This window comes from Odocoileus virginianus, chromosome 13 (assembly GCF_023699985.2).
Source record: "Odocoileus virginianus isolate 20LAN1187 ecotype Illinois chromosome 13, Ovbor_1.2, whole genome shotgun sequence".
In the NCBI taxonomy this organism is placed as follows: Eukaryota; Metazoa; Chordata; class Mammalia; order Artiodactyla; family Cervidae; genus Odocoileus; species Odocoileus virginianus.
The window spans coordinates 9,969,336-10,113,514 of NC_069686.1; the positions used below are offsets into that span (position 1 = coordinate 9,969,336).

The window sequence follows — 144,179 nt, forward strand, 5'->3', positions numbered from 1 at the left end:
TTAAACCAATGTTGGCCAGAATACACAACTACTAACTTACTGAGTGAAATGAATTTGACCCCTGATTTCTAGGGGCTCATGATCAAGTAAAACGTAACATACAAATAGAATGTGTGTCATTAAAATTACAAAAGAAAAAAGCTGTCCCACATGACCCAAAGTGACCTTTACCATTTGGGGGTTGTGTAGCCAGGGAAACAGTTTAGCAGTGGGCTAACGTGCTCCTGAAAAATAATGTAAGAATCAAGCAAGGGTGCCACTAATACCCCCGCAACCCCTTGTATTCCTCATAATCACTCTTCTTCATCACTACACAGCATGAAACGCTCGGACACCGACTTGGTAGAAGCATGCCTGTCTCAGTCTTAGAGAATCTCTAACATTCCTCACACACTTGCCCCTTGAGTATCAGGACTTCCCTTGGTGATCAACAGTGCTCAGTAACCTGTTTCTCCCTGGGTTCATTCTCCACTCTTGCTGTGAGATGGTCCTGGAGCAGTAAGCAGACAATATACCTGAATTTGCTCAGCCGACTTATGAAATACTCACATGTTACAATGAGAAACTGGAATTACACTTCTGGAATTAAGGGATCTTTTACCCAATCCACACATAGGGTAATGCAGAAAAAAATAGAGCAATAAAGAAAAAAAGTGACTCATTTGATTCTTTATCCTATTCTATTCCTCTTTTCTCATAGAAGATAGAAATGGGAAAGAAAAACAAAATTAAAAGATCTGGATAATATTTCAATGACTAATTTTCAACACTCTAGGACTGCCCCTCTCCACAATACTAAATGGGTATACTTGTTCCTTTTCCCTAAATTATCTCTTAAAAGAAATTTTTTCAAAAGTTACCACTTTTCATATTTCCTACTAGATTTCCATAACAGAATACTGTAAGCAGATACATATATTCCACTGTGTCCTTTTCCTTCTTATCAGTAAAAAGGAGAAATATACCAAATAAAATAGCAATGATAATGGGAAATGATGAATATTTTGTAGGGCAGAGAGCATTTTGGTATAATTAAGGACTTTTAAAATTATAAGATTAATTCATTCTCCATTGTAAACAAGTAGATACTAAGTAAGCTATGAAAATAACCCATTGCTACTTCTCACACTTCAAGTTAACAGGATTATCCAGTACCTACCAAGTATAAAGCACTGAATCAGCACGACAGGGAATTAAAGACGACAGGACTGACACGCCTCACATGGTCCCTGAACAACCTTACAGAGATTACACCCATGATATCATATGCATTCACTCAGTAAACATCTATCATGGTACAACAGATACTGGGCTGAGATAGAGACAAGGACTGCAGATACTATCCTCCAAAAGCTCACTATCCAGAAATACACAAGGTGTTAAACTGAATATAATACCAAAACGCATGCTAGAGCTACTGGGTATTCAGGGTAGTTTGAAAGACAGACAGTGATTATTTTCAAAGCATCAAATAGTGTTAGGAATGTTTAATATCATATAGATTTAAAACTTCCTAAATTATTATACTAATATTTTCATAGCTAAATCAGCTGAGACATGTGTTTTAATTTCTTGTTCAGCAGAAAATGAATACACGTTAACAAAGATATGTTCTCCTCTGCTGAGAAGAGGGAAAAAATCTATTTGGACAGAAAAAGGATAAACTATTTAAGGATGTATTCATCTCTGCATGTATTACAGTGCCTGAAAGGACCTTCAATAAGCAAACTTAATTTGTAGAATAAACTCGCAATGGAGGTCAGTTGAGGTGGTATATAGCATAACCCCACCCCACCCACCCACCCCATCCAAAGGAAAAGAAATAAAAGGAGAAGCAGACATACAGACCAAAGTTACACAACAGTAAAATGGAAAGCTTTCATCAAAAGAGCTGAACTTGAGAAAAACTTTAGGGAACTAGATTTGGGGAAAATTTGCTTTTTATGTTCTATGTTAAAAAGACCTGAATAATTAACTGGCTTTAGCCTCACTGGACTTCAGCAAGATAACCTATACTTGTAAACTGAATTTATATGTCTCTAAATGTACTCATCGGTAATATCTAGGTTCATCCTGTCTGACGAGGTTTTAACACCACTTAATCACTGTTGGCAACACAGTTTATGAACCAGTCCCCCAAATTCATTTCATAATCACTTTGAAAGGACTATCATTCCATTGTGTAGAAATATCCCATTACACACTGAAGCAGTACATTTAAATCACACAATAACTTTACCCCCTGAAGAGTTAACAAACTAGTTACCAAAAACTGATGTTTCAAATAACACCTGCCTATTAAAATAATGAATAATTTTCTATTATTTGGGCATTACTTGAAAAACTTGGTAATTTAGACAGGAGGCAATGGGTTTATTCATATATTCTATTTATCTAAAGAAATACTGAAACACAAGAGGATAATTATTGCAGAATCATTATCTCAGCCTCTTCAAATAACCTGCAATAGTTTTATGAAAATAATGCTTCAAATTACGCCATAATCCTATCCAAAGACCATACCATAAATGTCAACTGAAAATGTGTATGGCATTACCTTGACTACAATGCTGGTGAATAGGTGAAGCCACACACAGGACTGAAACTGGCTTGAATTTTACTACATAATCATCCTTGTATTGTTACAAAAATACACTTGGGCAAGTAGTAGACTAACTCCAAGTACACAACACCTCATGGTTCTTGTTAGAAAGAGTAATGTATACACAGGCCAAGTCAAACCTCTAAATTTTATCCCCATGATACCTGAGAATATCCTGATTAAACTTTTTTAAAAAAAGAATGTCTAGATAACTAATACATCTTATTATAAGTGGTAAGTTTATCAATACAAATTTTTTCATGTGGCTATGTGATGGCATAGTTAAATAAATTTAAAATATCATCACTTCTCTCATTTTCCAAATTAAATAACGGAAACCAGTGATATTAAAAGTATTCTTATGACAAATATCTAAGAAGATAAATAAACGTACCTCGTATTCACTGGAATCAATTAATAAAGCGCTACTTTGTAAGGTTCCATTTGAGACTAAAATAGAAGATTAAAATAAGGATTGACCAAAATGCAAAACTGTACTAATAGATTACCTTTCAGAAGTTTTCAATTAATCTATGTATACCTGCTTTTACATATAAACATATATATTCAATATTAACTGTAACGCTATGAACAAACACACTTAACCCTACTGGTGAAGCATAGGGATTGTACCTCTACTCACAATCATGCTGACTGTTTAATCTGCGGCAAGTATTTAACCTGTTCGTCTATCAGTTATATTCTGCCAACTGAGATCATCAAAGCACCTCTCTCTTATTAAAGCTTTTTGGGGTGATACTGAACGAGATAAGGCACCTCAGTAACAAACGGAGCCTGGTGTGTACTGCATAGGGAGGCCCTCTGAGGGCACACAGTGAAGATTAGAACACTCCAGGTCAACAGGGTATATGGTGCCATCACTATTCTTGAATACTATTACATTTGGGCCTGTAACTTGTAAAACTTGCTCTTAATGAGAAAAAAAACCTAGGTTTTAAAATATCACATTCACCTCCAGAGCAAAGTTTCATGAGGAAAAAAAAAAAATCCCCTATTTGTAGTATATATGGATGGACATGTATGTAACTGGGAAGTGGATCAGGAATAGAAATGATTTTTAAAAATTCAGAATTTTAAGGAACCCAGGTAATGACTTATTTTTCAGTCCATTTGAAACTGTGGCCTGTTCCCTGCAAAAGAAAGCAGAACATGCGTAACAAAATTTTATAAGATTAGAATGACTGAGTCTGAAGACTAAGAGAGAACAGGGAAATAATCAAATTAACTTGCATTTTACAAAAGAGTTGAAAGTGTCTTATTTAAGGCCACAATGGTAGTTTGTGGAAGAGCCACAAATATGTTTATGTCACCAATTCTCTCTACTCTGTCCCAGGTGAGTATTTGACAAAGCCTGCAAGTAAGCAGGTTGATGGTAAATAGGCTCACAGCAAATGAAAGAAGTACAAGGACTGCATCTCCAAAATATCCTGATATTCAGTATGATGAACACTTTTCTAGCATCAAGATGGTTTATTAATCTAGGGTGCAGGACGTACAATGGTGGAAGTGGGTAAAAACGACTTTGTACCCTCACCTACATAGAAATCCTCAGAGCTTACATAAAGATCCCCATTTTCAACACACTGACTTGACTCGGGTTCATATTACTAGTTACTGCTTTTAATATTCAAGGCTCAGAGGTTTTCACAGGCCTAAGCCTATTTGGTGTACTTTTGTAACAAGGAGAGATTTGGAGAGTAGGGGTGTTAAGTGAAAGACATAAAAGTGTGATTTTATTTTACCCTGGTTTAAGACTTCTACTGACAAGTATTCTAACAGGAGTCCATCAGTCTTTGTGAGGGTATGCACAACTCAAAATGCTTTGCTTTATTATCTTGGAGCAACGTACTTCTATGCTAAGAGTTTCACTCTACGCATTTTAAGATGGTACTCTATTTCCAACTTTTGGACTGGACAAGACATATCCCCATATTCCACAAACCTGCAGCATGACCAGGGAATTACCTTAATAACTATCCCAGCCAGAGGAAAACATTTATACTCTGCTGACCAATCTAAATATTGAAAAGTAAATTAACTCCTGTAAGAAGTGTAGTATTTAATAATTATAACTAGAAAGAAGAAATCCACATAATCTGTAAACCCTTAAAATTCTCTATTTTTTCAACTGAGAATTAATGCTATATCTGCACACTAATCTGGAGTTCTATTCTACCTTCAGGATAGACAAACATTTGTGTTCAACCAGCTATCTCTGCTGGAAAAGTGCCATAATAAGTATAATACACACCAAAAAACACCATGAAAACTCACGAACAGGATAAGAAGCAAAAAAAAAAATGCATGAAAGACACAGAGGAATACCACATTAAAGTTATTTGACAATACTGCCCAATGGTGGACAGATATCACCATTTTGGATATAAAATCTTGTAAGCCAGGATTTTGTTATTTTGATGTCACATCATCAAAGTAGAGTTTTATGTGTTTCTGAGACCAATGGTTAAAAATGCAGTTCTGTATATTTAAGTTCATGTATTCTCTCATTAGGACTTAGAGGAAAAAAACTCTACACATTTATAAGATTTCAAATGTTTTCCATTTAATAATAGATTTATTTGTACTAGTCCTTTGTAGTCAATCTTCATATTCACATTTTTATTTCAACAACAATCATCTCAGACACACCTTCTAACAAAACTGACTTAAAATATTACGACAGGAAACTATGCCTTCAGGAGCATGTTTATTGTGTTTGAGATGATACATCAGGTGCTCTCTGAGCTACAAAGGGTAAAAGGAAATCCTCTCGTTACAAACTGACAAAGGTAAAAGGTAAAACATTTTTCACAACAGCATGAACCACATACTCAGAAATAGATCTGGGTTTAATACAAATGACATAATTCCTAATCATCTACAGCTACTTTTATAACTTCATACAGATAATGAATTAGGCTAAAATGCACTATAATATTTGGTAGACTTCAGGACCAGTATCCTTAGTACATCACAAAATACATTTTGATATCCCAAAGAAGCAAGACTTGCAAGTAGGCGTTTTAAACAGAACTAATCTACAGCTACAAAGTTCTACTCTTGATAGCATTTACCTTTTTGGGGAGTCTCCCAGTCTCCAAAGGATAAAAGCAGAGAGTAGAATCAGTATAACATATACACAGAAGTCCGTATTGTAAAGGCTATAAAGATTTGCAGCACAGTGGGAAGATGCCTCCTGCTCCTTCACACTGCGTACAAATTATGTCAATTATGTTGCGTATCGCTTGGTCCACTGTCTGGCTATCCTGTCATGTTCTGCTCTGTTGGTCAAATACTGAGTGGCTATGCTTCCAACCAGAGGGTCCGCTGGAAAAGTGGAAAGAACATTAGAAGATATTATAGTGTCTTGTTATTATATCTAGTTTATATATTATATAATATATTGTATTTACATATTATATATTATATTATATATATATTATATATACACTTATATATTAGAAGATATTATAGTGTCTTAACTGTTCAGTTCTAGCAGTATGGAACTGAAATGATTTTTCAGCAGCATCTTGATATATAACAGCTAATTTCTCAAGAAAAATGCTTAAAGTAACATAATCATCTTTATATTTTAATATTCAAATTAGAAAAGCCTCTTTAAAAATAGAGTTAATAAAGCTTTTAAAGTGTGTGATTTTTTAAGATGTGTATATCTTTAATATATAAAAACTATTTTTCACCCTTAGCATTTTACTGAAAAGTACGTGTGCCAGTATTTGTCTTTCTATGGATACTTCAAAATTAATTTTTCCAAATGCAGAACCTATGATGCAAGGCTTTTCAGAATGAAGTATTTCTTTCATTCTGTACAATAATATGACTTAAATCATCATCCTTACCTCCATTTGAAAACTTACTTGCCATTTTGTTTTAAATAATATTCTGAGCGGGAAATTGAATCTGAGATGTAAATTTTATTTTGAGCTTCTTTTTCAAGAAGGTCCACTATGTACATGTGGCACAAACTTTGAAGCACATCAAACAACAGCCAGTAAAATGTAAAAAAGCTCTCTTCCTTCCTGCCTCCAACTATTCACAAGTTTCTCTTCCTGGCAAACGATTTATACCATTTATAGCATCTCTACCCAGAGACATTATCTATATTTATAAGCATTTAGAATATTATTTTTTTGCCTATTTTTCAGTGCCGTGCTTTTTTAGCTTAATGCATCTTCGAGAGTTTTCTCCATTAATTCACACAGAGCCACCCCTTTAAGCTACATCCTCTATTAATGGACATGTGGGTTGTTTACAATCTTTTGCTTTAATAAATGACGCCACAATGAATATCCTTCTACACATCCCTATACTATCTATCTATGGTACATGTACAACTGCTGGGTCTACGATAACAGTAATAGCCTTTGGTGGTTGATTAAATATTTAGGAAAAAATAAGTCAATTTCTTTACAAAATGACTACTTAGTAAGATACCACATGCGAAATCCCACGTCTAAACATTACTTTTTCAAGTCAGCTACCCACATGAAAGCTTGTATGTGGCAGTTAAGCATTTCTTAAAAGTTACACACTAATGACTTTATCCCCGAGTTTTAATAATCCTAATCTAACTCTCTCATCAGTTATCATTTTAATATCTAATATGACCACATCTAACAAAACTAACTGTAATCCAAAGAGGAAGGGAGAAGAAGCAGCCCTTCACTGTTGACGGCACTCAAGCACATGACCGCATAAAGGCGCAGAGGCGGCGGCCGCGCTGTCAGAAACATTATTCTCTTCAGGAGGGTCTGTACAACTCCGTGATTCAGAGAACAGGGGTTCACCAACGAAGGGAGAAAACGATTACAGGGCAGCATGCCATTAACAAACTAAAGGAAGTTACTGTGAGACTTCTGGTCTATTCTAACTGAAATGGCATTGACAAGCTTCTCAAAAACTGTTTCTTGCTGATCTTTCTACCAATAGCATTTACTTCTCAAATTCACCTTAAGCCTTAAGCTAACTGAGAAAAATGCACCGATTTTCAGAGCCTCACTAAATGTGTTAATAAAAATCTACTTACCAGGGTTGCAGTCTGTCAAAAGAGAACAGATTGACAGCAAAACCTTTGAAATAGTCAAAGCAGGACTCCAGTTGTCTTTAAGGATGTCCAGGCAGATGACTCCCTGACTATTGATGTTGCAGTGATAGATTCTGGTGCGGAAAGTAACCTAAGGGCAGTGATTAAAAACAGATAAGCTTTATTACCAACCAAAACTCTCACTAGCAAAAATGAAGTGGAACATATTACAGATCATAACAAACAGCATATAACTGAAGAGTTAATCAAACACTAGTTTTAGTAACAGCAAAATTAAATGATTTTATTTAATTCAGTTGCAGGAAATTTTGTTTTTACCCAGTATAGAAGGAACTACATTGCTTTTAAAACAAAGTGAGGTGCAGAATTGTTTAAATAAATGATACAGGAATTCAATATTGGTATGTGTGGGCATGTACACATATACCCCTGCTTAAGAATAGGAAATGAGGGAGAATAGAAATGTTTTGGTGCCAAAGGTGAAAGAAGGTAGTGAAGAATTTTTTAAACATAAAACTAAAGTTACATTAGTTAGTAAACAAAGGCTATCAACTCAACTAATCTCTTACCATGTGTCAAAAAATACTGCAGAAAGTTGGTGAAATCACCAGTGTTTCTATTTCTCAGACTTTAATTTCCCCCAAATGGCTCACTGTCTTGTTAGAATAAGACAGGCAAACAACACAAGTAAGGTCTTAAACTACTGAATAAAGGAAACCATTATATCCTTGAAATATGTGGGAAAAAAGAGAATAAATCATAGAAACAAATACTGGCAAATTTCAAAACACTCACAAACACAAATTGAGTGGTTAATTTTTAATTTGGAGCTGCAAAATAGAAAAGATTGTTCCCAAACCCTTGGAACTGGTAAGGTACTGTGATCTCCGAAGTGGAGTCTGGAAAGAAAATGGTTAAAGCCCTCAAATGTGTGTTTCTGATGAGGATGCATAGTTAGAAACAAGAAAGCAACCACTGGTATGGTGGGGAAAGAGGAGGAAGAGACTACAGTAGTACCCATTTTGACCACACTTTTACCCTCCATGGTTCCAGTACTCCTCAGGTCAACCGGGATCCAAAGATATTAAATGCAGAAGTTCAGAAATAAACAATTTATAAGTTTTAAACTGTGCTGTTCTGAGTAGATGATGAAACCTTGTACCGTCCTGCCCTGCCTGGGTGTCCAGCATAATCCTGCCCAGTCACAGGCTACTAAGTAGCATCCTGCTCATCAGCTCAGCTGCTGCAGCACTGCAGTGCTTGCGTTCAAGTCACCCTTACTTTATTTCACAGCTGCCCCAAAGCCCAAGAGCAGTGATGCCGGCAATTCAGATCTGGACAGAGAAGCCATCAAGTTCTTGTGTGGAGTGACAAGATGAAAGTTTAATGTAATAAGGCCAGGAAAACAAATTCTACTCTGAGGTTGCTAAGATCTATGGTATGAATGATACCTCTATCCATGAAATTGCAAAAAAAAAAAAAAAAAAAAAGCCGGGGAGGAGCAGGGGGAACTTGTGCTGGTTTGACTGTTGGACCTCGCAAAAGCTACAGCCACCAGTGCTTAGTTACAGTGGCAAAGGCATTCAATTTGTACAAGATATTTTGAGAGGGACCACAATCTCGCAACATTTATTATAGTATATTGCTATAGTTGCTCTAATTTTATTATTAGTTATTGTTAATTTCTTACTGTGCCTAATTTATAAATTAAACTTTAGCATAGGTATTTATACATAGGAAAAAAACAGCATTATATAGAATCTGGTATTATCTGGGATTTCAGGCACCCACTGAGGGCTTTGGAATTCTGCTTCTGAGGATAAGAAACTACTTATATAATTCTAGAACTGTTCTAACACAGTACATGCTAGTTACACAGAACTCCTAAAATGTGGCTGGTAAGAAATAAGATGGGCTAAAAGTATAAAATACACACTAGATTTCAAAGGGAGAAGGCAATGGCACCCCACTCCAGTACACTTTGCCTGGAAAATCCCATGGATGGAGGAGTCTGGTGGGCTGCAGTCCATGGGGTCGCTAAGAGTCAGACACGACTGAGCGGCTTCACTTTCACTTTTCACTTTCATGCACTGGAGGACACTGCAACCCACTCCAGTGTTCTTGCCTGGAGAATCCCAGGAACGGGGGAGCCTGGTGGGCTGCTGTCTATGGGGTCGTGCAGAGTCAGACTCGACTGAAGCAACTTAGCAGCAGTAGCAGATCTCAAAGACTCAATACCAAACAGAGAATGTAAAATAGGGCATTCATGATAATTCTACTGATTCCATACTGAAATGACAGTATTTTTGGACATGCTGGATTAAGTAAAATATTATTAAAATTAATTTCACTGTTTATATAAAAAATTACACATGTAGCTTGTATTATATTTCTATTGGCTCTGCTCTAGAATATGGGAATAATGTATGTTCGTATCGTTGATAGCTGACTACTCAACAGAGAGCTTATAAAACATGATTAATATTTTGAATACTTTCAATGAACAGAAAATAATTAAATTTCTATTACTCTTCAAGAAGTTCAACACTTTATCTGAACTTCAAAAATAAGCAGAACTGTAGAGAGGCAATTATACCTAAACCAAGACAGCAGCAGAAGTTTTATTCTTTTTCTCCTGTCCAACTATAGATCTGAAGAATGCTTCAAAATACTATACAAGACATCTTAGGGAAGAGGAAGGAATCAACATTAAAGGGTTAGAAAATAAAAATATTGAGACTTTAGCAAAAAAAAGTAACATGCTAAGTTAATAAACACTATATTAATCAAAACAATGACAACAAATCATATATACGTAACTATGGTAGTCAATTTCTATTTTCATTAAAAGATGCTAAGAAAAATGTGTTTTCTTTAACAAATTTTCCCTCATGTATAAAAACAATTTCATAAAAACTAAATCTTTTTCTGCTAATTTTTCTACCATGTTAAAACCAATTTCCAATATGAAAAATGAGGCAAGTAGAAATAAGCATTACTATAGATACATATATATATATACACACACACATATAGATACTGTAGATAGAGTCATGAGCTATTTTGCTAAGGTTTTGCTTTCCTGTATCATACGGGAAACTTAAGAACTTAAGGCAAACTAAATAGTTAATGATATGCTGGAATTTAACATGTGTCATTCTGAGTATAAAAACAATCTTCAGTTTTATTAACATGAGGGTTTTGTCCTTTCTTTGACTGATCTATCAAGAGATACTCGACATACTGGAGAACGTTAAATAAAACAATCAGTTAAAAATCTTAGATGTTGATGGGACCACTTAGTAAAAGCACTCAGAAAGTGACAGCTATTGTTGTGAGCAAACACCTGTAGGTGATAAGGAACCCTGGTATCTGCAATTTGAGGTAAATACCACTAGGTGGAACTGTTGTTACCTTATTCAATGAGGGAATTTTAAAAAAAGTTATTTTTACACACACACAACACGCAGGCATGTGAGCACAGGCTCTAAACCGCTATACATATTTTAAATGATGGAGGGAATGAATGTAAGGAACTACACTGAAAAGAAAAACATTTCATGAAAGCTGGCTTAACATTTCTCTACAACATCTTGTGAGTCTAACTAGAGCATAGTTAGACTCAATACTGATGGTAAAAACTGCTGGCTTGACCATTTTATAGGGAGAAGTCAGAGGAAGAAGCCAGTCAAATAACTGCTGTGTTTAAGACTTTAAAAATAACTGTCAGTCATTACAAGACACAACTCAACCCTTTTCTCCATTACCCACAGAATTCATGCTTATTCTCACTCGGCCTCCCTCTTTCTCATTAACGCATCATCCTTACAGAGGACACAGAATAAATATATTAAATAGTATCAGTTCCCTCTTCTTTGCTATAGGTTTCTAGTTTTTGCTCATCTATGAAGGTAGGGTATTCAGCAAAAAATTCAAGATACTTAACTCTTATTTCCGGAAGCTGTCAAATTTACCTTTTATCCCAATAGATTTCTTAAGTAAGGTTCATATGATATTTTCTCTAATACCATAATTTATTTGCTTATTGATATGCAAAGTGGCATACCTTTATTTACATTTAACACACTCTCCACTGATTGTATACAAAGTTATTTGTAAAACACAGAAGTCAATTACTACCACATTTTAAAAATCACTGGTTACAAGAGTTTCCACATAATCCATGAAAAACAGTAACTTCATCCACACATTAACTCTTATGATAACTGATTCTGGAAAAGAATAAGTATTAAAGAACGCAATTCTAGGTTCTTACCTTTGGTGGCTTAAATGGATAATCGGATGAAAATGTGATATCCAGAAAAAACACACCACCTTCATATACAGAACCTGGTGGACCAAGTATAGTCGATCTCCATTCATAAATGTTATCTCCTTTAGGCCCAGCACTATTTAAAAGAAATTAAAAATCAATGTGTGAATCTGTGATCTATGAATGTCAGCATCTTAAACCAATTAAGTATCAAAGGTAAATTAGCAACCTAGAACAGTACGAGATTAATAGAAATAAGCCTCAACCAACTTGTGCAGGGAGGTGTGAATAAACGTATTTGGAAATAGTTCTAACATACAGAAAAATCACAAGAACGAAGAAACTTTATCCAGAATCCCATTTTGCTCATTTGCAACTCCTTTTCTCTTTCTCCATCTCCCCCTTCTAAAATACACACACACACACACACACACACACACACACACACACAGTGCTTTTTTTCTAAGCCATTTGAGAGAAGTTGATAATGTATCATAGTCCTTTCCTCAAAAATATTTCAATATCATTTCCTAAAACAACCTAATACAACTGCAATATAGCTATAACTTCAATAAAAGTAAAATCTGTACAATACCTACAATCTGCAAAATAATGTCAACTGACCCAATTATGCCTCTAAAACACCTCAATTTTCCCCCTGACACAGGATCCCAGTCTTGAGATCGGCCATCTGTGTCCAGCGTCTTTAGTCTCCTTTAACATAGGGCCTTGCAGCCTTCCTTTGCCTACTACAACACTTAGCATTTTTTAAGAATACAGTTCTTATTTCAATAGAATGCTCATCACCTTGAACTTGTCTGGTGTTTCCTTCGATTACATGCAGGTAGTACCTTCCTGGCTAGAAGAGAACACAAGTGATGCTGTGTTTTTCTCAGGGCGTCACATCCAGAGGCACACTGGGGATGTTAGTTTTCTTATCCGGATCAAGTACTGTGTGACTGCAACCAAGCAGCCGTCTTTGCAAACTTAGTGTGTGTGCTCAGTTGCTTCAGGCATGTCCAACTCTTTATGACCCCGCAGACCATAGCCTGCAAGGCTCCTCTGTTCATGGGAGTTTTCCCAGCAAGGATACTGGAGTGGATTGCCATGCTCTCCTCTAGGCTATCTTTCTGACCCAGGGATCGAACTCGTGTCTCCTGCATTGCAGGCGGATTCTTTACTGCCTGAACCAACAGGAGGGAAGCCTAAGACCGTGCAAATACCCAATTCTTCATCAGCACTTCTACCCTATAAACATCGACTTGTGATTTCTGACTAAAGTGAACTTTACTATGATAGTGATAAAACCATAATTTTCCAGTGTCAGCATTTCCTTTGCATTTACCAGTTGGTGCTTGAACCCTCTCTTCTCCTATCTGTATGAACATGTATATTACTGGTGAGGTCTCAACGATTCCTATCTTTTTTCCTAATGATTTAGAATTCTTACTGCATTTAATTATTTTGATGCTCAAATCATCCCAGATTTGGCCGATGAGAACATCTTCAAAATGACCCCTGTATCCTGTAGCCACCATCATTTTGGGGGAAGCATTTTCTTACTTTAGCATTACAGTATGTTCCAGGCTCCCATCCTTGGAATCTGCTACTTTTTCAAGAGCCCTGATTCCCTTTAGTGCGAATGTATCTCAAGGTCTCAGTGCTAGGTGGTGCTAAATCCCAAGTACATTACATTGTGCTCAACACCATCATTTCATTTATAAACTATAATGACAGATAATTCAAATAATATCTAAACTCACAGTACTTTTCAAATTTACCTTACAGACTTCTATTTTTCCTCTAACCTTATAGACTAACTTAACTTTCTGCACTGAAGTATATATAATGCTTTTCTTCTTTTAGCGACCGTCAGTTTAGAAATAATCTGCATGTTTGATTTAAAATAAGTGCAAACCAACATTGATAAAGCAATGACATTAGGACATTCAAATATACATTAAAAGATCTGACCAAATCTTAATTCTGTAAAACATACACTGTAGACTGTAAACATTAAGTAAGCAATGCTATCAATAATCACTCTGAAAACAGTTCATACAGAAAGGGTGTAGAAAACTTGATGATACAATCAGAATGTTTATAGTATGTTTCAAAAACCTATTTTAAAGGTAGATATACATGAACTATAAAATCTTACTATTATGGCCTATTTACAGAAAATATATTTTTGAAAAATATTATTTTCTAAGTTTGAAGTATACACAACAACTGAAACTAATTACAGTAATGGCTCATTGTTCAGTAATCATTTGAGAATCAGGTACACCCCCCAAGGGAATTTTTGCTTTAACTAAAAAGATACAAAATGAAGTACCAGTTTTGTTTATAAAAAGAAGACAGTTTAACCTGGTTCAATGACATTTCCTTTTCTAAGTTAATTTTTCCCTTGATGACTCAAAGTAATCATTATAAAACCATAGTGTGAGACTTTTACAGGACAGCTGCTTTACTAAGCTGCTTCTAAACCATACACGTTCTCCAAACACTGACGACAATAATGACAATGAAGCAGCAGCTAAGGTTTACTTCATAAGAAGCCGAGCATGTTTCAAAGCACCACAGTACACATCTCATTGAATTCTCTGTATGAATCTATAAAACATACTATTATTATATCACTATTTTTTAGATGAGGAAACTAAATAACTTTCCCTATACCCCACAGCTACAAAATATTCTAATAGAATTTGGACGAAATCTGAATATCTCTATTGACTTCAATGGTTTTGCTATATGCGTATTTCTTCTTATAATTTCTGTGCTACTATGTGTAATTTAATCTTCAGTCAAATTTCACAAATATTTGGGGAGCAATGTAAGGAGAGCTATTATCCAAAGAAACTGAATATCCTCAGTGATACTCTTTGGTTTTTGGCAGAATTATGTTATGCTTGAGATGGCTGGGGATTACTATACTTTAGTGATTCACAGAATTTCAGTATGAAAAGGATTCCGGTGATGCTCAACCCCTCCTTCTACACTTGAAGAAACCGATTCACAGAAAGTAAGTCATCCATCTCAAATCCTCTCTTCCAGGCGGTAGAAGAGCTGGGACTCCCACAGCAAATTCTTGGTTCTTAAGTTTGCTTTCTTCTCAGTTATGCTATTTCTGCTACAAGACACTAAGGACCTGGTTATGACAGCAGGATATGAAATGTGATTTTCCCCATGTCTTGGTGGAGAAGGAAATGGCAACCCACTCCAGTGTTCTTGCCTGGAGAATCCCAGGGACAGAGGAGCCTGGTGGGCTGCCGCCCACAGGGTCGCGCAGAGTCGGACATGACTGAAGCAACTTAGCATTCATGCATGCATTGGATAAGGGAATGGCAACCCACTCCAGTGTTCTTGCCTGGAGAATCCCAGGGATGGAGGGGCCGGTTGGCTGCCATCTATGGGGTGCGCAGAGTCGGACACGACTGAAGCGACTTAGCAGCAGCAGCCACTGTCTTGGAGTAGACCTAGTAGGCTGTAGCTCATGGCTGTGTTCTAAGAATACCTAGCCTGAGGTGCAGGACTTAAAAGAGATGTGGGTTCCATCCCTGGGTTGGGAAGATACCCTGGAGAAGGAAATGGCAAGCTACTCCAGTACTGCCCTGAGAACCCCATGGACAAAGGAGCCTGTTGGGCTATGGTCTATGAGGTCACAAAGGGTCGGATACGACTGAACCGACTTAGCACAGCACAAGGTAAGTTAGGGCTGAAATACAGCCCTTGTTGGCTGCCCTATCTGGAATAAGGGCCTCCTTTCCCTCCTCCTTTCTCACAAAGGTGCCCCCTGCTAAGCAAGATGTGGGTTAGCGGGGAGGTAGATGGGGGTGGGGGGGAAGGTGGCGGGGGTGTGCTGGATATATGACTGACTTCAGTCTAATTCAACCACGACATTTTACAGGCTAGTAGTTGACCTGCCTCCGAGGCATCCTAACTGAGTAGAAAGGGGTGCTAAATGCTGGTATTCTCAAGGCAGGTCCTAAGGACACCTTTCTACTAGATCTTAGTCTCTCTTTCACGAAAGAACAACACTCCAATAATTCTATACTCCATCCTAGATCATCAGTTTTTCCCTCTCTGTGAATCACGCCCACAATACTAAGATGCCATCTCCTCAGTCTTTAAAAGCTAATCCTGATTCCTCTCTCACTTCCAGCTCTCTTTTCAACTACAGGCTCTTATCCCACCACCCCACTGAAACCCTCTCATCCCAGGTCACCAGTGACCTCATCACTAGATCTAATGCTCATTTCTCAATCTTCATCCTATCTGACAGAGTCAGTCACTTTTTCCTCCTTGGTATTCTTTTTCTGCTTCATTGTACTTACTGGTTTTCCTCCTAACTTTCTTGGCCCCTCCTTCTCAATCACTAAATGCCATTATCACTATGGCAATCACTATTGCCATTCCTTATCTCCCTAACTTCTAAATATTGCCAGTCCCTCAGAGCTCAGTCCTTAAACTTCTTCTCCTTTCTACCTACATATACTCTTTTGTTGATCTCCTGCTATTTTATGGCTTCCAAGAGCAACAGTAAGCTGGGAACCCACCAATTTGTATCCCCAGCATACATTTCTATACTGATTTTCAGGGCTATAAATCTAAATGCCTACTAAACAGTCTTTACTTTGAAATCTAATATTTTGAATCAAATAGTTTTGAAAAGTTTAACATGCCCCAAATTGAATCCCTGATCCTGACTCCTCTCACAAGTTTCCCTACTTTGGTCGAAGCTCAGGGCAAACGCCTACACCTCACCCTTGACAGCACTCATCTCTGTCCCAGATCTGTAAATTCCATTGGTTTTATCTTAAAAACATACCTCAAATTCTACTCCTTCTCCCTATCACCTAACCTTGCCTGCAAACAGCAGCATCCTCGGGCAGGTTAACTCCAGTAGCCTCCTTGTTTCCCTCTGGGACCCTAACCCCCACCACGGCAGTCCAAACAGGGATAGTAAATCAGATCACATAACTTCGGTCAAAACCCTCCATGATAATAAGGCGGCTCACCTTCTTATTCTGTGTTAAAGTTCTACGACCTAAAGGCACTGTATCACTTGCTGCTCTCCTTTTTATCTGCCCCTCTTTTCCTTGTTCAGCTGGCTATACAACTGTCTCTTTAACATACAATGTACATATCCCCCTGGGGGCCTCTGCACCAGTGTCTCTCTGCCTGGAACGCTCTTCCTCAAATACGCACATGGTTTGCTCTACCACCTTCTTAAGGTCTTTGCTGACTCAAAAACCACCTTCTCAGTGAGGCTTTTCTTGGCCACTCTCATCTAAAAGGTCACACACAGTCTCCACATATTTCATCCTTCTTTCTATTTTTCTCCACAGCATTAATCAGTCTCTAACAAGTATTTTACCTGTTCCTCTCACTATTTATTGGTCTGTCTCCCACTAGAATATAAGCTCCATGAGGCTGCAAGATGTGAACCAGGCTCTTTAACCTACAGTAGGCTGGGCTTTCTATGCCATTAAAAGCAGATGTATTTTAATCATTCAAAGTGACTAGAGTGTTATGAGGTCTGCCCAACGGGAGATCAAAGGGAGATCTTACAGCATGTTTAATGGCAGGGGAAAGGGAATGAAAAAAGGAAAGGAAAAAGTGAAAAAGGAACTTTTTCTTTATACAGGTATCCCCAACTTTTACAAAATTCACTTTATACCATTCTTATGTCACTTTATGCCTACTCTTACGAAAGACCTGCCTGTTTTCATCAACCAAAAGAGACCTGAAGAGGATCTCTGCTTTTACAAAAAAAGGTGAGAGGTGAAAATAGCGACCAGTCTTCACTTGCATGTAACATGGAGGCAGCGCGTACTGAGCAGTGAGGGCAGCACCAACAGCCTCCTTCCCCGGGACTACACTCTGCATCTCAGCATCAAGCCTCCATGGCTCTGATCTGTTTGTCTGTGGGTATCTGTGCTTTATTCTGATTTATTTTGTGCATTGTGAGCAAGACATGTCCTAAGGTAACTGCTTCTTCACTTGACGTCATTTAGGTTTACCAAAGGTTTCCTAGGAGCACTCTACTTTCAGATAGTGGGGTAAACCTGAATTAACTTCAGAAGAAAAGGTTCATTTACTTAGTAATTTACTGATATAGCAAAAGTAAAATCCATTTCAGTTCTGAGTCAAATTATGCAAAAGCAGAGACAGAATTAACAGAAACTTTGTTTACTGAAATCTCACTATTTGCTAACACCAAAAAGAAAGATGAATTGCCAAATTCCATAACCAAGGACTAAATTTGTTTAAATACTATTAAGAAAATGAGAAGTACTTTTATTTTACTGTTTTTCCCCTTTCCTCCCTTTAAATACCATGTTTCCCATAAGTTATTACATCTTCTACACAAAACAAACAAAAGTAAAAAGCAGGTAGAAAGTTAAGATAGAGTGACAAACTTGCATCTGGGAATTTTCTGTTACCAGCTGTTCTTATTGTTAACGACTGACTTTATTTTAAACATTAGCAGCAGGAAGACTGATCTTAGCAAAATCCATTTTCTCATCACTTGAGTATTAATTCAGCAATTACTGTTACTACAAGGGTCATAAACACTAGCCTTTCACAGAACTGGAGTGCTGCATAAGAAGTTTCAAATGCTTAGTAATAGATTCAATTTTATACATATCCTTGTTTTAAAAACACAATTCTTTTATCCACACAGCTTTTTTGTTCCATACTAAGCCAAATGCAAAGATCTGCACTAAAATCTATATGGTTTCTATCCCTATGGCAATCTTAAAATAAACTGAATTAAATTCAAGGAGATAAGAATATCAACAATGACGTAAGACAGACATAACTATGAAAACCAGTATAATGGTGAGTGTTCCATTCTAAACCATTAAACTGCTAAAATAAATATATCTGCATGTAGTGCACATTTAAAATTTAAAAATTACTAATACATAGTTCTTACTTAAGCATGGGTTTAATTTCATGTCTACAAGAATGAAAGAGCTTGAACTAAGATAAAGTGAAAGTGAAGTCGCTCAGTCGTGTCCGACTCTTGGCGACCCCAGGGACGGTAGCCTACCAGGCTCCTCCGTCCGTGGGATTTTCCAGGCAAGAGTACTGGAGTGGGGTGCCACTGCCTTCTCCAGGGGATTTTCCAATCCAGGGACTGAACCCAGGTCTCCCGCATTGCAGGGAGCCGCTTTAACATCTAAGCCACCATGGAAGAGTGAACTAAGATAACGTGTTCATATAATCTGAATAGACCTATTTGAATAGACCTTATCCACCATGAAAAACTTTTAAAACACTACATTAATACAGTATCTATGACAAATAAAATCAAAGAAGAACTAAATAAATGGAGAATACTCTATGATCATGGGTAAGAAAACTCAGTACTGTCAAGATGTCAGTTCTTTCCATCTACAGATTCAATGCAAATCATCAAAATTCCAGCACATTACTTTGTAGATATCAACAAACTGATCATAAAGCTTACATGATCAGACAAAGACCCAGGAAAGCCAAGACAGTATCAAAGAATGAATATGAATTGAGGATGAAAAGGAATGAATAAGAATGAATGAATGAGAATGAAGTCAGAGAACTGACTATCCAACTTTAAGACTCTCTATACAGCAACAGTAATCCAGACACTAGGGGACTGGCCAAAGAACCGACAAATGGATCAACTGGACAAAAACAGAAGCCAGAAACAGACCCACATAAAGTCGAGTGACCTCTGACAAAGGAATGAAGGTAATATAATGCAGCAGAGATAGTTTTTTCAAAAAAACGGCGCTACCAACAACTGGACATCCATATGTCAAAAAAAAAAAAATTTGGACACAAACCTTATACCCTTCACAAACATAAACTCAAATGGATCACAGATCTAATATAAAATGTAAAGACATCACTACGGAATTTTAAATTAAAACAAGATACCACTACACACCTATGTGAGGGGCCAAAATCCCAAACACTGACAACAACAAATACTGGCGAAGATGTGGCACAACAGGAACTCCTATTAACTGCTGGTGGGGGTGCAAAATGGTACAGCTCCTTCAGAAGGCAGTTGGACCAATATCTTACAAAACTAAGCATACACCCTTACCACACAATCCAGCAGCTGTGCACCTCGGTACGTAATGAGCTGAAAACTTATGTCTATGCAAAAGCCTGCACACGGATGTTTAGAGCAGCTTTATCCATAATGGCCAAAATTTTGAAGCAACCAAGATCGCCTTTAGTCAGTGAATGAATAAATAAATTGGGATTAATACATTCAGATGGTAGAACATTATTCAGTGTTCAAGAGAAGTAAGCTATCAAGCCATGAAAAGACATAGAGGAAACTTAATGCATATTCTCAGTGGAAGAAGCCAATCTAACTCATACATGTTGTATGATCCCAAACATACGACATTCTGGAAAAGTCAAAACTGTGGAGTTTGTAACAAGATCAGTGGTGGATAGGGTTTAATGAGAAGGATGGGAAGAACAGGCAGAACACAGAGGATCTTTAAGACAGTGTAAGTATTCTGTACTGACTGGGTGTGCGCTCAGTCATGTCCGAGTCTGTGACCCCATGGACCCCAAGGACCCCCGCCAGGCTTCTCTGTCCATGGAATTTCCCAGGCAAGAACACTGGAGCAGGCTGCCATTTCCTTCTCTAGCGATCTTCCCAACCCAGGAATTGGACCCGAGTCTCTTGTATTTCCTGCATGGGCAGGTGGGTGCTATAAAACTAGTGCCTCCAATATATGGTGAACACGTGTCATTATACATTTACCCAAACCCAGAGTGAACCCAAGAGTGAACCCTAATGTAAACTAGAGATCCTGAGCGATGACAATGTGTCAAATGTCACCACTAACAAATGAACCCGCGTGTTACGAGATGGTAGTGAGGAAGCTGTGTATGTGGGGACAGCAGGTATTGTGGGAACTCTCTGTACTTTCTACTCAGTTTTGCTGTGAACATAAAACTGCTCTAAAAATCAAGTTTATTGATTAAAAAAATACAAATAAAGTTAAGAACAAGTAAACGTTTCCATATTAAAGCAAGTTAGTAACCATTTCTTTAACTGCTGGTTTATGAAAACTTAAGGGATGCATACCCTTCAAATTTGTTTTAAAATCAGTTAATTTGGAACTTGGATCACATTTTAACCATATTACTACAACTGATAGTTTCAATGCTGGCTCACAGTCAGTTTAAACAATTTCCCCATAACTTTAAATGAAGTACTACATATGTGAAGATCCCAGACTTTTACTAATGAAGACACCAAGAGTATCTATTATCCCCTCCAAGTTGTTAAGGCGAACACTTACCACCCTTCCTCCTCCTAGTCCCTTCCACTCCACTGGCTGAAGACTATAGAGTTCTACCTTCCCTGGGACACTGGAAAGTAGAGTGTGGGGGAGAAGGTAATCTCAGGGATCAATGAGTAACTCACTTCAACAAGGTTATCTATGGCGGACAGGGCTTTGGGATATTCCCTGCATGTAGAAAAAATTTAATTACATTAAGTACATCAAATGCTAAATAGATACGTATGAAGTAGACCAAGCAACCTTTGTATTGGGGAAAAATGTCCCCAAAGGGAGAGCTGCTGCGGCAACAACAGTAACCACGTGCACCGACTGAGCATTTGGATATCGCCGACATAGCCGAGGGTCACTACATTAAATGCTGTGTATCTCATTTAAGCCTCACAACAATCCTGTGAGGTAAGATCCCAGTTCCCCGAATAAGGAAACCAAGGCTCACAGCAGGTAAGTAGCTCTGCCCAAATTCTCCATGGCTAGTGTGGAGGCAGACACAATGAGTCTATCTAGAGAGAACACAATCTTAACCATACCTTTCTATTTCTTTTCAAACTTCAAACATTTGTTTTGTAAGTGAACAGGTGCTACTCCTGACTGCTCTGGAAAAAGTCACATTTCTCTCGATGGAAAGTAACTATGAGTTTACTATTAGGGAGAAATGATATAAGACAATGGGAGACGGGAAATGGCTTAGAAAACTAAAATATAGACCTAGCAGTCTGTCAGCAGTTCACAACTATCTTCCCATTCCCCATCCCCAGAAAGTTTGCCTCTTTCTGGTAAATTTAAAGCCTTGGGAAGTCTGCAGCATTGCTTATTAAGCCATACTGTGTCTTGCTGAGTATATGAATTCACTTTGAACCTGAAATATATGCTTGAGCTTTTGCAAAAGTTTGCACACTTCACCACAGTTGACTCAATGGAGAAAATGGAAACAAAGTCATTCGTTTATTCATTAAAGATGTGAGGGTCTTCTATTCTGTGCTGAGCACTTATACAGAAAACTAAAGATATAAAGGCCACTGCCTTTAGGGAAATTACTGCCTATCTGGGGATATAGTGAGTAACCAAATAAACGCACACCTGTGTGCATGCACACACACACACACAAAGGAGCAGAGAATGTGCGACAAAGGACAAGCATATTTGTTGCGTGACAGAAGGATGTGCCCAGTTAGGAAGCACAGGGAAGATTTGCAGCGTAACCAATGTTTGAGATGATGTTTGGAACACTCGGCGGGGTTAACTAGGAAAAAGTTAAAGGAAAGAGCTGGGGAACACTAAACAGCATATGTAAATGCCCAGAGGTGTAAGGAGCAAGGTGACCGGCAGGGCCTGGAAACAAGTCTAGTGTGGTGGATGCAGAGAGAACAGGGGAGAGCGCAATGAGAGGTGAACTGAAGCGGGAGCAGGACCCTGCTGAGCTATATTATATATAGATCCTGACATCAAATTATTTTGAGCAGGGGCAGGGGTGTCACACTACTATTTACACTTTGAAAACATTCCTCATATTGCTGTATGGAAAATGGTCTAGAAGAGAACCAGAAAGGCTATGTCAGTGGACTACTGTGATAATTCAGGTGAAGATGAAGGCAGACTGGACTAAGGTGGTATCAGAGATAAAGAGAAGACAATGGATTTGAGAGAGATTTAGGAAGTAAAAATCAACCAAACTTGTGTTTTTTAGAATAGAAGAGGTAAGGGAGAACGAGATATCACTAACAGTTCAGTTTTCTGGATGTACAACAGAGACGCATACAGATACTAGGATAGAGGCAATGGAGAAGAAGATGGCTTTGGACATGCTAGGATTAAGATGCCTTTGAGATACACAAGAAATAGATGTATCACAATGTATCACAATGTCAAAGCTTCCTCTGTGTTAAACATCTACAACTCAGAGTAGATACAAATTTCTGAGACCTGAGTACACAGGTGGTAACTAAAGTCCTGCAGATGAGAGGATAAACCAGATTATGGAAAAATACAGGGATGAGGAGATGACATTTAGAATGACAAAACCACAAATAAATCACATATAGCAGACCATGACAGGTATGTAAAGAGTGACAAAAAAAGTAAATGGGAGCAAAGCAAAAGAGATTACATGAAGAGCTATGGGGGGAAATGTGGCTTTGAAAAGGATGTTAGACTAGGAAGACTTCATCTGGTACAGTCATAGAGCAGTAAGTCATAGAATGACTTATTCTTTCTTAAGTAGCATTCTTGCCCCATTCCTTGCACATTATGAAGTTTGGAGCACAGCAAGAGAGAGAGTAATGTCCAAAATTAATTTACACTAATTTGTCCAAAGTTTAAGCTTTGCTAATATACTGTAAATCTGTATTATATGTCAATCATATTTAACAGGATCGTCTCATTTTAATTTACCATCCTCTACTATGACTGGGTAAAATACAACTAACACATTGATAAATGTGCCAAGCTCTAACCTAGTTTATCATGAAGGTTAAATTAAACATAGATCTGTCTTTTAGTTTTCCTGTATGTTTTGTTTTAAAGTTTGAGGGCCAAGTATGAATTGTTTGTGCTGTACACTCCATTTTCATTCAAAACTTTATGAAGCCCACACTGAATCCCTGACCTGCAAAAATCTTTCAGAATTAAATAAATCCATTTCCTGCTTATGTTCTGTTATATGAAAGATCTTTTTCCTTAGTGGATAACTAATTATAAAGCTTTGTATCACAGGTAGTACATATAGATATAAAACAGTAAGCAAGGTACTTTCAAAATTCAGTGCTAATTGCCCATTCTTGTAACATTTACTGAGCAGCCACTATATGCTTCTGGGCACTGTTAGGTACTGAAAATAGAGTGATGAACAGAAAAGACATGATCTTTGCCCTCACAGAGGCTGTACAAATACTGCACAAATATCACAAAATTATGAACATGAAATGAAAAGTGAAAGTGAAGTCGCTCAGTCATGTCCAACTCTTTGCGACCCCATGGACTGTAGCCTACCAGGCTCCTCCGTCCATGGGATTTTCCAGGCAAGAGTACTGGAGTGGGTTGCCACTTCCTTCTCCAGGATATCTTACTGACCCAGGGATTAAACCCAAGTCTCCTGCATCGTAGGCAGACGCTTTATCGTCTGAGCTACCGGGGAAGTCTTGAAATATGAAACATAAAATAATGCTGGTTAAATGCAAAGCCACTTACATAAGCAGGATTTCTCCCAAAAAGAGTACTTAATGAACTAATCCTTTGTTTTATGTTTTGTTTCGCCTTAACACATCTAGGGGATGGACTATATTCCTTTCAGTTAACACTGGTTGACTCAAGTAATAAAGGGAGAGGGAGGGGAGGAACATGGTGGACTAAATCTCCCAGGTGATTTTAATAAGCAACACTTTTTTTTTCATTTATTTTTATTAGTTGGAGGCTAATTACTTTACAATATTGTACTGGTTTTTGCCATACATTGACATGAATCAGCCATGGATTTACATGTGTTCCCCATCCCGATCCCCCCTCCCGCCTCCCTCTCCATCCCATCCCTCTGGGTCTTCCCAGTGCACCAGCCCCGAGCACCTGGCTCAGGCATCCAACCTGGGCTGGTGGTCTGTTTCACCCTAGATAATATACATGTTTAGATGCTGTTCTCTCAGATCATCCCACCCTCGCCTTCTCCCACAGAGTCCAAAAGTCTGTTCTGTACATTTGTGTCTCTTTTTCTGTTGTGTATATAGGGTTACCATTACCATCTTTTTAAATTCCATATATATGTGTTAGTATAGTGTATTGGTCTTTATCTTTCTGGCTTACTTCACTCTGTATAATGGGCTCCAGTTTCATCCATCTCATTAGAACTGATTCAAATGAATTCTTTTTAATGGCTGAGTAATATTCCATGGTGTATATATACCACAGCTTCCTTATCCATTCATCTGCTGATGGGCATCTAGGTTGCTTCCATGTCCTGGCTATTATAAACAGTGCTGCGATGAACACTGGGGTACACGTGTCTCTTTCAGATCTGGTTTCCTCAGTGTGTATGCCCAGGAGTGGTATTGCTGGGTCATATGGCAGTTCCATTCCCAGTTTTTTAAGGAATCTCCACACTGTTCTCCATAGTGGCTGTACTAGTTTGCATTCCCACCAACAGTGTAAGAGGGTTCCCTTTTCTCCACACCCTCTCCAGCATTTATTGCTTGTAGACTTTTGGATAGCAGCCATCCTGACTGGCGTGTAATAGTACCTCATTGTGGTTTTGATTTGCATTTCTCTGATAATGAGTGATGTTGAGCATCTTTTCATGTGTTTGTTAGCCATATGTCTGTCTTCTTTGGAGAAATGTCTGTTTAGTTCTTTGGCCCATTTTTCGATTGGGTCATTTCTTTTTCTGGAATTGAGCTGCAGGAGTTGCTTGTATATTTTTGAGATTAATCCTTTGTTGCTTCGTTTGCTATTATTTTCTCCCAATCTGAGGGCTGTCTTTTCACCTTGCTTATAGTTTCCTTTGTTGTGCAAAAGCTTTTAAGTTTAATTAGGTCCCATTTGTTTATTTTTGCTTTTATTTCCAATATTCTGGGAGGTAGGTCATAGAGGATCCTGCTGTGATTTATGTCGGAGAGTGTTTTGCCTATGTTCTCCTCTAGGAGTTTGATAGTTTCTGGTCTTACATTTAGATCTTTAATCCATTTTGAGTTTATTTTTGTGTATGCTGTTAGAAAGTGTTCTGGTTTCATTCTTTTACAAGTGGTTGACCAGCACCACTTGATAAAGAGGTTGTCCTTTTTCCATTGTATATCCTTGCCTCCTTTGTCGAAGATAAGGTGTCCACAGGTACGTGGATTTATCTCTGGGCTTTCTATTCTGTTCCATTGATCTATATTTCTGTCTTTGTGCCAGTACCATACTGTCTTGATGACTGTGGCTTAAGCAACACTCTTAAGAACTACTGAACTCACCGATGGTGTTACTATATCTGAACCCATGGGCTGCAACCTTGGCTGCCAAGTGGAATCAACCGTGGAGCTTTAAAAATTACTGATCCCTAGGCTGTAGCCCCCAGAGACTTTGACTTATCAGTGTAAAGTGTGGGGTGTGGTCTGAGCTTAAAAGAGATTTAAAAGGTCATCAGGTGATATAAGGTGTAGCCAAAAACATTCCAAAGGACTTGGGGGAGGGGGGAGAGCTTGATATGCAGGAAGAATGGGAAAATACTCAGCTATGACATAATTACCTAGGCTCTGTACGCCTACGGTGCAGACAGATGTTAATACGCTACAGTATCTACTTGCCAAAACTCATTATCATCTTGGATTATAGTGAATTTATGAAGGTGATGCTGCTCTGTTGGGCTCAGCCAGGGGCATGAGAGCCTCCCTGGACAACTCCCCCATCACCATCTCCAAAAGCTACAATGATAACCAGCAAAATGTGTGCTAGTATAGCTCAGTCGTGTCCAACTCTGCGACCCCATGGACTGTAGCCCACCAGGTTCCTCTGTCCATGGGATTTTCCAGGCAAGCAATGTTAGTTGCTCAGTCGTGTCTGAACTGCAGCCTGCCAGACTCCTCTCTCCATGGAATTCTCCAGGCAAGAATACTGAAGTGGGTTGCCATTCCCTTCTCTCCAGGGGATCTTCCCGACCCAGGGATCAAATCTAGGTATCCTGCATTCCTGGAAGAATTCTTTACCATCTGAGTTACCAGGAAAGCCCAACCAGCAGAATACAACAATTTTTAAAAGTGTGGTCAAATGAGAAACTGGTCAAAAACATTCTTGCTCATACAACGCACAAGTAATTTTGCCCATACATTTGTCTCTAAAAAGTAAAATGTTTTATGATAGTTTAAGATCCCTCCTCTTCCTGTCCTCTGCTTTCTTACCATTTCCATCTCCTTCTCTAATTACAAAGCAGAGGTAGATTTAAAAGCATCAGGTAGACCAATTATAGATGGTAAAATAGTATTCTAAATCCTATTTATATTTAGTAATTTCTCTCAGTTTACCTTGTAACATCTAAAAAATTCCACATAATTTGGGAAAACACATTATCAATTATAATGATTACTAAATCTAGAATATTAACCAGTAACATCACTAGATATTATTAGGACCATCAAGCTATAAAACACTTTTAAAACAGACCTAAATAGTTTAACACCTGTGACTATCATTCAGGGACTTTAGTAATATCATCTAAAAGAATATAAAACAGTAAAAGATTCACTAAAACAACCAAGAATACATTAATCTATGTGACACAGAACAGTTCTACTGGCACAACACTGCATACTGAAACCAGGTTAGAAATGTGAGACTACAAAAGCAGTTCCTGCACAGTCAGCTAAAATCAAATACTCCTTAGGATAAGACCTTATAGAAACCACAACCTCCTACTGATGAACACTTGCATTCTGTCATCTTGAAAGATCCTTTTTTCCCCAACTTCCATCTCTTATTATCTGGATCTACCCTAAAGTCCAGTCTTACATACCCTGCTTTTTGATTATATATATACACACACATATACACACACACACACACACACACACACATCACAGATACCATTACACAGACACTCTCTCTCTATATATATACACACATATATATATAGCTTTGAGATAACATTTCATAGAAACTACAAATAGATTGTTTCTAAATCTAGAACTGTAGCACTATATATTTTGCATTTACTAAACATCATAATTATCTGTCCAACTGTCACCTCAAATTCAACAAGGTCAAAATAATCTTAAAAACAGAACCTGGCCCTTCTAAAGACGAAAAATTATAGTACTTGATAGCAAGTGTGGGAGGAACTGTCATGCTCACACATTACTGACAGGCGGAGAGAGGAGTGAACTTTTTAAAAGTTCTTTAGCCACAAGTGTCAAGAGCCATTTGGTCAAGTAATCCCACTTCTAAGAAGCTGTCCTAAGAGAATAAACAGAGATGTGGACAAAGATTTTTGTATAAGGAGGCTCAAAGCAAATTAACAATGAAACTCAAATGTCCAACATAATGGTAACAGTTAAATGATGAGGTTTTCAATGAACTATAAAATAGTCACTAAAAATCATGATTATGATGATTATTTACTGACATGGAGAAATGCTCTTAACAGATTAATGTGGAGAACTGTCACAAAACTGTATTAGTGGTAATCAAAATGTATAAAAAGTAAGTATATATATATTTTAAATAAGTTAGAGGAAAACATTAAAAGTCTACAGTGGAATCATAGTTTTTATTTTGTGTATTTTTGCTTTTGTGTCTTATAAAATATTCTGTAATAATTATATTTTGATAATCAGAAAATAATGTTGTTTTAAGACACAGCACTTTCACTTATCGTTTCAGTTACACAGACTTGAGTTTTAAGCTTCCTTCTTCTCCAGGCCACATATCCAATCATTCAACAAACCCTTTTAAGCAATCGTTCTGATAACACAAGAATGGAAGTAGCAAACTAATTGTACTGGGAAGGTTCAGAAATCCTCTGGAATCCTTGAAAAAATTCCTAACGACTTTGATCATGCCATTTCTCCTACCTCCATGATCATCCCTGCCTCTTTCAATATACTTTATTAGAACTAATTAATAGAAAGGCCTCCCTAAGGCTATACTGACTTCTCCCTGTTGAAGTTATCGAATACTCACTGCTGCTTGGTTTTCTGGTTAGGTTACACAGATGGGGGACCGGCTGGAGGAAGAGCAGAGAAGCTTTAAGTGAAGGCAGATAAAAACATTAAACAACTCCTGAAGGCACCAAATGGTAACATGTTACACAATAACAGCCTTGGGTTGATAAGACTGAGGGATGTTCAGTACATATTCTCTGCTTCCTAAAACAGGCGAATGAATATTAATTTTCAAACATCTGAAAAAACTAAATTATTCTTGAAAACTGGTATGTTAGAACAAAGACATGACAACTTAATGCACTGTGGTATCCTGGAATGGATCCTGGCATGAAAAAAAAAGAGTATTATTGGAAAAAAATTTGAATAAAGCCTACAGTTCAGTTATTATTAATCTTTTTAGCTTTGACAGACATTATAGAAGCCTTCACAAATATCTTCTCATTTCCGATTGCTTTTTCTTGCCTAAGGGACAGGCACCTAATATCAATAGTACAGCGCTAAGGTCTGTCCAGATGAGATGAGGTCCTCTGCCTCACATTCCAACACTCTCCTAAACTACACTGCCTCATGTTCAAGTCTTGGTTGTCATTCAATCAACTGAGTGAAAGCACCAGCCATGGAAAGAATATATAATAAATCTATTACATAGACAGACAAAACCCTATCACAATTTGCACTGTTAATAATCTTTGTGTTTCACGGCATTCACAGAAAACCCTACATCTATTTTAACCACTAGTATTGAGCTATACCAATCACTGATATAAAAGATATTTCATACTAAGCTTCCATTACTGTTCAGAGCCCCTATGAGGAGAGGTAAAGGCCTTTGTCTCAAGTGTTATTAAGCACTCTACAATTTACTTTAAAAAGGAAAAAAAAAATGCCAGTGAATCTTTGAAGCATTGCTTTTCACTGTACTTCTTTATAAAGAAAAGGAGACGTGCTGAAGAATCAGAAGGAACCTCTAAGAGTCTACTTATGAAAATCCAAGTCTCCGTGTTCTTCCAAGGTAAAGACTATTTCATTGACTGCACAGTCCAACTCTGTTGATCAATCTAACAATGTGATAGTAAGGAGAATAGTTTTATAAAAATCTCAGAACTGTTTTGTTAAACATTTAATCTATGATAACTCTGAATGTTACAGCTGCTGAACAGTGATTTCCTGTATCATCAAACTACATATTTTTCCAGTATTTTAACCTATGAACTCAGCGACTGAGCACACATACACACATGAAAGCACCGGTGATCACCCACCCTCACCCTTTACACCACACTTTACACTAAATAGAGGCTACAATTTCTTCGAACCATAAGTTTAGATGTTACAGCATTTTTATACATCCCAAAGCAGCTAATACAATGCTTTCCACATAACACTTAATAAATGCTTGTTGAGTAAATGTCAAGCATGATAAAAGGCATCATGGCACAAGACTGATTCTTTACAAAAATATTTTTGTCCTATCCACCAATATTTTATTTTATGAACATCAAAAGTCAGGCACTGTAGACCATGGTAGAGACAAAAATAAAGAGAGAAATAAAATACCATACATGTAGATTTACAGAACGGTTATATGCCAAACAGCATAATGTGCAAAACTACATCCCATGGAAGGTTCAATGTCCCATGGAAGGATGAAGGAGGATGCATCAACTCTGCTTAACTATGTAGAACAAAAGGCCCTATGCATGCCTGAATTTAAGGCAATCCACCATTTTCCTGGTACAAAGAGATAAAAAGGTTTTTTGCTTCTAATCTAAACACATCAATTTTTAGGAAAGTCAAGGAAACTGTTAAATGATCATTTAAAATAATTACTAGCTTACAGATATTTAAATCACCCAATAAGAAATTAATCTGCAAATAATGCTTTCCTTCACTCTCATATTTAGTTAAAATTTCATTCAATTCCTTGACGTCAAGGTCTTCATCATCACCAGAAGTCTCCTCTAGAGCACATGAACTCACTTTTAAGTTACTGAGATACAGCTCTTCTTGATTGTACAATTGACACTATCAGAAATTTTATGCTGCCCAAAAGTGCCATCTGTACGATCTTAAATGTTTTTCTCATTCAACCTAAAAAAGCATATTCACTATATACTCAATGGAACCATTTATTATATTCCTTCTTAGATGTATTAATCAGCTTTCTTGTGTCGCTAAGTCATGTCCCACTCTTTGAGACTTCATGAACTGCAGCACGCCAGGCTTCCCTGTCTTTCACTATTTCCCGGAGTTTGCACAAACTGATATCCATTGAGTCAGTGATGCCATCCAACCATCTCGTCCTCTGTCACCCCCTTCTCCTCTTGACCTCAATCTTTCCCAGCATCAAGGTCTTTTCCAATGAGCTGGCTCTTCACATCAGGTGGCCAAAGTATTGGAACTTCAGCTTCAGCACTAGACTTTCCAATGAATATTCAGGGTTGATTTCCTTTAGGATTGGCTGGTTTGATCTTCTCGCTGTCTGTTGAGTTATAATTTATAAAACAATTTAGCATTTTGAAGTGGACAACTTGTTAGGTTGCAACATATATGACAACTGGTTAGGTTGCAACATATATATATATATATATATATACACGTCCTTGTAATATCACCACAATCACCACAGGGAACATTTCCACCACCCAAAGAAGTTTCCTCATACTCCTTGCAGTTAATCTCCCCTCAGCCCTATCCCCTAAGAACAACTGTTTTGCTTTCTGTTGTCACAGTTTTTCCTTTTCTAGAATGTTGTATCAGTAGAAATAAAGAGTACACAGAGCTTTGTGACTGGGCTCATACATTCAGCACAATCTCTTCAGACTCATTCATGGTTTGGTGTAAATGAATACTTCATTCTATTATACAGATATATCACAATTTTTATTCACTCACCCAGTTTGTAGACAATGGGTTGTTTTCAGCTTTTTGCTATTAGGACTAAAACTATAAATATTCAAAGTACATATCTGTAAAACCATTTTCATTTTCCTTAGGTAAATGCCAGTAAGTGATACCGGTGGGTGTACTCGTTTCCTAGAATTGCCATAACACAGTATCACAAACCGAGTGGCTTAAAACAACTGGAATTTCTTCTCTTCCAGCTCCAGAGGCTGGAGTGTAAAACCAAGGTGTTGGTTGGGCCATGCCCTCTTGCAGCTGCTAGGGAAGAACCTCCCCCGTTTCTCACTGAGCTGATGTGTCTGTAATTGTCAGCAGCACCCCCTCTTCCCTCTGCACGCTCCCTGTCCCTGTCTCTCCCTCTTCTTGGGAGAACTGCTGAATTCGTACTGGATTAAGTCATGTTGGATTAAGAACTCCCTACTCAAGTAATGTTCAAAATTCTCCAAGCCAGGCTTCAACAGTAAGTGGGCTATGAACTTCCAGATGTTCAAGCTGGATTTAGAAAAGGCAGAGGAACCAGAGATCAAATTGCCAACATCTGCTGGATCATCGAAGAGCAAGAGAGTTCCAGAGAAACACCTACTTCTGCTTTACTGACTATGCCAAAGTCTTTGTGTGGATCACAACAAACTGTGGAAAGTTCTTCAAGAGATGGGAATTTCACACTACTTTACCTACCTGCTGAAAAATCTGTGTGCAGGGCAAGAAGCAACAGTTAGAACTGGACATGGAACAACAAACTGGTTCCAAATCGGGAAAGGAGTATATCAAGGCTGTATATTGTCACCCTGCTTATTTAACTTCTATGCAGAGTACATCATGAGAAATCCTGGGCTGGATGAAGCACAAGCTGGAATCAAGATTGCCAGGAGAAATATCAATAACCTCAGATATGCAGATGACATCACCATATGGTAGGAAGTGAAGAACTAAAGAGCCTCTTGATGGAAATGAATGAGGAGAGTGAAAAAGTTGCCTTAAAACTCAGCATTCAGAAACTAAGATCATGGCATCTGGTCCCATCACTTCATGGCAAATAGATGGGGCAACAGTGGAAACAGTGACAGACTTTATTTTGGGAGGCTCCAAAATCACTGCTGATGGTGACTGCAGCTATGAAATTAAAAGACAATTACTCCTTGGAAGGAAAGTTATGACCAACCTAGACAGCATATTAAAAAGCAGAGATATTACTTTGCCAACAAAGGTCTGTCTGGTCAAGGCTATAGTTTTTCCAGTGGTCATGTATGGATGTGAGAGTTGGACTGAGAAGAAAGCTGAGTGCTGAAAAATTGAGGCTTTTGAACTGTGGTAATGGAGAAGACTCTTGGGAATCCCTTGGACTGCAAGGAGATACAACCAGTCCATCCTAAAGGAGATCAGTCCTGGGTGTTCATTGGAAGGACTGATGCTGAAGCTGAAACTCCAATACTTTGGCCACCTCATGCGAAGAGTTGACTCATTGAAAAAGATCCTGATGCTGGGAAAGATTGAGGGCAGGAGGAGAAGGGGACGACAGAGGATGAGATGGCTGGATGGCATCACCGACTCGATGGAAATGAGTTTGAGCAACTTTGGAAGTTGGTGATGGACAGGCAGGCCTGGAGTGCTGCAGTCCATGGGGTCGAAAAGAGTCAGGCACGACCGAGTGACTGAACTAAACTGACAAGTGAGGCCTTGTATTAAGCTGCAATGACTATTTCTAAATAAGGTCACATTCTGAGGTACTAAGACTGAGCCATCTGCAGTGATTTTGGAGCCCCCCAAAAAAAAGTCTGTCACTGTTTCCACTGTTTCCCCATCTATTTCCCATGAAGTGATGGGATCAGATGCCATGATCTTAGTTTTCTGAATGTTGAGCTTTAATCCAACTTTTTCACTCTCCTCTTTCAATTTCATCAAGAGGCTCTTTAGTTCTTCTCCACTTTCTGCCATAAGGGTAGTGTCATCTGCATATCTGAGGTTATTGATATTTCTCCTGGCAATCTTGATTACAGCTTGTGCTTCCTCCAGCCCAGCATTTCTCATGATGTACTCTGCATATAAGTTAAATAAGCAGGGTGACAATATACAGCCTTGACATACTCCTTTTCCTATGTGGATCCAGTCTGTTCCAAGTCCAGTTCTAACTGTTACTTCCTGACCTGCATACAGGTTTAGGTGTAGGTGTATGTTTATAACAACCAATTGCCAAACTATTACTCAAGTGGATACACGACTCTGCCTTCCAAACAGCAATGTGTGACAGCTCCCATGACTCCACATCCTCCCTGATACTTAGTATACATACTTTTAAATTTTAACCATTCCAGTCTGTGTGCAGCTGTATCTCACTGTGATTTTTAAAACACATCTCCTTCATGATTAATAATGTAAAGCATCACTGGAATTTATACAGCTTTCTAGGTGATATGTCCATTCAATCTTTTGCCCATTTTGTGTTGGTTTCTTTTTTTATATAATTAAGAGTCTTTACAGGTTCTGGACACAAATCTTTTATCAGACGTAGGTTTAACAAATATTTTCTCCCTATTTGTGGCTTGACTTTTCATTTTCTCAATTGTTTTATTTTGATGAAGTCCAATTTACCCAGTTTTGTTCTTTTACCTCATGCTTTTTTGCAGCCTAAGAAATCTCTGCTTAACCTAAGGTCATAAAAACTATTTCTTATGTTTTGTTCTTGAAATTTTGTTACATTAGCCTCTACATTCAGACATGACCCACTTTGAGTTAATTTTTATATATGATGTGAGGCAGAGGTCAAGGCTCATTATTTTGCACATGGACATGCAATTATTCTAGCACCATCTGTTGAAATCCTTCCCATACTGAACTGACTTCGCACACTTGTCAAAAATCAATTGACTGTTTTTGTGCTGATCTCTTCTGGGGCTCTCTATTCTGTCCCACTGATACATATGTCTGTCCTTCCGCCAATCCTACACTGTCTTGATCACTATCTCTTTCTACAATGCCTTAGAATTAGGGAGTGGGAGGCCTCAAACTTCATTCTTTATTTGCGAAAATTAAAATGTCTAAAACGGTACCAGTCATATCCAATACTTCCATCCTGTCCATGTTAATTAAAAATTTGGTACTTCAAAGATACTACTCAAGAAAATGAAGAGTATGTCTCTGCAGTTTAAGGAATGTATTGTATTGACATTAACTACTACACTGGAGACTTACATATGTAGACAAGTATAAATACATACTTAAAAGAGTGTATGCTGCTGCTGCTGCTGCTAAGTCGCTTCAGTCATGTCCAACTCTGTGCGACCCCATAGACGGCAGCCCACCAGGCTCCCCCTCACCGGAATTCTCCAGGCAAGAGTACTGGAGTGGGGTGCATTGCCTTCTCTGAAAAGAGTGTATATCTGCACTTAAGTGTAAATAAGTCCATATACTTACTTTAATATATACCTACACAGCTCAACATCACATTAAATAAATCCTGAATCTAAAGACTACTGAAGGATTAAAAAAAAACTCATTATAAGCATATATTTCCCATTATGTGTCCCTTGTCCCTACACTGTCACTGCAAGAACCCTAGGAACATATGAAAGTAAAACTTCTATTAACAATAATAACTATTTTTAAATGAACTCATACTCTTTAGAAACATATTTAGAATATCAATAGGATGACAATTCTTGCATATAAAAAAGAAAAATTAGTTGTTCTAAGAACTATTGCAACAGCAAAAATAATACCCCAGGAAAAGGAATATTTTATGAAACAGTCTGTGTATAACAGATACACAAAAACACATTTTTATAAGGATATACCTGTAAGGACATTTTATATATTTATATATTTATATACACACATATACACACACACACACACACACACACACACACACACATATGTATATGTGTATATATATATCTCCTTATGTGACCTAAATCAAATCCACACAGTGGAAGTGACAAATAGATTCAAGAGATGAGATCTGATAGACGAGTGCCTGAAGAACTATGGATAGAGGTTACTAAAGTTGTAAAGAAATGCAAAAAGGCAAAATGGTTGTCTGAACAGGCCTTACAAATAGCTGAGAAGAGAAGAGAAGCAAAAGGCAAAGGAGAAAAGGAAAGATATACCCATCTGAATGCAGTTTCAAAGAATAGCAAGAAGAGGTAAGAAAGCCTTCCTCAGTGATAAAATGCAAAGAAATAGAGGAAAACAATAGAATGGGAAAGACTAGAGATCTCTTTAAGAAAATTAGAGATATCAAGATTTCATGCAAAAAGGGGCACAATAAAGGACAGAAATACTATGGACCTAAAAGCAGAAGCTATTAAGAAAAGGTGGCAAGAATACACATAAGAACTATACAAAAAGAAGATATAATGACTTAGAAAGAGTTAGGACTCAGATAAACATGATGGTGTGATCACTCACTTAGAGCCAGACATCTTGGAGTGTGAAGTCAAGTGGGCCTTAGGAAGCATCACTACAAATAAAGCTAAAGGTAGAGGAGGTGATGGAATTCTAGCTGTGCTATTTCAAATCGAAAAGATAATGCTGTTAAAGTGCTGCACTCAATATGCCAGCAAATTTGGAAAACTCAGAAGTGGCCACAGGACTGGAAATCGTCAGTTTTCATCCCAATGACAAAAATGCCCAAACTACCAGAAAATTCTACTCATTTCACATGGAACAAAGTAACGCTCAAAATTCTCCAAACTAGGCTTCAACAACAGTATGTGAACCAAGAACTTTCAGATGTTCAAGCTGGATTTAGAAAAGGCAGAGGAACCAGAGATCAAATTGTGAACATCAAATTGATCATATAAAAAGCAAGATAATTCTAGAATAACATATGCTTCTGCTTCATTGACTATGCTAAAGCCTTTGACTGTGTGGATCACAACAAACTGTGGAAAAATTCTTCAAGAGATAGGAATACCAGACCACCTGACCTGCCTCCTGTGAAATCTGTATGCAGGTCAAGAAGCAACAGTTAGAACCGGACATGGAACAACAGACTGGTTCCAAAAAGGAAAAGGAGTACATCAAAGCTGTATATTGTCACCCTGCTTATTTAACTTCTATGTAGAGCACATCATGCAAAATACTGTGCTGGATGAAGCACAAGCTGGAATCAAGATTGCCGGGAGAAATATCAAGAACTTCAGATATGCAGGTGACACCACCCTTATAGCAGAAAGTGAAGAAAAACTAAAGAGCTTGCTGATGAAGATGCACGAGGAGAGTTTCACTCCGGCTTAAAACTCAACATTCAAAAAACTAAGATCATGGCATCTGGTCCCATCACTTCATGGCAAATAGATGGGGAAACAACAGAAACAGTGACAGATTTTATTTTTCTGGACTCCAAAATCAATGCAGGTGGTGACTGCAGCCATGAAATTAAAAGACGCTTCTCCTTGGAAGAAAAGCAATGACAAACCTAGACAGCATATTAAAAAGCAGACATTACTTTGCCAACAAAGGTTCACCTAGTCAAAGCTATGGTTTTTCCAGTGGTCATGTATGTATGTGAGAGTTGGACCATAAGGAAAGCTGAGCACCGAATAATTTATGCTTTTCAATGGTACAGACTAAACCAGTCAATCCTAAAGAAAATCAATCCTGAATATTCACTGAAAGGACTGATGATGAAGCTGAAATTTCAGTATTCTGGCCACCTGATGTGAAGAACCAACCCATTAGAAAAGACCCTGATGCTGGGAAAGATTGAAGGCAGGAGGAGAAGGGGACGACAGAGGATGAAATAATTGGACGGCATCACTGACTCAATGGACATGAATTTGAGCAACCTCTGGAGATGGTGAAGAACAAGGAAACCTGGCTTGCTGCAAACCATATGGTCAGAGAGAGTTGTACGTGACTGAAAGACTGAACAACAATCTGTGTCTATCTATCTATCTATCTATCTATCTATCTATCTATATATATATATATCTCATTACATCATACAAATCACAGAATAGCAGGTATCTTATAAATTTTTCACTCGCCGGCTTCACTTTTCACTCCTGAAAATAGTTTTGTCCCTGAAATAATATACACACCAAACTGAAACGAAATAGCTCTTTTGCTCTAATAAACACAAATTAAAAGTTCGGAATACTAAGTCGTGATTTTGTCATTTATATAAATAGAATTTATTTATCTGAATTATATAAAATACTAGTGTCTTCCTTCTGACCCCTTTCTCTATCTTTCATAAATGAGAAATCTCAAACCAGGTATTACTATACATCCTTTAAGTTTAGTAAAATTTCCATGACAATGATAAAGTTGTATTTCTATTACTAAAATCATTTCACCAGTTAAAAGCCACATTTTGTCCCTCTCAGTACCTGCTTTGAAACTTCAACATGAATAAAAATGAAATACAGTTCTAATACATACTAAAATTTGAGAAGGGCATAAAATAACAATGAGACATGCTACCTCCAAGAGATTTCAGGTAGTGTTAGATAATCCTAAAATTACGTGAAACATGTGCCTATAAATTATAGCGTTTCCGAATCATAGTTGAGAATAAGTTCAGTTCAGTTCAGTTCAGTCGCTCAGTCGTGTCCGACTCTTTGCGACCCCATGAATTGCAGCACACCAGGCCTCCCTGTCCATCACCAACTCCTGTAGACTACCCAAACCCATGTCCATCGAGTCGGTGATGCCATCCAGCCGTCTCATCCTCTGTCGTCCCCTTCTCCTCCTGCCAGCATCAAGGTCTTTTCCAATGAGTCAACTCTTTGAATCAGGTGGCCAAAGTACTGGAGTTTCAGCTTCAACATCAGTCCTTCCAATGAACACCCAGGACTGATTTCCTTTAGGATGGACTGGTTGGATCTCCTCGCAGTCCAAGGGACTCTCAAGAGTCTTCTCCAGCACCACAGTTCAAAAGCATCAATTCTTCAGCGCTCAGCTTTCTTCACAGTCCAACTCTCACATCTATGTGACCACTGGAAAAACCATAGCCTTGACTAGACGGATCTTTGTTGGCAAAGTAATGTCTCTGCTTTTTAATATGCTGTCTAGGTTGGTCATAACTTTGCTTCCAAGGAGTAAATGTCTTCTAATTTCATGGCTGCAATCACCATCTGCAGTGATTCTGGAGCCCAAAAAAATAAAGTCTGACACTATTTCCACTGTTTCTCCATCTATTTCCCATGAGAATAAGGAAGCACACTTAAAAATTAAACGGTTTCAATCTCGTTTCCTTTGCATGTTCAGATTATGGTGATACACACTTGAAATTTTTTCTTTCACATTTTCAGAGACTGAAAAAGAAATACCAGGTAAAGAAGATTGACAGTGTTAATAAAGAAATGCACAGAAATGAGAAAATTCTAAGATGCAGAGAACATATTCAAAAACAGAAAATGATTCCCCCTCCAATATTTTTTGGAATGTCATTATCCTATTTATATTATCTATGTTACAGCAGTTTCCTTTGATAGGGGTCATTTGAATAAGTCAGTTAAATGGTTTTTTCTGTAGTCTCTAGATATGAAAGAATAATATAATCTTTATCAGATAGCAGAAGCTGACTCTGCAGAGAAATAAATGTCACCAATTAAAAATTCATGTTTAATATGTTATTTCATACAATTGCTACTAGATGAATAAGTAGGGGCATGTTCTATTTTTCTTTTCCTTTGAAATGAGGTTTGCTTTAGCTTTTGTAAGATATACTTCAATAGGAGAGTTCATTTTGTCAGAGATGTCTCCCAAGGAAAACTGAACAAGGTATACGCTCGAAGCAGCACCGGAAGCTTCTGCTTCTTCAGAGAAGAAAAGCCTCAGGAGGCTGATCATCAGCAACTTTGGGCTTCCAGATTTTGCTGATGGACTCCGTTCCCTGGAGCAGGTTTCCCACTGCAGAAAGTAACTCTTGAATGACAAGCAAAGGTGACAGGGCATTTGCTAAGTGGCATTTGTGAGCCTGGCAAATGAGTTAGAAACAATGGAGTTTAAAAAAAATGGAGTTTTAAAAAGTCTGGAACCATTTCGAAGCTGAAAAGGAGCGGAAAGGGGTTAAAATGTTCCACAATCCTTGTACTGTATGAGAGGGGGTCTACTTCTTTGAGTATACATGGTAAAGTTTCAAGGGAACCATAAGAAAATAATGTGCATATCTTCCAAAAACAGATAAAGAGGAAAAATATGAGGAAAACTGACTCATTGGAAAAGACCCTGATGCTGGGAAAGAGTGAAGGCGTCCTGAGGGGGAGCTGCAGTCCATGGGGCTGCAGAGCAGGACACGACTGAGCAACTGAACGGAACCGATGAAGAAAAAGAGAAACTAATAAGCCCGTAAAAAAAACCTTCAATAAACTTAAAAAGGGAGAAAGAAGTACAAGAGGTAATAGTGAGACAGGGACAGAAAGGATAGAAAAACGGGATGTCCTAAGTAAACGGTAGAAACAAACCCCAATTCAATCAATATAAACGAATTACTTTTCAGAGACCGTCAAACTGAATTTTCTCTCTCTCTCTCACATACACACAGAGAAATAAGGTATTTTTAAAAGACAAAACCCAAAAGCTATAAGGATAAATGCTTCAGGGAATTCCCTGGCATGCCACCACTAACACCTGATGCAGACAATAAACAAATAATTTGGGAAAAATAAAACGTTTTGGACGAGACTAGCAAAATATAAACACCTCTGACGAGACTGAAAGAAGGGCACAAACAATAAACATGAAAAAGAAAAAAAAAAAACAAGACAAATGGTCTTACTCCTAGAAAAACAGAACTTATCAAAAGAAGCAGACTATGAGAATACAGGAAGTGAATTGGTAGCTAATCTCCACCCTTCTGTTATGCCAAGCCACTCCAAATATAAAACTACAAGGTCCAAATATTGCTTTACAGAAGAGTTTTATTAAATTTTGAGTAGAGTATCACTCCAACTTTAAAACTTTTTAAAGAACCAAAAATTTTCTTCTGAGGCCAATATAAACTTGATATTAAAAATAGGCTAATAAAGTAGAATTTTTTTAAAAAGTTAAAAGATAATCTCATCAATGAACATAGATGCAAAACTCCTAATAACAAACCATCTCCAAAAGTTTATATCATGACCAAGTTGGGAATGCAAAGCTAGTGTGACATTAGAAAAATATACAAATGCAATTTCTCATATTAACAGATTAGAGAAAGAACACAACTTCTTTTGAAGCATAAAGCAAATAAACATTTGATGGAAATTTTAATACCAAATGAAGAGTTTACATAAGAACACCACAAACAACAAAAATATCTTCTTAGAAAATTAGAAAACAGGATTTCATTAACTGATATGATCAACAGTAATCTTTCAAACATACACATCAAACATCATTTTTTAATTTTTTAATTGGAGGAAAACTGCCACACAATGTTGTGTTGGTACTGTGATACAATGTGAATCAGTCATAATTACATATTTATATATAGCTAAATGCCATTTTTAAAGATGAAAATGTGCAACACTTCAAAGCCTCGATTAAGACAGGAAACCCACATATGACCTAGTGGACAATTACAGTGAGATAAAGAACTAAAAGGAAAGGGAATTTTTTTTAAAAAGAAAGAAAATCATCCTTTAGAGATAATAAAAATGAATTCATACAAAGCTTAAAAAATATAGATGCAAATTATTAGATTTGATAAAAAGAGTTTAGGTAAGGTTACTAAATACCAAGAACAGAAAAAAAAAATCAACTTAATTTCTAAATTGAAGAATGAGAACAAATTGAAATGTTTAGATGATATAATTTATAATATTAAACATACTAAACACTTAAGAAATAAACCTACCAAAAGATGTACAATACTTACATGGACCAAATTATGAAATATAACAGAAATCAAATAAGTTCTAAATTAATGGAGCAGTGTATATATTAATGGACAAAAGAGAGTCAACATTTGTAAGAATTCACTTCTAATTTGACAGATTCAACAAAATTCCAATTAAGACCAAAAGAGATTTTTTCAAGAATTTGATAAGCAGATTCTCAAATTACATGGATCAGTCAACAGCTCCTGATGAAGAAGGTATAGATTCTTGCCAGACCAGATAAAGATTCGTTAGAATTTTAGTAGTTAAAACCGTGGGGCTTCCCAGGTAACACTACTGGTGAAGACCCCGCGTGCCCATGCAGGAGACACAGGAGATGTGGCTGGAACCCTGGGCTGGGAAGATCCCCGGGAGGAGGGCACGGCAACCCACTCCAGCTGCTGCCTGGCAGGCTGCAGTCCACGGGTCTGCCAAGAGTCAGACGGGACTGAAGTGACGTAGCACAGCACAGCACGGTTAAAACAGAACCAGGTAGTATCTGCACAGAGACAAATCTCAGCGTGGAACCACGCAGAGAATCATGAAACGACAGAGGTGGCACTCCAATCAGTGGAGAGGTTATTCAATAAACGGAACTAGAACAGTTACCCACATGGGGGAAAATGCAACGGGACTAAGAACTTACACTATCCAAAAAACCAACTCCAAATAGATTTAAAATAAATATGAAAGATAAGCCTTTAAAAATAAATATTGATAGTATATTTATGATGTTATAGGAGGCAGACAGTTCTTAACCATGATATAAAAAGTTCTAATGATACAAGAGAATGATACAAATGAACTAGGAAAAAAAAATCAAAAACTCTGCGAAGTGTCAGTACTGATAAGCATATATAGCAAACAGAATTACAGCACTGCGCTGATGGAACCAGTATATAATGGTCCATGACCAGTTTAGCATTATCTTGCTACAGACGAACACACACATATGCTGTCATTCTAATTCCACTCCTATACACATACATAAAGAATTTACTCACACATACCAGAACACAGGTTAAATCATCATCGAATTAAAAGTGTTCATGACAAAACAAACACTGAACACCCAACGCTCCCTATTACTAGCAGAATATCAAGGTGCATGTATGCATCCTAGGTTGCTTCAGTAGTGTCTGACTCTATGAGACCCTATATACTGCAGCCCACCAGGCTTCTCCAGGCAAGAATACTGGAGTGGGGTCACCATGCTCTCCGCTGGGGATCTTCCCACCAGGGATCAAATCAACGTCTCTTGTGTCTTCCGAATTGGCAGGCAGGTTCTTAACCATTAGCACCACCTGGGAAGCCCATCAAGGTATTTTCACATAATGAAATAGTATGTAAGACTGACATTTAATGAACTATAACTACAGGCCATGACTCAAATCTTGACATGTGATTTAAGAGAAAAACGAGTTTCACTCTCAGACGGTAACATTTAAGGCCTGTACCTAAGAGACAGGTGTACCTAGGTGCTGATTCAACCTGCTTATTTAACTTATATGCAGAGCACATTATGAGAAATGCCAGGCTGGATAAAGCACAAGCTGGAATCAAGATTGCTGGGAGAAATATCAATAACCTCAGATATACAGATGACATCATCCTATGGCAGAAAGAGAAAAGGAACTAAAGAGTCTCTTGAAGGTAAAAGAGGAGAGTGAAAACGCTGGCTTAAAACTCAACACTCAAAAAACTAAGATCATGGCATCCAGTCGCGTCACTTCATGGCGAACAGATGGGGAAACAAAGGAAGTAGTGAGAGGCTGTTTTCCGGGGCTCCAAAATCTCTGCAGATGGTGACTGCAGCCATGAAATTAAAAGACACTTGCTCCTTGGAAGAAAAGCTATGCAAACCTAGACAGCATATTAAAAAGCAGAGACATTACTTTGCCAACAAAAGTTCGTTTAGTCAAAGCTATGGTTCTTCCAGTAGTCATGTATGAATGTGAGAGTTGGACTATAAAGAAAGCTGAGTGCCGAAGAAATGATGTTCTTGAACTGTGGTGTTGGAGAAGACTCTTGAGAGTCCCTTGGACTGCAAGGAGATCAAACCAGTCAATCCTAATGAAAATCAGTCCTGAATATTCACTGGAAGGACTGATGCTGAAGCTGAAACTCCAATACTTTGGCCACCTGATGCGAAGAACTGACTCACTGGAAAAGACCCTGAGGCTGGGCAAGATTCAAGGCAGGGGAAGGTGATGACAGAGGATGAGATGGTTGGATGGCATCACCGACTTGATGGACATGAGTCTGAACAAGTTCTGGGAGTTGGGGATGGACAGGGAAGCCTGATGTGCTGCAGTCCATGGGGTCACAGAGTCAGACACAACTGAGCAACTGAACTGACTGAGGTGCTGATTAAGAGCCTTCCTTTTGAGACACTGACATACCCTGAATTACTTGGAGCAACTAAGAACAAAGGAGGCTGCCTAGGACTATCTCAAGGCTTAAAAGACAACTAAGAGGTATGGGAGAGTTTAACAATAAAGTTTATCTACTACACTAGGTCACTACTCCTTTAACAGATGGCTGAATAATCTAAAGCATAGAAAACCAACACAAAGTCAAGGAAAATAAAGAAACAAAGGAATATATTCCAAACAGAAGAATAAGATAAAATGTCAGAAAAAGACCTTAATGAAAGAGGTAACTGATTTACCTGATAAAGAATTCAAAATAGCTGGCATAAAGATGCTCATGGAGGTCAGACCATTTATAAACAAAGTAGGAATTTTAACAGAGATAGAAAATATAAGAAAATACCATGCAGAAATCAATTTGTAGTTCAGCCACTCAGTTGCATCTGACTCTGTGACTCCATGGGCTGCAGCACGCCAGGCTTCCCTGTCTATCACCAGCTCCCGGAGCTTGCTCAAACTCCTGTCCATCGAGTCAGTGATGCCATCCAACCATCTCATCATCTGTCACCCCATTCTCCTCCTGCCCTCAATCTTTTCTAGCATTAGGGTCTCTTCCAATGGGTCAGCTCTTCCAAGGAGGTGGCCAAAATACAGAAGCTTCAGTATCAGTACTTCCAATGAATATTCAGAGCAGAGTTCCTTTAGGATTGACTGGTTTGATTTCCTTGATCTCCTTTACAGGGCCTCTCACACGTCTTCCCCAGAACCACAGTTCGAAGGTATGGATTCTTTGATATTCAGCCTTTTTTACGGTTCAACTCTCACATCCATACAGGACTACTGGAAAAGCCATAGTTTTGACTATACGAACCTTTGTAGGCAAAGTAACATTTCTGCTTTTTAATACACCAAGTTTGTCATAGTTTTCCTTCCAAGGAGTAAGCGTCTTTTAATTTCATGTCTGCAGTCACTATCTGCAGTGATTTTGGAGTCCAAGAAAATAAAGTCTGTCACTGTTTCCATTGTTCCCCCATCTATTGCCATGAAGTGATGGGACTGGGTGCCATGATCTTCGTTGTTTGAAAGCTGAATTTCAAGCCAGCTTTTTCATTCTCCTCTTTCACCTTCATCAAGAGGCTCTTCAGTTCCTCTTCTCTTTCTGCCATCTGCATATCTGAGGTTATTGATACTTCTCACAGCAATCTTGATTCCAGCTTGTGCTTCAACCAGCCTGCCATTTTGCATGTGCTCTGCATATAAGTTAAATGAGCAGGGTGACAATATACAGCCCTGACACACTCCTTTCCCAATTTGAAATCAGTCTGTTTTTCCATGTCCAGTTCTAACTGTTGCTTCTTGCCCTGCACACGGGTTTCACAGGAGGCAGATCAGGTGGTCTGGTATTCCCATCTCTTTAAGAATTTTCCACAGTTTAATGTGATCCACACAGTAAAAGGCTTTAGCATAGTCAATGAAGCAGAAGCAGATGTTTTTATGGAATTCTCTTGCTTTTTCAATGATCCAACAGATGTTCACAATTTGATCTCTGGTTCCTCTGCCTTTTCTAAATCCAGTCTGTACATGTGAAAGTTCTTGGTTCATGTACTGTTGAAGCCTGGCTTGGAAGATTCTGAGGTTTGTGACCAGAAATCACAGAGCTGAATACAACTGAACTGAAAAATACAATAGATGGATTTCAACAACAGACTAAATGAAGAAGGAGGATGAGTAACCTCAAAAGGAAGCAGTGAAACCCATCCAATCAGAGCAGCAGAAAGAAAAAAAAAGAACACAAAAGAGTGAGAATATAAAAGAGTGAGAGTAGCTTATGGGACTTACAGGAGATAATCAAAGATAATCAAGAGGAGATACAAATATCACAGGGAGAGAGAGACAAAGGGACAGAAAACTTTTTTGAAGAAATAATGGCTAATAGAAAAGTTTCACTTCTATATATTATCAGGAAAAGGACATTTTTAAAAATTCAATTCAAAATTGCACCAAAAAGCACAAAATACCTAACAATTAACTAAGGAGGTGAAGACTTGTACAATGAAATCTATAACACTAATGAAGTCAATTTGGAGAAATAAACAGAAAGGTATTCTGTGCTCACAGATTGGAAAATTAATAGTTTAAAAGCCCATATAGTCCAAAGCAATGTAAAGATTCCACACAATTCCTTTCAAAATTCCAGTGACATTTTTCACAGAAACAGAACAATCCTAAGATTTGTTATGTAACCACAAAAGATCCTGAATAGCCAAAACACTCTTGAGAAAGAAAAAGAAAGCTGGAGTCATCACACTTCCTGATTTCAAACTTTATTACTAACCTACAGTAGTTAAACCAGGATGGCAATGTCATAAAAAGACAGACACATAAAATAAATGGATCAGAACAGGGAGCCAGAAATAAGCCCGTATGTATATGGTCATTTAATACGCAACACAGGAGCCCTGGGGAAAGGACAGGCTGTTCAACATGGTGATGGGAAACTGGACAGTTCCATGCGAAAGAATGCAACTGGACCACTATCTTACACTAAATACAAAAATCAACTTGATATGGATTAAAGACTTAACAGAAGACCTTGAACCATAAAAAGCCCAGAAGAAAATATAGGCAGGAAGCTTCCTTGACGTGGATCGCCAAAGGCAAAAACAAACAAGTGGATTTACATCAAAAGCAAAAGGAACAAGTAGGACTACATCAAACCAGCAGGGAGTTCTGCACAAAGAACCATCAGCAAAACAAAAAGGCAACCTACAGAATGGGATAAATATTCACCAATCACATATCTGACAAAGGTTCGTATCCAAAATATATTTTAAAACACATATGATTCAACAGCCAAAAAAAACACATGATTTAAATATGGGCAAAGGATCTAAGAAAACATTTTCCCAAAGAAGTCATATACCTGGCAAACAGATACATGAAAAAGTGCACATCGTCACCAATCATCAGAGAAATGCAATTCAAAACCACAATAAGCTATCACCACACACCTGCCAGAACGTCTACCGTCAATAAGACAAGGGGTAACAACCGTTGGCACGGACATAAAGAAAGAGGAAGACTGAGGCGCCACCGATGGCAAAGCAAAGTGGTGCAGCAACTACAGAAAACAGTATGGCAGTCCCTCAAAAATTGAAAAATAGAACTACCGTGTGATCCAGCATTTCCACTCCCGGATATTTATATGAAGGAAGTGAAAATACTAACTCAGAAAGATATATGCACCACCATGTACATTGCAGCAGTATTTACAGTAACCAAGAGATGGAAGCACCCTAAATGTCCACTGATGGGTAAGTACACAAACAAACATGGTATATAAATATAATGGACTATTACTCAGCCATAGACAAGAATGAAATCTTGCAATGGAGGGAACTTGAAGGTGGCAAGTGAAGTAAGTCAGACACAGAATGACAAACACTGAATGATCTCACAGGTAAAATTTAAAAAAAAAAGATACAGAGAACAGATTGGTTGTTGCTAGAGGCAGAAGGGATGGAGACTGGGCTAAATGGTTGAAAGTGGTCAATAAATTCAAACTTCCAGTTCTATTTAATGCATAGCATGTTGACTATAGTCATACTGTATTTTATATTTAAAAGTTGCTGAGACAGTAAATCTTAAAAGTTACCATCAGGAGGAAAAAAATTTTAAGTATGTGTAGTTAAAGATGTTAACTAGACTTACTGTAGTGATCATTTCATAAAATACATATAAAAACATAAATCAAATCACTGTTATACACACAAAACTAGTATGTTAACCTTCAACTATATCACAGTAAAATTTTTTTCAAAATACCAACAAAACAGAAACAGAACACTGTAGAAGTCTAATCAGACTTAAATTGAAGAAAGCAGGGAAAACCACTAGACCATTCAGGTATGACCTAAATCAAATCCCTTAGGATATAAAGTGGAAGTGAGAAATAGATTTAAGGGACTAGATTGATTGAGTGCCTGATAAACTATGGACGGAGGTTCATGACACTGTACAGGAGACAGGAATCAAGACCATCCCCAAGAAAAAGAAATGTAAAAAAACCAAAATGGCTGTCTGAGGAGGCCTTACAAATAGCCATAAAAAGAAGAGAAGTGAAAAGAAAAGCAGAAAAGAAAAGATATTCCCATTTGAATGGAGAGTTCCAAAGAATAGCAAGGAAAGTTAAGAAAGCCTTCCTCAGTACACAGTGTTCAGTGCAAAGAAATAGAGGAAAACAACAGAATGGGAAAGACTAGAGATCTCTTCAAGAAAATCAGAGACCAAGGGAACATTTCATGCAAAGATGGGCTCAATGTAGGACAGAAATGGTATGGACCTAACAGAAGCAGAAGATATTAAGAACAGGTGGCAAGAATACACAGAGAACTGTACAAAAAGATCTTCACGACCCAGATAATCATGATGGTGTGATCACTGTGATCACTCACCTAGAGCCAGACATCCTGGAATGTGAACTGAAGTGGGCCTTAGGAAGCATCACTAGGAAAAAAGCTAGTGGAGGTGATGGAATTTCAGTTGAGCTATTTCAAATCCTAAAGGATGTCGCTGTGAAGTGCTGCACTCAATATGCCAGCAATCTGGAAAACTCAGCAGTGGCCACAGGACTGGAAAACATCAGTTTTCATTCCAATCCCAAAGAAAGGCAATGCCAAAGAATGCTCAAACTACCACAGAATTGCACTCATCTCACACGCTAGTAAAGTAATGCTCAAAATTCTCCAAGCCAGGCTTCAACAATAAGTGAACCATCAACTACCAGATATTCAAGTTGGTTTTAGAAAAGGCAGAGGAACCAGAGATCAAATTTCCAACATTCGCTGGATCATTGAAAAAGCAAGAGAGTTCCAGAAAAACATCTATTTCTGCTTTACTGACTATGCCAAAGCCTTTGACTGTGTGGATCACAAGAAACTGAAAAATTCTGAAAGAGATGGGAATACGAGACCACCTGACCTGCCTCATGATCAGGCAGCAACAGTTAGAACTGGACATGGAACAACAGGTTCCAAATAGGAAAAGGAATAAGTCAAGGCTGTATACTGTCATCCTGCTTATTTAACTTACATGCAGAGTACATCATGAGAAATGCTGGGCTGGATGAAGCACAAAGCTGGAATCAAGATTGCTGGGAGAAATATCAATAACCTCAGATATGCAGATGACACCACCCTTATGGCAAAAAGTGAAGAAGAACTAAAGAGCCTCTTGACGAAAGTGAAAGAGGAGAGTGAAAAAGTTGGCTTAAAGCTCAACATTCAGAAAACTAAGATCATGGCATCTGGTCCCATCACCTCATGGGAAATAGATGGGGAAACAGTGGCTGACTTTATTTTGGGGGCTCCAAAATCTCTGCACATGGTGACTGCAGCCATAAAATTAGAAGACATTTACTCCTTGGAAGGAATGTATGACCAACCTAGATGGCATATTAAAAAGCAGAAACATTACTTTGCCAACAAAGGTCTATCTAGTCAAGGCTATTGTTTTTGCAATAGTCATGTACGGATGTGAGAGTTGGGATTATAAAGAAAGCTGAGCACTGAAGAATTGATGCTTTTGAACTATGGTGCTGGAAAAGACTCTTGAGTGTCCCTTGGACTGTAAGGAGATCCAACCAGTCCATCCTTAAAGAGATCAGTCCTGAGTGTTTATTGGAAGGACTGATGTTGAAGCTGAAACTCCAATACTTTGGCCACGTGATGCAAAGAGCTGACTTGTTTGAAAAGACTCTGATGCTAGGAAAGATAGAAGGTGGGAGGAGAAGGGGATGACAGAGGATGAGATGGGTGGATAGCATCACCAACTCAATGGACATGAGTTTGAGTAAACTCCGGGAGTTGGTGATGGACAGGGAGGCCCGGCGTGCTGCAGTCCATGGGGTCGCAAAGAGTCGGAACAACTGAGTGACTGAACTGAACTGAATCATCATGGTACCAAGCATATAACCAAAATGAGGCAAGAGAGGTTAAGATGGTTGGATCTCATCACAGACTCAATGGATATGAATTTGAGCAAACTCTGGGAGACAGTGAAGGACAAGGAAGCTTGGTGTACTGCAATCCATGGGTCACAAAGAGTTAGATACGACTTAAGTGACTGAACAGGAACAAAATATAATGCTCAAAAATAAGCAAAAGATATGGCTCAGCGGTAGACAATCTGCCTGTAATGCAGGAGACCTGGGTTTGATCGCTGGGTGGGGAAGACTCCCTGGAGAAGGGAATGGCTCTATTCTTGCCTGGAGAATCCCATAGACAGAGGAGCCTGACAGACTACAGTAGACAGGGTCGCAAAGAGCCGGACATGACTGAAGCGACTGAGCACTCATACTGGTTTTAGGAATATACAGAGAACCTGTATTTTAAGGTAGTAAGAGAGTAATTTTTTAAAATCTCAGAGTAAGGGGAAACTTTTTTCCATGTATTATGTGTATGAATACTCAATTACAGCAATCTTAAACAAGCAAAATAGAAGAGTATACTTTTTCTGCAGAAACAGATGACTAGGAAAGCAGAGCTACAGCAATGTTAGAGAAGGAAACTACAAACAAAACCTAGCTGAACTACATTCAGCTGCAATAATTTATTTAAAAGGTGATACCAGGAGAGAATTGGGGCTTTTAAGTCACTCTAAAAGCCTTTAAAACATACAATATGCTAAAACTTGCCTTTCATCTCATAATTATATAACACTTCCCCCTCCCAGACCTTAAAAAAAAAGTGTGGCCTACATAATGTTTCAATGACAAAACTTTTTAAGTCTACTCATAAAAGAACTGTATTTTTAAGTCAAATCTCAGAATTAAACGGTTTTACATCTAGGAATTCCTGGTAAGATCTTTTCATTTAATGGGTCGAATAGTTCTATTTTCAAATTTATTTGGTATTTTAAATCATGGTTAACCATGACTACCATTTCAAATAAGAGGTTTGGCTAGCCATGAGGCATATACTAACATCTTAACCAGAGAAGCAAAAAGCAAGATACTGTTACTATAAAACTTGCCTACACTTTTTGTTGCAGTTCACCTTATATACTAAGATTTAATTTGTATATGCATGCACATACGTAAATATACACACGTGTATTTGCTATAAATTTGAAATGTGACTTATAAAAATATATGATCTTTAATTTCAAAGGTTGCAGTTAACATTTAAAGGAATACAGATTACCTAAGAAATTCTGAATAAAGTTTTAATGAAAACAATGAAAGATGTCATCAATGGGAGATTTCTGACTGGTTGTGTGCGTGTGTGCTAAGTTGCTCCAGTCGTATCTGACTCTTTGCGACTCTGCGGACTCCAGCCCGCTAGGCTCCTCTGCCCACGGGCTTGTCTGGGCAGGAACTCTGAAGTAGGTTGCCATGCCCTCTTCCAGGGGATCTTACCAGCCCAAGGATGGAATCCGAGACTGCGGTGTCTCCTGCATTGGCAGGCGGGTTCTTTACCACTAGTGCCACACGGGAACTCCTTCTGACTGGTTAGTAAAATCCAAATGAAAACATTTAAAACACAATTTCCTAGGTAACTAGTTATCAATTTTATGTTTAAAATAACCACAGAAATTATACAAAATGTTACATGGTCAACAGACTCAAGCTGGACATGAATTTCAATCAATATCAAACACAAGTTCAGTGACAGTTTATTGACAACAGGTCCAATCCTAGTACTGCCAAAGATTTAATTAAACATAACCAGACTGGTCAACACAAAAGAAGATATAGGCAGTCCAGTCAAGGTAATGTTATCTACCTGAAGTGATGATGAAACAAATGTCATACACAAACATTTACATTAATGGCTTAAAACACAAATCTACCCCACTTTACCCCTTTGATATGCAGCTTTACCCCCATCTCTTTCTCTTTTCTCAACTTTTGGAGGGCATTTCCCCAGGATTATCAAACAATGGTTGAAAGAGCCAATATCCACCTCACAGAAAATACCACATAGGTGCCTCTTTCTTGTATCTTCAGACAAACAAGACAGAGAAAGTACCAGAAACGAAAATTCCCTATGAGAGCCCACAGGTGTCTTTTCACAGAATTTAACTGAAGAAGTTACTTAGGTTTATTGTATGTCGTCTTAAGTAAAATCAGTTTACAAGAGATTGCCAAAACAATCTATAGAGTATACTATCTACATTTGCTATCCTTAAAAACTTGTCTTTCTGCTTCTATGAAAACATCTAAAGTATTAGCCTCAAATTATTACTCACAATTTTTGACTAAATCTCACAAAGAATTTGAGTTTGCTATTTCAGTTTTTCTGCCGTTTTAATTAAAACTATTCATTATACCAACACACTTGATCCTATAGCAAAAGTCTCTTCGGTTCTATAATTTCATTAACTACTCTGTTGATCTTCTACATAAAATAAAATTACTTCCTTGTATTATTCAAATTTTAACAGTTTTGAATATTAAAAATAATTTTTATACATTTTACATAAAATTTGACTACAAGTTTAATTACAACTTTCGTTTATCCATTTCCTGCTGTATTGAAATATCTTAGAGTTTTAAAAATAAAGAAGAGCTGTACACTGACTTTAGAGTTATTTATAGAAGACAAATTGTAAACTTGGTATTTTCTTTTTTTTCCTCTTTATTATTAAGTCTAACAGACTGCCACTAAAGTAATCCTTTACTGATACCTTAGTAGGTGTGACTCTGTATGTAGATGTGACTCTGGAAGATTATAACAGACAATAATATGATTCAAATCCAGAATTAATTTAATATAATGACCCTACATTTCTATCATTTCTGAGACAAGTTCAGTAACATAGCATGTCAGTCACTTAAAACCAGAAAAAAGTGATTAGTGGCATTTAACAACTACGATTAAAGGTACCTCTTAGATAACTATTTAATAATCTTTAAATGCATACATTACAGGCAATTATATCTGTTTTCACAATAAATACTGAAGGAAACTATTGAAGTTATCTTGCCCAGCAAGGCTGAACACAATTTAACATCAACTATCAGGGGCAAAAATTGGGAACATCCTCAGTGACGCAGATCAACACAATGATACCATACAAATTGTAGTTATTTATAAATAAAATACTAACAAAAATGAAAACATTTTCAAAAAGTAAACTTACTACACTATTTTATATACCATTAAGAGTAAGGTTTCTGGTCTACTTGTTATTCAGTCACTTAATCACATTCAACTCTTTGAGACCCCATGGACTGCAGCATGCCAGGCCTTCCTGTCCTTCACCATCTCCCACAGCTTGCTCCAACTCATGTCCATTGAGTCAGTGATGCCATCCAACCATCTCATCCTTTGTCATCTCTTTCTCTTTCTGCCTTCAGTCTTTCCTAGCATCAGGGTCTTTTCCAATGAGTCAGCTCTTTGCATTAGGTAGCCAAAGTATTGGAGCTTCAGCTTCATCATCAGTCCTTCCAATGAATATTCAGGAATGATTTCCTTTAGGATTGACTGATTTGATCTCCTTGCAGTCCATGGGACTCTCAACAGTCTTCTCCAACACCACAGTTCAAAAGCATCAATTGTTCGGTCCTCAGCCTTCTTGATGGTCTAACTCTCACATTTACTTCGACTTCGGGGAGTGTTTAGCATGTTGAGCAAAGTGGTCTGATCACTATAGACTAATGCCTAGATCCACCCTAAAAGCCAAAACTGCACCTCAAAATACTGTTGATTTGAAAAATTACTTGATGTTTTTAACTCTCTGAATACTTCCAACTTTGGTCCCAGAACCCATCCACATGTGACTTAAGCCACAAAAAATGATTATGCTGGACTCTAATAAAAAATTTTATTAGCAATTTTTAAAAATTGGCTATGCTGTGAATGGAATCATGAGAATTATTTTGCTATTTTTCTGCTTTTTCTAGTGGAGCTGATATAAAATAATATGATAACACATCAGAAAGACCTACTTTTGAAATTACTCCATCTGACTTAGTACAATTTAAGCAAATTACCCTAAGTAAAAATAAATAGACACCTTTAGGTGGTGTGCATACAAGAAGTTACTACAGAATTTTTAGCTTTGCTGTACATTTAAACATTTTCATAACAAAATGCTGAGAAAAATTGGACATAACACTGACTCATATCTCCACAGTAGCATATCACAATTACAACTTTATAATATTTTATACACAATAATATTGTGTGTATGTATGATGTGAAGCCTGAAAATAAACTGAGGGAAAAAAATCAAAGTATAATTTATAGTTCTATAATTCTATTTTATTGGAGCTTTACCTAATCTCATTATTCCCTGTTCATTTCAGGACTGAAACTCAAGTTTTTAAAATACTTCATTAAATGTTCCTTCCTTATTGAAAACCTCTCTGCATTATTTTTCATACAGGCTGCATGACAGCAGGATGGTAGGATAGAAGGATGCCGGGAGATCACTCCTCCCTGACCAACTCTTAACATAAGCCATTATTTATTCACTTTAAGAGTCAATCTTTTATACACTGTCAACCATTTTCTAAGAACAAGTCAGTCAAAAGACCTTGGGAGAAGAAAGATGAACATATTAATAAATATATACTTTTTAAATAATCCTTTGGTGACTCATTGCTGAAGTCCCCACATCAACTTCTGGCTCATAATGGAGGACTGAACATACATCTTTCTCTCTTCCCCTTCGGAACCTCCAACAAGAGGGTAAAAGGGGAGGGAGTGACTAATCAGATGGATGATAAACAGGAGTGCTGGGAGAGGTTACAAGTATGACAAATTATCTAGAAAGGACAGGATTTTCAATTGTTCTATATCACTCATGACAGTGAGGGGCAGCAAGGAATAAAAAGGGTGTCCTTAAATTAAGGATGATAATAGTAATCATAATATGATGACAGTGAACATTTACTGAGCAGTAACTTAAGTGATGGGCACTATTTTTAAGTATGTTCTATGTGTTAGTTTGGGGCTTCCCTGGTGGCAGTAAAGAATCCGCCTGCCAGTGCAGGAGATGCAGATTTGATCCTTGGGTCAGAAAGATCCCCTGGAGAGGCAAATGGCAAGCCACTCCACGATTCTTGCCTGGGAAATCCCATGGACGAAGGAGCCTGGCAGGCTACAGTCCATGGGGTCGCAGAAGGGTTGAACACAACGTACAGACTAAACAACAACAATATGTACTGGTTTAATTTTCACACCTAAATCATGATTGTATTATTATTTTCAGTTTAAAAAGAAACTGAGACACAAAAACTTAACAGAACTAAAGTCACCCATCTAGTAACTGATCTTACCACCAGAGAGTCCATGCTCTCAATCCCTTTGCTACAATGGATGTCTCTGATTTCTATGCCCACAATCACCCAGCGGTTGTCAGGGTGGAGTTGAGATGAGTAGTGTAAGGGATGCCCACACTAGTCACGGGGGCAAAGTCCTCTGTCATCTTTCTGATGCCACACAGCATCTTGTGACTCCCTGAGTAGCAGATTTAGCAACAGATGAAAAGGCAAAACATTGTATTATTTGTTACAAATACCACTGGTAGTAGATATTCTGTGACTATATTGTTTGAGAAATCAGGAGACAAAGATAGAGGATGTACTATTTATCACAAATATAAATTTTAGAAATTAAGACAAATGATTTTAATTTCTTAATTTCAGCAATTAAGACAGATGATTCTCATTTATTCATGGATTCTATATTTGAATTCACCTACTACCCAAAATCAATACTAGTTGTGCTGCTGCAGTCAATCAATGCATGTGCAGTAGCAAAAAAATTGCTTCATCTAAGACAAAACAAGACAACACCCTGCCTTCCTGTCTCAGCTCTCACACTGTAAGCAAGTGTCCTTTTCATGGTCTATTTAGCACCTATTTTTCCCATTTTTTTGCGCTTTTCCGGGAGTCACTTGCTGTTTGAAATGGCCCCCAAACACAGTACCAAAGTCTGTCTAGTGTCTATCTCTAAATACAAGTAGGCTCTAAAATGACCTAAGAAAATATATGTGTTACACATGCTCACTTCAGGCATGAGTTGCACGACTACTGGCCACAGGTTCAAAGCTAATGAATTAACACTACAGATAAGGTTATCTTTAAATAAAAATACAAAGTCATGCATTCATCTGTTGATGAAAATGTAACCAGAGGTTCACAGGAACCTAACATTGCATTTCCTTTAGGAACAGTGGTTCACTATTCACTAATTCAGTGTTTGTGGCAATGCTAAAGAATAGAACCACTGTAAATGCTGAAAACGGACTGAATTTCTTTTTCAAACCATCTGATAAATCTTCCTGAAATGGATGGAACTAGTAAACTTAGGTCTTATTTTAAAGACAGTCTTAATGAAAAGGTTAAAATTTCACAACCATCATGCAACTATTAAATATTCATTTTTTTAAAAAGCAGTCCGTAATTCCTAGATTTACAGTATATTTACACCACAACAAACGTTATCCACAAGACATCACACAGGACATTCTTACTTAAGTTCTAATATCATTAACAACATCTTACTGTGTTATACAATTTCCAAAATGATACACACACTATTATTTTATTTTTTACAAAAGTGGTGAGTGAGACAAGGTAGCTTTTACTTATAACAAAAGAACTGATCAAAAGGGAAAAACTAGTGATTTCACGCATAAGTAAGACCAAGGTCATGGATTCTCAGGACTGTAACTCTGAACCTGCAGATATACTTAGAAATCATTTAGGTTAAAAAAACAAAATCCAAAAACACTTCCCAACCTACATATGAACCTTGAAAAAGATAAATTATAAACTAACAGAAGCAGATAATTAGTCTACAAGAAGAAACCCACAGCCTCAAACATTATTAAATTTAAAACAAAACATTACTGAATTACTTTATTTGGTTCCATGACCACAGATACAGTAGAAAAACATCTAAAAAGAAAAAGTGTAACTAGGGGGTGATTGGGGTTTGCAATTATGTGAATAATTAACCTTAAGAACTTGAATAAGGACAGAAAACTGTACTTTAAATGAATAAATAATTTCAAGAGGGAGAACAACACTCCACTGGGATTAATATCCTGTGTGCCAGTGAACACCACAACCTTAACTAATCTCGTGTTTTAACCTTGACTACGTCACTATACGTGTAAGCCCACAGAGTGGCGTACTACTGCAGCGATCATCTACTCCATACTACTGTGCCCATTAACCACCTTTCCTGAGATAATCGCTGCTTTTTATGAACAGAAGCCTATGGAGTTATTGACACAGAGTATACAATAACCATTTCATTAGTTTCAAATGCTTATACATTAAAATACTGAAACATTCCCAAATAAAATATTATGAAACAGGAAGGATAAAATTCCCTTTTTCTTTTCCACATTTTATCATTCTCTGACTCTAAAATTTTAATTAGGATTATAATCTACCCTGTCAGCTACAACCATATCACTAGACTTTATGCTCACATCAAAGGATTCCTGATATGTTAAGGATACCTGGATATGTTAAGATGAACATGTTAAGAATTCCAGGATATGTTAAGATGAATTTAAAGCTTTCCACTTCCTATGACTACCTAATATTGCTTTCGTGTGCATTATTTACTTCCAACTATTCACCTTCTGTTAACTTTATATGAAAACTAGTTTTAGCATTTCTCTGAATCTACAGTTAAGCCATTTATTTGTTCTTAGATACCAGAACCAAACGGAATTCAGTAACATTTGCTCAGCAGATGGAAAAGTGGTAGTGGCAATGTTGAAAGATTTATGAGATAAGAAGCAAGACAACAATAATCTGGTTTTAGTACGTCAGTACTTACAATCATAATCTTATCACTATTACGGGTTGCACTGTGCCCCCATCCCCCGTGTGCTGAAGTCCTAACCCACAACACCACAGTGTGACCGCAACTAGAAACAGACAGCCCTCAGAGTGGGAGGAAATAACAGCAAATCAAACAATCGACAAAGGATTAATCTCCAAAATGTACACGCAGCTCATATAATGGAATACCAGAAAAACAAACAATCCAGTCAGAGTGGGAAAAAGACCTAAACAGACATTTCTCCAAAGAAAACATACAAATGAGAAGATGTGCAACATCACTCATTATTAGAGAAATGCAAATCAAAACTACAGTAAGATATCACCTTACACCAGTCAGAATGGGCATCATCAAAAAGTCTACAAACAATAAATGCTGGAGAGGATGTGGAGAAAAGGGAATGCTCTTGCACTGTTGCTGGGAATGTAAATTGATACAGCCACGAATGTAAATTGATACAGTTACTATGGAAGATAGTATGGAGATTTTTTAAAGGATAAAACCACCATATGCCCAGGAATCCCACTCCTAGGCATATACTCTGAGGAAACCAAATCTGAGAAAGACACATATATCCCATTGTTCACTGCAGCGCTATTTACAATAGCTAGAACACTGACACAACCTAGATGTCCATCGACAGATGAATGGACAGGGACGTTGTGGTATGTATACAAAATGGAATATTACTCAGCCATAAAAAGGAACACTTTTGAGTCAGTTCTAACGAGGTGGATGAATGTAGAATCTATTATACAGAGTGAAGTCAGAAAGAGAAAGATAAATATCGTATCCTAATGCATATACATGGAATCTAGAAAAATGGTACTAAAAAAAAAGAAATAGTCACTGCAGAAGTAATTAGTTAAGACAAAGTCATAATGGAGAATAATGGAACCTTAACTCCATATGGCTTCTAGTGTTTTGAGAAGAGAAGAGATACAGAGACACTCAAGGAAAAGCTGGCCATGTGATAATGGAGGCAGAAATTGAAATGATGCATCTACAAAAACAAGGAGGACAAGGAATGCCAAGGATTGCCTGCAAACAGCAAAGACTAGGCTAGGCAAGGAAAGAAGCTCTCCTACAGGTTTCAGAGGGAGCATGGTCTTGCCTACATCTTGTTTTCAAGAACTTCTAGTCTCTATTGTCTTCGTTAGACAATAAATCTGTGTGTAAAGTCACCGAGTTAGTGACATTTTTGTTACAGCAGTCCAAAGAAACTAATATATCAACCTTCAAATAAAAAACACCAACAGTAAATAGACTTAAAAAAAAAACTGGTTCACTGCATCCTCAGATGAAAATAAAATCTGATATAATTATAAATGAAGCTCCCTACTCCTAGAAGTTCTGTAATTACTATGATTCCTTCAAAATGCAAAATGAAAATAAAACCCGTGCTGTGCTTCCTAAAGCAACAACTTGAAACAAGAAGTTAAAAAGGCCACTGCATAATGCATTTTCAAAGTTTGAAAGTATATACTGTAGACAGGAAAAACAGATTAATGAAAAGTTAATGTTTCTGAGTGACATTTATGGGGAGTAAATTTTGGGCAACAGCTGAACATGTTCCAATGATTTAATGTCTGTCAACTAAGAATTTCACACAAATCCATACACTCATACATTTCAGAGCTACAAAGAAACCTCAGAGTTTTCATATTTCCAACCTCCTTATTTTACAACGAAAAAATCTGAGACCAGAGAACCCAGACCTCTCCTGCTCCTAGCCCAGATAATCATCTATCTGGAAAATGATTCTCCCCTACACAAGAGGCATGAGCTTTTCTAGGTCCTCCAGATACTGGGGGGAAGTTATATATGCTGCATCACTACACTATGCCCACTAACTGATTACCATTGTATCAAATCAAAGGTGAAGAATCCTAACAGAAGGGTGTATCGGAATGAAAAAACCCTAACTCCTGCAATTAAAATGACTTCCTTCAAGCTGTTCAGAACCTTCTTATTAAAAGGTCTAATAAAAGAACAAACATAAAAAAACCTGAAACAAAACACAGAGCTGTCAGCATGTAAGACAGGCACACACTTTTAACTATCTACACTCCCCTGGGTCCTTCAGCACCAAAGTTAATAATGAATGGATCATCCACACTGAAATATGTGCGTGTGTATATAGGTATACACACATACCCACATCCAACCCCAAAAGATACATAGTATAAACACTATGTCTTCCTATAGGTCAAATATATATACGTGTGTAAGTGAAAATATTAACCACACGTGTAAACATGGGTGCTTGTGTGTGTGTTTATATATGCATGTACAGCACATGTACATGTACATCATGTATGTACATCATAGTCCTTTGAGGGACAGAATCTTTAAATACGAACAGTGTTCTTTAGATTTTACTGACATAAAGTACTAGTGTAATATAACCTTTTTTGTTAGTTATTTCAGAATATTCATTTTAGAGGCGATAACCAACCAGCACCAAGAGCAAAGCAAATGAGAGTCCAACAGGCATGAATGAAGCCAAAGCATATCCACTGTGGCAGTCTCATTATGAACAACACAATCAACTAGGGTGATCCTTTAGGTACAAAGAGAAACCAGAAAGCACAGATACTGTTGAAAGGAAATGGAGAAAAAAGTAGACCGAGCCTGCAAGCTGGGAGACGACAGTTGACAACATGAAAGATGGGATTCCTATAACCAAGAAAATCAGCAGTCAGGCAGCAGTCAGGAGGACTCCGTCCAATGGGTCAACTGCTCTTTAGCAAGGCAGCCCAGGTCCTCTAGCTATCAAAGCCCCATTTCTAGTTGGGAGCTGAACGATGAGGCAGGCCGAAGGCGTATCCTGGATATGAGTATTATTTTAACAAGATTTGTTTAAAAACTTTTCTAAATTTACCACTTTTTAAATAAGTAACATATGAAACAAAAGCACAAGTACTTCCACACAAAAGAGACCCAGGAAGAACCCAGAGCTGAAAGACAGACGACTCAAATCTAGAACCGCCACCATTACCAAAGGGTAGTGCATCACCACTACATATACTAGTGATAAATCTGGACAGGTAGCATGCCGAAGAATTGGTACTTTTGAACTGTCATGTGAGAGAAGACTCTTGAGAGTCCCTCAGACAACAAGGAAATCAAACCAACCAACCTCAAAGGAAATCAACACTGGATACTCATGGGAAGGACGGACGCTGAAGCTTAAGCTCCAATACTCTGACCATCTGAGCTGACTCTGGAGTCTGGAAAAGACTCTGATGCTGGGTAATACTGAAGGCAGGAGGAGAAAGGGGAGACAGAGGATAGGATGTTTGGATGGCAACACCAACTCAATGGACATGAGTCAGAGCAAACTCTGGGAGATAGTGAAGAACAGGGAAGCTAGCGCGCTGCAGTTCATGGGGTCTTAAAGAGTCAGACATGACTTAGCAACTGAACAACAACATGAGATAGTTGTATCTCCCCTTGGAGAAAACTGCCCAAACTGCAGAATCCATGGTCCAGTCCTAGTGGAAAAACTGCCGGCCTCATACAAGAGAGACTCAGACTTGGTTCACTATCCTAAGCCCCAACTTGTCCCCACCTGACATGTACCCACCTCTAAACTCATTTCTGAGCTCCCCTCTCTGGTCCTACCCTTACTCGTCCCACGGGTGCCCCCTGGGCCTCAGACTTCACCTGACACTTCCTCCATCTCCTGAGTCCTGGCCACCGCCCTGCTCTAGTCTGAGCTCCCAGTGCCATGCTTCTTCCAGACTCCCCCTCCCTCTGGCCCTCCTTTAGGCTCTATGCTCTTCTTCCCCGTCCCGGGGGTGTACCACCTGCAGGTCCAGGCCTTCCTGTCCTCAGGGTCCCAGCCTGGTTTAATTTGGCCTTCCACCCTAAGCTCTCTTCTAGATCAGACCCTGGTGTTCCTCACTCTCTCCCTCATCTTCTTGTCTTGTTTACGATAAAGTCCTAAGACGGGATCCAAGTTGCTAGTCCCAAACCCACCTCTTCTCTAAACTGTTCTGGTATTTCCAGGCTCAGGCCTCTAACACAAAGAGATTTCTTTCTCTCTGGGCCCTTGGCTCATCCTACCTTTTATACATCTCTTTAGATTACTAAATAAACATTTAAAGTGTCAAGCCCTTTCCATTTAAAATGGAAAAGTTTTAATTTAAAAAAAAAAAACCCACAAAAACTCTTTCCTTCATTTTCCTCTACAGCTACTGGCCTCAGTCCCTCTCCTCTCCTCCTTAACCATACTTCTTAAAAGAGCTGCCTCATCAGACATCTCCATTCTGCCCTTCCCATTCACTTCTTACACCACTTAAAATGTGTCTTCACTTCCACTCCTCTCCAAAAGCAATTTTGCTAATGTCACCTCCGAGAGGCCAAATCCACAAAACATATTAAATCTTCAAGTTACTTGACCTTTATGCATTCTTGAAATACTATCTTCCTTAGACTTCCTTAACATACTCATATATTTCTTGTTTTCTTCCTACCTTTTAGGCAAGTCCTTTTCAGTCTTATTTGCTGATGCGGTCTCTAATCAGTCATTTAAAGATGACATTCCTTAGAACCTTTCCCCTGCCTTTTTATCTTCTCAGTTTACATTTACCCAAGTGAACTTACACATACCTTTTGCAATCTATATACCTAAAATTCTCAAATATTTATTTCCAGCCCAGACTGCTTCTCTGAGCTAGACTAGCAGCATTCCACTCCTGATGAATGTCCCTCATCTTATCACTCAAACTCAGAATGTTTAGAAATGAACTTAGAATCTTCCCAACTCAGTCCATCACAACCACAACCACTGAAAACAAAACTTCAAAACCCCAACTCTGGTCTTCATACAAGATTTCCCATCCCAGAATACAGCACCACATCCCCTTGACTGTTTACGTATGAACACAGGAGTCTCTTTAAAATCCCATCTTTACCATCCATATCTTTTCGATCACTAGGTTCTGTCCATCCTTCCTGCATACCTCTTACATGTATTCACTTCTTCCCGCCCACACTGCCACTACTATGATCACCCTCCTGGAAGTGACATGTCACTGATCTCTCAGGGTCCTCTCCTCCTCTCCCTTCTGCAGCAGACTCTATTTTTCAAAAATGACCCCATCAGTGCTGTGGTCCAAATACTTTTTCCAGAACCCTCCCATTCCCCATTAAGAGGTATGGTCTGTTTCTCTCCTCAAATTTGGGTAGGATTTTGAAACGACCTTGATGAGCAGAATGCAGCAGAAATAATGCTGTATGACTTCCAAGATTAGGTCAGAAAAGGCAATGTAGCTTCCATCGAGAGTTCTCTCTCTCTGCCTCTCTCTCAGAACGCTTGCTCTTGAAACTTAGCCGCTATGTTTTAAGGAAACCCAGGCCACATGGAGAAGCCACACTCCAACTCCCTCCCCCCATCGCTTGTTCTGCAGGCAGTGAGCTGCTGCGTTATAAGGAATTTAAGCAGTCTATGGAGAGGCCTGTGTGGTGAAGAACTAAGGCCCCCTGCCAACAGCTATGAGTGAGCCATCTCAAAAATGGATCCTCCAATCTAATCAAGCCTGTAAATAACTACAGCCTGCTGATACTGCAACTTCACGGAAGATTTTTAACCAGCCAGAATCACTCAGCTAATCCTCTCCAAATTCTTGACTAGAAAGTATGAGATAATCATGTTTGCTATTTTAACCACTGAGTTGTGGGGTGATTTATTAAGCAGCAATACATAGCTAACAAAACGCCCATGGCATCTATCATATTTTTCCTTTATTGTGCTTGATACATTTGCAATGAAACATTAATATATATGTCTTCCTGACTAAACAGGAAGAAAGAAGCACATGGACAGAGACAAAACCTGACTTGTTCACTACTATATTCTCAGCACCAAGTGATGTCTAATACCACAGCAGGGACTCCAGAAATATTCAATATAAGAAATGTCAATGTTAATCAGTATCTCTAAATTCATGACTACAAATTTGTTATTAGATAATAATAAAACTTTATTCTAAAGCGTGACATCATCAAATGGCTTAAGATCTTATTCAAAATGGAGATATTAATTACATACATATGTATATAAAACATACATACTGATATGGGGTATGTATGTGTATCAAACTATTAGTATACATAGAATATACTGTATTTTTTTTAAACTGGTCAGATCTTCCAAACTGTCTTCAGGCATAACAAAGAGATATTTTTGTGCTGTTAAACGTTAAAACCTCTGTGCATTATCTGACAATGCATAGTTGTAAGACAAATGACTTAAAACCAATTATACACACATAAACATGAATCCATAAGAGTGCACACACATGTATGTTTGCGTACACAAACACACACACCCCTCCCCCCACCCTAACCATGATTATTTATTTAAAGGCTAGTGAAGTACCTAAATATATAGAAAACTACTTAGGAAATAATGTTAATCAGCAGACAATACTGATTCAAATGACAACTCTAAGGGACAAACATCTTGGCTCTCTATCTACTCAATAAGACAAAATATGTGCCAGACTTATATCTGAAAATTCCCAGCATACACTATTATATGCAACATATATGTTAAAAACCCAATCTAATTGATGTTGTTAATCTAATCAAGACTGCCTCACAAAAAAGGAATACATATACTATTAAAAGCTGTCATTCTTGGTAAAGGACAAAACAAATCTGTAGCTGGCAATCACACTGTTTTCTCTCAAAAGAAGACAATAATTAATTTTTCCCCTCCAACCTATTAACTGAGTCCTTTACCTCACAGTGGAACAAAATAGAGCTGCCCTTACACATAAAATCAAAGTTTAATTCTGAAAATACTAAAGGGACAGGAAAACATGATGTATTCTATGGAGTCCACTTTTCCTAATAAAACTCCCAGGGAATTTAAGAACAAATAAATAGAAACCACTGTCCATATTGTGGAATTAAATAGTTGGAAAAAATGTTATAGCCCATCTTTATTATTTGTTCTTCCTAAAAGCAGTTAAAAGTAAGATACATGGCTCATTCACTTCAAACAAATAAAACAATAAATAATGGTATGATCCAATTTTTATAACACTACTTGCCAGAGGATCTCAGTGATTAAACTGTTATAGCTCATACAAAGCTGGCATTAAGATGAAAGCTAAAGAATGGAAGAACATTACCTGGCAACTATTACAGGGAGAAATGATGTTTCTGTATTATGCTTTCTTTGCAGCTACTGGGTTATCTTTCTAAAAGAAAATTTTGCTTGAGGAGCACTAGAAAGAACGCTGGTCTGGAGCTTTTGTTCTGGCTCTGATCAAGAAATGAGACTTCATGCCAAGTAACTACATCACTCCTTGATTTTACTTACTAACAACGTTGGGGGCTAACAGTAGGTTAAGTCTACCAAGGCCCTGTCTGTTTTATGATGTACAGTAGCAAGTCCTAACTCAGGGCACTCACTAATAAAGAAGTCAGGAGGCTCACTTCTGCAGAGGCACCCAAGACACACCGCAGTCTGAGACAGATGTGAATATTGCCAATAAGTGCATCCATGTAAAATGCAAAAAGAAGAGAATACAACAAAAACTTCAAACAGGAGGTACATATATTCTATCCTCTGTAACATCACACTTTTTATCAGAAAGGGCCGTTTTCCCTTCTTAATTCCCACTAGAAAATACTATTTATCCAAACAGAGGAAAAGGAAAAATATAACATGATATTGAGAAAAATTCTACTAGCTACTGTTTTCCTTTTATGTCTTAACTGTGATAATCAAGTTCACATGTAACTTCTGAAACCATTCTTGGGAGCCACAAAACAATGATCAAAATCTAATAAACAATGCCAATCCTAATAGAATTTTTACACCATAGTGGGGAAGATTTTCAATATGATAAAAATATTAAAAACCTGCATAGCTCCTGCAGAGGATCCCCCTTTTAGCAGTAACAGCAGTGCTATTACTAAGGAGCACACGGAAAGATTCAGAGCAGGCAGACCTGGAAATACGTGAACATCCCTCTGACTTCTTCGACAGCTAAGAATATCAACCACTACTCTCATCTCTTTATTTTAAAAAGAAAGCATCTAAAAGCAATCACCTCAAAAAACAATCCTTCAATGTTACAAAGGATAAAACAAAAACTAGTATTATACTAATATGTTAGTAAACAGCTCTAGAGGCTTCTGGAGACTCGGTGGTGAAGAATCCACCTGTGATGCAGGAGACGGGGGTTCGACCCCTGGGTCATGAAGATCCCCTGAAGAAGGACATGGCAACCCACTCCAGTATTCTTGCCTGGGAAAATCTCATGGACAGAGGAGCCTGGTGGGCTACAGTCCGTGATGTCGGAAGAGTTGCACATAACTCAGCAACTAAGCCACAAGCAGCTCTAGGGCACTGACCCATCTACCGATGCCTCTGAATGAAAGTCAGAGCTATATAGAGAAACATAACTAACAGTACACAAGAATACTGTCTACCACAAATACATGTCCTCTAATTATTGTACCAGCACTATGCCAGAATTACTACTTCAGGAGACTTTCACCTTACTGTTCCTAGTTGGTGAAACATTATCAAGATTCAAAAAGCATAAAACCAAAAAAAAAAATGAATGTGACTGGAACCCCATTACAACCATGTATCTGTCTAGAAGAGAACAAAAATAGTATTTATGACATGAAAATGCAAATACGTTGAGAGGTCAGCTGATGAACAAAAATATATTAAAGAAACTGGAAAGGTATTTATTAAAAAAAAATCACAAATTGTACTTTTATGATAAAAAAGCATTTATAAAATAGCTAAGTGCCAATTTCCTTTATTAATACCACCTTGCAAATTCTTAAAATGGTGTTTCTTACATTTCCTAAATAAATGAGTATTAGCACATACTTTACAATACCGGAGTCAGAAGAAATGTTCACAATCAACACTGAAGTAGAAGAGAAACATTGAAAAGAAGTAATTTATATTTGTTCATGAATTCAGGCAGGTATATACTACAACAGACTAAGGCAATATGACAGTAATTTAGAGTGGCTTTGAAAAATGGAGGAAAAGATAATTCATTTTTCATTCATTTTATAATGTGCTCAATCACTCAACATTAAAAATATTACATGCCTAGGAAAAATATCACATTAGTATTAATTACTGAGGAACATCAGGAATTAGATAAAGAGTTCTTTCAAAAGGAGCAGACAGTGACAAAAAGTCAAGAGTTGGCTAAAAAAGGGAATTCCCTGGTGGTCCAAAGATTAGGACTCTGCATTTTCACTGCTGGGGGTGTGATTTTCATCCCTGCTAGAAGAATTAAGATCTCACAAGCTGTGCAGAACCCACGAGGTATGGCCAAAAAAAAAAAAAGTTAGCTAAGAGAAATAACTTCTTCCTTCATTTTATACAAATAGTATAGAATATACTGTTGTAGAACAACCACCTTTAACACTGCTATGGTATTTTTTTGCATTGCCATAGTATTGAATGCATCAAGACCCAATGTTATTCTATTCAACTAATTTTACATTTCCATTGGAAAAATAAATCAAATTATAGCCTAGTCTGAGGAGGAACAAGTAACGTAAGACTGAATGACTTGTCAAAGATTTATGGTCATAATCCATCAAATTGTTATTTCAAATGTAGCCTTCAAGAGATTAAACTGTCACTCCTCAGTAACTAGTTAATGTTTCCTTGTAAGAGGCTGACTTGCCTTAAAAGTGCTCAGTGCTCTTTGACCCACTTTAAGCCACTGAGGAATTCCCTTCCCACCACACTGCCCTCCTCACCACATGAGCCAGGCCCAAGCTACCACCTGGTCAGACCAGAGCTGCCCGAGCATTCACCGCCTCAGTGGCTGAGCGCTGGGATACCTCTCCGTACACAATCAGGTTTGCAGTATACATACCTGAACCTCAGCTGGACCTGAGAACACGTTTTTCAACAGCACTCAGTTTCCACACACACACAAACAAAACGTCTACAGCCACTTTAACAAACGACAAGACCAGTGCCGCGCAGCAGTTAAAGAGCGTGAACTCTGGAGCGAGCATGCCTGAGTTCAATCTTGGTTCTATCTTTTATCAACTGTGTGATCCTAGGCAATTATTTTCTCTCCGTGCCTCAGTTTTCTTAAAGTGATAATAACATCCATAAGACTTTTGTGAGACTTGGAATAATGCACAGCAATAGTAATTGTTCAAGAAATATCAGAATTATTTATCTGCAAAGCATCCAGCCAAATTTCATGTTGAAAAACAAAACCCTCCTACAAAATAACTGCTTGACCGGTACGACAATCATATCTATCTATACTGTAGAGACCCATGATGTCACAACTGGTGATTTTATCACTAAGGCCAAAGTTTAAATTGATTATATCTTGACCTGTCAACCCCTACTTTAAAAAGCCAGACTAGAGACTAAACAAACACTGTATTTTACTTTCAGGATATGCTTGGGGAACAAACACAAAACTGACATGTCTACTCCTGAAGAAACTTAAAGATTTAAGACTCCATTCACTATGGTAGCCACTAGCTACATGTGGTTACTAAAATTAAAAATAAGGAAAACTAAGGAGGGATAAATTAAGAATTCGGGTCTAACAGATACACATTACTTTATATAAAAAAGATAAACAAGGCTGTACTATATAGCACAGGGAACTATATTTAATATCTTTTGGTAATCTGTAAGGGAAAAGAATCTGAAAAAGAAAGTGTGTGTGTGTAAATATAAAGAATCACTCTGCTGTACACCGGAAACACTGTAAATCAATGACACTTCACTTAAATAAAGTAAAATTAAACTACAAATTCAGTTACTCTCTCTTACAAGTCACCTCTGAAACGCAGTTTCCGTATGTGGCAGATGAAGCATCTCACCCGCTGCAGGAAGTTCTCCTGGACAAGGCTGGTCAGCTGGGGCCCTGCAGCGGCATGCCACTCACCACTTCATGGCACCATCAGCACGGCCCAAGCATCTAACCCAGCGCACCTCCAGGGAGGCAGAGCTGGAGACCAGAGCTGACCCAACGGAAGGTCCAGTGAACTGATCAACTCCAGTTCCCATTTCCACCTCCTCAGTAGAGAACAATTTTCTACAGCTACTAGCCCAAGTAGTTTCAAGCATAAGGCAAAGGAGAGATGATCAATGTTTACTAAGTCAACAGCTTTACTTGGTACAGTTCTACTTCACAGTCCGCTTCCTCTCCTTTCCCTCAGTTCAGTGTATTCTAAAATAAAGGTGCTAGGAAGTTTGTTTACCAATGGCGAGTAGCAGCTGGGATTTACCAAGTAGCTATGTGGCAAACTAGCTGGCCGTGGTTCTCCCCATGCTACTGTCAAGACGAGGAAAAAGGACAAGGAATCTAGCTGCTCCAATCTGACCCAAGAACTCTGAAATCCGCAAGGGTCCCTTCTTTTCTGTTCCTCATTTCATTCAAAGGTGTGGCAGGCAAATTATAATTCCACAGTTATGAAATCACCATAAACTACTAGAAAAGATAGAACTATAAACTCTTTTGCCAAATCTGGGTCAAGGGAGTCATAACAACTTTAAAGGACTGAGCTATGAAAGAGCCCTGAGAATACCTGGCTCAAAATATTACCTGTTCAGAGATGCCTCAAGCTAAATTAGCTTCACTGTTTCCTAACATTTCCAAAGCAGTATCCTGCATAACTTTTGAAGTAATTTTATTCTGCAGTTTTGAAAATGCTGAAGTACTTTTAGTAGTATCATACATCAAACACTATTCCTTCAAAAATCAATCTTCTCTGAAGTATTAGAGGGCCCCCAAAAGGTTTCTAACTAGTATTTATTATTAGAAAAACACAACTATTTTGAGGTCAGGTTGCTTTATGATGAAAAGAGACCCAGAGAGAGCTGTCAGACTTAGCAAATAAAAATGCAGAATGGTCTCTCAGAATTTTTCACAACTGCAAATGAATCTACAATTATCTCAAAATAAAAAACTTATCTTAAGAAAAACCCAGGATACCCAGTTAAAATTGAATTTCACATAAACAAGAAATATTTAGTATAGCCCATGTATATGTGGGACATATTTACACTAACAAGTTATTTCTTGTTTATCTTAAATTCAGATTTAATTAGGTGCCCTGCATTTTATCTGGTCACCCTAGACACCAAAGGATTAGCCTCAATGACATCTGGAAAGGCAAAGAGTGGAAGTCCTCAGAATCTGAAACCACAGCCAACATGGAGGGAGTAAATATAGACGATGGGTGGAGAGGTGTGCCTATAAAACATGTAAAGGCATGCCTGGAGCAAACCTTAAGGCTCTGAGAGTGCAAGAGAATCCCGTCAGAAAAATTTTCTTCTACATTAACTGTACTCAATTCTAGATCCCAACCTGTTAATTTTAACCTGTTGACACAAATCCCAAACAGTGCCACAGACGAGCCTCTCCACCCTGCTGGGTTCTGGCTTGCTCTGAGTGAGGGACTCTAGAAATGCCTCTGATTGTGTTCCTACAGAAGGACTAAACTTTGAACCTCTACCTTCCAACTGCGGCAGCCCATCCCCTGTTTAGATGAGTAGTGCCTGGTTTAGCTCTAACTATTACATAAGCCAAGACCTTGGCTATACGGTCTTCTAAAGCAACTGCTATCAGCAGTCCAAGATTATCCAGTTGAGGTTTAAAAACTGGTTCTGGTAAAGTCATATTAAAAATTTAACCCAATCCTTTGTAAACATCTTTACCATGCCATAGCTCAAACTCAAATGTAATTTCCTATTCAAACAGTTTTAGTCACAGTTATCTCAAAGATTAAAATATAAAAATAGACCTGTTAAACTGAATTTCAGTTAAAACTGCATTTTAAAGGATAGGGGAAAATACATATTTACATAAATATAACATATTCTTCAATAATTTCTGATAATGGGAAGCTATAAACCAGAGGAATTAAAACCAAATACTCTCAAGTACCAAGTAGGTAATGTAAATTACTTAATGAGCCAGCAAAGTTGGAAACAGTGTTATGGTGAAATAAATATCTACCACCCCAAAACTGATACACACTGGTTTTGCAACTCAACCCCACACACCTGACTTGTGGTAAGCCGCTTCACATTTGCAACTTTTCTCATAACCTATATACCAACCCCGATATATCAGGGATAGGCATGAACCGTAAGTGCATAACATTTCACACTTACTCCACTCACTCCACTGTGATTGATTCAATGATGATTTCAATTGATTAAGGAGATGCAGCTTGGACCTCTGACAGAACTACTGAAGCCAGGAATCTCACTCTACTTCCTACCGTATCTGAACCTAAAGGAGGCAGCAGGAAGGTACTAGCAGTTACCCTATAACCACAACGAGAAAGTGCGTCCAATGCCGGACTTGACCAACAGGAAGCAGAGCTGGCAGGTGGAGAGGTAAGCCAGACGCTGAGGTCCTGCCAAGGCCGACTGTACCTGGAACTTTCCAGTTTTGTGAGACAACTTATTTAGTTGTGCCATTATTCAGTTAATGCCAACAAATTAATGCTTTTCTCAAGCATTAATTTTTTAAATTTTCTGCCAAATTTAAATTGCAACCAAGTGAGTCCTAGTACAGGCATTCAAAGTCAGTTTTCTAAAATAGTTCACACAAACACACAGTGATAAGTTTGGCTTACAGGCTGCCAGTGTACAAGCATACGCAAATGCCAAGCCTTTGGTTTTATTTTTATTCTTTACAAAATATTTTCATTATAAGATACAGTATATATCTTAACATTTAGTATACCAGTATTAGCCTTCAAAACTACATTTAACAAAAGGCCAAGAAGCAACAGTAGCCTTGGTCGTCACTGTATAAGATACATAGATAAGGAAAAACAGAACAAACTTTTTGTCCAACCCAATACATACACTCACCCTTGCTTTAAAGGTGTTAATGTAAAAAATTAAACTCATAACAAATGACATTTCAACTTAGAAGACCAATAAAAATACATTTTAAGTCCCCTGTAACCTCCTTACTAAATAAACTCCTCCACCTAGGAATCCTAATTAAACCAAATGTACTTCCTGTTACAAAAGTGATATTGAAGATAAACTCCCCATTCTCAGAGATCCCTTCTCAAGCAAAAAGCATGCACAAACTACCATAAGACAGCAATAGTGAAGAATCACGGGCAGAGAGAGATATTTCAAGACAGAATCCCTTGGAAAACGGCCTGCATTTCTACACTGGGTGCTGAGCTTTCTTTAGGAACTTTCACACCTAATTATCTCCAGCCAAGAAGGGTTTTTAACCTTCCTTTTACGAAGTGGGGTGTGCCCCAGTTCTTGAAATCTATGCACAATAAAAAGTGGTGAGAGGGAGTAAAAGACAACTTAACCCATGACAGATAGAAAGACATGGCAAACATTCTAAATCCATGCTGCCCAATACAGAGTTATCTGTGGCTATTAAGTACTGACAAAGTGGCTAGTCTGAACTACGCTGGAAGTGTAAAATACAGACCAAATTTCAAAGATACAGTATATATTGTTTACATGTTGAAATAATAATTTTATACATCTGCATTAATGTAAACTTTAAAATTAATTTCACATTGTTTTTCTTCACATTGCTTTTTAATTATTAGTATTGCTACTAGAAAACTGAAAATTACATTTGTAGCCTGCATTAATTTTTATTGGACAGCACTGTTCTAAGAGATAAAACATCTGCCAATTTACATAACCTACATTTCCTGTCACACCTCCATACTTCTCATACAATCTCTTAGAATGTGTTAATACCAGCAAACAATACAAATCAGAATAAACATATTAATATATAACATAGATTATGCTTGAACATTATGCTGTTACTAATCATTAGTGCTTTGTAATGCACATCATTAAAACAGAAATCCATTAATACAAACCCATTTCAAGAAATGGTTAATAAGCCAATCATAAAGTCAACCTAATTCCTAGAATTTTATTCGCCAGCTAGGTGTGGAAGGCCACATGTGGTTCCAGCTAATGACAACTGGGCTTCTATGATACTGTAATTAATGCCTGTTGCTTGTGGTATTCAAGCCTTTGAATCCCCAATGTGCAACAGCCAGAAAATAACAGCTTCCTTGTAAACTTCCATTATTAAAACACAAAGACATAGAAAACATCACTTTTTCTACTCACTGAATATACAAAAGTGAGACGAGCACTGTCCTACAAGAGGGTTAAAAAGGTAAAATTATAAAATCTCCTCACTCATATTTGAAAGTAATGTATCAATAGATTTGAAGGATGAATTGCATCCAGATCATTTCCCCCTAGAACTATCCATTTGTCGATTAGTTCTAGGTCTCTTTAACCACTACAATTCACGTTAATGGGCTCATCTGCTACACCTCTAAACACCAACCGCTCCTTTCAACAATCTGCAGAGATTTCCTACTGCCATCGCAGGTCTGGATCCTTACCTTCAATTTTGAGTCTCATCAGGCTAATCTCTATTTTCTTCTCTATTTTTCTGCCTACTTTGTTCCATTGTGCTTGAACAAATCTACTTTTATCTGGTGCTCCATTAACCCATCCCTTCTCCAAATCTTCTCTTTAATTGTATTTCTACTTCCTGTCCCCCCACACATTCATAATGGGGAAAGAGATTTACATGACTCAAGACAAAACATAATTTTATTTTTCTTTTCCCCAGCTATTTAAGGAGCTCTTTAAATTCAACTTTCAACATGCAAGCTCTCAACTTTCAAAAGGGTATAAAGTTATTTCTCTTCCAACTATCTTTCCTGAATAAGTAACATATGTTTCTTCATACTAATTTACATTAAATGTAATAATTCATTTCTAAAACTCTAAAGTTTGGAAAGAACTTTGTGGTCCCCAAACTTCCTGAAATGTTCGCATTAAGTATTTTTCTGCAGGCTTTCAGCACGTCTTTGAAGCAGCCCAGAAGGGCTTCCCAGGTGACTCAGTGGTAAAAGAATCTGCCTGCCAACGCGGGAGACACAGGAGACACAGGTTTGATCCCTGGGTAAGGAAGATCCCCTGGAGGAGTAAATGGCAACCCACTCCAGTATTCTTGCTTGGGAAATCCCAAGGACAGAGGGGAGCCTGAAAGGCCAGTCCACAGGGTCAGGAAGAGCTGGACACAACTGACGGGCAGAGCATGCATGCATGCACAAGGAGTGCAAGCCCTCTTAACCAAACTTCTAGTTTTTGCTTCTTAAAGAGCTTAAGTTCCTATCTTTCACCTAACCATTACAAACCTTGATTTACATCAGTATGATTTTTATTTTTGATATTTTTATTACTGATATGATCTCCTTATGAATAAATAGCCTGTAATGCTGAGGTAAACATTTTCCCTGTGTGTTTAAAGTTTCATTCCTTTTCATAATACAAGAGTTTTTACTCAGCATACTGTAATTTCAATCATCTCCTTTACGCTTTCGCTAATGGATTCAAAGTTAATCCTTATAAATCAACTATGCTTCAATAAATTAAAAAAAAAAAAAAGGAAGTTAATGTTCAGGTCTAATCACAGCCACTGCACTACACAAGCCCAGAGCTTTCCACTTATCCTGAATACAGAGCAGTACAATGTGAATGGTACCCCTGGAGTTGTACAATGTGGATGTTCTGGTTCAACCAACAATACAGGTGCCCATTTTCCAAAGTAAAAACAGTTTGACTTTTCATGATATATTTAAGATTTTCACCCATCTGGAGCTTATAAAGTTGTGATTGACAATTTTAAAAATCACTATCCATTTATCCAAACTTCACCTAGTAAGTTATCTTAATTCCATGTTTTAGAAAGTTTAACAGATTTTTTTAGGGTATCTGTTAAATAAACTCACTGTCAATCTGAGCTTCTATTCAACAAAACTTTAAAAAATACATATGTATCTTCCGTGTGCTAGAAACTGGGCTAAATGCTGATAATGCAGATTGCAAAAGATGATTGCTGAACACAAAAATCTTAAGTCTTACCAGAGAAATAAATCAATTACCATGCTGTATATTTTCTTATTCTGTCCCACTCATCACTGCTGTTTGTGGACTAGCACTACTTTTCTGTACACTAATTGGTTCTAATACTTCATTTTATCAGAACGTCCTTCCGTAAACATGCATGTTTATTTTTCCATGTAACTTCTACTTACTTACATGTAACATATACAAGTTATATAATATCTAACTCACTAAAAAAAAAAAAAGATGAAATTGCATTATTATCCACATTCTGAGAGAGGAGTTAAATAACTTGCTCAAAGCCTCACAGTTAATTTGTGGAGCTGGGACTTGAACTCATATTTGTCTAACTGCAAAGGCCTTTATCTGGGTCAGCTAGACTTCCTGGCTATACAAGGTCAGTTTGAGCTTGCCTCCTCTGTGTTGGGGGCAAGGGGTTGGGACAGTGGTGATCCAGCTCTGCTTTTCCAGTATTAACTTTGTATTACAGTCACAGTTAGTATTTAATTATACAATGCAGGTACCTTGGTTCCCACTACCCCTAAGCTTAAAAGAACTGTTCACAAGTATTTTCAACAAATAGAATATTGTCTTTTTGTTAATGGGGAGTATATTTTATTTTTTTAAGGAAGAAGTCTCTTCTACCTCATTGTTTGAGAATCAGTTGAAATACACCAGATGGTGTGCAACATCACAAATGAAGGCAAATCCAAACTACCATGAGATGCCACTTCACACCCACTGGAATGGCTATCATAAACAAACAAACAGAAAATAAGTATGGCAATGATGTGGAGAAATTTGAGCCCTCATACATTATTGGTAAGACAGTAAAGTGGCAACGACTCTGTGAAAGCAGTTTGCAAGTGTAAAGACAACACAGTTTCACTCCTAGGAATACCCTAAAGAAATAAAAACAGATATTGAAGCAAATGCCTGGACACACAAGGTCAGCAACACTACTCACAACAGGCGAAATGTTCAAACAACCAAAATGTCCATAACTGATGAGTGGGGAAAATGTACCAAATGCTTTTATTTCATATTGTGTTTCTTTTTTAAAAAACTGAAGTACAGTTGATATACAATATTATATAAATTAAAGGTGTACGATACAGTAACTGACAATTCTTAAAGGTTATATACTCCATGTATAGTTTTAAAATGCTGGCTATATCCCCTGTATGGACAACATATCCTTACAGCTCATTTTACACCTAACAGCCCGTACCTCTTCATCCCCTGCCCTTGCTGCCCCGCTCCGTAACCACTGGTTTGCTCTCTATGACCAGTCAGTCTGTTTCTTCTCCTTGTTCTGGTTATATCATACTATGCATTTCTTGAAATGCTCAATAACTTTCTTCTTTAGCCTACTGTTGTGATGTCAGAGGGCTGGGAACATTCTTCACAGTCTTGCAACAAACTTCCTTTGTTTGAGGGGTACTGAAAGTAAAAGTGAAAGTCTCTCAGCTCTGTCTGACTCTTTGCGACTCCATGGACTGCACATCATGGTATTCTCCAAGGCAGAATACTGGAGTGGGTAGCCTTTTCCTTCTCCAGGGTATTCTTTTCTAATAAGTGAATTCTATTTGTTTTTATAATTTTAATACTCTGTTCATCAATGAAATTAGAGAATTGTCATTTTGGCAGTATTGGTATCATTTAGATCATATTTGCCTCCAAACATGTTTAAGGTAGTTAATCATCTTTTCCTATGCTCTAACCATGGGAAACAGATACCATCTGGAAGTTTAAAACATCTTACCTATAAACCTACAGAGAAATTTATTAAAAGGATAAAGTATTTTTTAATTTTAAATTTTTTTTAAGTTTTTTTTTAAAAACAAATAATCTAATCCATGTTTTCAAATGAATCATCCTCTGTCAATTAGTTTAAGAGGTTGCTGTTGCAGATTTTTCCTTTCTTAAAATAAAAACACCTAGTAAGACTTAGGGATGTCTCCTCTGAGCCACCAGGGAAGCCCCTGGTACTTTTAGCTCATGCCATCTTCCTCTGAAGTTGCCACTTACTAAATTCTGAATTACTATTTTCAGCTGTTTGCATTAAAATGTCATGCCCTCATTAAGTCACTAGTTACACACACATACATACACATATGACCCTGATTTTGCACACGCCTCCCACAGGCTTTACTAATCTTTTGCATTATGACACAGCAATCAAAAAGTATAAAGGGTACTTACATTAAGAAATAGCCAGTCACTAAAAATCAAGTTAGGAACATGATCTTAACTGTTCTTCTCTAGCCTCACAGAGATTAAATGGTATTTCACTATCTCCTCTGCCTCTTCCCAATTCTCCTCATTCCAACAATGACCCTAAGCCTCAGAGCACCACTTCTCAAAAAAACTGATTATAGAGTGCAGCTAGTAACTAATCCTAAGACATGCTTCTCAAAATGCACATTCTCAGAACACCCTTGGACCAAGAAATTAGAATCTCTGCTTTGAATAATGGCCAATTACAAAGAATCTCCTGATTCACCAAGCCTAACCAGAACACTACCCACATATATACTATCAGGGTTAAGGTAACCCTACAATTTATCTTACTAACTAGGTCTGAAAGTGAAAGGAAATGCCATTAACAGTGACACTAAGACAAAAGATAAAAACCAGGATGTATGGTCAAAAGAGGTTCCTGTGTTATGCCGCACCTTTGAAAACTTGGCTAGTTTCAGTACTGCTTTCAACTTAGGAGTTCACTAACAGTATCCTAAATGTAGTATAAGAGTATTACACTAAGAGTTGAAAATATAAAGAAACATAAGATCCACAGCCAGTCCTGGTGCGCGGTTCAGCTGGGAAGAAAGGGGACGTGACAAGAGGCGCGAAGTACCAGAGAATAAATACAAGTCTCTCAAAAGACAGATTGTGCACCAAAAGCTTTACAAGATGTAGGATTTAAAATTGGTCTTAAATGAGCACTGTTGACTGGTGGATGAAAATCATTCGAGACCTTGAGAGAAGGTAAACAGAGAATGCAGAGCCTAGATGCCCATGTATGTTATGGCCAGGGGATGGGAAGCAGACCACCTCTGCTAGACACAGCTTTTATACATAACAGAAGATAAAAATAAGTTAGGAACCAAATGAAGAACATTTTGATGGACAACCACTAAAATTCCTGAGGGAATTCCTTGATCAAAGAGTAGCTGTGGGACTTCCCTGATGGTCCAGTGGTTAAAAACCTGCCTGCCAATGCAGGGGACAGGGGTTTGATCCCTGGTCTGGGAAGATTTCACATGCAGCAGGGCGACTAAGTCTGTGGGCTACAAGTGCTGAGCTGGAGCTCTAGAGCCAGCAGGTTGCAACTACTGAAGCATGCATGCCCTGGAGCCCGTGCACTGCAACGAGAGAAGTCACCACGATGAGAAGCCTGCACACCGCCACTAGAGAGTGGCCCCCTCCACCGCAACTAGAGAAAGCAAAGAGTGCCCAGGGGAGATGAGAAGGGAAAGAACGATACAAGGGTGAAGAAAGAATACACACTACACCAACACATTCACACCATGCATTTCTAAAAGGAAATACTAAATAGGAAAGAAGAGTAATTAGGAGAAAGAAGAAACAGCTCAGGAATGTCAATAGAAAGTTGAAAGTAAAGAAATATAAGAAGGAAGGCACTTAGAAAATAAAAATAAGTCACATAAAGAAAACACTGGCAGCTAGATTATCAAATAGCTTTAGAAAATAAAATAGAAGAGGAAAAGACAGATTACAAGAAGATGAAAGAAACAGAAGACAGAAAAGTGGGAGAGGTGGCTCAGTAAACTAAATATAAATGGGCAGGCAGAGATGACAGAATTAAATGGGCTTTAAAAAAAAAAAAAACACCTCTCAGAAACAGCATAAGGTTAATAATTAGAGACAAGAGATAAATGAAAAGGCCCAGTTTGAGGCAATGGACTAGCAGAAAAATTCCATCTTTATTTTCAGATTTTCCTGTAAATAAAGCTAAACTCACTAAAAATAAAAAGATCAAGAGAATATGTAAAGAAACATTATTTGCCAGAGAGTGTGTATATGTACATGTTAAGATCATACAAAAAGTTTAAATTTAGTATAAGACTTCAGAGTTTGGGGGAAGTATAAAAAAGTAAAATGCTACAGGAAGAAAATAATTTTTGCATAAAAGGCAATTTCAAATGTAGTAAAATCATACATATTTGGTCATGATAGATTTTACATAAGAAGTCTATTACAAATTACACATTACTTGAAGCAATGCTACACAAAAATATTCTTATTAAAATACTATGACTGGATATCATTACAATGTGGAATCACATTGTAATTTGCAACTGGAAGTGTTAATCCTTTCCCGCTGCTGTTGTTCAGTCTCTCAGTTGTCTCCGACTTTTTGCGACCCCATCAACTGCAGCATGACAGGCTTCTCTGTCCTTCACTATCTCCCAGAGTTTGCTCCCTCATGTCCGTTGAGTTGGTGATGCCGACCAACCATCTCATTCTCTGTTGCCCCCTTCTCCTCCTGCCCTCAGTCCTTCCCAGCATCACAGTCTTTTCCAATGCATTGACTTCTTTTTTTTTTTTTTAAATTTTTATTAGTTGGAGGCTAATTACCTTACATCATTACAGTAGTTTTTGTTATACATTGATATGAATTAGCCATGGATTTACATGTATTCCCCATCCCAGTCCCCCCTCCCACCTCAGCATCAGTCCTTCTAATGAATATTCAGGGGTAATTTCCTTTGGGATTAACTGGTTTGACCTCCTTGCAGTCCAAGGGACTCTCAAGAGTCTTCTCCAGCACCATAGTCCAAAAGCATCAATTATTTGCGCTCAGCCTCCTTCATAGTCCAACTCTCTCAACACCTTTACATGACTACTGGAAAAACCAGAGCTTTGACTACAGACCTTTGTCAGCAAAGTGAGGTCTCTGCTTTTTAATACGCTGCCTAGGTATGTCATAGCTTTCCTTCCAAAGAGCAAACGTCTGTTAACTTCATGGCTGCAGTCACCCACTGGACATTTGGACAAGGGAGCAGGAGCTGCTTTCTGGTGGCCACAATACCTGGGAGAGGCCGTACTAACATTAAGTCCAAAGACGCTCAGGGTCTTCTACAGCAAAGTGCCTGCTGCTGCGTACCAAGTCGTCTCAGTCGTGTCTAACCCTCTACAACCCCACGGACTGCAGCCCACCAAGATCCTGTCTACAGGATTTTCCAGGCAAGAATACTGGAGTGGGTTGCCATTTCCTTCTCCAGGGGATCTTCTCAACCCAGGGATCAAACCCGCATCTCTTACATCTCCTGCATTAGCAGGCGTATTCTTTACCACTTGTGCCACCTGGGAAGTCCAAGGCAAAGCACAAAGCAGTCCAAAATGCCAAAGGGGACACTGATAAGAAAAACTGTAAATGGACAAAGAGCATTGCTTTCCTCGTATATTTAGATAAAGTTCATTTCTAAATTCAATTCTTATGACTGATTCTGATAAAGGTCTTTGCATTCCACCTTAATCTGCTTTAATTCAGAACTTAAAAACAGATATATAGTTCTAATATAGGAATTTTAGTTACTAAGACATTGATTATCCCTTCACAAATTAAGATATGGCCAGGGGAATATCTTATGTTTAAAGCAACAGCTTCAAGAAGTATTCAGTTTTCAAAATAATACCTAGGGCAATGGTTGAGTTGAATAACATGCATTTGCATTATGTTACTACCAAATATGTCCACGCAACTTTTATGCATGCAAAGTTTCCTAATAGTGGCCATATACTGAAGGACTGCAATGGAATGAAAGAAAACAAATATAAGTTCACGAATCAAATAAGGATAAGTAACCAACTCACAATTTTGAAAAGGAGGAAAAACAAATAAATCTGATAAACAAGAGGAAGAATTAAACACTTATTCTGCCTTCATATGGAACGTACGAGACTGGTAACAAAATACAAGACCTGGGGCAAGTTTCTGTTTAGACAAATATTTCAGCGGCTACCAGCATCACAAAAAGACAACCAGATTTTCAGGTGTTTCCTGATGAAATAGCTCACTACAACCTATGAAGCAGTTTTGTCAAAAGAAAAAAAGGGGGGAGGGGATGGTAATCAATTCTGAATATTAACAAGCCTTCTGACCTAACTCCCAAATTTACAGGTAACACAACAAAAAGATACTAAACTATGCCGTCAGAGTGCAACAAGCAAAATCCAGACATAAAACTCAGCCCTGTTTCATTTGAATAATCTGCAAAAATGAAAAAGGGAAAAACAAAAACAGGAAGAAATTACAGACTGGATGATACATAAAACACTCAACCAATGACAGTGTGTCTATTCGGATACTGACTCAAATTACCTTTGAAGAAGGAAGGTAGACAATCCTTAAGACATTTGTAAATATGAACATAACTGATTTAAGAATTTTGATGATATTTTTAGATGTGTTAGTGACCCTGGGTTAAGTTAAAAGTCTTTATCTTTTGGAAATGCACCTGAAATATCTGTTCTTTAAAAATACAGATTAAATGATGTCTGAGATTTGCTTCAACATGATATAGGAGGGTGAAATGATTGGGGTTATGGATGACATAAGATTGGCCAAGATTTGTTAATAGTTGAAACTAGGTGAAGGCTATATTGCTATTTATCACACTAGCCTGTTTACTTCTGTACATGTTCCAAGTTCTCCATAATAAAAGTTAATTAAAAAAAATTAAGAAACCTCAGCAGGAGGGAAAAGTGATCATTTGCAACATGTTTATTTAGGGCTTGTAAAAGAAAATGAATACTTAGCATAGTCCTCTAATGGATATGGGGATATAAAGCATCTGGGAGGATATAACAGAAATGTCTTTAAAAATTTTAAACAGACACTGATGTAAATAAAATAAAGAGAATCTAAAGGTGCACTAGTTAAAACTGTCATTGAATTTCACGTGGTCACATGCATCTATGGTTGTGTTCAAACCATTCAAATGCCGCATTTTTCCCTCTTCGTGATCGAAGGTAAATTCACGACAAGTATATATATATAACAAATCCAACAAATATCACCAATCTCCTTAGAAACAAGTGTGAAACAAAAAGAAAACCGTAAAGCCACGGCCTTAAGATGCCCTCTAAATTTTGTTGTTACCACTGTTTAAATTGAGAAGACCACAGAAAGCAGCAGGAAGCCATAAAAAACATGTAGCCACAATCTTCTGAGATGGATTCTCTTGGGGACCCTAAATAAATGGATTCTTGACCTACTAAAATTTAATGTAAAAAAATGATCCATTTGTAAAGGACCCATAAGATTGTAAATGGCAAACAAACTACAAATAACCACCCTTAGAAAAGGAACGAATGGTGTTTATAAAAAGCAAGTCCCTTGGATGTAAAGGGAGAATCATCATGATGATTTATAAGTAAAGGAAAATAAAATAAAAAGGTAACAAAATTCATGTTTCCCTAGGCCCTTCACTCAGACCAAAACATGTGGAGCTATACTCCCAAAAGCAATTTCAGACTAGAGATGTCTTTATTTTTCCCCAGACAAGCTAGAAGTTAAACAGAATGACAAAGTATATTTACTCTGGGACAGTGAAGCAGGAAAGAAACTTCAGACTGGCAGAACTGGTCCAAATCCCTCCAAAATAGGCAAACTAAACCTTGGACAATGAATGAACACAGCAATATTGCAACTCCTTCCAAAGCATTACCTGCTGCAAATAACCATAAGATTAAAAAATTATTATATACACCAATGACCAAACAGAGGAGGCTGAGATTTTTTAAATTTAGTAACTCTAGAGATTTGATCTCCTTGCTATTACTTAAGGTTCACTTCTTACTGACCATCACATCCAAAATAGGTGCTAAAAAACAAGCTTAGGCTGTTTCCCTTTATATCCTTATAAAACTGATGACATGTCAACTGAAAGAAAAATTTGAAAGCTTTAGAATTCAATTTTAATACAGTATTTAGACAAGATGCAAGACACAGATCTGATACATAAAACTTGTTAGTTTCATCAATCTAAAATGAACTACATAAACTTAGCAGGTCACACTGAAAACATAACGTCTATTTTGCTAGGGGGCTTCCCTGACAGCTCAGTTGGTAAAGAATCTGCCTGCAATGAAAGAGACCCCAGTTCGATTCCTGGGTTGGGAAGATTCACTGAAGAAGAAATAGGCTACCCATTCCAATATTCTTGGGCTTCCCTTGTGGCTCAGCTGATAAGAAATCTGCCTGCATTTGATCCCTGGGTTGGAAAGATCCCCTGGAGAAAGGAAAGGCTACCCACTCCGGTATTCTGGCCTGGAGAATTATTCCATGGACTGTATATGCCACAGGTCGCAAAGAGTCGGACACAACTGAGGGACTTCCACTTTCATTTTGCTAGGTGGACCAGCTCCTCTTCTAAAGAGACTCTTAGGAATAAAGCAAATCTCCATACTATTATCTAGGAATACTTTTGTACGAATTCACAAGCTTATAGGAAAAAAATGTTGTTCAGTCACTAAGTCATCTCCAACTCTGTGTGACCCCATAGACCGCTGCTCCTCTCTTCTCTATTATCTTCCAGAGTCTGCTCAAATTTATGTCCATTAAGTCCATGATGCTAACCATCTCATCCTCTGCTGCTTCCTTCTCCTTTTGCCTTCAAACTTTCCCAGCATAAACATCTTTTCCAAAGAGTAGGCTCTTCATGTCAGGCAGCCAAAGTATTCGAGCTTCAGCTTCACCATCAGTCCTTCCAATGAATATTCAGGGTTGATTTCCTTTAGGATTGATTGGTTTGATCTTCTTGCTGTCCAAGAGACTCATAAAGGTCTTCTTCAGCACCACAGTTTGAAAGCAATAAGTCTTCGGCACTTAGCTTTCTTTATGGTCTCTCACATCTGTACATGACTACTGGAAAAACCATAGCTTTGACTATATTTGCCTTTGTCGAACCACGTGATATGTCTGCTTTTTAATACACTGCTTAGGTTTGTCATAGTTTTCCTTCCAAGGAGCAAATGTCTTTTAATTTCATAGCTGCAATCACTGTCCACAGTGGTTTTATAACCTAAGAAAATAAAATCTGTCATTGCTTCTACTTTTTTCCCTTCCAAATGCCATGAAGTATTAGGAAAAATAGTGCTTAAATAAATTATAAAACTTATATACTTTATAAACATATAGTTATAAACAAGACAAAATTAACAGGGATCTAATATAAAGCCAACTTCTACAACAAGTCATATCTAGTACCAGTATTAAAAAATAACAAGTACACATGATGCTGAGAAGTCAGCATTAAAATATTCCTAAAATCCTATATGGTTGGGACTTTTCTTCATAAAGCTAGGAATTCTCTTCTGGAGAGATTTTTTTCCCCCCAGTTTCAAAGCAATTCATAAACACAGACTGCTTCATCATAGCCCAGAGAAAAAAGGAGAGGTAGATTTAGTCATTCCTTTGCTCAAAGAAAAGCCTTACACAAGGAACTACAAGTCAGAGAACAAAGATTTGCCTTCTCTGTTATGATCATATTCATTCCCTGACCTTCTTCCTTACAAGGAAAGAGAACAGAGAAGAGAGCTGGCAACTTGGGGAATGCTCCCTAAAAAAGAAAATGATTCTGTCTGAATGATTAAAAAAAAAAAAATCACTAATGCAAGCCTAGCACCCCCAAGGCAAAGAAGAAAACTCTTTCTCCAATTCAACTCACTCGCCAGGTTCTAAAACCATAGGGTATGCTGGATCTTTCAGGAGACTACAGCAAACAAATGGGACACACTCACACTAAGAATGCATCTACAGACCATTAAACAACTCTGAACGCTTTTACCAGATTTCTCAAGCAGTAATGTACAGAAGCAAGAAGTGCTTACATTTACGTCAAAACTAAGCCTAGATGTTTGCCCTGAAGCTGTTATGTATATAAATGCACTACATGTGTGACAACTCTCAGATTACCTTTTGAAACCTGAACAAGAACGATACTTCATAGGACTGTTTTGGGAATTAAATAAAATAGCATTTTAATAGGCACTATACTATGGAAATCCAGTAGAGTGTCAGGCTGGGTGCTCAATTATTTCCTCTTTCCTTTTCTGAAGTGAGAATGAAAGCTGCCTATTCATGAAGTGCATAGAGTTTGTACAATATATGGGCAGAGAAGTTTCCCTCTAAATACCCATACGCTCCCCAACATTTTCCAACCACCTTGCAGCTAGTTGAGGTCATGTGATTAAATCCCTATCTTACTTTCAGACCAAAGCACTTACAGTCAGCACATGACCCTCTAGTTATCCTGCCTGAACATGTTCAAAATGGCAGAGCTACAAGTTGTAAGCTGCAGATCCCAGCCAACACATGGAAGCGTCACCCAGGAGCATCCCTGGACCTACAGAGGACTTCTTACAAGTGAAAGAAATAAATATTTACATGTTGAAGTTAATGCAACACAAAACAGCTTAGCAAAATTTAATGTCTCCTTTTATAGCCTAACTGCACTCAAATGCCTACATAAAGATGGTAAGTCTGATGCTTAAATGTCATGGGCTTCCCCAGTGGTTCGTGGTAAAGAATCTGCCTGCAATGTAGGAGCCCCAGGAGGCATAGGTTTGATCCCCGGGTGGGGAAAACCCCCTGGAGAAGGAAATGGTAGCCCACTCCAGTATTCCTGCCTGGGAAATCTTATGGACAGAGGAGCCTGGCAGGATATAGTCCATGGAGTCTCAAGAGAGTCGGACACGACTGAAGCAACTTAGCATGCAGGCATGCTTAGGTATTAAAGGATATCTTCTTTTCTGTGCAATTTTGTTTGTCCAGAATGAACAGAACAATTAAGAGAGAATACTGATAGCAAAGTAGAAAAGTAATCCAACATATACAGAATAACTTAGAAACTGATACTTATAGTTTCACCTCAAAAGAAAAGGAGAAAAAACTCTAAAATCAAGAATCTAAACTCTTTTCTAGTTGATCATACAGGCTAGACAATTAAAAAAAAAAAGCAACAATCCAAAAATAAAAGCTGAGAAACTAAAAACAGCTATGAGGAAACAGGTAAAAGAAAGAAAAGCAGAACGAGACTTTAAACGCCGCGCACCATGCAGTCAACAGCTGGCGTCACTCGTCACTGTCACAGTGGGAGTAGGGCCACAGCCGCTCACCCAAATTCTGGAATATCCCAGAAGCTCTAAAAATCAAAGACTGAGAAATAATTTGGCAGTGACACCAAACATGAACTAACCTGAAACTATCAGTAGTGACAATTTACCCCACTTAGTAAGAACATTCATACAGTTTGGGTGTAGAAATACGAATGTGTTTGGTTATGGAGTGCTGCCCCAGGTCCCACTAACAGTGTTACATAAACTACATCACATTCCCTTCCTAAAATCTGAAAACTTCCACATTCTGAAACATTACTGGCTCCAAAGGTTAGAAATAAAGGACTGTGGACTTGTAACAATAATAAGATAATCTCTGTATTGTCTTAATGATAAAAATCAAAATCAGATGAAGAGCATGACTTTCTAAACTGCTTGCAGTTCAATGTACTGAATCAAACTGAATTTTGATGATTTCCCAATGGTTATTTACACTCGATGATACTTCAGTATTTCTAGCAGCACACAGATATAACCAGCCTAAAGCTAAATCATGAAGAGGGTATAATGAACTAATAGTAAACTAGCTAATTAATTATAAATATTGCTATAAGAATTTCTGGCCTCAATAGACCATAATTTAAAAGGTACTCAACACAGCCATTCCTAAAGGGTCACATTAAAAAAAAAAAAAAAAAAAAGACATGTATCAGATAATATAAGATAAACTACAGCACAAGAATAGCGGGAGATGGGGATACCAGCTCTGAGGAAAGTAAAGGAGAATGTATATTCACTAGGCATCACTACTAAGATAGGAAAATAATAATAAATGAACTATGTAAAAATTAAAGAGGCAAGGTATTGTAATTAACATCTATAGCAGGATTTCTCAACCTCAACGTAAAATGACTGACATTTTAGGCCAGATAAAATCTTTGTTGGAGGGGGGCGACCTAGGCATTACAGGGCATTTAAGAGCATCCCTGACCTCTATTCACTAAATTATTAATAGCAGCTCCTCTTCCCCCAGTTGTGAAAAGTCTCTAGGCATTGCCAATAGTTCCATAGGACAACTGGTGTGGGGTGTGCAAATAAGAAGGCAAAAATTGCCCCCAAGTTGAGAAATGGGGAAAGAGAAATAGTAACGGTTTAAAGATGTTTCTTCTTCTGGATTCTAAAATGCCAAATAAGCTACCCTGTTAAAGCAGTATAGAAAGGGGGGGAAAAAATCTTTCTAGTTCTCTAGATCTACAGGTGGTTTTATCCTGTTTTTAATCTTAATTTTGAAGGAAAGACGAGAACGGCAGATCAAGATCCACTGGAGCACCCTTGTACTCTAAGGAACAATGACTTGTTGATTTTCTTATAACTAAACATATCCATCTGTTGTTACAGCTACTCATTCAAGGAGAGAATAAGGGTCAGCTGGTTATCTATAGAAAGGAACAAACTGAGTCTTGCATGTAGCTGCAAAGTAACCACGTAACTTTTTAAATGCACAGTTTTCACCCACTTTCTGATTTCATTATCTGCACTGAACTTAACAGCTCCCTAATAAAAATGTGATCTGTTGAGAGGGAAGAATATAATTTTCAATTATACCAGTCTTTTGGAAAAAATGTTCAGTCACAAAGTACTGAATCCTTCTGCTACACCAGCCCTGTATGAGGGAAATAACTAGCTTTACTGCAAACCAATCTCTTTTTATAATGCAAATGGTAGCCAAATACCTCTGAACAATCATAGTAAAAATGACAATCATGGCTACTTCCCCTGTGGTCCCAGGGTTAAGACTCTGCCTTCCAATGCAGAGTGTGCAAGTTCAATCTTTGGTTGAGAAACTAAGATCTCCCATGCTTCAGTGTGAAGCCAAAAATTAAAACACACACAATTATGAAAAAGTAAAGAATATACAGGATATTTCACAGATCTCCAACCCAAAGTCATTATTTTGCCTAGAATTTCTATTCCTGTCAATTTGACAGACCAGCTGGAAAACACCTTCAGTCAGAGTAGTTCTGTACTTATCTACTTTACAAACTGAGCATCCAACTAAGATTTAATTTTTATAAAAAGGCCATTACAGGATTTTTTTCAAGAGTTGGAAACAAAAGGGCTAGATAATTAATGAAACAATTTTGTTCTACGAAATAGCGTACCTTCACACAGCACATTTTGGCTAACATAAACAATAACAATCAATGTATACATAAAAAAGAAAAAGCAATCTATCCATATGTGTGGGAGGATTTAAAACCAAGTATTACATAAGCAACCAACAAAGCTATGTAGATTCACATGTCACTTTCATCATGACCTGCCTTCATATGTCAACTAGAGAAAGCTTCCAAAATCTCTCCTTAGATCACAGAGAAGGAAAGAACGCTATATTCAGGTAACTAGCAAATTATATCAATTCAGAATCTAAATTTTACAAAATTATTGATATAATCTCATTCTCAGTAAAACTATGAATTCCTATAATGGCATACTTAAAAGGGAAAACATATCACCACTATCTAAAAGTAGTTTATTATAATCCACTGGACAGACCATTCTCTACTGAATTAGGTTTCATTAACCATTAGCATATTTCTTTAAAGAGGACATACTATTTGCTCAACCTTGCCCAGTGTTCTTAGGTTTATTTTCTTTTTTACTCAAGTTCCAAGAACTGCTTTTAACTAAACTGCCTGACATTCCCAATAGGTGCAGAGCTGATTAAGATAAAATTATTCTGATAGTTGGATGCTGATGCACTAGAGAAAATGCCAGCAAAGGCGAAGACACACTGCTAAGCTAACTCTTTAACCACGCCTCGACCACTTTACTGATCCGAAAATTCACATTAAGGAATTTCTAAACATATAAATTCATCTAATCTTCCCAACAAATTTATAAAGGGAGTATAATTTTAATCTCTTATTATACAGATAAGAAACAGAAAGACAGAAATATTCCATAACTTATCTAAGCTAACACAGCTATTAAGTGCCAGAGCAGGGACTTGTACTCAGTCCAGCTTAAGTACCAGTGTTTTGCAAACCTTAAAATACATACAATCCATCTGGAAATCTAGTTGAAATTCAGATCCTGATTCAGTACTTCTGCGGGGGGGGGGGGGGGGGGGGGTGGGGGGGGGTGGGGGGGGGGTGGGGGGGGGTAGGCAAGATTCTACATTTCTAAAAGATTCTACAGTTCTAATAATATCACCTGTGATGCAGATGATGCTACTGGTCTGAAGACCACCCCAGAGGAGCAAAGTTCTATCTTCCCCAGAACTGGCACAAGGCTATGGTAATCCGCAAAAGGAGGCAGAGCTCATCCACAGTCAGTTGGCTTATGAGTAAATCAGGGCTTCCCAGCTACTGGTTTAGCACTTAATTGCTTTTGTTCATTTTTTAGAAAGACGGAAATGAGCAAAATTTGCAAGCATCATAGCACCCACTTTCAGGTTTTGCATGTTAATACAGTAACTTGATACTGTAACACCTCCCTCTCAATAAGGCGTTTCTGACATCCAAAAACTATTACAAATGTCTCTGAATGTCTACTTTAATATAGGTTCAATCTGAACATATTAAAGGATATTTTTAGAACATATTTTTGTACTGTCTCAGATATGAGAAGAATTAAAGAGACTGAGTTAAAAATCCAGCACCTTTCTAAATTCCCACCACCTGTCAAGTCCTGAGAGGACACCCTCTGGGGAACAGATGGAACATAAACGTCTTGTAGCACATCACTCAATTCTACTTAATAACTTTCTCTAAAAACAGATAAGGAAATGCACATAATACAATCTCCCTTCATTCTCACTGGTGCATCAACTCTTTACACTCTAATCTAGAATAAAGAATATAAATTGAAGCCACTAAGTGTTATATCTGTAAATGCTTTGGCCTAAAGCATTCCAACACCTAAAAACTGAAATGCCATCAAATCACTTGAAATAACATTTTATCACATGTTTATACTATCAGGAAAAAAAATATCAATACTATCCAAATATATTCAGACATGTTTAAAGCCACACACTTAACTCAATATTAAGTCTATCCTATGATCACCCTGGGTGTATACATATTTGACACAGCTATATAAATAACTAAAAAATATTTTATTAATTAAACATAGGAAAAGATTTAAGAAAATATCTGAAGTCTCAGTAATTTTGATTTTGTTTTCTTGTATTTCATTCAAGTTCTTTTCTCAATGTACACAGACGTACTTAACCTTCTTCTCTGAAAAATTAAATGTATCACATACTTTGACAAGCGTGTAAAAATCATATTCAAAACCATAATGGAATTCTGATTAATTAACTACACGTGAAAGTCAAAATAATTAGGTTTCACAGATTTCAGACAATATGAATTCACATATTTTCTAGAATTTATTAGTAGAGTCCCACTATTAATTATAACAAATTAAAAAATTTAAACTGTACAATCACCATAAAGCTAAAATTCTCACCTGTGAATTACAAGAACACCACAAAAATGTACTTGACACAAAGGTAAAAATACAAATTTTAAATTAGCTGTCAAAAATCCTAAAAATGTCTCCACTAAACCTTACTATTCCAAACTCCTGCTCAAGAACAAGACCTAGAAGTTCTTCCACCCAAAAGAATCTGAAGACTTAACAGAAAAACACATAAAAATATGCGAATATTTCACTTGTCCAGCATTTGAAAGAAGACGGTCCCCAAACTAATAAAAACAAAACAACTTCTCCGGTCTCCTACTAAGACTGCTATTTTCTCGAGTTTCTTCCTCCTCTATTAATCACTCACACAGTCACAGAAGAACTCGCACATTAAAGAAGCAGAGAACTGAGAGGCGCCGTTTGCAGCAGTTGACAGTGATCACAAGCTGTGAGCAGGGAAAGCACAGATGATGTATGTGGGCCAAGTTACCGCTCACAAGTAAGCCCAGAGTTCACCATTTCACTAGTCTGGTCACTACATGGGAAGCATTATTTCATGGACGGAAAGGAAATCTGGTATATAAAGAGAAAAATAAAAGCAAACTAAACTAAATTTTCCATCTCTAAGACAGACTATACTTCCTCTACAATAATCGTCAGTGACCTTGTGGAAACATTCCCGGGTTAAATAGGCAGAGCACATTTCTTCAGCAACTGCAACACTATTGCTCTCAGGGCATCCAGCACGTGTCTACTGGGCTTAGTAGATTCGCACACAAACACTATTTGTTTGTGCCATTTGTACAAAATCAACAAAAATCTTTAAAAAAAATTTGCCCTTATATGCAATTTTAAAACAATAAAGATTTTTGAACCGATAGATCTTTACATCTTCTATAATGAGAAATACCAGAATACACTCTCCACCTTAAGTAATTCTTCCAGAGAGCAAATTTAACCTGACCTCCCTAAATGGCTACAGATTTGACACACCATTTAGAAGCCTGAAAGGAAATACTGACTTATTTATTCTCTAAAGCAGTGCTGTTCAACAGAAATACAACATGAGCCACATATGTAATTTTAAATTGTCTAGTAACCATATTAAAACAGGAAAAAAGAAATTAATTTTAAAACATTTTACATACCAAAATAACCAAAACCCAACATATCAAAATATTAGTATTTCAACATGCAATAAATATATTTTGAAAATCAGTAAAATATTTTGCATTCTTCATATTGTTTTAAAAATCTGATGTGTATTTTACACTTACAGAACATCTCATTTTGGACTACAACCAAAGTGGTCAATAGCCACAAGTGGTTAGTGGCTACATTACTGGATAGCGCAGCTATCTCCTAAGCACTACTTTGATATCTGACATACTACTATCTGTTTAAAATTAGCTTACATTCATGTTTCCATTTTGAATTGAAATGTCTGATTACAAATATTAAAAAAAGCAAATAAAGATCAGATCACCTTATCAGAGGACCCAGTTAACATACATAATAAGAAGCGGTTGGATTATATCCCATCTCAAGTAGATTTCAGAAATATGTCTGATCACCACTAGTGAACACAACTTGTAGAAAAATATGGGTAAGACAAGAAACACTTTCACATCAAACCATAACACTGCCTTATTTCTAGTAGCCTCTCTGGTGTCTGAGTACATATCTCCATACAAATTATCTACATGACAGTTTTTCTAAGTTTGATGAATTTTGGAAGTCATACAGTCACAGATGAAAAACTGAGCGCTAAGAGGAATTTAAATAATTGAAATATTATTTAATTACAAACCAGTTACTTTAACGCACCTTATATACCAACCAACAATCTTAAATCATCCTACATGAGTTTCACTGAAATGACTTCTTCCCACAAATTCCAACGCATTCACTGTCTTTTATACTCATATTTCTAGTACCAAAAATACTAAGAATTTTCCCAAGTAATTAAACCATTTGATTAAAATGTAAATAATTCCAACAATGCCTTCTCTAGAAAACAGCTAAAACCATTAGCTTAGCACATAAACTCTGTCCTAAAAGCAAGTTACTGAATAAATCAAACAGAAACAACTATACTCCTGTTTACTGCATTTACGTTTTTGTAACACCACATTCAGCAATTTCTAAATTTGGAAGGTCAGTTCAGATTGCACACAAGTAGTAACTTTAAAGCTTAGCAAAATCTTAGAAGTTTCTGCAATATACTTCTGAATAAACACACTACAGAACTATTACAACAGTGTAAAAATCAGCACCATTCATACTAATCCCAGCAAGAAGCAAAAATCAATATATTAAGTTCAAAATGTATGATACATTCTAAAAAGGTTTTTTCCTCCCAATTTAATTAATTCACCCAAGACAATTTTTGTTCAATCCACTTGCAAAGCTGAAAAGAAGCAAATGTAGCCTCTTCTGCAGCACAAACATCCAACAACGATACATGAATCTGGATATTTTTCCACAATTTGAAATTAAAACAACAAAATTTGTTTCTTACCTGCAGTTAGGAGGAGGATCAAGGGTTATTTCAGCTAGCTCCTTCTGAATTCTGTTAGTGAAATGAGAACAGACAAAAAGGATTTGAGAGTCTACAGAATAACCGGGGAATTACACTGCCCTCTACCACCATGCAGTTAAATGCAAGGCTGGCTTCGCCTTCAGTAATGCTAACATGGCTGCTTCCTCTTTGTTCTCAGAGGCATAACCCAAATCCCTTAACAGAAACTTTGCAGCTTTTTTTCTCACTTGCTACTGTAAATAAGTAAGACATTCACACCTGATTTGAGAACTAGCCCTCCACTTGTACTCAGAAAAGGATGTAAAATATATTTCAAAGCACTTTTTACCAAAGAAATTCTCTTTTCAAGCTTATATGCAAATGAGACAAGAAGGGAGGAGGGACAGCACTAGAATATTTGACAATGACTCCAAGACACTTTACCAAGGTAAAAATTAACAAGCTACCGCAAGTGCACATTAATAATTTCGACAATATTTTGTGTCAGAAAAAAGTTTAAAATTTACAAATATTTTTACCAGTGAAAAACTTTCAAAGAATTCTGGCATTCTTATTTAAGTAAATCTATTTTCCCTGACCTTAAGTACAGCACTTAAATTTAATAAATTTGGGAGAAAAGATAGACAGCCTTGAGCTAAGAGGAAAAAGAGCAGTTCTTATTTTATTCAAATTTACAATGCTTTCAAAACTTAAGATATGCTTAATGTGTTCATCAACAAGATTGTAAGAAACTGAGAAGGATTTTAAATTATCTCATGGACTGCTGTTATTTCATAAAATACTCTAGTTATTAACACTCGATTATTGATACAATAGAGGTGAAACTCCACAGGCTATCACTACAGAACACCAACATTTGATCAGCTTTTATATTTTTTTTTTTTTGGTTGAGATCAACAAAAATCAATACAACGTTGATATCGGCTAGTGCTATAGGAACACCTGATGTGTAATTACTAAAATTCACAGGTATGCCACTTACTACCATTGATTGGAGCCCCACTGACAGCATCTTTTTTTCACTATCACAGAAATATAAATCAACAGAAAACAAATGATCTTTCACTTATATCCAACAAAATATGCTTCTCCTGCTGTTGAGTATTAACATGTCAAGCATATCCACAAATTTTAGAGTGAAGAGGCATAATGGCAAACTTCTCAATCACCAAGTGCCACCTCACATGTAAACGGCTACTTTTCAGTTTTACCTACTCTCACAACGACACGGAGGTATGACCATAGCTTAATTAGAAGAAGTAAAACCTGAAATGAATGACTTAAAGTCATGCTTTTGAAAACTGAAAACAGACTTGAAGTACAATTTTAAAAATCTGCCTTCAAATACAGCCCAGGCCTTGAGTTTACAAATTTTCTAGCAAACATGACCACTTCTGATCATGAAGAGAGGCACTGATCCCTAGAAGTGTCACCTTCAATGACGATGAATATAACCCATAAAAAGACAACAAACATCCTCAAATGTCCCAGCTCATCTGGGATCACCAAATTTTCCTTGCCAACTCGTTAAACTGTCAGATGTTACTCCAATCTCTACTCAAGGACACTCTCCCTGAAGTTACCAAAGCCCAGAACAAGTTTGCTTAAAAGTCTAATTCTAGGGAGGTGGCTTCTATACCACCTAAGAGAATGACAACTCATTCAAGTCCAAGCAAAACTGATAGCAAAGGAAATATTTTTGAACTATAGCTACTGATGTTAAATCAACAGAAGCATCCATCTGGAAGACAACCTGACAACGTGCTTAATCCTTTTTTTTGACACATTACCTTTTAGCACTAGTGGATAATTTAGCAGTGGTTTTGCTAGAGAGTTTGGTGTTTTTCTTCTGCTGGGTGGCAGAAGGTTTTCTTTCTTCTTGTTCTTCAGGCTCTGGAGCGGCTGGGTCTCGCTGGTCTGCATCTGAACTACCGCTGCTGGTGCTGGGGCTCTCATCATCGGACCTCTGCCGATCACTGGACATCTTGGTGAAGTTATTTCTTGGAAAACTTTTAAAGAAAACACGGGGAAAGACAGGAGATGTAAGTCTAAGAAATAAACCAATAGCATTTTCTTCTCTCCATCGTCACCTAAAATCGTGTTTTAATGAAAACGCTTCAGAAGTGTTCACACTTATCTCATGGCACAGCAAGGTTATAGGGGAGGTGATGTGCCTCACAACGGCAGCGTTCAGGGATTTACCGAACTCAAGTTAGAAAACCCACTCACATTTTTTTCCATCCCTTGGACAATCTATCAATTGTCTACTTTCTCAGAAGGCATTAAACAGATTTGCCAGGGAACTTAGGGAACGAGCATTAATAACATATGACACGCTGTAAATAACAGATCTCGCAGAAAAATGTTAAAAAGTCACTAATAACGTCTAAATATTTACACACCGACATTGGTCAAAGCTACCAAATTCCTTTTCCGAGAGGAAAACATACCCTGCTAATCGCCCATATGCTTATTTAAGGTGATGATTCCTCCTCTGTGCACGTAAGCCTTTAAATACAACACTTAGGAATTTAAAAAATCAACTAACAAGCTGTTCTGGCCACGGCCAGCAGCGAAGATTCATCCGGCCAAGACCAAGCTGCCACCCTGGGAAAAGCAGAATTCAAACTGCACCTTCTGCAAAGCTCCCCATGCCATCAAGGTTCCTCGCTCAATTTTTACATCACGGACCGACATTTTGTCCAAAATAACAAAAAAAAAAAAAATTTTTTTCCCCCCGGAGGAAAAACAAACAAACAAAGCCTCAAGAAGTGCAACAAATTTCCGCGCCCGCCGAGGCGAGCCGCGGCCGGCGGCGGCCACGCAGCTCGGCGGCCCTTTGTGGGGAGGGCCGCGCGGGGGCCGCGGGCAGCGCTCGCCGCGCCGGGCGCCAAGTGATGTGAGCAGCCCGGCCGGCCCCGCGGCGGCTCGCGGACACCGGCGGCGCGGGCGCCCGGCGCGAACAAAGCTGCCCGCCCCCGCCCCCTCCCCCACCGCCGCCGCCCCGGCCGCCCCCCACGCGGCCCCCCGGCCCCGCCGCCTTACCTCGGCCGCCCGCCCGGCCCGCTCGCGCGCCGCTACGGTGTGGGGGAGGGAGAGAGAAAAAAACCCTTCCTTAAGGAAATGGAGGCAGCTGGGGGGGGGAAAGGGGGGGGAGGGAAAAAAAGAAGCCGAGGAGGCTCTGGCCGGGGAGTGTGGAACATTGAAAGTCGGAGGGGGTTGTGCAGTGCCGGGCTCCGGCCGGAGGGTGGCGCCGCCCAGCGCCTTCGGAAAAAAGCGGGGGGTGGGAGCCCGGCTGGGCGAGGGCGCGAGCTCCCGGCGAGGCTGAGGGGACGCGGGAGACCCCCGCGCGCTGTGGCCTCCCGCCGCCGCCGCCCGGCTCGGCTCCTCCCGGCCGCGCAGTCAGCAAGTTCCGAGGCGAGCGCGGGGGGAGGGGCGGGCGCGGCGACGGCGCGCGCTCTCGCTCGCTGCTTGCCTGGCGGAGGGGCGCGCGCCGCCGGCGGCCGGCGGGCGCGAGCTCTTCCCGCGCGCTCCCGCGCTGTCTCTCCGCGCCTCCCTTCACCCGGGGGGCGCACGCGTCCGCCCGCGCGCGGCCCGGACAAAGAGCGCGGCGGGGACCCGGCGGACTGGCCCCTGCCGCCCTTGGCCGCGGAGCCCTTGCCGGAGAAGGCGGGGGCGCGGGCGCCGTCTCGCGGGGCCGCTGTGCCGCGGGGTGGCTTCCGGCCTGAGCCCGCCTCCGGAGCGAGGCTGCCCATTGGACTACCCGCCCCACAGGCCGGAGCTGGGGTCATGCCCGGGCTGGCCCACTCCCCTCTGCCAAGGCACGGGCCAGCGTAGTCCACGGGGTCCCCATGCCTGGGCAAGGGCCTGGGTCGCGTGGCCGGTAGTCCCCCACTGCCCTGGAAGACTGGAGACTAATGGGTGTCGTTGACGAGGCCAGGTACGGAGGCAGAGGATAGCTGCCACCTGCCCCTCCTGAGAGCTGGGGGGGCAAGATGAAGTCTTGGACACTGAGGGGAGAAAAAAGGATTTCGAGACCAGGTGGCCAGCCTCTGTTTCTCTTTGGCCCTCGGCCTTCCAAAGAGAGGTCCTATGATGCTTTCAAAACTTAAAAATTCAAAACGATTACAGTGAAGGGGGACGTGAGACAGGTTCATACTTGACACTTTGCTGGATGCTCTTCTGATGTGCATACTAGATAGCAGTTCTGGAGAGCGATACCCTAAGTGGTACTGGGTCAGAATGTCCACACAGAAAAGCTGCAGATGGGGGATAGTGAAGGTTAGTTTTGTTCTGCTATTCTCAGTCTCCAGGTGGACTCCAGTTTTTGCCCCAGGGAGCAAAGTGGCCAGACGTCCAGAAACTTCCTGTTTGCAGCTCAGACCTTCTCCAGCTCCTGAGAACTTGTTCCAGTGATGGAGCCCCAAAGGAATTTGTGGATTCCTCTCCCACAAGTGTCAGGGGCAGGGGTGCTGGGAGAATGTGGAGTTCACAGAGAATGGCAGAGTCATAACAGATGAAATAGAATTAAAGGAAAAAAAGAAAAGAAGGCTGAGTGAGCCAATATACTTATTTGTCCTCCAAATAGAAAAGTTTTGGTAAAGGATTGCTTACAATTCTAATGAGTAAGTTACATTTCTGTGATTTTTCCTAAGACACAATCATTCAGTGAACATTTTGCAGGTCTATGCCCCAGGTGCTGGATGCAAAATTCAGTCCTTCAACTACCTCGTAACTAAAGCCACATCTCTCTACTCTGTGTTAGAAGCCACCAATCTAGAAGGGGAACAGGTATTAAAGTGCACCAGGTTGGTTAGAAGGAAGGACACCAGTCAGAACGAATATGAAGTCTCAAATGTTGAAGACAGCATAGTGTGTGTGTTGACAAGCAGTTTGATTGAGCTGTATCAAAGTGTACTTGTGGAAAGAGCTTGTTAGTGAAAATACCAGCAGAAGGTTCTCCCAACTTTTACACTGTGCTAGCAAAAGCCAACCAATTTGGAGTTTGGATTTTTCTCTGTTAGGAATGTGAAGTTGTGAAAGGAAAGCTATATATTAAAAAAAAAAAAACCTGATTGTTTTAGGAAATCTAATATCACAGAAGTAGACTGAAGGCCCAAAGGCCATGGACTGATGAGGTTTGGGTGGAGCTGGGAGATTGGGAGATAAAGATATTGAGTGATGTTTTGGTAGCATTTTCCATGATAGAAGAAACAATAATGAACTGAAAAGGAAGGCAACTAGATTCTAATTGAATTTTACCAAATTCACGTGACCTCAGGCAAGTTACACTTTCCAGTTTAATCTTTCTCCTATGTAGAAGTGTAAATCCTCTCTTGGCTCAAAAATCTCATGATTCTTCAATGTGTTTGAAGTCATGGAGTTCCATGCGATATTCACACAACAGAATACTTAAGAACTACCGAATGCTAAGAAATTCAAGTGAAATACAGGTGCTGCCCTTACTGAGCTCAATGTATAGTGGGACAGCCAGAGATGTAGACTACAGAATGAGAAGTGCTTCGTTAAAGGAGTGAACAGAATGAGTGATGTATTAATAATTATCAATTAAAAATTAGTCGTGGAATAAATTATTACTTAAACTTGAGGTTATGTATGTGTCAAAAAAAGTAACAACGAACTGGACCTGAAAGGATCATTAAGTAATAATATAACCAGTGCTCCGGGAAAATTGTCTAGGACATAATAAGTGTTCAATAAATAGTACTCAGGAAATGGCAACCCACTCCAGTATTCTTGCTTGGAGAATCCCATGGACAGAGGAGCCTGGTGGGCTACAGTCCATGGGGTCGCAAAGAGTCAGGCAGCAACTGAGCATGTGAAGCAACTGAGCATGCATGCATGCACAAAATTGTTGAAGTCACTAGAAAGAAAATGAATGGTTCTGTCGAGGTTAGGGACATTAGGGGCATGCCCACACAATAGTAGTTAACCAGCTGCTTTTACCCTTGAAAATAGGAACCATGTCTTATATGCATTCGTGTTGGCATACAGAGTTTGCCTAATGCAAATTATTCTGTAAAGTATGCAATAAAAATTTTCCCGTATGACCCCTCAAAATAGTATGGCAGAGTAGACTTCAGCTACTGCAAGAAGATCGTTCCCTTTTGGTTTCCTCTTTTTCTCTTCTTGGTATGAGGTCCTGGTAGCTTCTAGCTCACAGCTCTGAGAAAGTCAGAAGTAAGAGGAAAGATACAAAATTCAGTATTGCCATGGACACCTCTTCCTCTCTTCCTCTGACAAATGCCATGACCTAAAGAAACTGGTCATTACAAGGAGAGACAAGGCAGGTTCCAGAGTCCTTTTGACTTCCCTGATTTGGGAATTACTTTTTCCCATGCTTTTCAATAGGTCTCAGTGTTATACATGTACATAAGTGTGCATATAACCAAGAATTCTATAGGAATACACATTTGATTTGCTTAAGTTTCTAAAGTGAGTAATTATATAAACTATAGAGGGGCCACAGATCTTTGTAAATCACCCACCACGGCCAACAACTTACCTTATACACAATGGAGGTAGAATACTTGTTACTTTGCTTTGTTGCTTTCATTTCTTTCCTTCCACACAACAACCTTTCTCAACATCCATTCCTTTTACCCTTCTTTTTTTTAGGCTATTTCAGATGTTATCCAGTTATGTGCATCAATTTGTCCTCTGGCTATAAAATTATCTTTCTCTATCCATTGAAACAAAAACAGATTTTGGTTTATTAGGAAGTCATTTGTTGGCTCAGGCTTAGTTTAAGAAGCCAAGATTGCCACTGGTTTCTCGGTGTCTCTGGACCTCCAGAGTCCAGTGCCCTGACTGACGTCTACTGTGCCTCCATGGTGTCGTGTGTACAAAACCTGCCACGTGCCAGGCCCTGGGCTGGAACTGGGAATGGGAAGATGGCTTAAACCTCTGTTTGACTTCAGGGCTCAAAGCTCAGTGATCACTTTCTGCTTTTCTCCTCTGACATAAGTCTGAGGGAGCGTATATACCAAAAAGGGCTATGTCTTTATTCCATAAAGAGCTTGTACACATGAAATGAAGGCATAAGAACCTTAATAAGACAAAAGTCACGAACAGATAATTTCTTCTTTTTCCTTTAGCCACACCGTGGGGCTTGTGGGATTCTAGTTTCCAGACCAGTGATCAAACCTGGGCCCCCTGCAATAGAAGTGCAGAGGCCTGACCACTGGACCACTAGGGAATTTCCTGAACAGATAAATTTTAAAAAGAAATACATTTATTTAACCTTATTTAACACACACACACACACACACACAGACCACCACAACATTGTAAAGTAATTGTCCTCCAATAAAACACACATATACAACTCAATCTTGCTCAGTTCAGTTGCTCAGTCATGTCTGACTCTGCGATTCCATGGACTCAACCTTGCTAGGCAGCAAAAAAAGGGAAAATTAAAATGAAGTACCTACCAAAATAACAAAAACAATTTTCAGTGTTTACAATTATTGCTGGCAAATTCGTAAAAAAAACATTTCCCTTTGTCCATTTTCAGTGGCATGAGAGTTGGTACTAGCTGTTTGAAAAGCAACTTCAAAGTTTGTGTCGAGTCTTAAATACGTCCATGTCCTTTAACCAAATTACTCCATTTCAGGAAATGTATCTTAAAAGGTACTCTAACTACATAAAAACAACATTGAAAAATTGGGAGTAATTTGGTGATTCAGTTGGTAAAGAATATGCCTGCAGTGCAGGAGACCTCGGTTCAATTCCTGGATCAGGAAGATCCCCTGGAGAAGGGAATGCAACCCACTCCAGTATTCTTACCTGGAGAATTCCATGGACAGAGGAGTCTGGCAGGTTACAGTCCATGAGATTGCAAAGAGTCGGACACAACTGAGCAACTAACACACAACTATAGGAAAATGACTATAGACACTGATTCACCCAATGAAATTTGCAGTTATTAAAGTAATACATATGAAGATTATGCAAAACTACAAAAACAGATTATGATAACATCATGTATTATTATGATAATAAGTGAAGGCAGGATTTGTTTATTTTGTGAAACCAGAGTTTGACTCAGTGCCTAGGAAGAAAACTGGCAAAATATCTGTGCAAAATATGGCACAAAAATGAATTTGCACCATATCTTTACAACTAGCAAGACCAAAATATCTGAAAGGAATATACTCTAAAAGGTTAACTAGGCTTATATTTTAGAACAACTATGAAAAAATCTTTTTAACTCTTTTTTTATTCAGTAATTTTCTTCTTTTAAACAAGCAGGTACTACTTTTAAGAGCAACCTGTATGCAGGTCAGGAAGCAACAGTTAGAACTGGACAATAGACTGGTTCCAAATAGGGAAAGGAGTATGTCAAGGCTGTATATTGTCACCCTGCTTATTTAACTTATGTGCAGACTACATCTTGAGAAACACTGGGCTGGATGAAACACAAGTTGGAATCAAGATTGCCAGGAGAAATATCAATAACCTCAGGTATGCAGAAGGCATCACCCTATGGCAGAAAACAAAGAAGAACTAAAGAGCCTCTTTATGAAAATGAAAGAGGAGAGTGAAAAAGTTGTCTTAAAACTCAGCATTCAGAAAACGAAGATCATGGCATCTGGTCCCATCACTTCATGGCAAATAGATGGGGAAACAGTGAAAACAGTGGCTGACTTTATTTTTCTGTGATTTTCTCCAAAATCACTGCAGATGGTGATTGCAGCCGTGAAATTAAAAGACACTTACTCCTTGGAAGTTCAGTTCAGTTCAGTTCAGTTCAGTCGCTCAGTTGTGTCCGACTCTTTGCAACCCCATGAATGTACGCCAGGCCTCCCTGTCCATTACCAACTCCTGGAGTTTACTCAAACTCCTGCCCATCGGGTGGGTGATGCCATCCAGCCATCTTATCCTCTGTCGCCCCCTTCTCCTCCTGCCCCCAGTCCCTCCCAGCATCAGGGTCTTTTCCAATGAGTCAACTCTTCGCATGAGTTGGCCAAAGTATTGGAGTTTCACCTTCAGCATCAGTCCTTCCAATGAACACCCAGGACTGATCTCCTTTAGGATGGACTGGCTGGATCTCCTTGCAGTCCAAGGGACTCTCAGGAGTCTTCTCCAACACCACAATTCAAAAGCATCAATTCTTCGGCACTAAGCTTTCTTTATAGTCCAACTTTGAGGACTGATGTTGAAGCTGAAACTTCATGTCCAACTTTGAGGACTGATGTTGAAGCTGAAACTTACATGACTACTGAAACCATAGCTTTGACTAGACAGACCTTTGTTGGTAAAGCAATGTCTCTGCTTTTTAATATGCTGTCTTGGTTTGTCGTAGATTTCTGTCCAAAGAACAAGCGTCTTTTAATTTCATGGCTGCAGTCACCATCTGCAGTGATTTTGGAGTCCCCAAAATAGTCTCTCACTGTTTCATTGTTTCCCCATCTATTTGACATGAAGTGATGGGACCGGATGCCATGATCTTAGTGTTTTGAATATTGAGTTTTAAGCTAGCTTTTTCACTCCCCTCTTTCACTTTCATCACGAGGCTCTTTAGTTCCCCCTTAAATTTCTGCCATTATAGTAGTGGCCTCTGCATATCTGAGGTTGTGATATTTCTTCTGACAATCTTGATTCCAGCTTATAAGTCATCTGGCCTGGCATTTTGCATGAGGTATTCTGCATATAAGTTAAATAAGCAGGGTGACAATATACAGACTTGATGTACTTCTTTCCCAATTTTGAACCAGTCAGTTGTTCCATGTCTAGTTCTAACTGTTGCTTCTTGACCACATACAGGTTTCTCAGGAGACAGGTAAGGTGGTCTGATATTGCCATCTCTTTAAAATTTTCTACAGTTTGTTGTGATTCACACAGTCAAAGGCTTTTAGCATAGTCAATGAAGCAGAAGTAGATATTTTTCTGGAAGCCCCCTGCTTTCCCCATGACCCAGCAAATGTTGGCAATTTGATCTCTAGTTCCTCTGCCTCTTGAAAACCAAGCTTGTACATCTGGAACTTCTTGATTCACATACTGCTTGAAGACTAGCTTGAAGAATTTTGAGCATAACCTTACTAGCATGTGAAATAGGCAGAAAGAGAACATTGGTTGGCATTCCCCTTCTTTGGGATTGGAATGAAAACTGAACTTCTCCAGTCCTGTGGCCACTGCTGAGTTTTCCAAATTTGCTGATATATTGAGTGCAGCACTTAACAGCATCATCTTTTAGGATTTTAAATAGTTCATCTGGAATTCCATCACCTCCACTAGCTTTGTTCATAGGGATGCTTCCTAAGGCCCACTTGACTTTACATTCCAGGATGTCCAGCCCTAGGTGAGTGACCACACCACTGTGGTTATCCAGGTCATTGAGACATATCTTGTATAATTCTTCTGTGTATTCTTGCCACCTCTTCTGCTTCTGTTAGGTCCTTGCCATTTCTGTCCTTTATCATGACCATCTTTGCATGAAATATTCCCTTGGCATTTCCAATTTTCTTGAATAGATCTCTAGTGTTTCCTGTTCCATTTTTTTCTTCTATTTGTTTGCATCATTCACTTAAGAGGGCCTTCTTATCTCTTCTTGCTATTCTTTGGAACTCTGCATTCAATTGGGTACATATTTCCCTTTCTCCCTTGCCTTTCAGTTTTCTTCTTTCCTCAGCTATTTATAAAGCCTTCTCAGACAACCACTTTGCTGTCTTGCATTTCTTTTTCTTTGGGATGGTTTTGGTCACTGCCTCCTGTACAATGTTGTCAACTTCTGTCCATAGTTCTTCAGGCACTCTGTCTACCAGATCTTATCCCTTGAATCTATTTGTCATCTCCACTATATAGTCATAAGGGATTTGATTTAGGTCATACATGAATGGCTTGATGGCTTTCCCTACATTCTTCAATTTAAGTCTGAATTTTTAAATAAGGAGCCCATGATCTGAACCACAGTCAGCCCCAAGTCTGATTTTGCTGACTGTATAGAACTTTTCCATCATTGGCTGCAAAAACATAGTCAATCTGATTTCAGTATTGACCATCTACTGGTGTTCATGTGTAGAATCATCCCTTGGGGTGTTGGAAAAGGGTGTTTCCTATGACCAGTTTGTTCTCTTGACAGAGCCCTATTATAATCTTTGCCCTGCCTCATTTTGTACTCTTAAATCCAACTTGCCTGTTACTTCAGGTATCTCTTGACTTCCTACTTTTGCATTCCAATCCCATATAATGAAAAGGACATCTCTCTCTCTCTCTCTCTCTCTCTCTTTCTTTGGCATTAGTTCTAGAAGGTGTTGTAAGTCTTCATAGAGCTGGTCAACTTCAGTTTCTTTGGCATTAGTGGTTGGTGCATAGACTTGGATTACTTGTGATGTTGAATGGTTTGCTTTGGAAACAAACCTAAATCATTCTGTTGTTTTTGAGGTTGCACCCAATTACAGCATTTCAGTAGCTTCCCTCTTGGTTCAGATGGTAAAGAATCTGCCTGCAACATGGGAGACCCAAGTTTGATCCCAGGGTCAAGAAGATCCACTGGAGAAGGAAGTGGCAACCCACTCCAGTATTCTTCCTTGGAGAATTCCATGGATACAGGAACCTGGAGGGCTAGAGTCCAACGAGTCGCAAACAGTTGGACATGACTAAGCAACTAACGTACACACGCACACTGCATTTTGGACTCACTTATTGACTATGAGGACTACTCCATTTCTTCTACGTTATTCTTGCCCACACTAGTAGATATAATGGTTATCGGAGTTAAAGTTGCCCATTCTCATCCATTTAGTTCACTGAATCATAAGGTGTCAGTGTTCCATCTTGCCATCTCCTGCTTGACAACATCCAATTTACATTGATTGATGGACCTAGCATTCCAGGTTCCTATGCAATACTCTTCTTACAGCTTTGGACTTTACTTGCACCACCAGACACATCCACAACTGAACATTGTTTCCGCTTTGACCCATCCACTTCTATCTTTCTTGAGCTATTAATACGCCTTCTGCAATTCCCAAGTGGTGTATTGGACACCTTCCAACCTGTGGGGCTCATTTTCCAGTGTCATATCTTTTTGCCTTTTCATACTCTCCATGGGGCTCTCCAGACAAGAATACTGGAGTGGGTTGCTGTTTCCTCCTTCAGTGGACCATGTTTTGTGAGAACTCTTCTCTTTGACCCATCTGTCTTAGATGGGTCCTGCATGGCATGGCTCATAGTTTCATTGGGTTAAGCAAACCCCTTTGCCATAACAAGACTGATCCATTAAGGAGTGTGTGAAGGGGCTCTTCATAAATAAAACAATAAACCCTTGCTCAAGGACAGATAGATCACTAAAACAGAAATAACTAAGAATTAGATGATTTAATGTATAATAAATGATACTTCATCAAAAACATAGGAAAATGAAGGATTATTTAATTAATAATATTTAGTTAATGATATTGAGGTACCTTGTTCCCAATATGGAAAAGATCACTTAGAATCATACCTTATATTTCAACATAAATTACAGATTAACTAAAGAGTTAAGTTTTATAAAGTCACTCCTTGGAAAAATTAGAATAATTTGATGACTTAATATAGATAAAGATGAGTGATGATACACTATGCTAAAATCTAACAGAAAAAAACTCACAGAAGAAAAAATATATTTAACCAGGTACAAAAATTGAATACTCAATATGCTTACCAACACACATACACATGTAGTCACCAGGCTGAAACAGGAAAATAGACAAAGCAGTTTGTACTATGAAAACAGATTAATATACATCAAACATAATTTTATATAGTTTTATAAAATAACAAATTATCATAGACAGTTAAAGGACATGTTAAAAAATGGAGATTATTAAACTATATGTTGCTCTAAGAAATATCTATATATGCATGTGTATCAGTTCAGTTCAGTTCAGTTCAGTTGCTCAGTCATGTCTGACTCTTATATATATATATATATATATACACACACACACACACACACACAAACACGTACAATGCAAAGAAATAGAGGAAAACAATAGAATTGGAAAGACTAGAGATCTCTTCAAGAAAATTAGAGATACCAAGGGAACATTTCATGCAGAGTTGGGCACAAGAAACAATAGAAATGGTATGGACCTAACAGAAGCAGAAGATATTAAGAAGAGGTGGCAAGAAAACACAGAAGACCTATACAAAAAAAATCTTCATGAGCCAGATAACCATGATGGTGTGATCCCTCACCTAGAGCCAGACATCCTGGACTACAAAGCCAAGTGGGCCTTAGGAAGCATCACTACGAACAAAGCTAGTGGAGGTGATGGAATTCTAGTTCAGTTCAGTACAGTTCCGTCACTCAGTCGTGTCCGACTCTTTGCGACCCCATGAATCGCAGCACGCCAGGCCTCCCTGTCCATCACCAACTTCCGGAGTTTACTCAAACTCATGTCCATTCAATCAGTGATGCCATCTAGCCATCTCATCCTCTGTCATCCCCTTCTCTTCCTGCCCCCGATCCCTTCCAGCATCAGGGTCTTTTCCAATGAGTCAACTCTTTGCATGAGGTGGCCAGAGTATTGGAGTTTCAGCTTCAGCATCAGTCCTTCCAATGAACACCCAGGACTGATCACCTGTAGGATGGACTGGTTGGATCTCCTTGCAGTCCAAGGGACTCTCAGGAGTCTTCTCCAACACCACAATTCAAAAACATCAATTCTTCAGCACTCAGCTTTCTTCACAGTCCAACTGTCACATCCATACATGACTACTGGAAAAACCATAGCCTTGACTAGACAGACCTTTGTTGGCAAAGTAATGTCTCTGCTTTTTAATATGCCATCTAGGTTTGTCTTAACTTTCCTTCTAAGGAGTAAGTGTCTTTTAATTTCATTGCTGCAATCACCATCTGCAGTGATTTTGGAACCCAAAATCTAAAGTCAGCCACTGTTTCCACTGTTTCCCCATCTATTTCCCATGAGGTGATGGGACCAGATGCCATGATCTTAGTTTTCTAAATGTTGAGCTTTAAGTCAACTTTTTCACTCTCCTCTCCCACTTTCATCAAGAGGCTCTTTAGTTCTTCTTTGTTTTCTGCTGTAAGGATGGTGTCATCTGCATATCTGAGGTTATTGATATTTCTCCTGGCAATCTTGATTCCAGCTTGTGCTTCTTCCAGCCTAGTGTTTCTCATGATGTAGTCTTCACATAAGTTAAATAAGCAGGGTGACAATATACAGCCTTGACATACTCCTTTTCCTATTTGGAACCAGTCTGTTGTTCCATGTCCAGTTCTAACTATTGCTTCCTGACCTACATTTAAGTTTCTCAAGAGGCAGGTCAGGTGGTGTGGTATTCCCATCTCTTGAAGAATTTTCCACAGTTTATTGTGATCCACACTGTCAAAGGCTTTGGCATAGTCAATAAAGCAGAAATAGATGTTTTTCTGGAACTCTCTTGCTCTTTGATGATCCAGCGGATGTTTGCAATTTGACCTCTGGTTCCTCTGTCTTTTCTAAAACCAGCTTGGACATCTGGAAGTTCAGCTAATTCAAATCCTAAAAGATGATGCTATTAAACTGATGTACTCAATATGTCAGCAAATTTGGAAAACTGAGCAGTGGCCACAAGGCTGGAAAATGTCTGTTTTTCATTCCAATCTCCAAGAAAGGCAATATCAAAGAATGCTCAAACTACAGCACAATTACACTCATCTCACACATTAGCAAAGTAATGTTCAAAACTCTCCAAGCCAGGCTTCAACAATACATGAACTGTGAACTTCCGTATGTTCAAGCTGGCTTTAGAAAAGGCAGAGGATCCAGAGATCAAATTGCAACATCTGTTGGATCATAGAAAAAGCAAAAGAGTTCCAGAAAAACATCTATTTCTGCTTTATTGACTATGCTAAAGTTTATGACTGTGTGGATCACAACAAACTGTGGATAATTCTTCAAGAGATGGGAATACCACCACCTGACCTGCCTCCTAAGATATCTGTATCCAGATCAGGAAGCAACAGTTAGAACTGGACATGGAACAACAGACTGGTTCCAAATAGGAAAAGGAGTATGTCAAGGCTGTATATTGTCACCCTGCTTATTTAACTTATGTGCAGACTACATCATGAGAAACACTGGGCTGGATGAAACACAAGCTGGAATCAAGACTGCCAGGAGAAATATCAATAACCTCAGGTATGCAGAAGGCATCACCCTATGGCAGAAAACAAAGAAGAACTAAAGAGCCTCTTTATGAAAATGAAAGAGGAGAGTGAAAAAGTTGTCTTAAAACTCAACATTCAGAAAACGAAGATCATGGCATCTGGTCCCATCACTTCATGGCAAATAGATGGGGAAACAATGGAAACAATGAGAGACTTTATATTGGGGGGCTCTAAAGTCACTGCAGATGGCGACTGCAGCCATGAAATTAAAAGATGCTTGTTCCTTGAAAGGAAAGTTATGACCAACCCAGACAGCATATTAAAAAGCAGTGACGTTACTTTGCAAACAAAGATCTGCTAGTCAAGGCTATGTTTTTTCCAGTAGTCATATATGGATGTGAGAGTTGGACTATAAAGAAAGCTGAGCACTGAAGAATTGTTGCTTTTGAACTGTGGTGTTGGAGAAGACTCTTGAGAGTCCCTTGGACTGCAAGGAGATGCAACCAGTCCATCCCAAAGGAAATCAGTCTTGAATATTCCTTGGAAGGACTGATGCTAAAGCTGAAACTCCAATACTTTCGCCACCTGATGCAAAGAACTGACTCATTTGAAAAGACTCTGATCTGGGAAAGATTGAAAGCGGAAGGAAAAGGGGATGACAGGATGAGATGGTTAGATGTCATCACCAACTCGATGGACATGAGTTTGAGTCAGCTCTGGGAGTTGGTGATGGACAAAGAATCCTGGTGTGCTGCAGTCCATGGGGTCGCAAAGAGTTGGACTCGACTGAGCAACTGAACTGATACACACACAGGGGTATATATATACACACACACATATATACAAGGGTATATATGTATATAGGCTCGTATATAATATATATACACATAAATACAGAGCTGTATATATATACACACACATATATACAGAGGTATATATATTATATATAGGCTCATATATAATATATATACACATAAATACAGAGCTGTATATATATACACACACATATATACAAGGGTATATATGTATATAGGCTCGTATATAATATATATACACATAAATACAGAGCTGTATATATATACACACACATATATACAAGGGTATATATATATAGGCTCATATATAATATATATACACATAAATACAGAGCTGTATATATATACACACACATATATACAAGGGTATATATGTATATAGGCTCATATATAATATGTATACACATAAATACAGAGCTGTATATATATACACACACATATATACAGGGGTATATGTGTATATAGGCTCGTATATAATATATATACACATAAATACAGAGCTGTATATATATATACACACACATATATACAAGGGTATATATGTATATAGGCTCATATATAATATATATACACATAAATACAGAGCTGTATATGCATACACACACATATATACAACGGTATATATGTATATAGGCTCATATATAATATACACACACACATATATACAAGGGTATATATGTATATAGGCTCGTATATAATATATATACACATAAATACAGAGCTGTATATATATACACACACATATATACAAGGGTATATATGTTTATAGGCTTGTATATAATATATATACACATAAATACAGAGCTGTATATACATACACACACATACCTACAGGGGTGCATGTATATATGGGCTTATGTGTATAGTATATATACACATATATGGAAGATTATGTATATATATACACACACACATATGATATATATGCATATATACATACACACACATACCTACAGGGGTGCATGTATATATGGGCTTATGTGTATAGTATATATTCACATATATACAAGATTATGTATATATATACACACACACACATGATATATATGCATATATACATACACACACATACCTACAGGGGTGCATGTATATATGGGCTTATGTGTATAGTATATATTCACATATATACAAGATTATGTATATATATACACACACACACATGATATATATGCATATATACATACACATACCTACAGGGGTGCATGTATATATGGGCTTATGTGTATAGTATATATACACATATATACAAGATTATGTATATATATACACACACACATGATATATATGCATATACACACACACACACATACCTACAGGGGTGCATGTATATATGGGCTTATGTGTATAGTATATATAAACATATATGCAAGATTATGTATATATATACACACACACACATGATATATATGCATATATACATACACATATATGGCTTCCCTGGTGGTTCAGATGGTAAAAAAATCTGCCTGCAATGCAGGAGACCTGGGTTCAATCCCTGGGTCAGGAATATTCCCTGGAGAAGAATATGCACTTTGATAGAAGAAAATACACTTTAGTATTCTTGCCTGGAGAATCCCATGGACATAGGATCCTAGCGGGCTATAGTCCATGCCACGGGGTCATAAAGAGTCAGTCATGACTGAACAACCAAGCACGGACACATACGTGTGTGTCTGTGTATATTCCACAAAATTTTCAATCTAAAAGCTGTATGATGCCAAATGCTTATGGGAATATTATGAGAAGGGCACTTTCCTATATTGCTGGTGGCATTGTAAATTGATGTAACCTTTTTTTGGAAAGCAATTTGGCAATGTGTTTCAAGAATCATAAAAATGTTCATACCCTTTAACCTAGTAATTCTACTTCTGGGAATCTATCCTAAGGAAATAATCCAAAATATTAAAAAACACCATATGCTTGACAATGTTTATCTCAATGTAATTTATACTATATAAAAATGGAAACCACTCAAACTGTCCCACATAAAGGCTATGCTTTAGTAAATTACACTCCATTCACTCAATGGAATGTACATGAATATAAAATAGTGAGTATTATAACTATCATTTTCACTATCAATTCTTTCTCATGGTAAATCCCTTTCTATGAGATCAGCTCATGTCCTTCTTAGTTAATAAAACTAACAAAGATGTCATGCATCATCTTTTTAACTGTTGTTTTCACTTAACATTATGTCACTTAAATTTTCTAAGATGTTTTACGGTATGTCATGTGTAAAATCAGGTTAAGTGCATACTTTCTGCTTCAGGAAACAAACTTGTATGCACAATATGATTGCCTGGAAAGTGTATATAAGAGATTTGGAAGACATATGCCAACAATCATTTTGGGTTAAGGGCCAGTTTACTTGTGATTCTGGCCATCTTTTCCATATGCACAAATGGTTATCTAATTGGAAGAGATTCAATAAGAAGCAACATGTTTTAATTTAGGACTGTAAAGAAAGTAGCTTAAAAATGATAAACAAGTTTACATTTTACTTAAATGTCTTTATACCAAAGAAGCAAAATAATACTTTAAAATGGGTATCAATTAAATATGTTAAGAGTTATACTTCAGTTTTTTTCAGGTCCAAATTCTAGAGGTTTGTCATCATTTATAAAACATCTCAAAGGTGTGCCTAATAAAATGTCAGAATGATTTGATTTTAACTTCTCTGGATTATAATGTCCCAAAATAGCTCAGATAAACTAAACATCACAGAGTGATGTGAGTGGGTTAAAAAAAATGTGATTAAACTTCTCAGTAAGACTATGTACTCAATGTGTGGTGGCAGGTAAGGAGAAACTTGGACTCGTACTAAGGAATGACTGCTTATTACCAATACTTAAATTCCAAGAAAAAGATATTGAAGTAGTGACTTTTAATCAAGGAAACTGAGTGTCAGAGACACTTAAATTACTTTCCTAAAGTCTGCATTCTGCCCCCATTTCACTATACTGTTCTATATACCAGAGCATATAGCCCATATTTCTAAATCACTAGCTCCTGCTGTAATGTCAGAAGGACATCATCAAAAAAATTCTTAAAAGTTTGAAAGTCTTTTCTCACCCTTATTCACAAGCATGAGAAAAACATCTGATATGCTGTTATAAATTTTGTAATCCTGTAGTAATCACTCATAATACACTTTATGTATTATGTAATACTTATACTGTTTGTAAGCAAATATTTATTTGTAAGTTTATTTCTTTAATACATTTATCTCCCTAAAAGAATAAGGGTAATGACCATATTGGCATTTGATGCCTAACAAATGTATGTAATAGTTGGTAAATAATTTCTGAATGAATAAGTGGATACCCAAATACAATCACACTCAAAGTCAACTGAAGAAACTGTTATAGAATATCAGGAAGAAACAACCTTTCTCTACTGTCTGATATATTTATGGACCTAAGAGGAGAGTGAAAAAGTTGGCTTAAAGCTCAACATTTAGAAAACGAAGATCATGGTATCCAGTCCCATCGCTTCATGGCAAATAGATGGGGAAACAATGAAACAGTGAGAGAATTTATTTTGGGGGGCTCCAAAATCACTGCAGATGGTAACTGCAGCCATGAAATTAAAAGATGCTTGCTCCTTGGAAGAAAAGTTATGAACAACCTGGACAGCATGTTAAAAAAACAGAGACATTACTTTGCCAACAAAAGTCTTTCTAGTTAAAGCTATGGTTTTTCCAGTAGTCATGTGTGGATGTGAGAGTTTGGCTATAAAGAAAGCTGAACACCGAAGAACTGATGCTTTTGAACTGTGGTGTTGGAGAAGACTCTTGAGAGTCCCTTGGGCTGCAAGGAGATCCAACCAGTCCATCCTAAAGGAAATCAGTCCTGAATATTCTTTGGAAGGACTGATGCTGAAGCTGAAACTCCAATCCTTTGGCCACCTGATGCAAAGAACTGACTCATTTGAAGAGACCCTGATGCTGGGAAAGGTTGAAGGTGGGAGGAGAAGGGGATGACAGAGGATGAGATGGTTAGATGGCATGAGTTTGAGTAAACTCTGGGAGTTGGTGATGGACAGGGAAGCCTGGCGTGCTACAGTCCATGGGGTCACAAAGAGTTGGATACAACTGAGTGACTAAACTGAACTGAACTGAATTTTCATGAAAAGTAGCATAGGTCAAACATACAGATGTCTAAAATTTTTTAGAGAAATTAAAGGACAATAGGTTTATACATTCAAAAATAAATTAAAGGTATTTGATATGTGACCCTAATCTATGAAATACATGTCAGGAGAACAATGACCACATTTTTTTACTAAACTTCTTATAGAATTATGCTCCAAAAATGAATATTGGCTTATGTTCTATTCTAAAAATACAGCAGGGCAGCAAAACTTTTTCTAATCTGCTTTATACAATTTCTATGTAGAAGAGATAAAGTTATGTGTTCTGTAAAGCTAAATGCTAGCAACTAAGATTAAAATCAATCAACTTCAATCAATCTCAGCCTCATTGGCAGGGTATTTAAAAGGATGAGTGGAAAAATAAAACTGTGTTATATTTGGTGCACCTTTCTTTAGCTTTTAATCAAAAGCATTGTAGTCAATGACCCCGAAACATGGCATCTTGGGTTCTGGTTCCTGTTTCATTGTGTCAGCCTTCTAGATGCCAGTTTCTTCATCAGCAAAGTGAGTCTGAAGGTTCTTTCCAATTCTGGAATCTATGACTTATGCTAGTGTATAAGAAAGTGCTGTTGAACATACTAAATTAACTAGTATAGCTGGTAGTGATTTTTTTCAACTCTAGCATTGCTTAATGGCAAGATTATGCCAGCAATGATTTAAGGCCATATATAACCATACAAGTTGATTAACCATTAAAATTCAATTTGGCTTTAGAAAATTTGAATGTCCTTCTTACACAAAGGCTATCATAATCAGCTAGCCCACTTCATCCCCACCCCACCTCTATCCCAGTTATTTTGGATGTATGAATCTACGTGCATCCAAATCAGCTATCAACTTAAATGGAAAAAATATATATATACCAGTAGTTCTTATTTGAAGTTTTATGAAAAAAATAGTGTAATTTCTATTAATAATAAGGTTGTTTATATCAGGTGAAATTTCCTCTTCTTGGTCAGATTAATTCTATTTCTTTTAATTTAAGGTTTGACTGTCAAATCATGTTTTTTAAATGGTTCTATCAGTATCTTTATTTGTTGTTTTTGAATGCATTCTGCCCCATGTGGGGTCTTAGTATCTTGACCAGAGATTGAACCTGCGCCCCCTGCAGTGGAAGCATTAGAAGTGCAGAATCTTAATCACTTGACTGGGACCTTCCCTGATTAATTCTAGACTTAATTTATTTTTTCTTGTCCAGGAAAAAAGTTCTTTAAAAAAAGCCCATAACTTACCTATGACCATTTTTGCCATCCACACAAAAACACCACATGAACTTACGGTATATAACTATTTGCACATCTAAGCCTTTATTTACTCGTTTAACAAACAGCAAATGCCTTTTTCAAGGACAAAGCTCAGTCCTGGAAGATGTGAGTCAAACAAGAGGTAATACCATTTCTGCTCTGAAAGGTTGATAATCTAGCAGGATGGTTTAAGAGCGAGGACTTCAAGATCCAAGAACAGGAGTTTCCTGTCTAAAAGGCAACAGCAGAATTTCATTCAGCTCCTCTTCTTGTAATAAGCACGCGTGCATGCTCAGTCACATCTAACTCTTTGCGACCCTATGAACTGTAGCCCACCAGGCTCCTCTGTCCATGGGATTATACCAGCAAGGATACTGGAGTGGGTTGCCATTTCCTTCTCCAAGGGATCTTCCTGACTCAGGGACTGAACCCTCGGCTCCTGCGTTAGCAGGCAGATGTTTTACCACTGAGCCTTCTGGAAAGCTCTTGTAATAAGCAGAGTTAAGCAAAAGTGGCTTAGAATTGCACTTTTACAACCTTCAGATACATTCGAGGAGAAACCAGAGGGTGTAAAAGAGGGCTTTATATTCTTATTCAACTAACATTGAGTACCCACTGAACAACTGAGAAAACTATTTTTGAAGACAGATGGCATGTTTTCCAAGCTCATGCACACACAGAGCAGGCTCTGAAGAAGTAGGCACAAGGAGGGTAGATGGAAAACAAATTCTATCTTTGGATAATTATATGATTAAAAAAGCAGCAGTTGAATTATTTTTTGCATTGTAACAAGTTTTTTGTTTTTTGTTTTTTTTTTTAAGGAAAACAGAGTTCAGAGTTTAACCCTCCAGCTAGGTTATTTCAGATACTGGGCTCTTTTCCTGCCATCACAACTGTATCCCATCCATGCCTAGCATATTATTGGAGCTCAAGAAATATTTGTTGAGTAAGAGCAAATAATTCTCTAACACTTACTGTTTTGTATGCTGTATTTTATGTATAATGACTCATTTAATTCTCTCAATAGCCCCCATGAGGCAAGTACTGTTATTGTACATTAATGTCACAGATACGGAAACTGAGGCACAGAAAGATAAAGCCCAAGGTTACATGAAAAGTAAGTGGTGGTATATGGCAGAGAAGCCTATGCTTTTGACTGCTATGCTATGCCACTTCCAAATATTAATAAATAGGGACATTTTGAGTGAGGGGATGGAAGGGAGGAGAAGGAACCAGCATCATTGACCCCATGGTCAGTTGGGAAAGGATTGGGTTCTTTGGGCCAGGCTGGCAAAGAATAGGCAAGTTTTAGATATCCCAAAAAGGTTGCTTTTGGACAGTCTTTGGATACTGGGGTTGACAGAAACTGTCCAATGAGAAAGACATTTGCAAGAAAGCTCTTATAAAAACCAGAATGATTTGTGATATGTCTGGGCAATTTTTCTTCTGCTAATCTCTCTCTAGTTCATTCTTTTTGAATTTTTTCAAAATAAGTTGGATCTAGTTCATTCTTTTTTGTGCCATTCTCCTTCTTTGTCCCTTTACTGTTCCTTTTAGCCTGTTGTAATATTGACCTACATTTTAAATCATTGTATTTATGAAATCAAATATATATATATATATATATCATTCCACTGCTGCTGCTGCTAAGTCGCTTCAGTCATGTCCGACTCTGTGCAACCCCATAGATGGCAGCCCACCAGGTTCCCCCATCCCTGGGATTCTCCAGGCAAGAACACTGGAGTGGGCTGCTATTTCCTTCTCCAATGCACGAAAGTGAAAAGTGAAAGTGAAGTCGCTCAGTTGTGTCCGACTCTTAGCGACCCCATGGACTGCAGCCCACCAGGCTCCTCCGTCCATGGGATTTTCCAGGCAAGAGTACTGGAGTGGGGTGCCATTGCCTTCTCCATATCATTCCACTAGTCAGTCACTCCTAAAGGATATCAATCCTGAATATTCATTGGAAGAACTGATGCTGAAGTTCTAATACTTTGGCCACCGGATGCGAAGAGCTGACTCATTGAAAGAGACACTGATACTGGAAAAGGTGGAAGGAAAAGAAGTGGACAACAGAGGATAAGACGGTTAGATAGCACCACTGACTCAAAGGATGTGACTTTGAGCAAACGCTGGGAGATGGCGAAGGACAGGGAAGCGTGGTGTACTTGAGTGCGTGGGGTCACAAAGAGTCGGACTAGCAACTGAACAATAACAATACATCATCCCACTTTCATCTGCACTTCTATTAAAAAACAACTAAAGTTACTTCAAAATTATTCCTTATTAGTGTTGAACATGCAGGTCAGTGATTCTTAATAGAAAAAAAAAAGTCTTCCAAAGTGGACTAATTGTTAAACGGTGAGAGATTATGAAAAATATACCTTGGTAATCCATCACTTCAATATTAGAAGAGAGGGCCACTCTTAAATACAAAGCACTTCATACTGAAATTTAACATTTTCTTTCAAATTTTAAAAGTATCTCCAAGTTTAGATTAAAGAACATTTTAACATTGATTAGACTCTTTCCTTTAGGACAGGATCAAGAGTTCATTCGTATCTAATGTCAGCTAAGGGATAGTTTATAGAATGCTGAAATTTCTGGGTTTCTGGAAAGAACACTAAAGACTAAAATTGTATTTGTTCATTTAGTTATGTGATCTATAAAAATAATAGTGAATCATTTACAAGAGTTGTCTAGAGAAAACTTTCAGCATAAGTAGAAAACACTTTCAACCGTTTGTGCTGAGCCTGGTACAATATATGGATTAGTGACTTAATCTGAGTAAATGTAGTCTAATTAGTACAAGAGTGCAAATATGTGTACTATATGAGTCTATGTGTGCATGTGTCTGCACAGACAATTTGCTACAAGAACAAGCAATTGTTTAAGGCTAAAAGTAAGAATCAACGTTGCAGGAGCATTCACAACCATATAAGTGGATAAACCACATGATTCAGGCCTGCAGACAGGGAATAAGGAAAACTAGTGTCAGAGGCTGGCATCAGGAGCACAGACATAGGCTCTACACTGCGTAAACTATGTGGCTACAGCGTGGTTGCGTGTGGGATGTGGAATGTGAAATTCTAACAAAACATTTTAAAGAGATTGATTTGGGGTGAGCAAAGGTGATATGGTATTCATTTCTGTATAGCTTCTTAAAACCGATTTACTGCAGTAGCTTATAGAAGTAACAGATGTTTATTCCAATGCATATTCATTCACTGACATGAAGTCCCAGTAGATGACACTTTCGTCTTAAGAGGTCATGGTTTTTTCTTACTGGATGTTTGCTACTGTGGTTGCCAATTGTCTGTTTAGAAGATATAACACCAAGGAGCTATATAACATGATGCATTGAAGTATAATGATATAGAGTCTGAACCAGAGGTAAATATGCTAATTAGAAAAAGCAATAATGCTCGTATAGACATCATAGAGACTTACCTTATCCTTCTTGACAGCATCATGATAACTTCTCATCAACCAGTCATGAATTTTCTTTTAAATTACCTTATTAGTACACTGCTTGAGCTGTAAAAATATTTGTTTAAGAAAGAACATTACCAAGAAGTGAGGTGGCTTTAAATTGTCATGGAAATCAAATAAAGAACTTCATTGTGAAGAAGCTAAAAAAATTATAAAATTCAGCATAAATAGAAATTATTATTATTTTGGGCCTGAATGCATCTCTACCACTTGCTATATAAAATCTTGCTTTATTCTATGTGTATTTTTACAGAAAACAGCAACATCAGAAGTACAGATAACTTGTTATTTGTTTTGTTTCATAAATTCATGCATTAGGGTCAGTTTATCTTACCTAAAGGTACTTTGGCTCCGCAAAAGATTATTTTGGCAGAAGTTTTACTAGTGTGTCAAATTGTCTTTTAAGAAACTTGGCCAGGATTACTACCCAAGATGGTAAATTATAAATTTTAAACCTTATTGCTAAACACTCCCACTTCCCTCCCCCAAGACAGTAGTACTGCTGAGTTTTCTGGTACTGTGATCCAAACACAAATTTGTTACAGAATTCCAGAATCAAAGAAGAATTTTAGGAGCAGTGTTAACAAATGAGATAATGATCTGGTTATATTTCTTGGTCCATGAAATGTCTAGAGTATTTAGCAGCACAACTAAGTCTGCGTTTTCTGTGGTGTTAGGAACAGATATATACATGGAAATCTGTAGCTAATTCAAAAGTATCACTGTTAAGCCATTAGAATCAGCTTTTTTTCTCAAACTCACAGATGTGTTTTCTATTACCTAACCCTTTGTATTCATGGTTTTCAACTTGGGCTTCATGTTAGAATCATCTGGTAATGATTGGGGAGCTGTTAAAATTCCTGATACACAGGCCATACTCCAAACTAATTAAATCATAAGCTCTGGGAGTGAGATCCAGACATTAGTATCAATACTTTTTTAACCCCTCCCCCCTACCAGGTGAGGCCAATGTATGGTCAAGGTGGAAAACTACTTAGTGGTAGAGATGCTGAGACTCAGTGAGATGGAGAAACAGCAAGAAAAGAACTTCTATATACTAAATTAAAAAGTGACTGTCAGGGATTGTTCATATTGCTGTAGACCGATGACAATGTAGAAAGATTATTAGGCTATCTTTTTTCTGCTTTCTTTGAAAATTATATCCTGTTATATGAGAGGGTAAATTTCCAGGTTATACAAATATTTATACCTATTTATTAAGATTGAAACACAGCAGTGATATAGGTTGCCCCTTATTTCAATATATAATAATTTTTAATTTGTGGAGTTCTTTTTCAAAGAAGTATCTTTGAATATTTAGCAAAAATATATTAATAAAAAACTAGGTAGAATAAATACTTTTCAAATAGTATTTGGAGGTGGCAAAGATGTCCTTGGGAGTGAAGTAGATTTTAGCTGTTCTCAGTTGAGGGAGAAAATGACAAATATATATTTTGTGCTGTTACCCCTTGAAATTTATTCATTTTCATAAAGTATGCTTTCCTGAGGTATCTTATTAGCATTATCCAGATGCTAAGAAAGAAAGATGTAAGAAAGATGAATTACAGTAGAGGCAGAAAAATTGAAATTTCAGTAATGTAATTTCAGTAAAATTGAAAGCAGTGATTTACTTGCTTAGATATAATTAATATAGAAAGTATTTACAGTGATTAGACTCAAACAAGCCAGGGTTCAAAACCTAGCTCTGCCCCTCCCAGCCATGTTTCCTGGAATATATCATTTATCTAGACCAGGACTCACTTTTTTTCATCTACAAAAGGGGCATATTTACGTCTTCTGTACAAGGTTGTTAATTGTGGGAGATTAAGAAATGTTGACAGAGCCCTCAATATAGTGACTGACACATAATAAACTCTAAAAACCAGTAGTTCTTTAGTTCTTTTTTAAATTGTTCAAGCACATATTTAAAAAATCTTTTTCCCCCTAGGTAATATGTGCTGGTTTTTTTTTTAATAACTGCCTACCACAAACTCGGCATTCATGAGAGTTACAGAAATTTTTACGTAGTCTTAAATTTAGGCATAGAGTTGCAAGGCGAGTGTGAGTTGCATAGGTGCATTCAAGGCCACGTGAGTCAAGTGCATAGACCCCCACACTCATGCACAAGTGAGGCGCCCTGTTCTGTGACCCGACGGGAAACAAGCATTATTTGTCTCAGCAAAGTTGAAATCACCTCCCATCAGGGACCATCCTAAGTACTAGTGAAGAGTGGGAATCAAGAATGTTAAATCATCATATTCTGGGAGTCACTATATATTGCATTTCATTGATTCTAACGTGCCCATTTTAACATCTCTGAAATCAAAATGTACTATCCAATCGATGAGGTCTTAAATCAGTCTCAGCCAGGCAGCACTTCTGATGTAGCTGCACTGCCTGTGACTGCATGAACTTGGCCATAGCTCTTCATATTGTTGTGATGCATGATAAAAACCCAAGGCCAAGTAAGTTTAAGAAAATTCTTTATAGAACTATAAAATAAGAAGTCTAAGTGATAAAAATAGTATCGCAGTTTAATTTGCAGTCATTTTTCTTCCCTAATGGCACATGAAATGATAATACATCTTAGAATCTAATCTTTATTTTAATGTAATAGTTTTTGTAATAGTTTGCCATGGTTTTTGTAAAGCAATTTGACAGTATATTTAAAAAAACCTTTACAGTGCGCATATATCCACTGATTGTAAGGCTCATAACTCATCCTAAAGAAATAACCAAAATTAAACCACATTAGTGCCTCTATTGGGGGCTTCCCTGGTGGCTCAGAGGTTAAAGTGTCTGCCTGCAAGGCGAAAGACCTGGGTTTGATCCCTGGATCGGGAAGATCCCCTGGAGAAGGAAATGGCAACCCACTCCAGTATTCTTGCCTGGAGAATCCCATGGATGGAGGAGCCTGGTGGGCTACAGTCCATGGGGTCTCAAAGAGTCGGACACGACTGAGTGACTTAACTAACTAACTAACGCCTCTATGTCAGTTGCTGTTTGGGCTAAATTTGTTGATGTAGTAGGCAGAATAATCTTCCCACCCACCAGCCAAAAAAAAAAAAGATATATGCCTCTCTTTGTCCCTGGAAACTGTGGGTATGTAAGGTTACAGGGCAAAGGGAAATTAAGGTTGTAGATAAATTAAGGTAGCTAATGAACTGATCTTAAAATAGGGATATCAGCCTAGATTATCCTGGTGGGCCCAATGTAATGACAAGGATCACTGAAAGTGAAAGAGCGAGGCAAGAGAAAGAGATGCAATAAGGCAGGAAGTTGGACTAATAAGCAATGTGAAATGGAGTTATTCTGTTGGTGACTTTGAAGATGGAGGAAAGAGCTACAAGCCAAGGCATGCTGGAGGCCTGTAGGAGCAAAGCGAAAAAGAAGGCAAAGAGATGCTTTCTTCCCTAGAGCCTCTGGGGAAGAATGTAGACCTCCTGATGCCTTGACCCAGGTCCAATTTCTAACCTAAAGAACAGCAACGTAATAAATTTTTGTTGCTGTAAGACACTGTTTACAGTAATTTGTTACATCAGGAATAAGTAATCCAGAGCAAGCAGAAAAAAATGTTTATGATTGATTGCTTGCATTAAATGGTGAATATATAGTGAATATACTAGACTGGTGAATTTAATAGGCACTTAAAGTTCCAAAAAATGTTAGGGCCAACTGACAGCTTTTAATTTTGCTACCTTATTCTAAACTTTTTAAAATTATAACACCAACATATTATAACATAGTTTTACAAAGGAATAATATTAATATAACATATAAGAGCAAATATTTAAATTTAATTGGGGGAAAACTTCTTACATGGTCCTTATATTCCTCACTTCATCCAAAGACCAATAAAAATATCCCATTCCAGTGCTATTCTATAATCCGTCATTTGGGAACCTCTGTATGATCTGCTCTTTTGTTGATTTTATTTATTTATTTATTTTTTTCTTTCTTTCTTCTTTTGTTGATTTTAGTGTACAGATTTTAAAGTCCCTTAAAAAGAAAAAGACTGGCATAACAACAAAAATCCTTTGATTACAAATTCTTAGTTCAGAATTCTCAGAGTTTTGGAGTCAGGACATCTTGATTACTTTTTGCTGTGATTCCCCCCCAGCCCCCCCGCCCCCGCCCTCCCCATCTTTTCTTGCCATATATCAGAATATGTTATGTTACTCTCCTATGGCTGCTATGGACAGTTACCACAAACTTGGTGTCTTAAAATAACAAATGTTTATTCTGTTGTGGTTCTGGAGGTCAGAAGTCTGAGTGAAGTCAGTTTCACCGAGCTGAATTTAAGGTGTTGGTAGGTTTCTGCTTCCTCCAGAGGCTCCAGGCCAGGCAGGAACCTGTTTCCTCTCCTTACAGTTTCTAGAGCTGGACTCCTCATCGCGTAGACCTTACTTTCTTGTTCAGAGCCAGCACTGTTGCATTTCCAAATCTTCCTCTCTGCTGAGGTCACATGGATTTCTCCCTTCTGTCTCAGGTCTCCCTCTGCCTCCCTCTTACAAGGACATGTGTGATCACATTTAGATCCAGCCAGATGTGCAGGATAACCCTCCATTCTCAAGATCCTTAATCACATCTTCAAATTCTCATAAGTAACATTCACAGATCCAGGGATTAGAACTTGGATATATTTGGGGGCTATCATTCAGCCTACCATGTATGCTTAGCTTATTTACATATGACGTAGCTGTTATGCTTATTTTCATTTAATAGGAAAATTGTATTTGTAAGAATTTATTAAGTTACCCATTGAAGTTGTGATATATTCTAAGATGTCTAGGTCCTAGAAAGCCATTCCTATATGATTGCCAAAGAAAAGCTGGTCATAACACAATTAAACAGTTTTGATGAATATAACCTATTTCTACAGAAAGCCCTCTCCTGATAGAAAAGTATAAACTGAATACTCCACATTAATTTTGGAGCATTCTCTGAAACTCCTGGTGCACAAATGACATTCAGGTTGCTGGTATAGATAGCTCACTGAGCACCTTTTAACAGATGCTCAGCACCCACCCCTCACCTCCCGTCCCACCCTGACTTCTTAGCAGTGCATTCCTAAAATCAGCTGGTGCTAAGGCATATAAAAATGTAAATTAAAAGAGCTTTGACGGCCTCTTCCCCCCTTCTAGTGAATTGCTATTAGACAACTGGAGGATCAGTTGTACTGTCAAAAAAAATAACAAAACAAGCTGGCAAACCAAAGCCTGGACATAACACCAGCTATCTTTTTCTGGGCCTTGCTGCTGAGGTTCAGTAAACAGTATCTGAGTGGCTCCCACCCTTCAACAGTCAACTAACCACCAAAGAACTTGGATATAGGGAGAATTTGTCTTTGCATCACTTGCTAATAAATAAAACAGGCATCTTCTTGTATGCCAGGAAAAGGAGAGACACTCTCAATCAATGGTTTCAGATTCAATTTTTGGTATTATAGAATTTCCCAGGAACATCCAAGAGGACTGTCAGGGCACCCAGAGCAGACAGAACAGATTCATCTCCAGGTTATCCACTTTAGGCTTATCACTTTCCTCTGTTTTACTTGTTGGGATTTTGTGTAAGCTGTTCTGTTTAAAAATAATTCAACTACTTTTTAAAAAGTAAAATGTGATGCTAAAGAAACACTGTCTCAGTCTGCTCTGGCTGCTATAACAAAAATAATATGGACCCTGTGGCTTATAAATAACAGAAATCCATTTCTTACAGTTCTGGAGGCTGGGAAACCCAAGATCAAGGCGCCAGGAGGCTTGGTGTCTGGTGAGAGCCAGCATCCTGGTTCTTACATGGCTAGCTTCTTGCTGCGCCCTCATATGGTGAAGAGCAAGGGTGCTCTCTCGGAGTTTCTCATGGAAGGGCACTGATCCTACTCACAGCGGCTCTACCCTCAGGACCTAATTACCTCCCAAAGAACCTATGGGTCAGGAGTTCAACGTATGTATTATAAAATATAATGTGAAAATAACAGGCAAGGATCTGAACAGATATGTCTTAAAAGAAGAAATAAAAATGACCAACAGGTACATGAAAAGGTGCTCAACATCATTAATCATCAGGGAAATGGAAATCAAAATCACAATGAGATATCACCTCACATCTGTTAGGATAACTATTATCAAAAAGATAAAAGTGTTGGTGAAATTTTGAACAAAAGGAAATTCTTGTACATTGCCTATAGGAATGTAAATTGGTACAGCCATTATAGAAAGTAATATGGAGATTACTAAAAAAAATTTAAAATAAAATCACTATATGATCTGGCAATCCTACTTCTGGACATAGAGCCAAAGAAAATGAAACCTGGGTCTTGAAATCTATGCACTTCTATGTTAACTGCAGGATGTCCACTGATGGATGAATGAATAAAAAGAATGTGAAAAAAAGTCAATCACACACAAACAAACACACACAAATACACTGGAATATTCAGTTCAGATCATTCGCTTAGTCATGTCCAACTCTTTGCAACCCCATGGACTGCAGATGCCAGGCCTCCCCATCCATCACCAATTCCCGGAGTTTACTCAAACTCAAGTCCATTGAGTCGGTGATACCATCCAACCATCTCATCCTCTGTCATCCCCTTCTCCTGCCTTCAAATTTTCCCAGCATCAGGGTCTTTTCAAATGAGTCAGTTCTTTGCATCAGGTGGCTAAAGTATCAGAGTTTCAGCTTCAGCATCAGTCCTTCCAAAGAATATTCAGGACTGATTTCCCTTAGGATGGACTGGTTGGATCCCATTGCAGTCCAAGGGACACTCAAGAATCGTCTCTAACACCACAGTTCAAAAGCATCAACTCTTCGGCACTCAGTTTTCTTTATAGTCCAACTCTCACATCCATACATGACTACTGGAAAAAATACATAGCTTTGACTAGACAGACCTTTGTTGGCAAAGTAATATCTCTGCTTTTTAATATGCTGTCTAGGTTGGTCATAACTTTCCTTCCAAGGACTAAGTGTCTTTTAATTTCATGGCTGCAATCACCATCTGCAGTGATTTTGGAGTCCAGAAAAATAAAGTCAGCCACTGTTTCCACTGTTTCCCCATCTATTTCCCATGAGGTGATGGGACCAGATGCCATGATCTTAGTTTTCTGAATGTTGAGCTTTAAGCCAACTTTTTCACTCTCCTCTCCCACTTTCATCAAGAGGCTCTTCACTTTGTGCCATAAAGGTGATGTCATCTTCATATCTGAGGTTATTGATATTTCTCCCAGCAGTCTTGATTCCAGCTTGTGCTTCCTACAGTCCAACATTTCTCATGATGTACTCTGCATATAAGTTAAATAAGCAGGATAACAATATATAGCCTTGATGTACTCCTTTCCCGATTTGGAACCAGTCTGTTTTTCCATGTCCAGTTCTAACTGTTGCTTCCTGACCTGCATACAGATTTCTCAGAATATTATCCAACCTTAAAAAGAAGAAAATTTTGCCATTTGTGACAACATGGATGAACTTGAGGGACATTGTGCTAAGTGAAATAAATCAGTCACAGAAAGACAAATATTGAATGCTGTCAGTTATATATGAAAGACAAAATAGACACATAGAAGGAGAGAATAGAATGGTGGTTATCATGGGCTGGGAGATGGGGGATATGATGACATCTTGCTTGAAGTATACAAAGTATCAGTTATATAAGATGCATAAGTTCTGCAGATCTAATATATAGCAAGGTGACTATGTTAACATTATTGTATTGTATACTTGAAATATGTTAGAAGGGTAGATCTTAAAGCATCCTCACGATGAAAGAATGAAAGAAGACGGGAGGGAAGTTGGGAGGAGGAAAGAAAGAAGTAGTAACTGTATGATATGATGAATATGTTAATTGAGGTTGATTGAAGTGATTATTTCATAATTTACTAGTAATAAAAATGTCAAGTTGTACACTTTAAATACATAGAATTTCAACTTGTCAATTATACCTTAATAAAACTGAAAAATATGTATGAAAAAGTAGAAGACTGGAAGAAGCCAAGACAGTTTTGAAGCTGAACCTATTGAAAAGATGTGTTCTACCAAACAGAAAGATTTAAAGTTACAGTAGGACAATGTGTCAGCAATGGGACAGACAGATAGGCCAAAGGACGTAAACAGAGGAAAATGTAAGCAAGCCAATAGTTCACAGGAGTGGAAAGAAGACACACTTCAATAAACAGATCCGAATCTCACTTATGACATAGGTCTAGTCCTTAAGAAAAACAGCCAAACAGACTCTTGGATTGAATAGTTGTAGTTCCCAAGTTCAGTATTTCATATGAGAAAAACTGGATTCCCTCTCATTTTAAGACAAAAGTAAGCTGGTAAAGGGATAGAATTAAATACCTGATATGAAAAGCAAAACATTAAAATTTTTTGAAGAATATTTATAAACTCAGAGTTAAAATGAAAAACTTTTAAAATCAAGAGACAGTATAAAAATTGAACAAATAACCCACCACCATTTAAAAATGTTTGTAACACCATAATTAAAAAATGATTAACACCTATTCTCTCTAGAACTCACTACAATCAATTACAAAATGATTCCATAGGAAAAAAATGGGCAAAAGTTATGAGCAGGCAATTCAATAAAGGAGGAAACATAACTGGCTAATAAGTGAAACTTCTGCCATCTCTCTAATAATCATGCCCAAAGTTATATAGCTGGAAAAATGGAACTATGAACTCTGAAGCTTGTGCTGGTTTAAATAACAAAATATCTTGTTTAAAAAGACATGTAACACACTATTAGAAAGTGGTCTGATGGGTACAACCTTCCTATCTTACTGTTTCACAGGGTGATTCAGCAGAGAGAATGAGATAATAGATGTGAAAACACTGCAGGGCCTTTAAGTGCTACACAAATCACTTTCTTCAATTCCCATCGCAGCAGAAATGAAATTCCTGCTTGGCTGCAGTCTTCAAGGAGTATATCCAGCAGTAAATTCAGAAGTTCCTGAACTCATGGCTTGGAAGTTCCAGAGAAAGAGACTCTTAAAGGAAAACACTGAACGACTGTTCTGGTCAGCTCTCTCCCCTTGACTGCTGTTCCTGGGAATAACCTTGTTTTAAAACAAACTAGTTTACAAAGAGCTAGCTAAATCTGACCCCTGGAAATAATATTAGCAACGCGCGTGTACTGTCTCTTCAGTCCTTGGTGACCCCATGGACTATATTCCACCAGGCCCCTCTGTTCATGGAATTCCCCAGGCAAGAATACTGGGTGGGTTGCTGAGCCCTTCTCCAGGGGATCTTCCTGACCCAGGAACTGAACCCATGTGTCTCGTGTCTCCTGCGTTGGCAGGCAGCTTCTTTACCACTAGCACCACCTGGGAAGCCCTAATACTAGCAGTGTGTTGTGTGTTATTCGCTCAGTTGTGTCCAGCTCTTTGCAGCCCCATGGACTGTAGCTCGCCAGGCTCCTCTGTCCATGGAATTCTCCAGACAAGAATACTGGAGTGGGTAGCTATTCCCTTCTCCAGGGGATCTTTCCAACAAAGGAATCGAACCTGGGTCTCCTGCATCACAGGCAGATTCTTTACTGACTGAGCCACCAGGGAAGATATTAGCAATAGAGTAGACTTAAAGCACTTTACTCTGATCAGAAAAGTATTGGTTGGGGAGGATATTACCTATATTTTTTTATCAGATTAAATTTCTAAAATTTTACAAGTATCATATGTTGTCATAGTATAACCTAAATTACTTTGTCTGTTTCACAGTTTTTTTTTGTGTATCTTAAAATTTTTAAATAACTATATTTTAAATGATAAAAGTACCACATGTTCAGGGCAAAAATTTCTAAATAGTATAAAGGGGTAAAGGTAAACATAATGTTGTCTGCCACATCCTCAGCACTCTCACAATCAGTCCCAATAATTAAGAAAATTTAATAACATTTTTATATTTTAAAATAATGTAATAGTACAGTAAAGAAATAGTCTCCATATTTATTCAAAATGGGCAGTGATTACACTTCTTAGCAATATTAAGTATCTGAGATCCCAGGAGCAAATGGAAATCTTGGAAAATCCTAAGATTCTGAGTTCCTGTGGCAGATGGCATGTCTTCAGTTGTCTGACCTTATTTCTTAGTGTTCCCATAAACCTCTTTCTTTTTCCTGTACTCCTTCTTCAAACAGAGAACAGAAGCACATCTCTCTTTTATGGTCATATAATGAGAAATTGCAACATTAACCAGAAAATATAAAAATGCTGACAATTCTATAGCCCAATATATCTCACAGAGTTTTAGAAAGTTCTCACAGAACAACTACTTACTACTACTGTTACTATTACTACTGATGATCATAGTATTAAGCATAAGAATAATATTTGAAGTTGCTACCGTATTTTATTTGAACCCTCATAGTTGCCACAGATTCATTTTTTCCACATTCTACATATATAAGGCTTATCACTAATTCATAGAGAAACAAACTGAGATGAAAGATATTAAGTAACTAGTCTGTGGTTGTACAGTAAGTGCCAAAGCCTACAGTTGAAAATAGAAGCCCTCACAGGATTCTATGCTTTTTAAGTCTTAAGCTTCTTCAGTCTTACAAACTTACTAAATGAAACTTCTGAAAGCACACTGCATCCCATTATTAACAATTTTTGTGTTTGCCAATACTATAATTTGGTGAAAATTATTTGAAATTATTTAAAAACCCTATACTGATATAAAAAAGTGATATTCTCAGAATACAACTAATCAGTGCAGATGCTTTAAAAAAAATCTACCTCTTTTTCCAATAATTAAAAATTTTAAGACCCTGCACATTTTCTTTTGGAATCATAATTGAGATCCACGGTTTTAACTAATGCCAGTACACTGATGAATCCCAATTCTTTAATCCTAAGGCCAGCTTCTCCTCTCTATACATTGCATTGGGACTTTTCCAAGAGGATATCCCATAATTATCTAAAAAATAACTGTCTAATATACAAATCATTTCCATCAACAACACTGTTATATCTAAATCCTCTCATACTCTCTTAGCCCTGTTTTCCCCTTTATTCTTTTTACCACAATTGTAATTCAATATTTATTAGCTCATGCATTTTCCTCCATCACTAAAGTACTAGTTCCAAGAGGGCAGGGACCGTACTTATTTAGTTCACACAATATTCTCAGCAGATAGAACAATATGTGATTTATAGTTGAAACTTAAAAAAAAAAAGCATTTGGTGATAAATGACTGAAAGATATACCTGTATCTCCTCTCAGATTCAATGAACTGATAAATAGCAAGACCATCACATTCACATGGTCCAAGCCAGAAAATTTCAAGTCAGCGCAGACTTACTTGTCTTCATTTCCACTCCAGTGACAGCCTAGGTCCTTTATTCTCTCTTTGTGTAACCGCAGGAGCCTCTTTCCTGGGTCCCTTACTGCTGGTTTCATCTTCAAATGAGTTTTTACACTCCTTCCAGAGTAGTCTTTCCAAAGCGTTATTTGTCAAATTTTGTAACCTTCTAAAATATTTTTCTCTTTACCTTCCATAATAATTCCATGAAGATCTTATCAAACTTTTACTTTCTGTTTTAAAAAAACATGAGATACAGTGACATGCTTTGAAAAAGTGAATCCTCCAAGATTTGGGCATGGCTCTCCATAGTCCCCCTCCCACTTTAAGAACTAATACTTTTGTGAGCATAATTTTGCTCAAAATCCTTTTATGGTTCTACATTACCTAGCATGGATGTTCAAATCTGTGATTTTTTCATAATGGTGGTAGTTTTGTTCAAGCAGGAATCCCATTCTTTCATGGATCCCATAACTAAATCAGAATATATTTTGCATTTGTATTTTCACTTTAATGATGATCTAAGATGATATAAATGAGTATATTCTGGAAGAACTCACTATGACTGCTTTATTTAGTGTCTTCATCTACTTTTATGATTAGAAGAGCATGCTGAAAAATAGTATAATTTTTGCATTGTGGATGAATTATAAAAGAAAATAATGAATGTAGCTGAGGTTGTAAATTGTTTACCAATAACCTGTGGACAATTTGTTCTCTTTTCGTGAGTAATAGAAACACTGCCTGTAATAAAGGCTCTTATTTCCCAGCATCCCTTTCATCTAGGTGTGGCTTTGGGATATAATTAAATGTGGAATATGCAATCTGTGGGGACTGCCCTTACACAAAGAAAGCATGACCTTTTCCTTCCCTTTTCTCTGTTCGGTTCTGTGGACTGTATTCTCATGCCTGGAGCTAGAGTACCTCTCCTTAGATGATGAGATACTTAGTGCTCACTTAGGGCCACTGAAGGTAGAGTAACAGGATAGTGTATATGAAATCTGAGTTTTTGATACTGTGAAGACCATGCCAAGCTTGTATCACTTTCTCTGACTTACACAAGAGAGTTATAAACATCTATCCAATTTAAATTAATTATTTGGGTTTTGACCACTTGTACATGAACTTAATCCTAGTAAGTACACGGACTCAATATTCAAAAATATCTTCTGTGGAAGTCAAATGACACTCAAGTAGGCTGCATAAACTAGAATTCACAGTAGTTCAAATAGGAAAAAGTGTTGGATGAACTGAATCATCACATGATACATAATCTAATTTACATGCTAAACCCTGAAGATCTAGCACTGCAGCAGCAGGCAGAATCATAGTAACTAACAAAGCAACAATTTGTCTCCACAAACATCATCGCATAATTGAAATTGATGTTATTAGATTTAAATTTCATTTGTTTCACAATTTTTTGCCTGTATTTTATTTAGAAATAGTTGTGGTCAATGAAAGTTTATTTTTTCCTACAAAAATGATCCATAAGTTCACTAATTTTAGAAACACTGGCCAGGAGAGCTTACTATAATGTCTAATTCTCACTCCACAGAATCTGATTAAATAGGTCTCTGGTGAGACATAGGAATCTATAATTTTACTAAGTATCCTAGGTGATTTTAATGTAGTGAGTCTTCTGGAAACAAATCAGTATATCTCAATTCACAAATTGATTCACAAATTAATTTAAGATCTGCCCCTGCCAACTTTTCGAGCCTCTTTTCTGTCTCACCATCACCACACACCCTTTTCCTCAGAGCTATAATAAATAACTTGATGACTCTAAAGTTGTAAATTCTGTTTCTGCCTTGTACTTTGACTTAACATCTAAGATTTCCTCAAACTTTTCTTTAATTGACAAAATCCTATTTGTCCTAAAATAAAATCAGTCATGACTTCCTAAAACAAGCTTCCTCTCATTCTAATGCTCCTGCTGTGTGCTAACAGCTCCCAGAACCAACTGCTATTCTATCATCATTGTTAGTGATTTGTCTATCTTATTAGACCTCGCATATCTGGAGCATAAAATTAGCAATATTCTACTTGTTATTCCCATTGCCTAGATCACGCCTGGTTTTTGTGGGGGTTCAATAGATGCTTTCTGACCAAATTAACGAGAAAGTGAATGAATGAAGTAGTGAAGAAATGGTAGAATATGTTCCAAATGTATAGAAGTTCTTAACATTTTAAGATAGATGTATCTAAATGTAGCAGTAAATGTACTATAAATTCTAAAGTACTGGAGTTTTGTTTGCTTGTGTGCATTATCAGGAGTTTCACCAAGATCTTTGAAAAAAATTTACCCACATCACATAGAACATGACAGGGCATTGTAATCTACCAAGATTGATTATGAAAATATCCACTGAAAAACTAAGCTATATAATGATGTGATTCTCCACAGAAGACCAAATTATACTAATGAGCAGCCCCATGCTAAACATCCAAAATATGACTGGACAAATTTCAGGACAGAAAGAAAACACATCACTATGCAGCACACAATATTATGCTGTACTAGTTACTTATAGCCATGTAACAAGTAACCCCCAAACTCAGTAACCCCTTCACACAGATTCTGTGGCTTAAGAGTCTGGGAGTGGCTTTCTGTAAATGGTTCTGCCCAGCTGTCAGCCAGCGCAGTAGTCTCATCTGAAGGGGTGTCCACCTCAGAACTTCCGCAAGTGTCCCTTGGTCAGCCCCAGGAGATCCACTTCCAAGACTGGTTGTGTCTTCATAGGACTGCCTCACTCACCACAGTGGCCTTCCCCAAGCTGAGTCAAGAGAAAACAAAATTCCAAATAGAATGAGAGAGTGAGTAAGAATACCTAAGAGAGAGGCCACATTCTTTTTATAACTTTGTATCCAAAGGGGTATAACATTACACTACTTCTGCCATATTATATTTGTTAGAAGTGAGTCACTAAATCTAGTCCACACTCAAAGGGAGATGATGCACAGTTTGAATATACCAAGAGGTAGAGATCATTGGGGGCCATCTCACAGGCTGCCAATCAAAAACATATTCTCTGTATTTCAGATATATTTTACACAGAACAAAATAGCGGCATATTATAATATGTAACATTGTAATATGCTGCTATTTTGTTCTGTGTAAAATATATCTGGTTAACTGCCTAGAAATTTAGTTGATGGTAACAAATAAAAGCAGGAACCCTTAAAATAATGTTTAAACTCATTTTCCCAGTTTTATGGAGATATAACTGACTTAGAACATTAAATTAGTTTCAGGTTTATAACAAAATGATTTGAAATATCCCTACACTGCAAAATCATCACCACAACAAGTTTAGTGAACAACAATCACCTCACATAATTATATTTTCCACCTTATGATAAGAACTTTATCTACTCTCTTAACAACTTGCACAGTATAATATTTATTAACTATAGTCATCATGTTGTACATTATATCCCAAGAACTTATTTATCTTATAACTAGAAGTATATATATATATGAATATATATATATATATTTTTAATTGGAGGATAATTGCTTTACATTGTTGTGGTAGAAGTTTATATTTTCTGATTATCTTCACCTAATTCCCCTAACCCTACCTTCGGCAACCACTGGTCTGATCTCCGTTTCTATGAGCTTGGTATTTTTAGATTCCATATAAAATCTTATCTTTCTAAAGTCAATATTTAAAGTGAATTCATGTTATGTAGAGGTGGCTTCTGTGATAATATATTGTGATAATCCATCTAATTGTCATTAAAATTGTTATGGTTTATGCCTATTTTGGAATTAGAGTCAGGTTAGTGCATTTGTTCTAAATATAATTCAGGTTTCTTACCATCAAATTAAAGCAAATGAGAACAATCATTTGTTATAGATATTGTATATTCTATTTAACTATTACCATAAGCATCCTTTGACTTTTCCTCGTAACTGAAGGGGAAATAATGTTCTTTTAATTACTGGGTTAACCGCATTCTACTTACACACTAGCATGTGTCTCTAGGTGGTTCAGTATAATTCCTTAAAGTAAACTAGCAGTAGATTGAAGGCAAAAGGAGAAGGGATGAACAGGATGAGATGATAAGATAGCGTCACTGACTCAATGGACATGAATCTGAACAAACTCCAGGAGATAGTGAAGGAAAACGGGGGCCTAGCATGCTGCAGTCTATGGGGTTGAAAAGAGTCGACATGAACAGCAACATCAAAAGCTAATATAACCATGAAATATTAACCATTTTCTGTTTCTTACATGTTTTGACAAACAAATATTAGTTTAGTTAGGGACAAAAGATTTTGAATTTTATATTGCCTGAAAAAACAGCAACTGCTAAACTAACATCCATGTCTAAATCATTGTAGAAATGTCCAATCCTGTTTAAAAAGCAATTTTATGTTATTAGCTTCATTTTCTTCATACATATTTAATAGTACAATTAGACCTATAACAGGATACCATTATTTGTTGTATCCTTTCTTAAATTATGAATTTCTAAATTGAACACACTTTAATATATGTAAGTCTCAGTCCTAAATTTTCTAATCCTTTAGGATGGAAGTCTATTTTTAGTTCTCCAAAGCCTTGAGGTCCTTTGGAAAGGGAGGCTGGGATGGTCAGAAAGGAGAGGAATGCTCAAGATGGATACTGAGAGTGAGAATTTGGGCACCTGGCCCAGAGGCAAGTTAGCATCACGCTTTGCTACTACCTAGAAATCAACTAGATCGAGGTTTACAGGAGATCGATCAGGGGCTCCTCTTGTCAGGCAATCAGCTAAGATTTGTTGAACTACTTTGGGGGGGGTTCAAATAAGTAGAGAAAGGTCATGAAGTGCAAAATTTCATTGGAAAGAGAAGACAAATCCCTAACAAGATGGCAATATAAGGTATCATACAATAGATAATCAATAGTATCGCAGTTAGGCACCACAGTATCTTTATATCTATTTATTTTACTCTAATCATGTCCCCCCCCACCTTATTTAAGGTAGTTTGCAAAAATTGAATGATTATGACTTTAAAAATAATTATCAGTTCAGTTCAGTTCAGTCTGAATCCGCCTGCAATGCAGGAGACCCCAGTTCATTCCTGGGTTGGGAAGATCTGGGGGAGAAGGGATAGGCTACCCACTCCAGTATTCTTGGGCTTCCCTGGCGGCTCAGATGGTAAAGAATCTGCCTGAAATGCAGGAGACCTGGGTTGGATCTCTGGGGTTGGGAAGATCCCCTGGAGAAGGGAGAGGCTACCCACACCAGTATTCTGGCCTGGAGAATTCCATGGACTGTTTAGTCCATGGGGTCTCAAAAAGTCAAACACAACTGAACGACTTTCAATTTCACTTTTTCAGTTCAGTTGCTCAGTCATATCCGACTCTTGGCGACCCCATAGACTGCAGCATGCCAGGCCTCCCTGTCCATCACCAACTCCTGGAGCTTGCTCAGACTCATGTCCATCAAGTCAGTGATGCCATCCAACCATCTCATCCTCTGTCGGCCCCTTCTCCTGCTGCCTTCAATCTTTCCCAGCATCAGAGTCTTTTCCAATGAGTCAGTTCTTCGCATCAGGTGTCCAAAGTATTGGAGCTTCAGCATCAGTCCTTCCAATGAATATTCAGGACTAATTTCCTTTAGGATTGACTGGTTTGATCTCCTTGAAGTCCAAGGGACTCTCAAGAGTCTTATCCAACACCACAGTTCAAAAGCATCAGTTCTTTGGCACTCAGCTTTCTTTATGGTCCAGCTCTCATATTCATACATGACTACTGGAAAAATCATAGCTTTGACTAGATGGACTTTTGCCCATATATTAATATATTTATGTATATAAATATGTTTTATAAATAGAAAATTTTTATGTTTTATTATATCTAGGATTTACTATATTATATTAATATTTAATATATCATATCTATAACTTTATCATATTTATCAAATATATTTATATATTAATGTATTTATACAAAATAATTATATAAGGTTTCAAAAGAGAAGGGGCTTTTAAAAGGGTGGGTTTTAAAGGGAAGAACTGACGTAGATAAGCAGAGAGCAGTGGAAAGCATTGTAGTCAGGAAATAGGGAAACAAGAAAGGAGATAGTCCTCTTGTGTGCCTGAGGACAACAGTTTATTGCAAATGAAAATTAAAATGAATAACTTGGATGAGTTTCTAGGATTGCTCTAACAAAGTATCACAAACTGAGTGGCCTAAACAAAAGAAATGTATTGCCTCACACGGAGTCCAGAAGTCTGAGACCAAGGTGTTGGCATAGCCATGCTCCCTCTGAAGGGACAAGCAAAACATCTGTTCCAGGGCTATCTTCTAGCTTCTGGTATTTCTTGGCCGGTGGGAGCATTAACTCCAATCTGTACATAGTATTCTGCTTCTGTTACTACATCTGTGTGCAAATTTCCCCTTTTTATCAGGATACTAGTTATATGGATTAGCAGTCCTCCCTACTCCAGAATGACCTTACCTTCACTATTTCATCTGCAATGACCTTATTCTCCCTGTTTCCAAACAAGGTCACATTTTGAGATCCTAGGAGTAGACGACTTCAACATACAAATTTTGAGGGGGACACAATTCAACCGAAATCAAAGCCCCAGGAGTCTACTGAGTCTGAAGGCAGTGGTGAGAAGCTAAGTGATATATTTTTATTTCTGTTTTTCTTTGTGTCAGGAAACTGATGTGTTCCAGCGGATCTTTTAGAAAAATGTATCTAGTTGCAGTGGGCAATAGCAATTGAAGAGGCAATGTAACCTAGAGGCAGAGAGTAATTTTAGGCTGTTCAAGGGTTACAATCTAGTACATAGCCTACAAGGGGCAGCATGATCTGGTTACCTTACCTTGCCAAGTCTTAGGGCAGAGTGCTTCTCTTTGTCCTTTATCCAGATGGTTTTGCCCCCCAGTATTCTAAATGCCCCAGGTTCCTTTTACCTCAGGTCCTTTGAACATCTTGTTCTTTATGCATAGATTGCTTCTGTGTTCCTTGAATAATCGGGGCTTCACAGGTGGCTAATTGGTAAAGAATCCACCTGCAATGCAGGAGATGCAGGAGATGTGGGCTTGATCTCTGGGTCAGGAAGATCCCCTGCAGGAGGAAATGGCAACCCACTCCAGTATTCTTGCCTGAAAAATTCCATGGACAGAGGAGCCTGGTGGGCTACAGTTCATAGGGTTGTAAAGAGCTGGACGTGAGCAATTGATCAGCAGCAGCAATCTAAGCAAAGAAGGAGAAAGTCAAAGCTAGTTCAAATGGTTTCAAGTGTGAGAGAAGGATAGTACCATTGGTAGAAAGAAAGCTAGTGGCAGCTACATTTGGAGTCTCAGTTTTATGGATGATGATACACTTAAGTACAAAAATCTACCATAAAGCAAGGAAGATAGATAGGTATTTGAGGTTGATGCTATGGGTCTCATGCTGGTTCCCAGAAACTCTAGCAAACACTGCTGTGGGATGTGAGGTCATATTAATCTTCTATTTGATCCTCATTTCTAATACTATATCTTCATAACCACTTTTCTAATCTGTATAAGTATTTCTTATTATTAAAATATTCTTGTTTAGTTCAGATAATTTGGACAATAAAGAAAAATATAAAGAAGCCTTGATAAACTATGTGCACATGTTGAAACTGACTTCCTTACAATGAAAATACATAAACTGGCATGATATCTCCAGATAGTTGTTTGAAAATGCTACATAAAAGACTTAACAATATGTCTCATATTTCCATGTTTAGGCATTTACTCAAAATAATCAAATATATGTATAACATTTGTATAGAAGGATGCAATCTCTTTACATAGATACAACGGCTACATGGTTGCATTTCCTTTCAGTAATTTTTTAATATTGACTCTAATTATATGAATAATTAAAAAATTCAGATCATATATACATTTACTGCTGCAAACTCTACATTTTGCACCCTATCTTTGATTATAACCATGTATTAGGGTATGTCCTAACAATTTAATATTTAGGATATTTACATTTTTTCTCTTATGAAGATGTTATAACAAACCTCACTTTATATAAATCCACTTTACCTAAAAGAGATGATCAGATGTGACCATAAAGTAGAATTTGTGCCTTTAAAAATTCTTGGTACATTATTAAAATCTTCTCTGACCACAATGCTATATGAGACTAGATATCAACTAAAGGGAAAAAATGGCAAAAAAACCACAAACTCATGGAGATTAAACAATACATTACTAAATAACAAAGAGGTTACTGAAGAAATAAGAAAAGAGATCAAAAGATTCCTAGGAAAAAATGACAGTGAAAACCTATGGGACTCAGAAAAAGCAGTTCTAAGAGGGAGGCTTACAGCGATACAATCTTACCTATAGAAGCAAAAACATCATTGAATAGACAGCCTAACTCTATATCTAAAGCAGCTGGAGAAAGAAGAACAAAAAACCTCCAAAGTTGGCAGAAAGAAGGAGATCATAAAAATCAGAGCAGAAATAAATGAAAAAGAAATGAAGGCAACAATAGCAAAGATTAATAAAACTAAAAACTGGTTTGTTGAGGAAATAAACAAAATTGACAAACCACTAGCCAGACTCATCAAGAAAAAAAGGGAGAAAAATCAAATCAATAAAATTAGAAATGAAAAAGGAGAGGTTACAACAGACAACACAGAAATACAAAGGATCATAAGAGAATATTATGAGCAACTGTATGCTAATAAAATGGATAACCTAGAGGAAATGGACAGATACTTAAAAAGATCAGTCTCCCAAGACTGAACCAGGAAGAAATAGAAATGAACAACCCAATTACAAACACTGGAATTGAAACAGTGATCCAAAATCTCCCGCAAAAACAAAAGCCCAGGGCCAGATGGTTTCACAGGTAAATTCTATCAAACATTCAGGGAAGAGATAATGCCTATTTTTCTGAAACTCTTTCAAAAAATTTCAGAGAAAGGAACACTTCCAAATTGATTCTACGAGGCCACAATCACCCTGACACCAAAACAGGAAAAGACACCATGAAAAAAGAAAATTACAGGCCAATATCACTGATGAACATAGATGCAAAAATCCTCAACAAAATTCTAGCAAACAGAATTCAATACCACATTAAAAATATCATACACCATGATAAAGTCACATTTATTCAGTATACACAATGCAAGGATTCTTCAATATACACAAATCAATTAATGTGATACACCATATCAACAAATTGAAAAATAAAAACCATATTATCATCTCAATAGACACAGAAAACACCTTTGACAAAATCCAGCATCCATTTATGATAAAAATGCTTCAAAAAATGGGCATAGAAGGAACCTACTTCAACATAGTAAAGGCCATGTATGAAAAGCCCACAGCAAACATTATTCTCAATGGTGAAAAACTAAAGCTTTCCCTCTAAGATCAGGAAAAAGACAAGGGTGTCCACTCTTACCATTATTGTTCAACATAGTTTTGGAAGCCCTAGCTATGACAATTAGAGAAGAAAAAGAAATTAAAGGACTCCAGATTGGAAAAGAAGAAGTAAAACTCTCACTATTTGCAGATGACATGATATTACACATAGAAAACCCAAAAGAAACTATCAGAAAATTACTAGAGCTAATCAACAATTTCAGCAAAGTAACAGGATACAAGGTCAGTACACAGAAATCACTTGCACTCCTATATACTAACAATGAAAAATCAGAAAGAGACATTAAGGAATCAATACCATTCACTATTGTAACAAAAAGAAAAAAATAACCCAAGGAAACAAAAGACCTGTATACTGAAAACTATAAGACACTGATGAAAGAATTCAAAGATGACATAAACAGATGGAGAGATATTCCATGTTCCTGGGTAGGAAGAATATTGCAAAATGTATTGTAATGTAAAATGTAAAATGATGTAAAAGAATGTAATGTAATGTAACATAAAAATGTAAAAGAATATTGTAAAATATTGTAAAAATGACTATACTACTAAATGCAATCTACAGATTCAAGACAATCCTTATCAAATTACCAATGGCTTTTTTCACAGAACTAGGACAAAAAATTCACAATTCATATGGAAACCCAAAGGACCCCAAAATAGCCAAAGCAGTCTTGAGAAGGAAGAATGGAGCTGGAGGTATAAACCTTCCTGACTTCAGACTATACTAGAAAGCTACAGTCATCAAGACTGTATGGTACTGGCACAAAAACAGAAATATAGACCAATGGAACAAGATAGAGAACCCAGAGATAAACCCATGCACCTATAGGTACCTTATTTTTGACAAAGGAGGCAACAATATACAATGGGGCAAAGACAGATCTTCAATAAGTGGTGCTGGGAAAACTGGACAGCTATGTACAAAAGAATGAAATTAGATCACTACCTTATGCCATACACAAAGATAAACTCAAAATGGATTCAAGACCTAAATGTAAGAATGGAAACTATTAAACTCTTAGAGGAGAGCATAGGCAGAACACTTGATGACAAAACTCAAAGCAAGATCTTCTATGACCCACCTCCTAGAGTAATGGAAATAAAAACAAAAATAAACAAGTGGGACCTAATCAAACTTAAAACATTTTGCACAGCAAAACAAACTACAAACATGGTGAAAGGCACAACCTTCAGAATGGGAGAAAATAATAGCATGGGAAACAACTGATAAAGAATTAATCTCCAAAATACACAAGCAGCTCATACAACTCAATACCAGAAAAGCAAACAACCCAATCAAAAAGTGGTAAACAGGCCTGAAGAGACATTTCTCCAAAGAAAACATGCAGATGGCTAATGAGCACATGAAAAGATGCCCAACGTCACTCATTATTAGAGAAATGCGAATCAAAACTACAATGAGTTATCACCTCACACCAGTCAGAATGGCCATCATCAAAAAGTCTACAGACAATAAATGCTGGAGAGTTCAGTTTAGTTCAGTTCAGTTGCTCAGTCGTGTCTGACACCTTGTGACCCCATGGACTGCAGCATGCCAGGCTTCCCTGTCTATCACCAACTCCCAGAGTTTACTCAAACTCATGTCCATGGAGTCTGTGATGCTATCCAACAATCTCATCCTCTGGCATCCCTTTCTCCTCCCGCCTTCAATCTTTCCAGCATCAGGGTCTTTTCAAATGAGTCAGTTCTTCGCATCAGGTAGCCAAAGTATTGGAGTTTCAGCTTCAGCATCAGTCCTTCCAATGAATATTTGGGACTAATTTCCCTAGGATGGATTGGTTGGATCTCCTTGCAGTTCAAGGGACTCTCAAGAGTCTTCTCCAACACCACATTTCAAAAGCACCGATTCTTTGGTGCTCAGCTTTCTTTATAGTCCAACTCTCACATCCATACATGACAACTGGAAAAACCATAGCTTTGACTAGACAGACCTTTGTTGGCACAGTAATGTCTTTGCTTTTTAATATACTGTCTGCTGCTGCTACTAAGTTGCTTCAGTTGTGTCTGACTCTGTGTGATCCCATAGACAGAAGCCCACTAGGCTCCTTTGTCCCTGGGATTCGCCAGGCAAGAACACTGGAGTGGGTTGCTATTTCCTTATCCAGTGCATGCATGCATGATAAGTCGTGTCAGTGGTGTCAAACTCTGGGTGACCCTACGGACAGCAGCCCTAGGTTGGTCATAACTTTTCTTTCAAGGAACAAGTGTTTTCTAATTTCATGGCTGCAGTCACCATCTGCAGCATTAAAGGAGCCCCCCAAAATAAAGTCTGTCTCCATTTCCATTGCATCCCCATCTATTTGCCATGAAGTGATGGGACCTGATGCCATGATCTTCGCTTTCTGAATGTTGAATTTTAAGCCAACTTTTTCACTCTCCTCTTTCAATTTCATCAAGAGGCTCTTTAGTTCTTCTTCACTTTTTGCCATAAGGGCGGTGCCATCTGCATATCTGAGGTTATTGATATTTCTCCCAGCAATCTTGATTCCAGCTTGTGCTTCATCCAGCCCAGCATTTTTCATGATGTACTCTGCATATAAGTTAAATAAGCAGGGTGACAATATACAGCCTTGATGTACTCCTTTCTTGATTTGGAACCAGTCTGTTGTTCCACGTCCAGTTCTAACTATTGCTTCCTGACCTGCATACAGATTTCTCAGGAGGCAGGTCAGGTGGTGGGGTCTCAAATTCTTCCCATCTCTCGAAGAATTTTCCACAGTTTCCTGTGATCCACACAGTCAAAGCCTTTGGTATAGTCAATAAAGCAGAAGTAGATGTTTTTCTGGAACTCTCACTTTTTTGATGATCCAATGGATGTTGGTAATTTGATCGCTGGTTTCTCTGCCTTTTCTAAATTCAGCTTGAATACGTGGATGTTCACGGTTCACGTACTGTTGAGGCCTGGCTTGGAGAATTTTGAGCATTACTTTGCTAGCATGTGAGATGAGTACAATTGTGCAGTAGTTTGAGCATTCTTTGGCATTGCTTTTCTTTGGGATTGGAATGAATGCTGACCTTTTCCAGTCCTGTGGCCACTCCTGAGTTTTCCAAATTTGCTGGTGCACTGAGTGTAGCACTTTCACAGCGTCATCTTTTAGGATTTGAAATAGCTCAACTGGAATTCCATCACCTCCACTAGCTTTGTTCATAGTGATGCTTCTTAAGGCCTATTTGACTTAGCATTCCAGGATGTCTGGCTCTAGGTGAGTGTTCACACCATCATGATTATCTGGGTCATGAAGATCTTTTTGTATAGTTCTTCTGTGTATTCTTGCCACCTCTTCTTAATATCTTCTGCTTCTGTTAGGTCCATACCATTTCTACCCTTTATTGTGCCCATCTTTGCATGAAATGTTCCCTTGGTATCTTTAATTTTCTTGAAGAGATCTCTAGTCTTTCCCATTCTATTATTTTCCTCTATTTCTTTGCATTGATCATTGAGGAAGTCTTTCTTATCTCTCCTTGCTATCCTTTGGAACTCTGCATTCAAATGGGCATATCTTTCCTTTTCTCCTTTGCTTTTTGCTTCTCTTCTTTTCACAGCTATTTGTAAGTCTTCCTCAAACAACCATTTTGCCATCTTGCATTTCTTTTCCATGGGGATGGTCTTGATCCCTGCCTCCTGTACAGTGTCACAAACCTCCATCCCTATTTGTTCAGGAACTTTGTCTATCAGATCTAATTCCTTCAATCTATTTCTCACTTCCACGGTATAATCACCAGGGGGTAATTTAGATCATACCTGAATGGTCAAGTGGTTTTCCCTACTTTCTTCAATTTCAAGTTTGGATTTGGCAATAAGGAGTTCATGATCTGATCCAGAGTCAGCTTGTTTTTTCCGACTGTAGAGAGCTTCTCCATCTTTGGCTGAAAAGAATATAATCAATATCATTTCGGTATTGACCATCTGGTGATGTCCATGTGTAGTCTTCTCTTGTGTTGTTGGAAGAGGGTGTTTGCTATGACCAGTGTGCTCTCTTGGCAAAACTCTATTTCCCCTGCTTCATTCTGTACTCCAAGGCCAAATTTGCCTGCTATTCCAGGTATCCCTTGACTTCCTACTTTTGCATTCCAGTCCCTATAATGAAAAGGACACCTTTTTCGGGTGTTAGTTCTAGAGGGTCTTGTAGGTGTACATAGAACTGTTCAACTTCAGCCTCTTCAGCATTACTGGTTGGGGCATAGACTTGAATTACTGTGATATTGAATGGTTTGCCTTGGAAATGAACAGAGATCATTCTGCTGTTTTTGCGATTGCATCCAAGTACTGCATTTCAGAGTCTTTTGTTGACTATGATGGCTACTGCATTTCTTTTAAGGGATTCTTGCCCACAGTAGAAGATATAATGGTCATCTGAGTTATGCTGGAGAAGGTGTGGATAAAAGGGAAATGCTCTTGCATTCCTGGTGGGAATGTAAACTGATATAGCCACTGTGGAAGATGGTGTGGAGACTGCTTAAAAAGCTAGGAATTGAACCACCACATGACCCAGCAATCCCACCCCTAGGCATATACCCTGAGGAAATCAAAACGGAGAAAGACATATGTATCCCAATATTCATTGCAGCACTGTTTACAATAGCTAGAACATGGGAGGAACTTAGACTTCTATTGACAGAAGAATGGATAAAGAAGCTGTGGTACATATATACAATGGAATACTACTAAGCCATGAAAAGGAACACACTTGAATCTGTTCTAATGAGGTGGATGAAACTACAGCCCATTATACAGAGCGAAGTAAGTCAGAAAGAGAAATATAAATATCATATACTGATACATATGTAGGGAATCTGAAGAGACGGCACTGATGAATTTATTTTCAGGGCAGCAGTGGAGAAACAGACATAGAGGAGAGAACTATGGACAAGGTAGGAGGAGAGGAGGAAGAAGGGGAGATGTGTGGAGAGAGTAACAGAAATTTATAATACCGTGTATAAAACAGATAGGCAGTGGGAATTTACTGTATGAACATGGGAATTGAAATAGGGGCTCTGCGACAGGCTGAATGGTGGGGTGGGGAGGGAGATGGGAGGGAGGTCTGGGAGGGAGGGGACTTGGGTGCACCTATGGCTGATTCTCATTGCTGTATGACAGAAAAGCCACCAATTTCTGTAGTGCAATTATCCTTCAATTACAAAACTAAAAAAAAATTCTTGATACATTATCAAATATTCTTCCAAATAGTTGAACCAACTTATATTCTCACTACCAGCATATAACATATTTCAGTGACACCAAATTCTAATGAAGTTTAAAGCTACCTCTGATTAGATCTAGGTGACTCACTGGGTCCATTTAATGCCAAGCAGGCATTTGTCTAGGCCTCATAAAGGAGACAAGGAAAGGAGGTCCTCATTACTTATTGGTCTTTAGTGACACAAATTTTAAGATAAATCAATTTAAACTAATGTAATAAGTATTTCAATCTATTTACATTGAATTAATTTGAATTGCTATTCAAATTAACTTTAATTAGTTAAATTATTACTTTGAATTGAATTTCCCTGATGCTGGGAAAGATTGAGGGCAGAAGGAGAAGAGGGATTCAGAGGATGAGATGTCTGGATGGCATCACTGATGTAATGGACATGAACTTGGGCAAACTTTGGAGATGGTGAGAGACAGAGAGGCCTGGCGTGCTACAGTCCATTGGGCTGCAAAGAATTGGACAAACTGGGCAGCTGAACAACAACGACAATTTGAATTACATATAAATTGCATATATAATTGCATATATAAATATAGAACTAACATCTATCTTGGAAACGTCTTCTTACCTTCCACTTTTATTTTTTAGG

The 144,179-nt window shown here is 37.9% G+C and overlaps 1 protein-coding gene across 7 annotated transcripts; it reads right to left on the reverse strand.

Moving 5' to 3' along the window:
* Positions 1-5,313: 5,313 nt before the first annotated feature.
* UBE2E3 (ubiquitin conjugating enzyme E2 E3) lies at positions 5,314-96,623 on the reverse strand. 7 transcript variants are annotated; one of them, XM_070475929.1, is made up of 6 exons: positions 96,293-96,314; positions 94,608-94,826; positions 92,797-92,847; positions 11,965-12,097; positions 7,671-7,818; positions 5,314-5,950 (listed from the first exon to the last, which is right to left on the reverse strand). In XM_070475929.1, the coding sequence occupies exons 2-6, from the start codon at positions 94,799-94,801 to the stop codon at positions 5,853-5,855; spliced, it is 624 nt and encodes a 207-aa protein (XP_070332030.1). In that variant the 5' UTR covers positions 94,802-94,826; positions 96,293-96,314; the 3' UTR covers positions 5,314-5,852. The 7 variants fall into 7 exon arrangements, with proteins under 7 accessions (XP_070332030.1, XP_070332026.1, XP_070332027.1 ...); XM_070475925.1 differs by lacking the exon at positions 96,293-96,314 and adding an exon at positions 95,863-96,257; XM_070475926.1 differs by lacking the exon at positions 96,293-96,314 and adding an exon at positions 95,452-95,738.
* Between the last annotated feature and the right edge of the window lie 47,556 nt (positions 96,624-144,179).

Bases quoted from the DNA above. Each gene is read 5' to 3' on its own strand.
- UBE2E3 (XM_070475929.1), bottom strand. From the start codon at position 94,801: ATGTCCAGTGATCGGCAGAGGTCCGATGATGAGAGCCCCAGCACCAGC. The intron at 12,098-92,796 runs GTAAGAAACAAA...TCTTTTAAATAG, and splicing joins GATCCTCCTCCTAACTGCAG to TGCTGGGCCTAAAGGAGATA. The intron at 5,951-7,670 runs GTAAGTAGATTT...CCACTTTTCCAG, and splicing joins TTTGACAGACTGCAACCCTG to CGGACCCTCTGGTTGGAAGC.